This window comes from Perognathus longimembris, chromosome 11, assembly GCF_023159225.1.
Source record: "Perognathus longimembris pacificus isolate PPM17 chromosome 11, ASM2315922v1, whole genome shotgun sequence".
Lineage (NCBI taxonomy): Eukaryota > Metazoa > Chordata > Mammalia > Rodentia > Heteromyidae > Perognathus > Perognathus longimembris.
This window is the reverse complement of record NC_063171.1, coordinates 68,424,728-68,546,623: the sequence shown is the minus strand read 5'-3', so window position 1 is coordinate 68,546,623 and position 121,896 is coordinate 68,424,728. Positions and strand designations below refer to the sequence as shown.

General features: G+C 65.6%; 6 protein-coding genes across 11 annotated transcripts in view; 1 reads left to right on the top strand and 5 right to left on the bottom strand.

The window, feature by feature from the left end:
- The first annotated feature begins 867 nt into the window (after positions 1 to 867).
- Positions 868 to 26,437, top strand: Ephx1 (epoxide hydrolase 1). Of its 5 annotated transcripts, XR_007212604.1 has the most exons (10): positions 11,394 to 11,584; positions 13,863 to 14,043; positions 19,178 to 19,405; positions 19,682 to 19,811; positions 20,370 to 20,578; positions 23,207 to 23,315; positions 25,386 to 25,511; positions 25,819 to 26,077; positions 26,135 to 26,142; positions 26,246 to 26,437. XR_007212604.1 is itself a non-coding variant. In XM_048357568.1 (9 exons), exons 2-9 carry the CDS (start codon positions 11,399 to 11,401, stop codon positions 26,018 to 26,020), a joined length of 1,371 nt encoding a protein of 456 aa, XP_048213525.1. In that variant the 5' UTR covers positions 868 to 955; positions 11,394 to 11,398; the 3' UTR covers positions 26,021 to 26,110. The 5 variants fall into 5 exon arrangements, 3 of the variants coding, with proteins under 3 accessions (XP_048213525.1, XP_048213526.1, XP_048213527.1); XM_048357568.1 differs by lacking the exons at positions 26,135 to 26,142; positions 26,246 to 26,437 and adding an exon at positions 868 to 955 and having other exon boundaries at positions 25,819 to 26,110; XM_048357569.1 differs by lacking the exons at positions 26,135 to 26,142; positions 26,246 to 26,437 and adding an exon at positions 6,317 to 6,346 and having other exon boundaries at positions 25,819 to 26,110.
- Positions 26,438 to 26,995: 558 nt separating this feature from the next.
- Positions 26,996 to 60,022, bottom strand: Tmem63a (transmembrane protein 63A). The gene is given in 24 exon segments (XM_048357567.1): positions 26,996 to 27,546; positions 28,708 to 28,788; positions 29,124 to 29,239; positions 30,714 to 30,881; positions 31,552 to 31,657; positions 32,016 to 32,178; positions 34,065 to 34,127; positions 35,710 to 35,796; positions 37,341 to 37,447; positions 40,107 to 40,260; positions 41,195 to 41,332; positions 42,397 to 42,530; positions 44,596 to 44,719; positions 44,954 to 45,034; positions 48,045 to 48,115; positions 49,087 to 49,195; positions 50,311 to 50,362; positions 50,752 to 50,775; positions 50,778 to 50,893; positions 52,803 to 52,840; positions 53,464 to 53,530; positions 55,277 to 55,356; positions 57,624 to 57,826; positions 59,615 to 60,022. Coding segments are annotated over 24 exon segments (2,535 nt in total). The 5' UTR covers positions 59,667 to 60,022; the 3' UTR covers positions 26,996 to 27,345.
- A 6,553-nt stretch (positions 60,023 to 66,575) lies between these two features.
- LOC125359622 (left-right determination factor 2-like) lies at positions 66,576 to 68,892 on the bottom strand. Its single transcript, XM_048357425.1, is given in 7 exon segments — positions 66,576 to 66,923; positions 66,925 to 66,946; positions 67,389 to 67,458; positions 67,461 to 67,630; positions 67,952 to 68,186; positions 68,639 to 68,681; positions 68,683 to 68,892. Coding segments are annotated over 7 exon segments (1,098 nt in total).
- A 26,351-nt stretch (positions 68,893 to 95,243) lies between these two features.
- On the bottom strand, positions 95,244 to 98,446 carry Pycr2 (pyrroline-5-carboxylate reductase 2). The gene is given in 9 exon segments (XM_048357778.1): positions 95,244 to 95,551; positions 96,324 to 96,418; positions 96,420 to 96,488; positions 96,645 to 96,737; positions 96,866 to 97,087; positions 97,192 to 97,371; positions 98,042 to 98,079; positions 98,082 to 98,111; positions 98,321 to 98,446. Coding segments are annotated over 9 exon segments (960 nt in total). The 5' UTR covers positions 98,388 to 98,446; the 3' UTR covers positions 95,244 to 95,385.
- Positions 98,447 to 104,609: 6,163 nt separating this feature from the next.
- Positions 104,610 to 106,396, bottom strand: LOC125359704 (left-right determination factor 2-like). Of its 2 annotated transcripts, XM_048357566.1 has the most exons (5): positions 106,147 to 106,396; positions 105,869 to 105,897; positions 105,663 to 105,778; positions 105,121 to 105,363; positions 104,610 to 104,979 (listed from the first exon to the last, which is right to left on the bottom strand). In XM_048357566.1, exons 1-5 carry the CDS (start codon positions 106,394 to 106,396, stop codon positions 104,610 to 104,612), a joined length of 1,008 nt encoding a protein of 335 aa, XP_048213523.1. The 2 variants fall into 2 exon arrangements, with proteins under 2 accessions (XP_048213523.1, XP_048213521.1); XM_048357564.1 differs by having other exon boundaries at positions 105,663 to 105,897.
- A 12,813-nt stretch (positions 106,397 to 119,209) lies between these two features.
- Sde2 (SDE2 telomere maintenance homolog) overlaps positions 119,210 to 121,896 on the bottom strand; it is an 11,706-nt gene continuing 9,019 nt past the window's right edge. The window contains exons 6-7 of the mRNA XM_048357563.1: positions 121,781 to 121,896; positions 119,210 to 119,632 (exon numbers count right to left, since the gene is read on the bottom strand). The exon at positions 121,781 to 121,896 is cut by the window's right edge and continues 347 nt beyond it. Coding sequence (XP_048213520.1) covers positions 119,411 to 119,632; positions 121,781 to 121,896 — 338 coding nt within the window. The 3' untranslated portion in view covers positions 119,210 to 119,410. The remainder of the gene's footprint in view (positions 119,633 to 121,780) is intronic.

Below are 121,896 nucleotides of genomic sequence, written 5' to 3'. Positions count from 1 at the left end.
ATGTCCTGACAGGTCATCATCCTGTCTGCAGCGACGCACCAGGGCCATGATGGCACTGCTGTGGGGCCCTGGGACTGCCCTAGACAGAGTTCAGGATGGATGAATAAGGAGAGAAGCTGAGAAGCTGCCCTCTGGGGCAGAGCTTTACTGTGATGCCCATATACTCCAAAGACGGTCAGATTCACTCTTTAGGAACTTACTTTGCAGCCCCAGGGATCAAACCTACCTCCTGTTGCTAAGCAGGGGCCTTGACGCGGAGGAATCTCTCTAGCCCAACAATTCCCCTCGGGTTAGTACAAAGCACTGTTGCCCCAGCACCACAGCTCTAGGCCAACAGAATTGGAAAGCATTTGCTAGCCAGAAGCTGGCTGTGGATGAAGATGGAGTTCTGGGGGTGTTAGGGCAGGCAGGAGGCAGATGGCAGTGGGAAGAAGAGCGTGGGACCCCTATCCTCAGGTGTCAGGGGAGACCAGCGATGACTACCGGCCTGGTTCCGGAGACTGCATCCCGGCCTGGGGGACACGGGGACGCCGAAGCTCACCCCCAGCAGCTCAGGTCGCGGCCCTTAGGATCCTGGAGTGGAGGGCGGGCTCCGCTCCAGGCTGCGGGAGAAGCGAGAGGGCCGGCCACGGAGGAGACCGCAGGTTCCTAATCTGCGGGTCTGGGCCGGGGCCAGCCCCGAGCGCTCGGCCTGCCCCCTTCCTGGCCTCCGGGTTCCCTCTGGGTCTCAGGTTTCCGGCCGGGCACTGGGCTCCATTTCTGGCCTGGGGCCCCCAGGAGGCGGGGCCTCGGGGAGGCGCGGTCCCGGAGAGACCCAGGGGTGGGCAGGGGAGGGCTGGGGCGGGCGGGCCTCCTCCGTCAGCGGGGCGGGGGACGCGGACGCGGGAGGACGCGGACCGGGGCTGGGAGTCCGGAGCAGCCGGGGAACTGCGAGGCCGAGGCCGAGACCGAGACCGTGAGCGCCGGGGCGGAGAGAAGTGGCGGTGGGGACGGTGGCGGGCCCGCGGTGCTGTTCAAAAAAAGCCGCCCCTCGGCGCCCGCCGGAGCCTCCGCCGCGCTTGCAGGCCCGCAGCGCGCGCGGGGCGTTCACGGCGGGGCGGGGGCGCGCAGGCCTGCCCTGGGTTGCGTGCGGGGCTTCGCGGGCGCCAGGCCTGCCCTGGGTTGCGTGGGGACGCGCGCGGGGCGTTCACGGCGGGGCGGGGTCGCGCACGCCTGCCCTGGGTTGCGTGCGAGGTTGCGCGGGCGCCAGGCCTGCTTTGGGTTTGCGTGGGGACGCGCGCGGGGCGTTCACGGCGGGGGCACGCAGGCCTGCCCTGGGTTGCGTGGGGGGGGGGGCCGCGGGCGTGCTCGCCTGCCTTGGGTGCACGGCGGGGCGGGGGCGCGCACGCCTGCCCTGGGTTGCGTGGGGGCGCGCGCGGGGCGTTCACGGCGGGGCGGGGGCGCGCACGCCTGCTCTGAGTGCGTGCGGGGCGGGGGCGTTTCACCGGCCGTGAGGGTGCGTCGTGTCCCTCTACGCCCTCCTGGGTGGTGCCGCCCCACCAGCCCCGCCTCCGCCGCCCGGGGCCTCTCTGCCCTTCTGCCTCAGACTCCCCGGGCCTCCCCCTTCACGGTCCCTGGGGCAGCCCGCGCCCGCAGATGCTGGGGCGGGGTGGGCGGGGCGGGGGCGGGTGGGCGGGGCTTGCCCGGGGTGGGCGGGGCTTGTCGGGGGCGGGGCGGGGCGGGGCTGTGCCCGGGGCAGGGTGGGCGGGGCTGGGGCGAGGTGGGCGGGGCTTGTCGGGGGCGGGGCTGGGGCGGGGCTGTGCCCGGGGTGGGCGGGGCTGTGCCCGGGGCGGATCTGAGCACCGAGCCCAGCAAGGCCGTCGGGAGGCTCAGTGAACGCGGACGTCTGTAAGTTACGAGTTGCACTAGAGGATAAGCGTGCTGCGGCCGTAAAGCCGCCTAGAAGAAGGGGTGCACGTGGAGGTAACCGGGGCTGCCTGGGGGTCCGGTGAGGCTCTGCTCTGTGCCGGCCACGGGGGGGGGGGAGTGGGCATCCCCCTTCCCGCCCCCTGCGGCCCCGGCCCAGGGCCGCCCCCATCCGCGGAGGAGCTGGCCTACCCAGGCGCGGCCGCTGACCGCCCCGCCCCGCCCCGCCCCGCCGCCCTGGCGCAGGCCCAGGTACCTACGAGAAGGTAGAAGCCATTCAAGACTGCATTTTTCAACTTTGTGCCCAGAGCATGGATCACAAGAGAGCTGCGTGGGAGCACACTGCAGGAGCCAGGCACAGTGCCCGGCCCCGGCTGGTGTGGGGGCGCAGGGGAGCCCGCAGGCACTGTCTGGGATCTTTAGGAACTTGCGCCGAGGGCCTGAAGCCTATTGTTGATGGTTCTCGCTCTTGAGGGGAAAGCCGAGCAAAGATGCCTTAGGGAGCAGCCCTCCCGAGCAAGGAGGCAGGGCCGGACCACAAGAGCTTCTGGTAGCTCTTCAAATGGCTCTGGACGAACAACAGTCCAGGGACCTTACCGAAGTGAGGAGTGGTAGGTTTTGGGGACCCCGGGGGTGCCACCTGTGCAGGGCCCCCTGAGGACAGAGCCAAGGGGACAGAGCAGCCCAGCCCACGGGTCACCTGGGCTCCTTTGCACCAGGTGGCCTGGCCTGGCTGGCATCCCCAACAGCTCAACAGAGAAAGCCCTCCGGCCCTAGAGGGAATCAGTGCTCTGCTGTCCATCCAGCCCCAGCCTCTCCTGTTGGCCATGGTAAGCCAGAAAAGCCAGGTTTCCATCTTGGGTTACAAGCAGGCTCATGCTGCTTCTAACCAGTTTACTTACTTTCCTGGGGAATTCAGGCCCTGTCTCCTCCAGCGTCCTCTCCCCTGGCTGCTGTCTCTGTAGTAGGGTGGGAACATTGCTGCACACCTGCCTTCAGCCCCACTGAGGCTGGCCAGGCCCAAGTTAGGGGACAGTCTTTTCCCTCAGGAGTTTGACGGACTTTCTTGCTGACATCTCTCCACTTGCTGGCTGAGTGGTCTGGAGAAGGCCTCTGGAGCCATGTAGCTGTTCTCTATAAGGCAGGACACGCCGCCTTGCCTCTAGGGTCATGCTATCTGAGTTGTACCACTCCAGTGGCACCACCAGGGCCTCGAGGCTGTCTGCCCTACACCCATCCTGCGTGGGCCCTGTAGATGCCCTTAGCTGGTGGTGGCGGGCGGGTGGTCCCTGGACCTCGGCAGAGGTAAGAGGCCACTGTGCTGCTCATCGGAGCTGGGCATGCCCCCCCCCCCCCCCGCCAAAGCTGCTCCCAGCCTAGCATGGCTCTCCCTGGGCCAAGGGCCACTGTGACAGCATTGAGGGCCGACTTTCTATCACACACGTGTGCAGCCCTTCCTTAGAGTTGGGAAGATTTGCATCTTAGTGTGGGGACCTGAGCCTGGAGGCAGCGCCGCCAATGGGAAGCGCCTGGGACGTGGCAGGGCTGTGGAGGGCGGCGGTCCTTTTCCCCAAGCCCCCTGCAGGAAGCTGGCCCAGCCCTCACGACTCACTGCTAGACCAGAAAGTCCAGGTAGCAGGCTATCTTGTTACATGCTGTTGAAACTTCTAGATCCCAGGCTATGGAAAAGCAGCCTGGGAGCTCTGGGAGGCTCAAAGAGAGAGAGTGGTTAACAGCGGGAAGGAAAACAAATGCTCACTCTCCTCCTGTGTCTGGACATGTCTCCCCCCCCCCCCAGCTGGAGGTGGCACACCCTGTTCACTAGTCTCCCCCCCAAGCTGGAGGTGACATACTCTGTACACTAGTCTCTCCCCCCCCAAGCTGGAGGTGGCCCACCCTGTACACTAGTCCCCCCCCAAACTGGAGGTGGCCCACCCTGTACACCAGTCTCCCCCCCCCCAAGCTGGAGGTGGCCCACCCTGTACACCAGTCTCCCCCCCCAAGCTGGAGGTGGCCCACCCTGTACACCAGTCTCCCCCCCCCCAAGCTGGAGGTGGCACACCCTGTACACCAGTCTCCCCCCCCAAGCTGGAGGTGGCCCACCCTGTACACCAGTCTCCCCCCCCCCCAAGCTGGAGGTGGCACACCCTGTACACCAGTCTCCCCCCCCCCCCCAAGCTGGAGGTGGCACACCCTGTACACTAGTCCCCCCCCAAGCTGGAGGTGGCACACCCTGTACACTAGTCTCCCCCCCCAAGCTGGAGGTGGCCCACGCTGTGCACCAGAGGCCCAGGGCTGAGGGTCCACCGGAGCACTTCCCTCGCCAGTGCTCGGCTTTGTTCCACTCAGGGTTTTTCTCTAGTCATTAAAACCAGTGGAGACCTGGACAGTTGTCACTGTAATTGGCAAAGCATGTGACAGTGAAACTCTTGCCCTTCCTGCCTTGCAGGACTGAAAGCCTGCTCTGAGTACCAGTGACAAATAGTCACAGTGAGGCTGGGACACGGCTCAGGGCAGTGCACAGAGGAGACCCTACAAAAATTAAAGAACAATGGAAGTTTAAAGTGGAGGCCGGATGTGGTGGTTCAAGCCTGTAAATCTGGATACTCGAGGGACAGAGATCTCGAAATCCAGTTTCACCAACCTGGGCAAAAAAAGTTTCCAGGACTCCCCCCGCCGCCTGGCTGGGGAATGAATGAGGAGGATCATGGTCCAGTCTGGCCAGGACTAAGGTCAGCCTCAAGGGGAAGAAAGGCTGGCAGAGTGGCTCAAGAGGCAGATCCCCTGCATTGCTGGCACAGGTCCCGAGATCAAACCCCAGAACCTCCAACATGGAGCCAGGGGCCCATCATGAATTGTATCTGATCCAACCGCAGCCAAACCTTTGGACCGGGTAGCAGGCATGCCTGGACATGCCCGGTCCTGGTGCCGGTTGGCCTTTGAGATGTGGCTAAACTCTGCTGACATTCCGTACAATGAACCCTTCTCCCAAACTGTGCACCAGCGGAGTCCACACTCAAGGCCTTCAAACTGCGTGGTTTCTGCCAGCCAGCTCCGTTCCAGGCCCATTATCTCATGCAGCCCATGCTCAGGCCTGGTCCGCGGTCCTAAACAGACCCCACTGTTCTTTGGTAGGTCATCTTCCTCCGAGTCCTTGGGGCTGTGTGTGGGTGTGAGTGTGTGACGTTCAGCACCGTGGAAGTGGCTGTCCCCCATCCCCTGACTGCAGTGGGCCAGCCTGCAGTGCCTGGGGTCCTGTCCACCCCCACCCCATCCCCACATGCACGCGAGACAGGCCTTTCTGAGGGGACGCAGAGGCGTTCTTAGGTGCCCTGGCTGGCGTGGTTGAGGTAGGAAAGCCCAGAGCAGGCGGCACCAGGCCCTGCCCTCGGCCCCCGTCTCCCCCCACTGGTCCCCTTGCTCTCTCCTCTTTGTTTTTGCAAATCACATTTTCCCCTTTCCTTCCTTTCTGGCTGAGCTGTTCTTCTGGGCCTTGTTCCAGGCCCTGCACAGAGATAAACAAGGCCTTGGCCTGTGAAAAGCACACTCCCCAGCTGGGCTGGCAGAATTCAGGGGCTGAGGGCAGAGAGGCAAATGGCCCCCGAGGGTCCAAGGACGGGATGGCCCAGGCTGCCTGACCCCCCAGCTCCTCTGCTCCAGTGACCCCCCAGGCTGCCTGACCCCCCAGCTCCTCTGCTCCAGTGACCCCCAGGCTGCCTGACCCCCCAGCTCCTCTGCTCCAGTGACCCCCAGGCTGCCTGACCCCCCAGCTCCTCTGCTCCAGTGACCCCCAGGGGCCAGGGGTTCCCTGGCCGGTCTCCCCCCTGCTTGCCTCTGGCAAGCCACTGGCTTCCGCCTCCCAGCCCCCCGCGAGGCAGTGGGGCCCTGCAGGCCTGGGTCCACCTCTCTGCACACACCACCTCCTAAGAGCTCCCCCACCCCCACCCCGGAGCCTGGGAACCAGGGTCTGGCTGTTAGCATCCGCCTTGGGGGCCTTTGTTCTGGAAAAGTCCCTGGGCATCCAGCCAAGGACCAAAGCCTTTTGCTGAGTCATGGTGAGCTTGTATTCAGTGTGTGGGGATGTTTGAGACTCTGAGGTGACTTCACCCACCTGCGTCAGATCCAGACCCTGGCTCTGCAGTTCCCCATGCCCTCCTGGCTGCCCCGTCTCCCCCTGCCCTGCATCCATCCGCCCACCTGCCCCTACCAACCTGCCCAAGTGAACTCTGCTGTTGTCATCGTCATCATCATCGTCGTTGTCAATCCTAGGGCTTGAACTCAGGGCCTGGACACCAGGCTGGCAGTGCTCTCCAGCCACAGCACCACTACCAGTTTTTTTCTGGTGGTTAATTGGCCATAAGAGACTGATGGGCTTTCCTGCCCAAGCTGGCTTCAAAGCACAATCCTCAGATCTCCATCTCCTGAGTAGCTAGGGTTATAGGTGTGAACCGCCAGCGCCTGGCTGCTTTTACTTCTAATGTAGCCAAATTTACCAGCCTTTCCTCCCTCCCTCCCTCCCTCCCTCCCTCCCTCCTTTCTTCCTTCTTTCTTTCTCTCTCTCTTTCTTTCTTTCTTTCTCTCTCTCTCTCTTTCTTTCTTTCATCAAATGCTTTTCATCAGCACCCAGCAGCCTGCTATTCTTCAACCAACTCTCTTATCCAAAAGTTTATCCACTTTCTGCATGGCTATCCAAAGAGTTTAAAATCACTTCACTTTGCTGAGTGCCCAGTAAATGCCAGGCTTGGGGAAGCTGAGGGGAGGGTCTGGAGGAAGAGGAGCTTCCGTGCAGCTCAGTCCCATAGGTGTGTGACAGTGGCAGTGACGGCCTGGGAGGGGACTGGGGGGGGGCCTGGGAGGGGACTGGGGGGGCCTGGGAGGGTGCTGGGGGGGACACAGCCTGAAGTCTGTGAGGGATGAGAAGGGTGGAGACGGGGAGAGGAAGGGAAGGGAACAGCTGGCTCTCCTCTCTCCCTCCCTCTCTCCTGGGTCTCCCTTTCCCTGCCCTGAGCATAGCGCCAGCAGGGATGGGCGGGGGGCCTTGCGGGAGCAGAGGGTTGGGGTGAGCGCCCACAGAGCTGTGGAGCGGAGCCGTGCCAGCAGAGTGAGGGAGCTTGCAGGACCCCTGTGCTGGAGGCCTGGCAGGTGGCTAGTGCTCTCGCGAGAGGGGACCCTAGGAAAAGGAAGTTACGGGGAGGCACCTGCAGTGCAAGCTCAGATCACTGGATGTTTAAGAGACACCCAGGAGGGCGGGCTGGGGAGGGGCATGGCCCCAGGGGTGGCCAAGCTCCCCAAGGCACAGGCCTGTTACCTGACGTGGGCCAGGGGAACCAAACCCCACCCCTCACCCTCTTCTCTGAGCCGGGAGGCCTCTGAAGAATGGGAATCCAGGTGGGCCAGAGTGGGATGCACAGGACAAAGAGGGGATCATCGACCATCATTTACGACAGGACGGAACGGGACAAGAGTTCATCGTGCTGCTCAGACCCGCGTGCTGTTGAAAGCTGTGAACTTGTTCAGAGTCTTCATTTAATACTTGCAGACCAAGGCTGACTGTGGACAGCAAGGGGGCGGTGAGGGGCAGGGCCTTGGCAGTGGCTCAGGCTGGCAGAGCCCTTTGGCCCGGTCCTTCTTTACAGTGCCTGGGGTCAGCAGGGTTCAGTTTGCTGGTTGAAGTCCAGGGCAATCGGCACCGTGCAAACATGGGATTGGCTGGGTCACAGCAGTTGTGCAAGGGTAGAAAGGCCGGGGCGGGCACACACCTGGGGCTTCTCCACAGGCTCTGGCCGGGGAGGAGCTCCAAGGCCGAGAGGGCGGGCCTGCCTGGGGAGGGAGGGCACTGGGGTGATTCCACCTAGAAAGGGGAAAGCTGAACACTGATGCCCAGGAGGGCGGTGACAGCCATGCTCGCTCGTGTGTCTCCCTGCTGAAGTCAGGTAAGGAGGCCAGCTGCAGGGTGCCTGGCTCTGGGCCCCGCCGGGCCGTGGGCTCCCTGCTTGCAGCAACATTGGTGCAACGTCTGGCCCTAGTGAGGGGCCTCTGAGGGGGGGAGGGGGCCTCTGGTAAGTGACCTGGCAGAGTGTTCTGAGGGGATGGAGGGCGGTTTTCCTTTCTGAGTTCCTTAAAATCTTGAGGGTTTATCTCCAGGCACCCTGGCCGCCTTGGTGGGCTCAGGTCTGGACTGGGGGCCTTGTACTTGCCAGGCAGGCGCTTTGCCGCTTGAGCCGTGCCTCTCGCCCCCCTGGCCTTATTTGAAGCTGGCTGAGGATGGGAGCAGAGGTTGGCGGGCACCCTGCTAGACACAGCCAGCGGCCATTAGATTGTTCCTGTGCCCAGAGCCCGGCTGGTCGGTGGGCACTCCATCACTGCCCTCTGGACCAGTGTCCCGCAACCCCAGGTAGAGCCCCCATGGCCCAGGGCACAGTTTGCAAGAGCAAGCCTGGGCTCTGCAGAGCCTCGAGGTCCTCGGTGTCTCATACATAGGGATGGGGGCATGGTGGGCACGGGCTCTGGCTCCCGTCTTGGGGCTGGGGTGGTTCAGGGTGATACTGAGGCCTCCTGTACCCATGTGTGTCTCCTCCCCCTCGTCCTGACCATATTGTGTCCAGGAGAAACACACAAACACACACGACACACTCATACACATGCCTACAGCATACACATGCACACATACATGCATACAACAGAAACACATGCACAGAACACACGCATGCACACATGCACACATACACAGCACACATGAGCGCACACAGAGGCATACAACACAATACATGGAACACACATGCACATATATGCATACAGCACACACGAACACATACACAGCACACATGAGTGCACACCCAGCACATGCACATACACACATGAACATACACCACACATGTGTGTGTGGACATACACACATGCATATAACACACAAATACACATGCATGGCACATATGTGTGTACACATACATATATACATCACGCATACATGGGCATGCAACACAAATGCATACACACCACATGCATACACACATACAGAACATGATGCACACACCCACGCAGAGCATGTGCACACACATATCACACACACACACGCACGCACACACACACACACACACGCACGCACCCTCCCACTTTGAGGAGGCCAGGCCACTACAGTGGGGCTGGTGAGTTCCTGCCTAGTTGGCAGTGGCCGAGTTTTGAGAAGAAAGGCCTGAGCGTCTGATAATGGGGATTAAAGCTCAGCCCAGCTTCGGTGAAACCTAAGAGACGTGGCTGGAAATGCAGAGAGGGGGTGGCAGTGGAGGTGTGCTCACAACCAAGTATCTACTTCCCCTTATCCGATGAGCTACCCTAAACTGGCAGTGTGGTGGTCACACCCATCTGTGAACACACTCGATCCCTTAGAGTGGACAAATGGAATTGAAGAATAACAAGAAAGCTGGCCAGGCACTGGTGGCTCACACCTCCAATCCTACCTACTCAGGAGGCTAAGAGCTGAGGACCACAGTTTGAAGCCAGCCTGGGGAGAAAGTCTGTGAGACGCGTATCTCCAACTAACTACTCAGAAAAAGCTGGAAGTGGCATTGTGGCTCTGTGGTAGAGCGCTAGACTTGAGCACAAGGAGGCTCAGTGACAGCACCCCATTACTGGCACCAGAAAAAAAAAATCTGTTATACTGAGCTGTGAATAAGAAGAAAGCTGTTAAACTTACACATCAAGATGAGTGGCGAAAGCTGGGCTTCCTAACCCTGCCTTCCCCACTGACCTCCCCACTGACCTCCCCCCACTGGCCTGCCCCACTGCCCTCCCCCACTGACCCCCCACCACTGACCTCCCCACTGACCTCCCCCACTGCCCTCCCCCACTGACCTCCCACTGACCCCCCCACTGACCTCATCTGAAACAGCAGCACGTGTGCGTGGCAGATTGGGGGGGGCATGTTCTTGTTGGGTTATTCATCTGTGGTGGCAGATTCTCTGGGGGGCAGTGGTCTTGGTTATGCATCTGTGGTGGCAGATGCTCTGGGGGGGACACAGTGGTCTTGGTTCTGCATCTGTGGTGGCAGATGCTCTGGGGGGGGACACAGCGGTCTTGGTTATGCATCTGTGGTGGCAGATGCTCTGGGGGGGACACAGCGGTCTTGGTTATGCATCTGTGGTGGCAGATGCTCTGGGGGGACACACTGGTCTTGGTTGGTTCTGTATCTGTGGTGGCAGGTGCTCTGGGGGGACACAGTGGTCTTGGTTATGCATCTGTCGTGGCAGGTGCTCTGGGGGGGACACACTGGTCTTGGTTGGTTCTGCATCTGTGGTGGCAGATGTTCTGGGGGGGACACAGCGGTCTTGGTTATGCATCTGTGGTGGCAGGTGCTCTGGGGGGGACACAGTGGTCTTGGTTATGCATCTGTGGTGGCCGATGCTGGGGGGGGGGGACACAGCGGTCTTGGTTGGTTCTGCATCTGTGGTGGAGCTGCCCTGGGTGTGAGCAGAGGGGCCGAGGCGCGGCGGGCGGCAGATGGGGAGGTTTGTGGTCTCGTGTGGCGTGTTTATTTGGACCCACTGGGTTGGTTTTTTATTTGCACTTGTCAGGCAGGCCCTCTACCCCTGGAGCCGCACTCGGCCGGCGCTTCCGGCGTCCTTCCCCAGTGGGATCTCGCATGCGCTTATGCCCAGGCTGCTTCCTTGGAGGCGTCCGCCCTCCGCCTGGGGGGGCGGGGCCTCGGGGTCCGCCCTCCGCCTGGGGTGGGCGGGGCGGGGCCTCGGGGTCCGCCCTCCGCCTGGGGTGGGGCAGGGCGGGGCCTTGGGATACGCCCTCCGCCTGGGCGGGGCGGGGCCTCGGGGTCCGCCCTCCGCCTGGGGTGGGGCAGGGCGGGGCCTCGGGGTCCGCCCTCCGCCGGGTGGACGGGGCGGGGCCTCGGGGTCCGCCCTCCGCCTGGGGTGGGCGGGGCAGGGCCTCGGGGTCCGCCCTCCGCCTGGGGTGGGGCAGGGCGGGGCCTCGGGGTCCGCCCTCCGCCTGGGGTGGACGGGGCGGGGCCTCGGGGTCCGCCCTCCGCCTGGGGTGGGCGGGGCGGGGCCTCGGGGTCCGCCCTCCGCCTGGGGTGGGTGCGGCAGGGTGGGGCGGGGCCTCGGGTCCGCCCTCCGCCTGGGGTGGGGCAGGGCGGGGCCTCGGAGTCCGCCCTCAGCCTGGGGTGGGCGGGGCGGGGCCTCGGGTCCGCCCTCCCCCTATGGGTGGGCGGGGCCTCGGGTCCGCCCTCCGCCTGTGGGTGGGCGGGGCGAGCGCGGCGGGGCCTCGGGGCGGGCCCGGTGGCTCAGGCCCGGTGGCTCAGGCCCGGTGGCTCAGGCCCGGTGGCTCAGGCCCGGGGTGAGGACCGCCCTGCAGGGTGGAAGCACCGCCGCCCGCTTCTTCTCAGGGCGGGGCGGGCACCTGGGCGGCCTGCGGGCTGGCGTCTCCCAGCAGCCCCGCCCCAGGGCCCCGCCCGTCTCCAACGGGCCCTTCCTTCACCCCAGGCGTCATGTGGCTGGCCATCCTCCTGGCCTCGGTGCTGGGCTTCGCCATCTACCGCTGGTTCGCCGCCCGCGACAAGGAGGAGACGCTGCCCCTAGAGGATGGGTGGTGGGGGCCGGGAGCCCGGCCCGCGGCCGCCGAAGACCAGAGCATCCGGCCTTTCAAGGTGGAAACGTCCGATGAGGAGATCAAGGTGAGGCCCCTGCTCCCACCGCGGGCCGCAGGGGCTCTGGGGGCCGCAGGGGCTCTGGGGGGTCTGCAGGGGCCGCAGGGGCTCTGGGGGGTCTGCAGGGGCTCTGGGGGGTCTGCAGGGGCTCTGGGGGGTCTGCAGGGGCTCTGGGGGGTCTGCAGGGGCTCTGGGGGGTCTGCAGGGGCACCGCGGGCCGCAGGGGCTCTGGGGGCCGCAGGGGCTCTGGGGGTCTGCAGGGGCTCTGGGGGGTCTGCAGGGGCTCTGGGGGGTCTGCAGGGGCTCTGGGGGATCTGCAGGGGCACCGCGGGCCGCAGGGGCTCTGGGGGCCGCAGGGGCTCTGGGGGTCTGCAGGGGCACTGGGAGGTCTGCAGGGGCTCTGGGGGCCGCAGGGGCTCTGGGGGTCTGCAGGGGCTCTGGGGGGTCTGCAGGGGCTCTGGGGGCCGCAGGGGCTCTGGGGGCCGCAGGGGCTCTGGGAGGTCTGCAGGGGCTCTGGGGGCCGCAGGGGCTCTGGGGGCCGCAGGGGCTCTGGGGGGTCTGCAGGGGCTCTGGGGGCCGCAGGGGCTCTGGGGGCCGCAGGGGCTCTGGGGGGTCTGCAGGGGCTCTGGGGGCCGCAGGGGCTCTGGGGGCCGCAGGGGCTCTGGGGGGTCTGCAGGGGCTCTGGGAGGTCTGCAGGGGCTCTGGGGGCCGCAGGGGCTCTGGGGGCCGCAGGGGCTCTGGGGGGTCTGCAGGGGCTCTGGGGTCTGCAGGGGCACTGGGAGGTCTGCAGGGGCTCTGGGGGGTCTGCAGGGGCTCTGGGGGCCGCAGGGGCTCTGGGGGCCGCAGGGGCACTGGGGGGTCTGCAGGGGCTCTGGGGGCCGCAGGGGCTCTGGGGGCTACAGGGGCTCTGGGGGCTGCAGGGGCACTGGGAGGTCTGCAGGGGCTCTGGGGGCCGCAGGGGCACTGGGGGGTCTGCAGGGGCTCTGGGGGCTGCAGGGGCACTGGGAGGTCTGCAGGGGCACCGCGGGCCGCAGGGGCTCTGGGGGCCGCAGGGGCCCTGAGGCGCAGGTGGGGGACAGCAGGGCCAGGGCTTAGGAAGGTGCCCTTGGAGTGTCTTCTGTCTGCACTCTTGAGAGGAGCCCAGATGAGCCATTCAGGCCACGTGGACTGCCCACCCGCAGCCGTCCCCAGGAGGAGAGACGGGGCTGCCGGGTGTGCCCCTGTGGGTCACAGGTGACAGAGGAGCCATGTCCCCCTCTCCCCTGGTGCCCACAGGAAACTGGGCGCCATGGAAAATCCGGGCCCCCATTCTGCCCTGAGGGAGTGCGGCCCTGAGGCCTGGAGAGGCTGGGCCGGGGCTGAGACGCAGCTCAGGGGCACAGTGGTTTGAGCTCTGTGGGCTCCAGGACCCCCGTCCCCTCTCCTCACGAGCTGGACTGAGGTGAGGGCCGCAGGGGGGGTCATGCGGGAGCCAGGCTCGAGCAGGCCCAGGGGGGCTGGCACGGGCACCGCCCGCCCTTCTTCTCCTCGCTGCGGTGGCCAGGGCTGGGCGCGGTGCCCGGGAGGAGACAGCGCCCCTCGGAGCTGGCCCTGGGTGGGCGAGGGGCGTGCAGGACGTTGTGGAAGGACCGGAAGGGCTTGAGCGTTTGGAGGAGGAAGCATGCCGAGCGGCCGGCTGAGCCCTGGCCAGCCCGCCCGCCCGCCCGCCCGCCCGCCCGCCCGTGGGCCTGGCTGGGAGCCCAGCCCTGGGGATCACTCCGTGGGACGCTGGACCTGCTCTGTCCAAGCCTCGGGAAGTGAAAGACGACTCTTAGTACGTTCAGAAGTGAAGGGCAAGGGCTGAGGACGCCCGGCTCTGTGTTCCCACCTGCCTAGCACAGGCAAGGCCTAGGGCCCACCGCAGCACAGAACACAAGAAGGGGGAAGAGAGGGAGCGGGGGGGGGGGGAAGGGGGTCCGCGGGGCGAGTCCACGGCCCCGGGTGGCAGGAGCAGCGTGGCGGGAGGGAATCAGGTCTCCTCTTGGCCTCTGGCCTACTCATCCCTCTTTCTTCTTCTCTGCGCCCTCCCGGCGCTTGAATTCAGGGCCTGGGTGCTGTCCCTCAGCCGTTTCACTGTGACAAGGCTGGTGCCCCCCATCGGAGCCACAGCTCCGCTCCTGGCTTTTTGGTAGTTAATTAGAGACGAGAGTCTCACAGACTTGCTGCCTAGGCTGCCGTGGACCTCTAATCCTCAGATCTCTTCCTACTGAGGACTGGAGTTGCAGGCGTGAGCCGCTGGCGCCCAGCCCACCCCTCTGTTTACCAGGATTTGCACCAGAGGATCGACAAGTTTCGCTGGACCCCACCTTTGGAGGGCAGCCGCTTCCACTACGGGTTCAACTCCAGCTACCTGAAGAAAGTCGTCTCCTACTGGCGGAATGACTTTGACTGGAAGAAGCAGGTAGAGCTCCTCAACCAGTACCCTCACTTCAAGACGACAATCGAAGGTGAGCCTCCCCGCGCCACCCCAGGCCCTGAGTCACAGGGGAGCCTCCTGGGGGCGGGACACTGGGACCCAGGCCCACAGGGGTGGTATAAGCGTCGTCGTGCTGGAAGGCAAAGGTAAGCACACATGTCAGCAGACCCCAGAGGAAAGCCAGAGGAGTGTGGGCTCCAGCCCCAAATGACCACGGCGGGTGCCGGGCTAGATTTACCTCCCCCGGTGCGGGGATGCTAAGCTTACTCCCTTATCAGTGCTCCCCTTTTCACCCTCTCCCCTGGGCACCTGACCAGCAGGTGGCCAAGGTGGAGCAAAGGGACACGAGCTAGCCTAAGGTGCACGTGGCCGAACGAGATCCCCTTTTCCTCGCTCCTTACCCACCAAGGAAGCCAGGCGCAGACGGACCTCGGAGACGCTTCGGAGAGCAATCCAATTTAATCGGGAGGGGCTCATAGTAATGTAGTAGTGATGACGAGGATTGAGCAGGAGCTGGCGATAGGCTGGTGAGCTTGTCCATCCAAGAGCAGCTCCCTAGGCCCTCCCTCATGTGCTAACCACTTCCCATAGTACCGCCCTCTGGGCAAAGCCCGCGAAAGGAGAGCGCACGTGCTCGCTGGCGCAAGGTGGGGGATGGTCTCAAAGCTACCCCTTCTGGTTCCGGACCCAGAAGCAGATAGGTGTGGCTCACTTCCACACTGCCCCAGGGCTGGGGGAAGGGCGGCATCTCGGGAGCGCTCTCCTCGCCCTTCCCCCCTCAAGGTGAATCCCCAGCAGCCGGGGAGGGCGCGAGGGCTGACACGGTCTCCGCCGGCCCTGGGCCTGGCACTGGAGCTGCGTGCTCGGGCCCCGCACTGCTGGGGTGCTCAGCTGGTCAGTGAAGTTTTATTGTGGTCACTTGCACAGAGACATTGGCCATCCTAACCGTTCTCCACGGCTCAATGGCATGGCGTGGACTAGCCAGTGGACTAGCGCACGCCATGGCTCATCTTTTGTGCCCAGCTGAACCTCAGCGACCCCCAGGCCCCACACTGTAGCTTGCTGAGGCTGCCGAGCACGCTGCCGTGCGGAGAGCACAGGTTTTGCTTGTTTACTCCCCACCTGTGGGTGTGTGAGGCTCGGCTTGCAGCTCTCGCGGCGGCTCTGACTGAGCTCTGAGGAGCTCCGGCTGAGTTCTCGGGTGCTCTGGGGCGCTGGGTCGTCCCTGTCTTTGCTAATGCTTTTTCGCTGTTTGTTGTTGGGTAGTGTTAGGATTCGCACTCCGCCTCACGCTTGCCAGGCAAGCACTCTCCTGCTGACGTGGCAGCCAAGTTCTTTCTGCTTTAGTTACTTTTTTAGTGAGGGTCTCGGGCCTTCTGCCCGCGGCTGCTCTTAGTGATTGTCCTTCCTACGCCTCCCGGTAGCTGGGATGGAGTCGTGGAACCTGTGTGATCAGGCTGACCTTACGCGGAAATCTCAAGTGCCCGGGATCAGAGGCGTGGCCTCGGCACTCAGTGGCGCTTAATGACACCTCTCTTTTATTGTTGGGGTTTTTGAGTTAGGATCTTACTGTGTAGCCCAGGCTGGCTCTGAACCCCGGATTCTCCTACCTCAGCCTCCTGAGTGTTGGGCTTCTGAGTGTGTGCACCACCTTACCTGACGTCTTCCTTTCTTCCTCGGCTCCTCCTCCTCCTCCTCCTCCTCCTCCTCCTCCTCCTCCTCCTCCTCCTCTTCCTCCTCCTCCTCCTCCTCCTCCTCTTCCTCCTCCTCCTCTTCCTCCTCCTCCTCCTCCTCCTCCTCTTCCTCTTCCTCCTCCTCCTCTTCCTCCTCCTCCTCCTCCTCTTCCTCCTCCTCCTCCTCCTCCTCCTCTTCCTCCTCCTCCTCCTCCTCCTCTTCCTCTTCCTCCTCCTCTTCCTCCTCCTCCTCCTCTTCCTCCTCCTCCTCTTCCTCCTCCTCCTCCTCCTCCTCCTCCTCCTCTTCCTCCTCCTCCTCCTCTTCCTCCTCCTCCTCCTCTTCTTCTCCCTCCTCTCTCTCTCTCTCCCTTCCTTCCCTCTCTCTTCCTTTCTTTTTCTTTTTCCCTTTCTTCACGTAGCATCTCATGGTCTTATTTGTCCATGCCAGTCTTGGTTCTCATTTATTTCCCTAGTGATTCATAATGTTGAACATTATCTTGTGTGCAAAGGGATCACTTTTAGGTATTTGGAGAAATTACAAATACCTCGCTGTGTGTGTGTGTGTGTGTGTGTGTGTGTGTGTGTGTGCGCACACGCGCCTGGGGCTTGAACTCTGGGCTGGGGAGCTGTCCCTGAGCCTTTTCTTTTTCTTTTCTCAAGGGAAGTGCTCTACCACTTGAGCCACAGCTCCACTTGCTGTTTTTGAGGGAGCCACTGGTACCCAGCCTTTTATTGCTTTTGAAAATTAATAGCATATATGCTGCATGTATATACATACGTTTGTGCATATATATATATATGTGTGCATTTTCTGTGTGTGTGTGCTGGGGTTTGAACTCAGGGCCTAGGTACTGTCTCTGAGCTTCTGCTGAAGGCTAGCCCTCTACTACTGGAGCCACAGCTCCACTTGTGGCTTCTTCGGTTGTTATTTGAAGATATGTGTCTCACAGACTTTCCTGCCTGGGCTGTCTTTGAACCAGGATCCTCAGATCCCTACCTTCTGAGTCATTAGTTAGGATCCCAGGCGTGCGCCACCAGCACCGGGCTCGGTGCACACTTTGAGGATGTTGACAGTGTCTCTCTGTGCTGACCGGCTGGCCCGGGTGTGTGGGCTCCGGTGACGCTCTTGCCTCGGCCTCCTGAGATGCTGGAACTCCCGTGCATGGCCCGGGGCTCGCAGTTCCCTTCTGGCCCTACCTGCAGCGCCTGTGAGAAGCCCAGCTCGTGGAGGACTCCGGGGTCGTCTGTCATGAGTCCCTCGTCCCTCCCCTCCCCCCTCGCGCCCTTGCCATGCAGACCCAAGCATACAATTCCCCAAGGCTGCTGCCTGGAGGCCTGGTGGGGTTGCCGGGCTTCCTGGATGGGCTTGCCCCCCCCCAGTGACCCCAGGCCCCCCAAGGCCTTCCGGGGAGAGGGGCTGAGCAGTCGGCTCTCCGTCCCACCCCACAGTGCCAGCTGCCAGCCTTGCTGCCCAGGCCCGGCAAGCCTGCAGCTCCCCCACTTTTCTGGCCCCCGGGCTGAGTTGGCCCAGGACACTCTGCTGCCCGGAGTCCTGCCAGCCTCCCTCCTGGACCCACGTTTTCAGGGCCCCTTCTGCCCACGCTCTGAGCCCCAAGTCCCTGGCCCAGACCCTAACCAGCACCCTAGCTCTGCTTACACCCCACCAGCCTCTCTGTCCACCCTCCCTCCCCGGCCACTCCCTGCTTGCTCTGGGAGGAGCCTCCGGGTTCACCCCTGCCTGAGAGCCATCTTCCCCACGGCCTGAGGGCTGCAGGGGCCTCTGGGGAAGTCTGAGCCCCCATCCCGAGGCAGGACCCCCTCTCACGGTGGGCGTTCGCCGAGGGCACCGCCACAGCGTGCGCCCCACAGTGTGTGCACAGCTCAGCTTCCGGAGTCTGACCTGGGCCCTGCGACGGAGCCTCCGGCAGGCCAGGCCCGCCTGGAGACGAGCAGGCCCTGCGGTAGAGCGCGCGCCGGTGACCCCGACGGCAGCGGGTAGAGCGCGCGCCGGTGACCCCGACGGCAGCGGGTAGAGCGCGTGCCGGTGACCCCCACAGCAGCGGGTAGAGCGCGCGCCGGTGACCCCGACGGCGGCGGGTAGAGCGCGTGCCGGTGACCCCGACGGCAGCAGCAGCAGCGCCACGGCCTCTCCCTTTCCACAGTGCAGTGGTGGGGACCTGGAGGTGCAGAGCGGACGCAGGGGGCTGAGCTTAGCCTCACCCGGCCCTGCCTGCCCGCCCTCCACGGGGTGGGGACGCAGGGGGCTGAGCTTAGCCTCACCCGGGCCCGCCCGCCCTCCACGGGGTGGGGACGCAGGGGGCTGAGCTTAGCCTCACCCGGGCCCGCCCGCCCTCCCCGGGGTGGGGACGCAGGGGGCTGAGCTTAGCCTCACCCTGCCCGCCCTCCACGGGGTGGGGACGCAGGGGGCTGAGCTTAGCCTCACCCTGCCCACCCTCCACGGGGTGGGGACGCAGGGGGCTGAGTTTAGCCTCACCCTGCCCGCCCTCCACGGGGTGGGGACGCAGGGGGCTGAGCTTAGCCTCACCCTGCCCGCCCTCCACGGGGTGGGGATGCAGGGGGCTGAGCTTAGCCTCACCCGGGCCTGCCTGCCCGCCCTCCACGGGGTGGGGACGCAGGGGGCTGAGCTTAGCCTCACCCGGGCCTGCCTGCCCGCCCTCCACGGGGTGGGGACGCAGGGGGCTGAGCTTAGCCTCACCCGGGCCTGCCTGCCCGCCCTCCACGGGGTGGGGACGCAGGGGGCTGAGCTTAGCCTCACCCGGCCCCGCCCGCCACGGCTTCTTCCTTAAATTTAAAACTCAAATGATGAATTGGTAGAACTCGAATTAAAAAATAATCCCACATTGTGCAGTATGTTCCAGACGGATAAGATTACCCACTGAAATAAACCCCAGATAGGAGTGAATTTAGCAGCTTAGCAGGACACACTATTAATGGAGCGTTCTATTTTTGTTAAGAGAAACTTAGGTTCTCTAGCTTTTGTTGTTGCTGTTGTTGGTCCTGGGGCTTGAACTCTGGGCCTGGGCGCTGTCCCTGAGCTCTCAGCTCAGGCCTAGTGCTCTGCCCATTGAGCCACAGCCCCACTTCTGGTTTTCTGGTGGTTAAGTGGAGGTGAGAGTCTCAGGGACTTTCCTGCCTAGGCTGACTTTGAACCACATTCCTCAAACCTCAGCCCCCTAAGTAGGTAGGATTACAAGCGTGAACCCCAACGCCCAACCGTAATTTGCTTCATCGCATAGTGTGCAGCTTTCTGGTTAAATAAGTGCACTTGTGCTCACTGGCTCCTGTGACTCAACGGGGTTGCGCTCCAGCTCCCTTAAATGTGGACGAATCCTCTATTGGATTCATCTCCTCCCTGACTTGTAAGTTAGAGCGAGCGTCTGTGGTGGCCTGCTCCGGGCCAGACACTGTTCTCGGCGCCGGGGGTCAGCGGCCTCCCCAGCACGCGCCCTGCCCGCTGTGCTCCGTCCCCAGGGCTGGACATCCACTTCATCCACGTGAAGCCCCCCCAGGCGCCCGCAGGCCGCAGCCCGAAGCCCTTGATGATGGTGCACGGCTGGCCCGGCTCCTTCTTCGAGTTCTACAAGATCATCCCACTGCTCACGGACCCCGGGAAGCATGGCCTCGGTGACGAGCACATTTTCGAAGTCATCTGCCCTTCCATTCCCGGCTACGGCTTCTCCCAGGCCTCCAGCAAGAAAGGTAGGGGCCCCGCCCCAGACACCAGCGGGGTCTGCACGTCCACCCGGCACCCTGCGATGACCCGCCTGCCCCCGGGGGCCCAGGGGACCCTGCGATGACCCGCCTGCCCCCGGGGGCCCAGGGGACCCTGCGATGACGCCGCCTGTCCCCGGGGGCCCAGGGGACCCTGCGATGACGCCGCCTGTCCCCGGGGGCCCAGGGGACCCTGCGATGACGCCGCCTGTCCCCGGGGGCCCAGGGGACCCTGCGATGACGCCGCCTGTCCCCTCACACCAGGCCTCAATTCTGTGGTCACCGCCAGGATCTTCTACAAGCTGATGCTGCGGCTGGGCTTTCAGAAATTCTACATTCAAGGAGGGGACTGGGGGTCCCTGATCTGCACCAACATGGCCCAGCTGGCGCCGAGGTGGGTGGTGCCAGGCACCTGGCACGGGCACGGCTTCGAGGAGGTCCTTGATGCAGGCAGCTGCAGGCAGGACCTCGTGCTCACGACAGGCCCGGCCCGGTGCTGCCCAGGGCTCCCGGTGCTGCCCAGGGCTCCCGGTGCTGCCCAGGGCTCCCCGTGCCAGGGCTCCCGGTGCTGCCCAGGGCTCCCCGTGCCAGGGCTCCCGGTGCTGCCCAGGGCTCCCGGTGCTGCCCAGGGCTCCCGTGCCAGGGCTCCCGGTGCTGCCCAGGGCTCCCGGTGCTACCCAGGGCTCCCCGTGCCAGGGCTCCCGGTGCTGCCCAGGGCTCCCGGTGCTACCCAGGGCTCCCGGTGCTACCCAGGGCTCCCGGTGCTGCCCAGGGCTCCCCGTGCCAGGGGAGAGGAGGGGCCCCCGGCATGCGGGGCCCCGCGGCTCTGATCCCGTCCCCCAGACCTCTGCTGTACGCCGGGCAGATGCTGGGCGGGACAGCTCTGCGGCTTGGCCGCCGGGGCCCTGCCTGTGGCTCCCGTCCCGCCTCACCAGCTCTTCTCTGCCCTCAGCCACGTGAAGGGCCTGCACCTGAACATGGCTTTCGTTGTAAGAAATTTTGAAACCCTGACGCTGCTCCTGGGACAGCGCTTTGGGCGCTTCCTGGGCTACACGGAGAGGGACGTGGAGCTGCTGTACCCCGTCAAGGAGAAGGTGTTCCACAGTGTCATGAGGGAGAGCGGGTACCTGCACATCCAGGCCACCAAGCCTGACACTGTGGGTGAGCGTGGTGGGGGGAGGCGGGGGGGGAGGGGGGCGGGTGGGGTGAGGGGGGGGTCTCAGTACTGACCCCACGGGGGAGGGGCCACCGCTGACCCTGTGTCTAGTCGTGGAGGTCCTCTCCCCGGCGCCCTCTGGTGGTGGAGGCCTGGACTCCTCCTCGGCGCCCTCTGGTGGTGGAGGCCTGGACTCGTCCCGGGCGCCCTCTGGTGGTGGAGGCCTGGACTCCTCCCGGGCGCCCTCTGGTGGTGGAGGCCTGGACTCCTCTCCCCAGCGCCCTCTGGTGGTGGAGGCCTGGACTCCTCCCGGGCACCCTCTGGTGGTGGAGGCCGGGACTCCTCCCGGGCACCCTCTGGTGGTGGAGGCCTGGACTCCTGGGCGCCCTCTGGTGGTGGAGGCCTGGACTCCTCCCTGGCGCCCTCTGGTGGTGGAGGCCTGGACTCCTCCCGGGCGCCCTCTAGTGGTGGAGGCCTGGACTCCTCCCGGGCGCCCTCTGGTGGTGGAGGCCGGGACTCCTCCCGGGTGCCCTCTAATGGTGGAGGCCTGGACTCCTCTCTGGCGCCCTCTGGTGGTGGAGGCCTGGACTCCTCCCCGGCGCCCTCTGGTGGTGGAGGCCGGGACTCCTCCCGGGCGCCCTCTGGTGGTGGAGGCCTGGACTCCTCTCTGGCGCCCTCTGGTGGTGGAGGCCTGGACTCCTCCCAGGCGCCCTCTGGTGGTGGAGGCCTGGACTCCTCTCTGGCGCCCTCTGGTGGTGGAGGCCTGGACTCGTCCCAGGCGCCCTCTGGTGGTGGAGGCCGGGACTCCTCCCGGGCGCCCTCTGGTGGTGGAGGCCTGGACTCCTCTCTGGCGCCCTCTGGTGGTGGAGGCCTGGACTCCTCCCAGGCGCCCTCTGGTGGTGGAGGCCGGGTCTCCTCTCTGGCGCCCTCTGGTGGTGGAGGCCTGGACTCGTCCCAGGCGCCCTCTGGTGGTGGAGGCCGGGACTCCTCCCGGGCGCCCTCTGGTGGTGGAGGCCTGGACTCCTCTCTGGCGCCCTCTGGTGGTGGAGGCCTGGACTCCTCCCTGGCGCCCTCTGGTGGTGGAGGCCGGGACTCCTCCCGGGCGCCCTCTGGTGGTGGAGGCCTGGACTCCTGGGCGCCCTCTGGTGGTGGAGGCCTGGACTCCTCCCTGGCGCCCTCTGGTGGTGGAGGCCTGGACTCCTCCCTGGTGCCCTCTGGTGGTGGAGGCCGGGACTCCTCCCGGGCGCCCTCTGGTGGTGGAGGCCGGGACTCCTCCCGGGCGCCCTCTGGTGGTGGAGGCCTGGACTCCTGGGCGCCCTCTGGTGGTGGAGGCCTGGACTCCTCCCTGGCGCCCTCTGGTGGTGGAGGCCTGGACTCCTCCCTGGCGCCCTCTGGTGGTGGAGGCCTGGACTCCTCCCTGGCGCCCTCTGGTGGTGGAGGCCCGGACTCCTCCCGGCGCCCCGCAGTGGTGGCAGTGGCCTCCACCACGGGGAAGGCTGTGGGGCTCGTCAGGTGATGGATGACAGTGCCCATCAGCCCAGAATTACTGCCAAGCAAGTACACCCGTGTTCCCAGAAGACAATGACACCGGGCAGGGGGTCCTCACTGCTGACCCTGCCTCCCAGGGGTGGGGGCTCACGGCTGATCCCGTGTCCCGGGGAGGGGGGGCTCACTCTGGTTCCAGCATTCTGGGGGGTCCTCAATGCTGACCCTGCATTCTGGGGGGGGTCACTGCTGACCCTAGGCCCTAGACCCGAGGCTTCCCGCAAGCACTGTCCCCAGAGGCGGCCACCCTCCTGCAATGTCACCAGGTGCTGCTGCATTTCCCCGCCCTCTGGGACCCTGTGGGTCACTGGGACAGCGGTGACCCGCGCTGCGTGCCACCACCGTGTGCCAGGTCCTCAGGCGTGCCGAGCACGCGCCTGCCCATGAGCCCCAGGCGGGCTGAGCTCACTGCTGCCTGCCAACCCCGGGCGTGCCGAGCACGCGCCTACCCATGAGCCCCAGGCGGGCTAAGCTCACTGCTGCCTGCCAACCCCGGGCGTGCCGAGCACGCGCCTGCCCATGAGCCCCAGGCGGGCTGAGCTCACTGCTGCCTACCAACCCCGGGTGTGCCGAGCACGCGCCTGCCTGCCAGCTGCGGTGCACAGGACTTGCTTGGGGGCACCTCTGTTTATAACCAGTCCACTTGTGGGTTTGTCAGCACTTCACTTCAGGGCACAGACCCAGCGTGCGCTTGTGTTAACACTGGATGGGATAGTGGCTCAGTCCCAGAATGCTCACTTAGTGTGCATGAGGCCCTGTTTCCACCTGAGCACCACAGTGTACGTGTGTGTGTGCGTGCGTGCGTGCCTGTGTGTGTCCATGTTCCTGTCGGTGTGTCTTGTGTTGTCTCACCCAGACCTCACTGGCCCTGTCTGGCCTCCTCAGAGTGGAGGAGACGCTCACACAGACTGTGGGTCCTGTCCATGGTGGGAGGATTGTTCTAGTCCACAGTGAGGCTGTGGAGGCCGAGGGTCACGGGAGTGGGGTGCAAGGCAGGGTGGTGCCAGCCCCCGCTCCTGCCCAGGGCCCCCACCGTGGTCCTGGTGGCGGCGTCCCGGGCCTGCCTGAGCGCCGTGCTTCCCACGCAGGCTGCGCTCTGAACGACTCTCCTGTGGGCCTGGCGGCTTATATCCTGGAGAAGTTCTCCACCTGGACGGATTCAAGCTTCCGAGACCTGGAGGACGGCGGCCTGGAGAGGTGAGGCCCTCGCCGCCTGGCTTCAGGTCCCCCGTCCCGTGTCGCCGGTCTCCACACGCGCTGCGTGGGGCAGTGTGGCCCCCGGCCTGGCCTGGCCTGGCTCACAGCCGTGCCCCGTGGCTGGGCGTGGTGCCTCAGGCCTGTGATCCTCGCTCTCTGGGATAACATTTGAGGCCAGCCCTTATCTTCCCCAGTGGCTGGGTGCTGTGGTGCCCTCCTGTTGTCCCAGTTGCCAAAAAAGCATCATGGCTAGGCACGGTGGCCTGTGTCTGGGCACACACAAATAGTAGGGTTGCGGCCCAGAGGTAAAACGAGATCTTACCTTGAAAATAGCCCCAGGAAAGGAGGCTCCAGTATGGCTCAAGGGGTAGAGCACCTGCTTAGCAAGCCTGAGGCTCTGAGTCCAAACTCCGCTATAAAACACATCCCTACCCATGGTGGGTTTGTGGCTGCAGAGGGAGGCACAGTGGGCTAGTGCCCCTGTCCAAGCTCACTGCCAGGGAGCGAGGGGAGGGAGGGCTCAGGACTCCTCACGCCTTCCTGGGGCAGGGAGCCCGGAGCCCAGGACAGCCAGGGCCGCCCGTGTGTGCTGTAGGAGCTGAAGGGGGCTGCAGGGGGGCCGGGCCATGGTGCAGTCCCCCCACCTTACAAAGTGGAAGCAGGAAGAGAGCAGAGAGGCTGAGGTGACCGAGGGCATCAAGGAAGTATTCACACAAAACGGAGATGTCGCGTATCCCTTCTCCAGGGTCCTGACGGAACAGGGATAGCAGCAGTGTCAGTGTCCTTTTAAATGCCATTCTCCAGGCTGTGTGAAAACCGCTGAACGGGCTGGGGATATGGCCGAGTGGTAGAGTGCTCGTCTCGTAGACGTGAAGCCCTGGGTTCAATTCCTCAGCACCAGGTATATAAGACAGCCAGAAGTGGCGCTGTGGCTCAGGTGGTAGAGTGCTAGCCTTGAGCAAAGAGAAGCCAGGGACAGTGCTCAGGCCCTGAGTCCCAGCCCCAGGACTGGCAAAAAGAAAAAGAAAAAAACCACTGAATGCCAACCAAATGATTAAAATAAAAACGCTGGCCCTGGCTGTTAGCTAGGTGCTTCCAGGCTCCACCACCACCCACCACACAACCCGGGGGACCTGCCCACGTCCCCCCACAAGGGGCTCTCCCTGGAGCGTGGGTGGACCTGCCCACGTCCCCCCACGAGGGGCTCTCCCTGGAGAGTGGGCGGGATCTGCCCGTGTCCCCCCACGAGGGGCTCTCCCTGGAGAGTCGGTGGGATCTGCCCACGTCCCCCCACATCTCCCTGGAATGCGGGGTCCCGCCTGTCCCTGCTCAGGGGCCGCATAGACCCTGGGAAGATGCCACAAGGACCCTGGTTTCTAGCTGCGCTGCAGGGCCTGGAAATGCTGTTTTGCAAGTCAGGCATGGGGGACAAACGGAAGCCCCCAGGAGTGAGTGTGCACAGGTATGGGTGTAGGTGTGCACTGGTTTGAGCGTGTTGTATGATCACTCGCAGGGTGTTAGCCTGAGTGTGTGAGGTGCGGATATGGGCGTGCATGGGTAGGACTGTTGGTGCGAGTGTCATAACCGCACGGGTGCACAGGCGTATGCACAGGTGTAAGTGCGCCTGCGTGCGGGCTTGCATGCGGTGCGTGCCTGGCGTGAGTGTGTGTGCACACGTGGTCTGGGTGGGACAGCACGAGTGGGTAGGGGTGTGAGCCTGTCCCGGGGCACAGGGAGAATCCACGGTTGCCAGGGCCTGGGCTGCCTGTTCTCCACCAGGTGGGTGCAGGCCCAGAGACACGGCCTGTCCCTGCTCCGGGGCCTCCGCCTGGGGCGGTCCCCACCCCAGAAGCCCGGCCCGGAGGCGGGGCGGGCTGTGGCCTGAGCGGCTGGAGTGCCACCGGGTGGTAAGGCGCCAGTGTGCGGCTCCCCTCGGGCTGCGGGTTGAGTCCCTGAAGGACGGATCCAAGGGCGCAGGTCAGGACCTGCCACGGGTGCCCTGGCCCTGCCGGAGGCGGGAACCCCGCAGCTCACAGCCACCCCGACAGCCTTCTCCTGCCGCTTCCCCAGGAAGTTCACCCTGGACGAGCTGCTGACCAACATCATGCTGTACTGGACCACAGGCTCCATCGTCTCCTCCCAGCGCTACTACAAGGAGAACCTGGGCCAGGGCCTAATGGTCCACCCGCACGAACGGTGAGCGGCTGGGAGGGGCGCCGGGCCCCGCCGAGGCGTGGGGTGCCCCCGGCTTTTCACGGGAGGAAGGCACGATGGCAACATGAGCGGGGAGCGCCAGGCCTGGCCCCCCGCGTCCCTCAGGCGTGGCCCTGGTACTGAACTCTGTTGTCCCAGATGGGGACCTGGGGGGGGGACAGTGAGGCTGTCCCTGCCCTGCTGGGTGACCCCCAGAAGAGACAGGGTCCTTAGGGAGTTGGGGAGGCCCGGGGGCCCCGGCTGTGGGGGACAGGACGCAGCCTCACCCGGGGGGCCCTGTTCCATCCAGGATGAAGGTCTTCGTGCCCACCGGCTTTGCTGCCTTCCCTTCTGAGTTGCTGCACCTCCCTGAGAAGTGGGTGAGGATCAAGTACCCCAAACTCCTAACCTACTCCTACATGGCTGCCGGGGGCCACTTTGCCGCCTTTGAGGAGCCCAGGCTGCTCGCCCAGGACATCCGCAAGTTCGTGGCGATGGTGGAGCAGCAGTGACACCCACGGGGCCTGGCCGCCCCGGAGGCCCCGCCCACCCGCGGCCCCGCCCACAGGGCTGACAACCCCAGAGGCCCCGCCCACCGCCGCTGACAGGGCCTGGCAGCCCCCGAGGCCCCGCCCACCCCCGCTGACAGGGCCTGACAGCCCCGGAGGCCCCGCCCACCCTTGCCCGAGGCCCCGCCCACCCGCGGCCCCACCCACCCCCGCTGACAGGGCCTGACTGCCCCCCGAGGCCCCGCCCACCCGCAGCCCCGCCCACCCGCAGCCCCGCCCACCGCCGCTGACTGACAGGGCCTGGCAGCCCTACCCAAGCTGCTTAGGGAGCCGCTCAGGAAGGAGTCCCAGCCACCCCGGCCGCCTCCACGCCAGCCCCAGCGCGTGCTCAGCTTTGGTAATAAATGATTTCACTTGTAAGAGCAGCTTCCAGCCAAGTGATGCATGCTGAGCCCGGACAGCACCGCCAGCGTCTGCCCTGACCCCCCACCCCCACCCCCGGGCCCCAAGGGGCTGGAGGCTCACAGGACGCAGGACACTTGCAACAGGGGTGGGTAACTAGGGCTGGTGTGAGAAGGCCCCGACGGAGCCCAGCCAGGCCCCGGAGGAGCCCGGAGGTCTGCAGAGCGCTGGGCCCGGATGGGTCAGCTCTGCACTGCCCGGCCCTTCCCCCGCCCCACCCCACCGCGCCTCTGGGGCTCCCGGGGGGCAGCAGGGAGGAGGCTCCTGGGCAAATAGTGGCCCAGCCCCAGGACCGATCATACCCAGGGGAGGAGGGGGGTGGGTGGGCTTCCTGCCCGGGCCGGTGCTCCCCTCTCCTCCTGGAACCCCAGGGAGGCCCCGGGTGCTCCCCACTGGAGGTGGGACGGGTGGAGGAAGTGGAGCCACACACACCTTGCGAAGCGAGAAGCTGAGCACCAGCCCGGCTCCGAGGACACTTTACTCCCCCTGCCTGCCGCAGCGACCCCGGCCCCGCCCCCCAGCCCCTCAGAAGACGCAGGCCACCGCGAGGCGCAGGGGTGGCACCGGCGGGGCCCCGCCCAGGCCCGAGGGCCTGCAGAGGGCGAGCCCGCGTGGTTCTCGAGGGGTGACCCAGCATCGAGCTGGGACCCAAGTCCAACGCGTGACCTCTGCCGGGGTCCCGGCGGCAGCCACAGACGTGCAGCCCTGCGTCCCCCAAGTGCTTCTGAGAGCAGGCAGAAAGGTTCTTAGCTCCTGCAGCCCAAGGCCTCAGCGCCCAGCCCCACGGTGGGGCTGGAAACAGCTGGGAAGAAGTGGCGTGGCGGGCGTGGCGCGTGCCTTGGGCCTTCCTCCACGCCGTCCCGTCCTCAGGCCTCCCGGGGGGCCCTTGCCACGCTGTCCTCGGGGCTCCGGGGCAGCCCAGGGAGCGCCGCGTCCACGCGGTGGCCGGATCCGTGCCCGGGCAGCGCCCCGCTGGTGTCCCGGACGGCGCCGTAGGTCTGCGGCGGACGCAGGGACAGGGCTGTTCTCTCCGAGGCCAAACCGTCCAGGATCCGGGGCACGTAGGGCTGCGGACACAAGCCGGCGTCAGTGCTCGCGGGAGGCGGGCGCCGGAGCGGGCGCCGGAGCGTCCGCCCATCCCGTCCTCCAGCGCGAACATCGGCCCAGTCATCAGGACCCAAGTACACCTGTGCCGGCCTCGCAGCTGCACAGAACCGTCCCCACTACCACGTCACGGGGAGCGGGGCGGCTCCGTTCCCCAGGACAGCGCAGGGGGCAGGGGACCGGGGACCGGGCAGCTCCACTCCCCATCAGGGGACCGGGACGCAGGGCCAGGGCAGCTCCACTCCCCGAGGGAAGGAAGCTACTGCACTGGATCCTGGGGGACCCCTCCCTGGGGGAGAGGAACACAACCTGGGGCGGCTCTGCCTCCGCCCGCCTCCGCCTGAGCTCCGGCCACGCGCCGCGCACGGTGCCCGTGAGCCTTCCTCCTCTGCAGACGCACGGCCCGGTGAGCTGAGGGCTCCGGAGCCCATCTCCCCCGTGCCAGGCGTAGAGGAGGGGGGGCCTAAGCCACCGCCCACCCCGCTTGCTCGTGGCCGGCTAGGCCACGGCGCCCGACCCCTGCGAGGCCTCGCGGGAAGGGAAGTGCTGAGATGGGGTGCTGGGATCCAGCCCCACCCGGGGCGGGAGGCTGGGAGAGCCTGGCACCCAGGGCCTCCCTCAGAAGCAGGTGCCTCATGCATCACGTGGTGGCTCTGGTGACGACCAGCCGTGGGCCACCACAGCACCTGCGGCCTTGCCGGGGCCCCCACCCCCCCATGGTAGAGATCCAGCGGGACTGCGCTCCCGGGGACTGCGCTCCCGGGGACTGCGCTCCCGGGGACTGCGCTCCCGGGGACTGCGCTCCCGGGGACTGCGCTCCCGGGGACTGCGCTCCCGGGGACTGCGCTCCCGGGGACTGCGCTCCCGGGGACTGCGCTCCCGGGGACTGCGCTCCCGGGGACTGCGCTCCCGGGGACTGCGCTCCCGGGGACTGCGCTCCCGGGGACTGCGCTCCCGGGGACTGCGCTCCCGGGACTGCTGCGGCTCCTGAGAGGCGGGCTCAGCGCCTGCGTGGAGGAGGGGCTGGCCTGCTCCCACCTGCAGACTCCGGCTAGCAAGGGCGGGCCAAGCACCCTGGCCGGTGGAGCAGATGGGGCTTTGTAACCAGGACGACAGACACTCACCGTGAAGGGCGGGGGCTCCGGGGGCTCCGGGGGCTCCGGGGCCTCGGCCGCGCTCCCGGTGTCACTGGCCGCTGCTTCTGTCTGCAGGTAACAGGAGACACAGGGACAGAACTGAGCTCACCCCAAAACCAAACACACCGAAACCATCTCCTCGAGCGCACCCCAAACCAAGCAGACCGAACTGCCCTCCCCGGGCTCACCCCAAAACCAAACAGATTGAATTGACCTCTCTGAGCTCACCCCTCCAAAACACACTAACCGCACAACAATGGGAGCGGCTGGGTCACACTCTGGGTGGCCCAAGATGGCGCAAGCACCGGGGAATGCCCATCACACCCGGCGCCCGCCCTTCCCGGGCATCAAGCGCTGGCCCTGGAGGGAGGTGGCGGGCGCGTGTCTGCCCCGGGGCCCTGTACCTTGTAGTTCAGAGGGCTGAGGTGCTTGAAACACCCGAAGCAGGTGTAGACAGTGCAGGCCAGGATCGTGAGCAGGACCACCAGGAAGGTGAAGAGCGTGGCAGGGGCCTTCAGACCTGTGGACGGACGCCAGCCTTGGGGCCCCGAGCCCCCGCCCGGCCCCCCCTCGGCACGGGGCCCCCAGCCCCCGCCCGGCCCCCCCTCGGCACGGGGCCCCCAGCCCCCGCCCGGCCCCCCCCTCGGCACGGGGCCCCCAGCCCCCGCCCGGCCCCCCCCTCGGCACGGGGCCCCCAGCCCCCGCCCGGCCCCCCCTCGGCACGGGGCTGGGCCCGGCGGACAGCGGAACTGTGTTCCACCTCTCCCCAGCCCCACCCCAGCCCCGCTCCACAACGGGGTCCTGATCTGCAGGAGCTCATCCCATACAAATGGGGTACAGCCAGAAGCACAGGGCCGAGGAACGGCCACCGTGCTCCCGGTCAGGACACAGGGCCGAGGGACGGCCACCGTGCTCCCGGTCAGGACACGGGGCCGAGGGACGGCCACCGTGCTCCCGGTCAGGACACGGGGCCGAGGGACGGCCACCGTGCTCCCGGTCAGGACACAGGGCCGAGGACCGGCCACCGTGCTCCCGGTCAGGACACGGGGCCGAGGACCGGCCACCGTGCTCCCGGTCAGGACACGGGGCCGAGGGACGGCCACCGTGCTCCGGTCAGGACACGGGGCCGAGGGACGGCCACCGTGCTCCCGGTCAGGACACAGGGCCGAGGAACGGCCACCGTGCTCCCGGTCAGGACACAGGGCCGAGGGACGGCCACCGTGCTCCCGGTCAGGACAGGGCCGAGGGACGGCCACCGTGCTCCCGGTCAGGACACAGGGCCGAGGGACGGCCACCGTGCTCCCGGCCAGGACACAGGGCAGAGGACCGGCCACCGTGCTCCCGGTCAGGACACAGGGCCGAGGACCGGCCACCGTGCTCCCGGTCAGGACACAGGGCAGAGGACCGGCCACCGTGCTCCCGGTCAGGACACAGGGCCGAGGACCGGCCACCGTGCTCCCGGTCAGGACACAGGGCCGAGGGACGGCCACCGTGCTCCCGGTCAGGACACAGGGCCGAGGGACAGCCACCGTGCTCCCGGTCAGGACACAGGGCCGAGGGACGGCCACCGTGCTCCCGGTCAGGACACAGGGCCGAGGGACGGCCACCGTGCTCCGGGTCAGGTTTCAGGCACTGGGACACCAAGTCAGTGTTGGTCTGGCCGAGTCCTTGCCGGGCCCCTTCCCTGCAGTGTCGGGGTGCCCGGCCAGCCGTCCCCCGCCTTTTCCTCTTCCCTACCCCATCTCTGCGACTCTGCGAGGACCTGCCTCGCCCACCGCCAAAGGCCCCCAAAGAAAACCCACAGGGGCTCCCTCGCTCCTCTGGGCAGGCCTGGAGTGCTGGGGGGGGGGGGGGTCAAGGGCAGCCACCCCAGCGTCCAGGACGGGGGCCCCACGCAGGGCCCCGCGCTCCGCCGGGAAGGAGCTGGGGCGGGGCGGGGTGCGGGAGGCCTGGGGCTCACCCCGCATCACCCCCGCGTGGGCACCGCGGCTCACCCAGACGCAGGAAGGAGAAGAAGAAGAGCCAGAAGAGGCAGAGGATGGGAGCCGCCAAGGCCTGGTTCACGGCGGCCAGGTGGATTCTCTTCTCCAGCTTGGTGGGGAGGTAGGCGAAGTAGAGGTTGTGCCGGTCCACCATGTGCTTCAGCAGGATGTAGATGAGGCCTGGGGGGGCGGAGAGCAGGGAAGCCCCCATCAAGAGCACCCCACGACCTTCAGGGAGCTAGGGGTGGGGCCGGCTGTGGCCTGACCCCGAAGCCGGCACACGGGGCCCTGGCCGCCGGCTCCCGGCGCCTCCCTCCTCCTCCTCACCCCGGGAACGCTGTGTCCGGCTCCGTCTCCTGGGAGCCCCCGAGTTCCAGGACTGCCTCAGGGAGGACGCGCACACCGAGGCGCCTGGTCCCCCGTCCCCGCGCGGGGCCTCCGCCAGGGGACGCGGCAGCCGGGCGCCGCCTTCTATCCTGCCGGGGCCGGGGGCAGTGCCGGGGCGCCCCGCCCCGCGCCCCCTCCCGCCCTCCCCACCCGCTCCTGGCCTCAGCAGCACCGCGTGCGACGGCCGTCAAGGGCCCGGCCCCGGCGCTGGGCCGCAGCGTCCTCCTCGCCCCGGGGGCCGCCGTGGCGGGGGCCCCCTCCCCACGCTGAGCCTGTCCCGAGCCTGCCGTGGCCAGCCAGCCCCACGAAGCAGCGGAGGTCACGGCTGGAGGCCAGGGGAGCCGTCACGGGGAAACGCCGGGGAAGCGGGCGCCACACGGGCCCTGCCGGCCGGGGGGGGGGGGCCGGGCACCCCGCGGGGCCCCTCGGCCGCCGTGCCGGGGTCGGCGGGCCGGGCACTCACCGAAGGGCGCGATGAGGGGGCAGGTGATGCTGTAGGCCATGATGACGCTGAAGACGCACAGCGTCCAGGCGTACATGGCGCCAAACTCGTACTCGAAGGCCTGGTTCTGGGAGGAGAGCAGGGAACTTGGGGTCCGGCTCTCCCGGGCGCCCCCCCGGGGCTCCCCCAGCCCCCCCTCTGTGCACCGGGCGGTGTGAGCCCCAGGTGGGGGGGGTGACCCCAGGTGGGGGCGGGTGAGCAGGTGGGGGGCGGGTGACCCCAGGTGGGGGCGGGTGACCCAGGTGGGGGGCAGGGTGACCCCAGGTGGGGGGCGGGTGACCCCAGGTGGGGGCGGGTGACCCCAGGTGGGGGCGGGTGACCCCAGGTGGGGGCCGGTGACCCCAGGTGGGGGCGGGTGACCCCAGGTGGGGGGCGGGTGACCCCAGGTGGGGGCGGGTGACCCCAGGTGGGGCGGGCTGCAGCACCTGCTTGGTGTTCCTGCGGTCGGCGGCCGTCTTGGCCATGAGCATGCGGAAGGTGTAGAGGACCAGGCCGGGCAGGCGCAGCAGCTCCAAGCCGTTGCCAATGAAGGCGGAGGCGATGACGTAGTTCACGAAAAAGGCGCCCTGGTCCGGCAGGAAGACACACCTGGGGGGAGGGGGGGGACTGTGAGCAAGAGCCAGGGAGCACCCACCACAGGACCGGGGGTGCTCCCTGCTGAGGGCCTCCCCCTTCGCCTCCCGTCCATGCGAGGAGGATGGGGGTGCTCCCTGCTGAGGGCCCCCGCCACCCCCAGAGGATGGAGGTGCTTCCCGCGGAGGCCCCGCCTTCCCGGAGGATGGGGGTGCTCCCCGCGGAGGCCCCGCCTTCCCCGGATGGGGGTGCTCCCCGCGGAGGCCCCGCCTTCCCGGAGGATGGGGGTGCTCCCCGCGGAGGCCCCGCCTTCCCAGAGGATGGGGGTGCTCCCCGCGGAGGGCTCGCCTTCCCGGAGGATGGGGGTGCTCCCCGCGGAGGCCCCGCCTTCCCCGGATGGGGGTGCTCCCCGCGGAGGCCCCCACTGCCGTCGCGTGGCCCGCGGTGTGGGGACAGCAGCTGGTGCTGACTGCTGTCTTTGAACTGGAACACGTGGGGTCCCAGCCCGACCCTAGAGGAGACCAGGGGAGGCCGGGGTGGGGGCAGAAGGGCCCGTGCCCACGCCGAGGGGGGCGGTGCCATGACCAAGTTGCCTGGGCTGGGAGGGAGGCATCTGGCCGTGGGCCCCAACAGGGCACCCCTTTAGAGGCAGGAGCTGGTGCCCTCGGGGCCCCCTCACGGAGGCAGCGGCTGGGGTTGGGGGGGGCGTTGAGGCTGAGTGGCCGGGGGCCCTGGCCGGAGGGGACCACGCAGGTGACCAAGCGCCCTGGGATGCCACGGGCGGGTGGGGCCCGGGCTCGCGGCCCCTCCTCAGGCGGTCAGGAGAGGAGGGGGAGTCCAGGGGACTCCACGCGGAAGCCAGGGCCGGGAGCCCGCGTTTGGGCGCGGCCGAGGCGGGCGGGGGGTGGGGGGGGCCTCGCGGGCCTGGCGGCTCCCTGCCCTGCGTGCTGCGCTTCGGCACTGAAGCCAGGGGTCGGCTGGGGTCACTGGGGGGGTGCAGGCGAGGGCACCGCGGAGGCTGGGGCCCCGCCAGGTGTGGCTGTGAGGTCGCGGGAGGGGGGGGGGGACGGTGGGGGAGGGGGGGGGACGGGGGTGGGTGGAGTGCTGGCCGCTGGGTCTGGGTCTGGTCCTGAGACGTCACAGACCAAGGGGACAAAGGCTGGCTATGGGCCTGGGGCTGCTGGCTAGACTGGGTCTGTCCATTCAGCAAGAACTCACTTAAAACAGCACTCCACTGGGCTGGGACTAGGGCCTAGTGGTGGAGTGCTTGCCTCGTATACGTGAAGCCCTGGGTTCGATTCCCAGCACCACATAGATGGAAAAAGCCGGAAGTGGCGCTGTGGCTCAAGTGGTAGAGTGCTAGCCTTGAGCAAAGAGAAGCCAGGGACAGTGCTCAGGCCCCGAGTTCAAGGCCCAGGCTGGCCAACAAACAAACAAAATAGCACCCCCGTCCTTGCAGTGGCCAGCAGTCTTGGAAACATTCTCTTGGAAAAACGAGCGCTATGTGTTGGGGGCTCGAGGATGGCGCGACCAGGCCCCGCGGAGCCTCAGCTGCCGCTCACCCTGAGCCTGTCCCCCGATAATAACGGTATCCCCCCCACAGCGGGCACAAATGGTGAAGGAAAACGATGCGCGCATCAGGGGGCCTAGAGCCTCTGGAGAACCCCGGGCACTGGGTGGCAGTGCAAGGGACGCCCATCCGCCCGAGCCCCCGCCCCCCGCCTCCTGCCCAGCCGCCGTCTCCCACCGTCTCTCTCCTCCCCGCGCCCCGCCGTCCCGGCCACAGCGCCCCAGGCTCCCAGCCCGAGTGGACACACGATCTGCTCCCCAAACCCAGCCCCGGCCTGAGCCTCCCAGCCCCCCCGCGCCCCCCACACCCCCGCGACCCGGCCCGTACTCACTCCAGCCTGATGGACGTCTCCGAGGACGTTTTGTCAAACAGCCACCGGAAGAAAAAGTCCAGACTGGAAAACAAGCGAATCCCCGCCCTCAGTGCCCTCCCTCTTCCCCTCTCCTCCCTCCCTCCTGCCCTTCCTCCCCCCACTTGATCCCCAGGGCTCAAGCCTAGGACCCAGGATCTCACCCATGCTGAGCAGACACTGTCCACCCCAAGTTACATCCCAGCCTCCAGCGACCCCCTGTGTGACCATCCCCCAGCCCCGTGACCATCCCCCAGCCTCCAGCCCCCCTGTGTGACCATCCCCCAGCCCCGTGACCATTCCCCATCCCCGTGACCATCCCCCAGCCCCGTGACCATCCCCCAGCCTCCAGCCCCCCTGTGTGACCATCCCCCAGCCCCGTGACCATTCCCCATCCCCGTGACCATCCCCCAGCCCCGTGACCATCCCCCAGCCTCCAGCCCCCCGTGTGACCATCCCCCAGCCTCCAGCCCCCCCCCCCCGTGTGACCAGCCCCCAGCCTCCAGTCCAGTCCAGAACTTGCTGTCTGACTCGAGAGAAACAGCACTCTGAGTAGACCCCTCTATCAGGCCTTGTGTCGGGGGTGCCCTGTCCCCAGTCTTTGGGCGTCAGTGTGGGGAGCGTTTGCCCGTGGCCTCCACTGGACTGGGATCCTCCTACCTGTGCCTCTAACCTAGCTGGAGCCACAGGTGCGCACGAGCACACCAGGCTTCGGGTTGAGATGGGCATCTCAGTAAGCTTTTTGCCGGGCTGCCCTTGACCTGTGACCCCCACCCCCCGAGTGGCTGGGGTTACAGCGGTGGCTGGGTTACAGGGGTGGCCGGGGTTACAGGGGTGGCGGGGTTACAGGGGTGGCTGGGTTACAGGGGTGGCTGGGGTTCCAGGGGTGGCGGGGTTACAGGGGTGGCCGGGGTTCCAGGGGTGGCGGGGTTACAGGGGTGGCGGGGTGGCCGGGGTTGCAGGGGTGGCCGGGGTTACAGGTGTGCTGGAGTTACAGGGGTGGCCGGGTTACAGGTGTGGCCGGGGTTCCAGGGGTGGCGGGGTTACAGGGGTGGCCGGGGTTACAGGGGTGGCCGGGGTTACAGGGGTGGCCGGGGTTACAGGGGTGGCGGGGTTACAGGGGTGGCGGGGTTACAGGGGTGGCCGGGGTTACAGGGGTGGCCGGGGTTACAGGTGTGGCTGGGTTACAGGTGTGGCTGGGGTTACAGGGGTGGCCGGGGTTAGCGGTGGCCGGGGTTCCAGGGGTGGCCGGGGTTCCAGGGGTGGCGGGGTTCCAGGGGTGGCCGGGGTTAGCGGTGGCCGGGGTTACAGGGGTGGCTGGGTTACAGGGGTGGCCGGGGTTACAGGGGTGGCTGGGGTTCCAGGGGTGGCCGGGGTTGCAGGGGTGGCTGGGGTTACAGGGGTGGCTGGGTTACAGGTGTGGCCGGGGTTAGCGGTGGCCGGGGTTAGCGGTGGCCGGGGTTCCAGGGGTGGCGGGGTTACAGGTGTGAGCCACCGCACCGCTTCCCTCTTTTCTTTTGAGGATCACATTTCCAATGTGTGATCAGCACGCTGCAGCCTCAGTGGCGCAGGGCGCCCGTGCCGGGCGTTTCCGTCTGTCCTGGGGGGGGGCTGGGGGGGGCGATACCTGGTGAGGCCCAGCGACGGCAGGATCAGCACCATGAAGATCAGGAATGTGTACACCTTGCTCATCATGATCCAGTTCTCTCCGGACCTGCAGGGAGTCAGGGGTGAGCGCCGGGTGTGCGAGTGTGCCCAGTGCCCTCCCGGACCCCGCCCCCGCCCGCCCTGTGCCCGCCCGCCGTGTGCCCGCGGAGCCCCGCCCCCGCCCGCCCTGTGCCCGCGGAGCCCCGCCCCCGCCCCCGCCCGCCCCGCCCCCGCCCGCCCTGTGCCCGCGGAGCCCCGCCCCCGCCCGCCCTGTGCCCGCGGAGCCCCGCCCCCGCCCGCCCTGTGCCCACGGAGCCCCGCCCCCGCCCGCCCTGTGCCCGCGGAGCCCCGCCCCCGCCCGCCGTGCGCCCGCGGAGCCCCGCCCCCGCCCGCCCTGTGCCCGCGGGGCCCCGCCCCCGCCCGCCGTGTGCCCGCGGAGCCCCGCCCCCGCCCGCCCTGTGCCCGCGGAGCCCCGCCCCCGCCCGCCCTGTGCCCGCGGGGCCCCGCCCCCGCCCGCCGTGCGCCCGCGGGGCCCCGCCCCCGCCCGCCCTGTGCCCGCGGAGCCCCGCCCCCGCCCGCCCTGTGCCCGCGGGGCCCCGCCCCCGCCCGCCCTGTGCCCGCGGAGCCCCGCCCCCGCCCGCCCCCGCCCGCCCTGTGCCCGCGGAGCCCCGCCCCCGCCCGCCCTGTGCCCGCGGAGCCCCGCCCCCGCCCGCCCTGTGCCCGCGGAGCCCCGCCCCCGCCCGCCCTGTGCCCGCGGAGCCCCGCCCCCGCCCGCCCTGTGCCCGCGGAGCCCCGCCCCCGCCCGCCCTGTGCCCACGGAGCCCCGCCCCCGCCCGCCCTGTGCCCGCGGAGCCCCGCCCCCCGCCCGCCGTGCGCCCGCGGAGCCCCGCCCCCGCCCGCCCTGTGCCCGCGGGGCCCCGCCCCCGCCCGCCGTGTGCCCGCGGAGCCCCGCCCCCGCCCGCCCTGTGCCCGCGGAGCCCCGCCCCCGCCCGCCCTGTGCCCGCGGGGCCCCGCCCCCGCCCGCCGTGCGCCCGCGGGGCCCCGCCCCCGCCCGCCCTGTGCCCGCGGAGCCCCGCCCCCGCCCGCCCTGTGCCCGCGGGGCCCCGCCCCCGCCCGCCCTGTGCCCGCGGAGCCCCGCCCCCGCCCGCCCCCGCCCGCCCTGTGCCCGCGGAGCCCCGCCCCCGCCCGCCCTGTGCCCGCGGAGCCCCGCCCCCGCCCGCCCTGTGCCCGCGGAGCCCCGCCCCCGCCCGCCCTGTGCCCGCGGGGCCCCGCCCCCGCCCGCCCTGTGCCCGCGGGGCCCCGCCCCCGCCCGCCGTGCGCCCGCGGGGCCCCGCCCCCGCCCGCCCTGTGCCCGCGGAGCCCCGCCCCCGCCCGCCCTGTGCCCGCGGGGCCCCGCCCCCCGCCCGCCGTGCGCCCGCGGAGCCCCGCCCCCGCCCGCCCTGTGCCCGCGGGGCCCCGCCCCCCGCCCGCCCTGTGCCCGCGGAGCCCCGCCCCCGCCCGCCCTGTGCCCGCGGGGCCCCGCCCGCCCTGTGCCCGCGGAGCCCCGCCCCCGCCCCCCGCCCGCCCGCAGCCCTGGCCCTCACGGCCGCCCCGGCGCGGGCGCTCACTCACTTGGTCCAGTGGCGCTCCAGCAGCGTGGAGTAATAGACGATGGACGGGAGCAAGGCGGAAAAGGACCAGAGGAGCAGCGTCGGGAAGAACTGGCTGATGACTGGGTTCTGAGAGACAAGATCCCCGTCAGGCAGTCAGCGGGGCAGCCCGGGCTCGCGGGGTCCCCCAGAACCCGTGTGGGGTGCCGGGGGGCGGCCCCCGTGCTGGGGGGACACACCCATAGCTTCACGGCGACAGAATGGGGTGCCGGGGGGCGGCCCCCGTGCTGGGGGGACACACCCATAGCTTCACGGCGACAGAATGGGGTGCCGGGGGGACACACCCATAGCTTCACGGCGACAGAATGGGGTGCCGGGGGGCGGCCCCCGTGCTGGGGGGACACACCCATAGCTTCACGGCGACAGAATGGGGTGCCGGGGGGCGGCCCCCGTGCTGGGGGGACACACCCATAGCTTCACGGCGACAGAATGGGGTGCCGGGGGGCGGCCCCCGTGCTGGGGGGACACACCCATGGCTTCACGGCGACAGAATGTCACCTGCGGAGACCCCGCCTCTGCAGCCCCGATGAGTCCGGCCAGGCACCGCCCGCGGAAACCCGCACTTTCCACAGGGAAAGTGAAGCCACGCGGACTCCCGCCCCGCCCGCCGCCCACACGGCGCCCGCGGGCCCAGCACAGCTCGCCAGGGTGCTGGGCGCTCGGTGCCACGCCTGTGTGTACCTCCCCTGCGTGCACGCCAACCCCACGCCAACCCCACGTGCACGCTGACTCTGCGCCACGCCGAGCCTGCCGCTGGCTGTCAGGGATGGAAGGACAGGAACACATTCTGAGAAGCGAGGGTCGGCTGGGTGGCGGCCAGCTGGTGGCCACGTGCCTGTCCTCTGCTCGGGGCCCCGGGCCTGGTCCCCGGCACCGCAACCCGTCAATCACTCAGTGTGACGGGCTCACGTGGAAAGAGTCCTACATGAGAGCAGGCCAACTGTCAAAGACCCAGGGGTATGAAGCTAAGGAAGTTCTACGTTGGGAATGGCTTTGTGAGTATGTAAGTTCTTGGTGTGTGTGTGTGTGCGCACGCGTGCACAGGCACGCGTACCGGCACAGGGGCCTGAGCTCAGGGCCCCCTGTGCTCACTCAGCTTTTCTAAAGCTCAAGGCTGGTTCTCTGTCACTGCGCCATACTCCAGTTCTGGCTCTTCGATGGTTAACTGGAAATAAGAGTCTCACCGAGTTTTCTGTTCAGGCTGGCTTCAAACGGTGATCCTCAGACCGCAGCCTCCTGAGCAGCCAGGGTCACAGGTGCGAGCCACCAGCTCCCAACTATGCTTTACTTTTATTTATTTATTTATTTTCTCGGTTGTGGGGCTTAAACTCAGGGTCTGGGTACTGTCGCTGAGTTCTTTTGCTCAAGGCTAGCACTCTATTACTTTGAGCCACAGCGCCACTTCCAGTTTCCTGGTGGTGAATTGAAGATAAGAGTCTGACAGACCTTCCTGCCAGGGCTGGCTTTGAACTGCGATCCTCAGAGCTCAGCCTCCTCAGTAGCTAGGGTGACCGGTGTGAGCCACCACTGCCAGCTATTTTTTTTTTTTTTTAGCTGATGCTGTGGATAGAAGCCGGGGCCCCATATAGGCTAAGTACCCACTGTACCCCTGAGCTATAGCCCCAGATGAAATTCTTCCTCTGCACTAAAGAACTCAAGCGGATGTGGGAAATATCACCATGAAACTCCGTGGTGCCATTATCATACACCGGAAATACTTCAAACGGCCTCTGTGGTGCACAGGCACCGGTGGGAGGAGGGAGGCAAAGGGACAGAGTGAGGGGCTGTGCTTTACACACACACACACACACACACACACACATGAGGAAAGAAGGAGGTGGTATTTTTCTAAGGAGGGGAGGGGGAGCGTGATGGGAAATGCTACGCATGTGTGGAGATGTGGCAATTCAAGGAAGATCTGCGGGGTTGGAAGGCGGCTCGGTTGGTAGAGTGCCAGCCAGTGAGCAAAAGCATCAGCTACCAAGCTCGAGTCCCAATCTCAGACCAGTGAAGAAAAAGAAAAATTCTGGGGAAAAAATCCGAAATGAGCGGGGTCCTGGTGGTCACCCCTGTAATCCTGGCTACCGGGAGAGGGAGGCTAGGGTTGAGGGTCAAGGCCAGACCTGACAGCAAAGTGCACGAGACTCCTGTCTCCAGTTAACCACCAGAAAGCTGGAGTGGAGCAGAAGGCTAGCTCAGGGACAGCACCCAAGTCCAGAGTGCAAGCCCTGGTACTGGCGCACGCGTGTTTGTGCACATGCACGTACACACACACGCACACACGCCCCAAAGTGAACTCACAAAGAATGAAGGAAGAAGGTCGGCTATGTAAAATGGAGAACGGGGGACTGAAGCAGCAGGCCCGCTGCCCTGGCAGCACAGGCCTGTCCCCGTCCCTGGGGCGGAACCCCGGGCCGCGTGGCCGTGGCCAGAGCCTGCACGGCTTCCGCGCTCCACGGAGGCAGCGTGCAGCCTCGCCACCCCCCAGCTCGCGGGTGCACCCCTCCCGTGACAGGTGCTTCAACTCAGCCACCTGAGGAGAGACGGAGCCTCCGCGGTCACAGCGGGGAGGGCAGAGCCAGGAGTGGGGCTCGAGTCCCTCTAGCGGAGCAGGTGGGGCGCTCCCACGAAGGGAGCGTGCGCGACGCGGTTCTCCCCGGGGCCCGTCTGTGGACGTGAGCCACGCGCCCCCCCCCCCACGAGCCTTCCGGACCGGGCAGCCACTCACGTTCAGCGCGTGGATGGGTCTGGTGACGTTGAACTTGTCCATGGTAGACAGGATGATGGAGGGTGTGGTCAGGAAAAACAGCACCAGGAAGAGGGCGAGGTTGATGCCCAGCCACTGCAGCCACCAGCGGAGGCCCTGGACGGACAGGTTCTTCCTGCAGGAGAGGGCGAGGCCGGGGCTCAGCTCCGGGGGGGGCCGCCCGCCCCCGCCCCCCTATGCCCGGGGCTGGCATGGGTCCCAAGGAGATGCGGGCCAGCAGGGCGGGCAGGAGACTGGCTGTGCGGGCCTCAAGAGCAAGGGCAACTTCTCTGCCTGGCCTGCAGCTGTAAGAGCCAGGTTTCCAGCCCCCGGGAACCAGAGGGACTCTGCTGCTCAGTGCTTAGGTGGTTTTCTGGCCAGGAACTGGGGCCCAGACCCGCACAGAAACACCACGAGAACCCACTAGAGGCACCATGAACGCCTGCGCAGCCCAGGCACCTCAGGAGGCCAGCCTGGGCAGGAAAAGTGTGCCAGAGTCCCATCTCCAAATAAGTACCAAAACAGCTGAAGTGGATCACCGGCTCAAGCGGCAGAGCGCTAGCAAGAGCTCAGTGGCCAGGCCCTGAGCCACTGGGTGCGGTGGCACTGGCCTATTAGCCCAGCTACTCAGAAGGCAAAATTCAGAGGGCCACAGTCAGGCATGAACACGCGGCTCTAAAGGCAGAGCAAACAGGGCTCAAACATGTGGCTCAAGCATAAGGCCCTGGACTGCTTTAAAAAAAAAAAAAGGTGGGTTTCTGGCCAGGGCCTGGGGCCAAGAAATAAGGTCTAAATTTAAAATATTACACGCTCATATGTAATATTTTAGCAATTCTGGAAGAACTGCATTATTAAGGTGAGTATTACTTTTCTTTCTTAACAGGGCCACTAGAGAGCCCGCGGTGACCCAGCAGTCCCTTGAGGACACGGCTCAGACCACGCGTCAGGAGCGACAGGCGGGGCGGGGGGCAGACGGCAGCCAGGCCAGGCAGGACAGGGGGACAGGGCAGCCCCCCCGCCGGAGCCCGGGCCTGGGCTTCCCCTCCGCAGCCAGCGGCAGGCAGGCTCACCAGCAGACGTCCTCGGGGTAGCTGGCGAAGGCCACCGTCCACCTGGCGGTGCAGAGCTCCCTGCTGTGGGGGGACGGCTGCGGCTCCCCCTTGCAGGCCAGGCCCTGACACTTGCAGGCGTTGAAGTCCTTCAGGATGCTGGGGAACAGGACCGAGGTCAGGCCCACGAGGGGGGACCCCTGCCGTCAGCGCCCCGAGGCGCGGGGCTGGGTAACCCCGTGGGGCTGCCTAACCCCAGGGGGCAGGGACCCCACTCCTGTTTTCCAGGGGGAATGAGGCTCACGAGTGAGGTTTGGCGCCTGATTCCAGTTCCTGTGCTGTCGGCTCTGCCCCGCGCAGCGCTCCCCGGGGGGGGAGGGGGCTGCACACACACGCACTCGCACGCGCACACTCGTGCACACACACGCACACGCGCACACGTAGCCCCATGAGCCTGGAGTAATGTGAGGTGTCAGTGCACAGGCCCGCCTGTTCCCAACCCGCCCCCAGGGCTCTCCCTCCCTCCATCACTCCACCCCCTCCTCCCTGACTCCACCCTCTCTCCCTGACTCCGCCCCTCATCCCTGACTCTGCCCCTCCTCCTGACTCCGCCCTTCCTGACTCCGCCCCTCCTCCCTGACTCCGCCCCCTCTCTGACTCCGCCCCTCCCTCCCTGACTCCACCCTCTCTCCCTGACTCCGCCCCTCCTCCCTGACTCCGCCCCTCCTCCCTGACTCCACCCTCTCTCCCTGACTCCGCCCCTCCTCCCTGACTTCGCCCCTCCTCCCTGACTCCGCCCTTCCCTGACTCCGCCCCTCCTCCCTGACTCCGCCCCCTCTCTGACTCCGCCCCTCCCTCCCTGACTCCGCCCCTCCTCCCTGACTCCGCCCCTCCTCCCTGACTCCGCCCCTCCTCCCTGACTCCGCCCCTCCCTCCCTGACTCCGCCCCTCCCTCCCTAACTCCGCCCCTCCTCCCTGACTCCGCCCCTCCCTCCATCGCTCCGCCCCCTCTGGCCTCACAGGAAGGACCCAGGGCCAGGCCCCTGGCTGGGTACAGACTTGGTGGGATTTCCTCTTCCCGCTGGCCTCCCAGCCTGGACCTCCGTCAAGAAGCCCGGGGCAATGCCCAGAGGCAGCGGGCACCGGGCCCCGCCCCCCGCCCCGCCCCCCTCCCCGCCCCCGGGGCCCGGCTGGGCGGAGGGAGGGCAGGGCACCGCACTCACTAGGTGGCCATGGCCTGGTCCCGGAAGGTGACGAAGGCCATCCCCAGGGGCCGGCCCTGCACCAGGCGCTGCTCCTCCCCGATCTGCCCCAGCAGCTGGGCCTGCACGCGCGCGTAGTAGGAGATGGCATCCTCCTGCAGAAGGGACCCCACAGCCACTGCGCCTCACCCGCCGCTCTGCAACCCGCGCCCTGCTCACCCCGCCGCTCTGCAACCCGCGCCCTGCTCACCCCGCCGCTCTGCAACCCGCGCCCTGCTCACACCCCGCCCGCTCTGCAACCCGAACCCTGCTCACACCCCCGCGCCCTGCTCACACCGCCGCTCTGCAACCCACGCCCTGCTCACACCCCCGCGCCCTGCTCACCCCGCCGCTCTGCAACCCACGCCCTGCTCACACCCCCGCGCCCTGCTCACCCCGCCGCTCTGCAACCCGCGCCCTGCTCACCCCGCCGCTCTGCAACCCACGCCCTGCTCACACCCCCGCGCCCTGCTCACCCCGCCGCTCTGCAACCCGCGCCCTGCTCACCCCGCCGCTCTGCAACCCACGCCCTGCTCACACCCCCGCGCCCTGCTCACCCCGCCGCTCTGCAACCCGCGCCCTGCTCACCCCGCCGCTCTGCAACCCGCGCCCTGCTCACCCCGCCGCTCTGCAACCCGCGCCCTGCTCACCCCGCCGCTCTGCAACCCGCGCCCTGCTCACCCCGCCGCTCTGCAACCCGCGCCCTGCTCACCCCGCCGCTCTGCAACCCGCGCCCTGCTCACACCCCGCCGCTCTGCAACCCGCGCCCTGCTCACACCGCCGCTCTGCAACCCGCGCCCTGCTCACACCCCCGCGCCCTGCTCACCCCGCCGCTCTGCAACCCGCGCCCTGCTCACCCCGCCGCTCTGCAACCCGCGCCCTGCTCACACCCCGCCCGCTCTGCAACCCGAACCCTGCTCACACCCCCGCGCCCTGCTCACACCGCCGCTCTGCAACCCACGCCCTGCTCACACCCCCGCGCCCTGCTCACCCCGCCGCTCTGCAACCCGCGCCCTGCTCACCCCGCCGCTCTGCAACCCGCGCCCTGCTCACCCCGCCGCTCTGCAACCCGCGCCCTGCTCACACCCCCGCGCCCTGCTCACCCCGCCGCTCTGCAACCCGCGCCCTGCTCACACCCCCGCTCTGCACCCCGCGCCCTGCTCACCCCGCCGCTCTGCACCCCGCGCCCTGCTCACCCCGCCGCTCTGCACCCCGCGCCCTGCTCACCCCGCCGCTCTGCACCCCGCGCCCTGCTCACCCCGCGGCTCTGCAACCCGCGCCCTGCTCACCCCGCCGCTCTGCAACCCGCGCCCTGCTCACACCCCCGCGCCCTGCTCACCCCGCCGCTCTGCACCCCGCGCCCTGCTCACCCCGACGCTCTGCAACCCGCGCCCTGCTCACCCCGCCGCTCTGCACCCCGCGCCCTGCTCACCCCGCGGCTCTGCAACCCGCGCCCTGCTCACCCCGCCGCTCTGCACCCCGCGCCCTGCTCACCCCGCCGCTCTGCACCCCGCGCCCTGCTCACCCCGCCGCTCTGCAACCCGCGCCCTGCTCACCCCGCCGCTCTGCAACCCGCGCCCTGCTCACACCCCCGCGCCCTGCTCACCCGCCGCTCTGCAACCCGCGCCCTGCTCACCCCGCCGCTCTGCACCCCGCGCCCTGCTCACCCCGCCGCTCTGCACCCCGCGCCCTGCTCACCCCGCCGCTCTGCACCCGCGCCCTGCTCACCCCGCCGCTCTGCACCCCGCGCCCTGCTCACCCCGCCGCTCTGCAACCCGCGCCCTGCTCACCCCGCCGCTCTGCAACCCGCGCCCTGCTCACCCCGCCGCTCTGCAACCCGCGCCCTGCTCACACCCCCGCGCCCTGCTCACATCCCCGTGCCCTGCTCACACCCCCGCGCCCTGCTCACCCCGCCGCTCTGCAACCCGCGCCCTGCTCACACCCCCGCGCCCTGCTCACATCCCCGCGCCCTGCTCACACCCCCGCGCCCTGCTCACACCCCCGCGCCCTGCTCACACCCCCGCGCCCTGCTCACACCCCCGCGCCCTGCTCACACCCCGCCGCTCTGCAACCCGCACCCTGCTCACACCCCGCCCGCTCACCACAGGCTCACGCACCATAACCCCCGTGCACTCGCACCCTCCCTTCCAGACTCCCATTACACCTGCCCGACACACTCACCCGCTCACAGCCCTGCACTTCGCAGCAGCAGAAATGGCCGCAGGTCCTGGGGTTGATGAATGCTGGCCGGCCCGTCTGTGCCTGGAGGTTTGTGTAGTAGGCCAGGCTCTTCTCCGTCTTCCTCCTGGGGGGGGGGGGAGGAGGGTGGGATGGCACACAGACTCGTGGTCCTCTAGCTCAGGGTCAGGCCTCAGCCAGCCACTGGACACCACAACGACGGGACCAGCTCTGGGGGCCGGCCCGGGGCCCGGCCGGGCTGCGCTGCCCTTCTCACTGGAAGGGTGCCAGGCCCACAAGAAGCAGGGGCAAGGGGCTGCAGAGTTCCCGGCCAGCAAACAGGCGTGGCCATCCCCCTTACCTCTCTCTGCACAGGTAGATCAGCTTGGCCACGTCATAGCACAGCTGGACATCAGCCACCTCACAGGTGATGTATGCGTTCCTGGGAAGGGAGGAGCCACTGAGAGACCACAGCCCAAGAGATCAAAGCCCAAGAGATCACCAGCTCAACAAACCACCAGCGCAAGAGATCACAGCTCAAGACCACAGTCTGAGAGACCACAGCCCAAAAGACCACAACCCAAGACCACAGCCCAAAAGACCACAGCCCAAGAGATCACAGCTCAAGACCACAGTCTGAGAGACCACAGCCCGAGACCACAGCCCAAAATACCACAGCCCAAGACCACAGCCCAAAATACCACAGCCCAAGACCACAGCCCAAGACCACAGCCCAAGAGATCAAAGCCCAAGAGATCACCAGCTCAAGAAACCACCAGCCCAAGGATCACAGCCCGAGACCACAGCTCAAGAGATCACAGCCCGAGACCACAGCCCAAAAGACTACAACCCAAGACCACAGCCCAAAAGACCACTGTTGGGGACTGTTTTGGCCTTGGTGGGGGAAGGGCGCCAAGAGCAAGTCGCTGCCCTTCCCCCAGCCCTGGGACAGTGCAGGAGGGAGCCCCTCCCACCTTTCCGCCTCAACCGGAAAAGAAGCCCCCTGCCCCTCGGGAGGCGAACACGTGCCTGCCACCATGATAGGGTTGCCCAGCCCACAAAGGAAGTCCCATGATCACTTGGGGCAGTCCAGTCAGCCAATCAGTCAGTCACCCCAAGTCCTTCCCCTTCCGCCTTTGTCATCGTAATAAATTTCTCTGGCCCGCCCTCGGGGGGCAGAGACGCATCCCACCACCCGCGGCGTTTCCCTGAAGTCTTCTTCCTGCGTCAGTAGGGGCTGGCGATGAAGGGGACTTCAGCATCCCACTCCAGCTTAGAGCGGTCTGGTAATGGCCCAGGCATTTCCCCGGGAGATGAAGGGGAAAGGGTCCTCAGAGGCCCAACACATTCTCCCCCAGAAGATTGGGGGAGAAGGGGGTCCAGAACCCCCCGACATAGGGATCCATCAGATCCCAACAGACCACAGCCCAAAAGATCACAGCCCAAGACCACAGCCCAAAAGATCAAAGCCCAAGAGATCACCAGCTCAAGAAACCACCAGCCCAAGAGATCACAGCCCAAGACCACGGCTCAAGAGATCACAGCCCAAGAGATCACAGCTCAAGACCACAGTCCGAGAGACCACAGCCCGAGACTGCAGCCTAAGAGACCACAGCCCAAAACCACAGTCGGAGAGAACACAGCCCAAGACCACAGTCGGAGAGACCACAGTTCAAGACCACAGCCCAAGAGACCACAGCCCAAGAGACCACAGCCTGAGACCACAACTGAAGAGACCACCAGTCCAAGGACGGTACTCAATCCCCAGCCACACTCAACTTTGAGCCAGCAAAGACTCAATTTCTCTTGGTTCTTAGCCCCCAACGGGGGAAATTTTGAAATAAGTAGACTTTTCTCCTCAGTGCTGAGACTGAAACCCAGGGCCTGTGTGAGCTGGACAGGTGCTCTACCACCCACCACAGTCCCGCTGCCAGCGCAGGAGTCGGTGTGTGAAACCAACACGTCCACGGATGCAGTCAGCTGGCATTCTCAGGCGAAACAGGAGCGCCCTGGCGTGGCTCCGCGGATGGCGCTTGTGGGCACGCGCAAGGCTTCCCGTGTCGTCCAGAAGCTCACACACGATCCCCACCGCCATCGTGAGATGGGGTGGCTCAGTGGTGGAGCTCTTGCCTGTACGTGTGAGACTAGGGTCCAGCACCACCAAAAGGGGGAAGGAGGGGAGAAAAGCTTGGAGGAAGAGATTCTAGTACCCGTCTCCTGCACCAGTCCCCTCAGGTTGCAGCTCCTAGCAAGGCTAGGGTGTCTGGGAGGAGGGATAGTGGTTCATCCTCAGGACACAGGGGGGCTGATCTACGGTGGGTGGGGAGGACAGTGTTGGTCCTCAGGACACAGGGAGGCTGATCTACTGTGGGTGGAGAGGACAATGGTTCATCCTCAGGACACAGGGGGGCTGATCTACTGTGGGTGGAGAGGACAATGGTTCATCCTCAGGACACAGGGGGGCTGATCTACTGAGAGGGAGGAGGACAGTGGTTGGTCCTTAGGACAGAGCGGGGCTGATGTACTGTGAGGGAGGACAGTGTTGGTCCTCAGGACAGAGCGGGGCTGATCTGCTGAGAGGGAGGAGGACAGTGGTTGGTCCTCAGGACACAGCGGGTCTGATCTGCCATTTCCAAACATGGCCTTGCTGGCAACTTCAGGGAGATGCTTCCAGGAGCATGGTTCCTGTGCTGAGTGACTATGTGGTGGTGGCTGAGTCAACCAGGAAGGAGGGGAGGATAAACGCTCAGCCTTGCCGCGCCCTGGCTCTGCCTGCAGATGGCCACAGAGGTTCTGAGAGTGGGGGAGCCCCAAACTCAAGAAGTCCCGGGCTGGGGTGGAGTGTCCCTCCCAGAGACACCTGCCAACTGGACCAGTGAGCCCACAAACCAGGACGCCCAGCTCAGCGCTCTGACCTCTGACTTGGCAAAGTGCATACCAGCTCCTGTGAACCGTGTCCTGCCAGTGTGCTCACGTGCTGGGTTGCACCTCACTGGAGCCCGTACTCCAGACACCAGACCCCCACAAGTCCAGCCAAGCCCCACGCAAACAGCCCCGCGAGGCACAGCGCCACGTACACAGCCCCACGCAAACAGCCCCGCGAGGCACAGCGCCACATACACAGCCCCACGAGGCACAGCGCCACATACACAGCCCCACGAGGCACAGCGCCACATACACAGCCCCACGAGGCACAGCGCCACATACACAGCCCCACGAGGCACAGCGCCACATACACAGCCCCACGAGGCACAGCGCCACATACACAGCCCCACGCAAACAGCCCCACGAGGCACAGCGCCACATACACAGCCCCACGAGGCACAGCGCCACATACACAGCCCCACGCAAACAGCCCCACGAGGCACAGCGCCTCCTGCCAGTCACTGAACACATGCAGCGGGCTGTGTCCCCCTCAGTCCGCCCAGAGTGCCTACAGAGGCCTTGCTTACCGGAAATGGCTTTCCACGGCCTCTCTCGTGGCATCTCTGGGCAGCCCTGTGATGAACAGGGTCTGTCTCACCTGCCACAGAACACATCAGGAAGAAAAGTCACCGAGGCCGGCCACTGGCCGGTGGGATCAGGTTCCTACCGCTCAAACCTCAGGCAAGAAAGCAATGACAGCCGAGACACGTGGGCTCTCGCCTTGGGTCTGCAGAGCCGGGAGCCTGTTTTATATCCAGCAGCTTCTTCCAGCAGTAGCCCCTCTGCAGGGCCACACTCGCAGCCGCACGGAGCGGGGCAAGTCCGCAGACCGTTGCGGCCCTCACCCCAACCTCTGTTACTGACTGACTGCTAAGTTCAGGAGCCGGGGCTAAAACGCAGGGCCTGGCCCACAGTGCAGCCGCGTGCACAGCTCCTTACCCTAGTTCTTTTTGAGACGGAGTCTATGCAGTCCATGCTGGTCTGGAACTCACCATCTTTGCTGCCACCAACCCCTTCAGGGATTACAGGGATTACAGGTGGATGACACCAAGCCTCACTTAGTTTGTTTTGGTTTTTCGCCAGTCCTGGGGCTGGAACTCAGGGCCTGAGCTCTGTCCCTGAGCTTGTTGGTGCTCAGGGCTAGTGCTCTACCACTTGAGCCACAGCACCACTTCCAGCGTTTTCTGGGACTTTTATTAGAGATAAGAGTCTCACGGAGTTTCCTGCCTGGGCTGGCTTTGAACTGCGATCCTCAGCCTTCCGAGTTGCTGGAAGGATGACAGGCGTGAGCCACTGGCACCTGGCCCAACTTGGTTCTTTACTTAGCGTCAGTCGCTACAAGCCCAAACCCCACAGATCAACCAACAGGCTGACAGAATGCGGGGAGCCTGTCCTAAAGTTAAAGCAATCCACCAGCCTGTTTTCTTAACAGAGAATGTGAAGTGGGACTGCAAACGTCAGGCCCAAGGCCGCCCCCAGGGCTCCGTGGTGTCGAGTCCCTGGGCCCCTCCCGCCCCCCTGGGCCCCTCCCGCCCCCCGCCTCCCAGCACGGCGGTCCGCCTCACTCACCAGGCTCTCCTCTTTGTACCTGATGGACTTGGTGTGGCGCCACATGAAGCCCATGGTGAGGAGCAGGTAAATGACAGAGAAGACAGTGTGCAGCCACAGGAGGTCGCTGCTGAGGAGACGAAGGCCCGCCTTCAGCTGAGGCCCCGGCCCCTCAGCCCACCCGGGGGGTCCCTGCCACCCCAGACCCACCCCAGACGCTCTGCCCCGGTATGCTGGCATCCACAGCTCACAGCTGGCTCCCGCCTGCACAGGGCTTCCCCGGCCAGCCCCGGCCCGGATCCGCCTCTCCCGCCCGCACAGGGCCCGGATCCGCCTCTCCCCCTGCACAGGGCCCGGATCCGCCTCTCCCCCCCTGCACAGGGCCCGGATCCGCCTCTCCCGCCCGCACAGGGCCCGGATCCGCCTCTCCCCCCTGCACAGGGCCCGGATCCGCCTCTCCCCCCACCCCCACCCCCCCACCCCCCCACCCCCCACCCCCCCCCCCCCCCCCCCCCCCCGCACAGGGCCCGGATCCGCCTCTCCCGCCCGCACAGGGCCCGGATCCGCCTCTCCCGCCCGCACAGGGCCCGGATCCGCCTCTCCCCCTGCACAGGGCCCGGATCCACCTCTCCCCCCTGCACAGGGCCCGGATCCGCCTCTCCCCCCTGCACAGGGCCCGGATCCGCCTCTCCCGCCCGCACAGGGCCCGGATCCGCCTCTCCCGCCCGCACAGGGCCCGGATCCGCCTCTCCCGCCCGCACAGGGCCCGGATCCCCTCTCCCCCCTGCACAGGGCCCGGGTCCGCCTCTCCCCCCTGCACAGGGCCCGGATCCGCCTCTCCCCCTGCACAGGGCCCGGGTCCGCCTCTCCCCCCTGCACAGGGCCCGGGTCCGCCTCTCCCCCCTGCACAGGGCCCGGATCCGCCTCTCCCGCCCGCACAGGGCCCGATCCGCCTCTCCCGCCCGCACAGGGCCCGGATCCGCCTCTCCCCCCTGCACAGGGCCCGGATCCGCCTCTCCCGCCCGCACAGGGCCCGGATCCGCCTCTCCCCCCTGCACAGGGCCCGGATCCGCCTCTCCCCCCGCACAGGGCCCGGATCCGCCTCTCCCCCCTGCACAGGGCCCGGATCCGCCTCTCCCGCCCGCACAGGGCCCGGATCCGCCTCTCCCGCCCGCACAGGGCCCGGATCCGCCTCTCCCACAGCCCGTCCGTCGGTACCCTTGGCTCCACAGGCTCCATACTCACTTGGTGTTCAGGTTTGCTATGGTGGTCCTCCCAAAGCTGTAGGGGTCTTTGCCTGCAGAGAGGCACAGAGACGGTTGGGGGTCAGCATGGGAAGGCAGCCCTGGCTAACGGGGCCTCCGCGGAGGCGAGGCCGTGAGCTGGACAGTGGGTCTTTTCTGAGCTGCCTCAGGTCGGGCCTCTGAACGCACCTTCCTCTCTCGTGTGGGATGAGGAAAGCTGGAGACAACCTCGCAACCATCCCACCAGGGAGGGCCCCCGGCACACTCCTCCGCTGGAGATGTGCTGTGGGCACCCTAGTCTATGGGTGAGTCTGTTGGTGGTGGCACTGCGAGTGCCCACGGTCTGTCAGTGACCTCGGCAGGCCCGGCCCGTGGCGGACCCCAAGGAGCCCTTCCTTCGGACCCGCTGCCCTCTCCGGCTCTGCGGCGGGAGGGGCCTCACCCAGGAGGTCTCCCGAGAGGTTGACGGTAGGATGACGCACAGGGACAGGATGCTGACCACCACCAGCAGGAAGATGATGTGCCTCTGGAAGGACAGGTAGTGGATGGCGTCCTCCCCGCACCACTCCAGGATCTGGTCGTCACTGGTGGAGACAGGCACGGAGGTGACCGGCCGGACCTCGCCGCCCGGCACGGACGCGCCCCTGACTAGCCCTCTCGGGCCTCCCAGGCCACTCGTGTGACTCCTGTCCGTCTCCTGACGTGGGACGCAGAGGTGCCGAGCGCCTGGGTAGTTCTCGGGGCTCACGCGCAGCTCACGGTAGCCGAGCCATGACTCGAGTTCCAGGGCCCCACACCAGACTCTCAGGAAAGGCTGCCGCCGCTCACGCTGCGTCTGCGCGCCCGGCGGGGGGGGGGGGGGGCGAGCTCAGACCCGCGGAGCCATCCCCGATACGGGCTACGGCGCTTCCTCCTGCCGTGGGGGGCCTCGGAGGCCTCCCACCCACCCCGCCCACCTCTGAAATGCCCCAGGGAGGCCCCGGGCCAGTGGGGACTGGAAAACTCTAGGCTCAAGAAAGCCAGCCTCCGTCGCCACAGAGGAGAGGGGGCGGGCATGTCGACCTCTTTCCTGCTCTCCCCCCAGGCAGGGCCCCAAGCCCCACTCCGGAGCCAGGGAGGCAGCCTGGCGGCGGCAATGGGCAGCGCACGCGGCCTGACCGCAGCTCCGCCACGGCTGAGAGGAAGCCCCTCGGCCGCTGGAGCCCTGACCGCCGCGGCCCACCTCCCTTCACCAGCCAAATGCTGGCCCAGGCCCAAGAGACGCTCAAGAGGTGCTGAGAGGCGGCCGGAAAGAAGCACCAGGGCGACGGAGCCCAGGTGCGGTGGGCACTTGACACCCGGCCCAACTCAAACTCACGGGAGGGAGAGGGCCTACACCAGGCCCCAAACCCAGGCTGCTGGGCAGGGGCGCCGGCCGTGTTGTAGAGAAACCCATGACCCAGAGCAGGAGGAAGAGGGGAGGCAGGGGGGACTTGCGTAGCATCTAAAATTTCCATGGGATGTTTTGAGAGGCAGCTCACTGCTAGCTTGGAGAAACCTTGGGTCAGGCCGGTGACTCACATCTGACATCCTCGCTGCTCAGGAGGTCGAGAATGGAAGAATCCGGGCAGCCCTGGGCTGGACTTGCGGCTCGTGGGGGAGAGTGCCAGCCTCGCGAATGGGAGGCCCTAAGGCCCAACCCCAGTGCGGGGGGAAAGAGGGGATCGGCTGGGGAGCCTGGAGCTCCGCACACCTGAGATCCCTCTGCTGTGGAGGCTCCGGCTGCAGGGGCTGCCTTCCTGCCGGGGCCTGACTCTGGGGCGCCAGGGCCGCCTTCCTGCCGGGGCCTGACTCTGGGGCGCCAGGGCCGCCTTCCTGCCGGGGCCTGACTCTGGGGCGCCAGGGCCGCCTTCCTGCCGGGGCCTGACTCTGGGGCCTGACTCTGGGGCCCCGAGGCCTCCTTCCTGCCCGGGCCTGACTCTGGGGCCTGACTCTGGGGGGGCCTGACTCTGGGGCCTGACTCTGGGGGGGCCTGACTCTGGGGCCTGACTCTGGGGGGGCCTGACTCTGGGGCCTGACTCTGGGGGGGCCTGACTCTGGGGCCTGACTCTGGGGCTTGACTCTGGGGCGCCAGGGCCTCCTTCCTGCCGGGGCCTGACTCTGGGGCGCCAGGGCCTCCTTCCTGCCGGGGCCTGACTCTGGGGCGCCAGGGCCTCCTTCCTGCCGGGGCCTGACTCTGGGGCGCCAGGGCCTCCTTCCTGCCGGGGCCTGACTCTGGGGCCCCGGGGCCTCCTTCCTGCCAGGGCCTGACTCTGGGGCCTGACTCTGGGGCGCCGGGGCCTCCTTCCTGCCGGGGCCTGACTCTGAGGCACCCAGGCCACCTGTGTTCTCACCCTGACACACTGCTCGTCTTCCCTGAAAAGCATCCAAGAGAGGCCATTCCTGGGCTTCTCCTCCGGATGAGCTCAAGACCCCACAGAGCCCCACCGCGCACAGCCACCCCAGCGCACTCACTGCAGACGGAAGATCGCGGTCAGCCAGGGGCAGCAACCCTGGAAACAAGAGAGGCGGGTTAGCACCAGGGCCCTCACCTCCCAAACCTAACGCCTCCCTGACCCTGACTGGGGCCCTGCGCTCCATTTCAGAGCTCCACGTCAGGCTGGCTGCACCCAAGACAGGAGCTGGAGTCACAGAAGCGGGATGGAGAGCAGACGGAAGCCGGGGGAGCAAGGGGGAAAGAAGAACGGGCTTTGAAATGGGGCAGAAGACAGGCCCAAGCCTGGTGAGCCAGGCAGGCCCTTGGGCGGGAGTCGGCGAGGCTGCCTTGTCCTGTGTTAATGCTCCCTGAAGCTGGGCAATGCAAGCGCGGCCTCGTCATTCACTCAACAGCCACCAAGCACCGACTGGGCACCTGGTGCTGGAAACAGCCGCACAGGCAGGGCTCCTGCCCGCCTGTGGCTCAAAATCTCACAGACAAATTAATAATTAACTGCCACGCTAAGCGGCACCGTAAGGGACAACTGCTCGCCCACCTCAACCCGCCTGCCCTCCTCCTTCCGCCCACCCCGCCTCAACCCCGCCGGCCCTCCTCCTTCCGCCCACCCCGCCTCAACCCCGCCGGCCCTCCTCCTTCCGCCCACCCAGCCTCAACCCGGCCGGCCCCTTGGACACCAACCAGCTCGTTTTCAAAGTCGTGCTGCCCCGAGGAGGAGGTGGACGACAGCCTCCGGAATCTGGACCCACTGGAGACACAAAAGGTGACAATGAGAGGCCATTCTGGGGGAGCGTGAGAGATGCCACCCAGTACTTGGCTCACTCATCTGAGGGGACAGGGTCGAAGGTCTCCGGCCCCCAGAGGTGGAGACAAACACAAGCCACGGTGCCAGGCCGACGGGCATCGCCCCTTGCCAGGAAGGGAATACGAGTCTGTGCCGTAGGGGCAGAGACCGCAGGGCCGGCACGGAGGCTCCGCCCTGGGCGCCCACCCTCGCGCTCCGCGTCAGTCACTCCTGAAGTGGCTCCAAAGCGTTGCCCTGTGCTCCCGCGTGGGGCAGGGGACCCCGGCCAGGAGGGGGGCAAAGGTGAATGTGGACGCAGCCGTCTGCTCACAGGTCGGAAACAGAACGATGAACTCGCTGTAAGCAGGGGAAGAGGGCTGGGAAGAGCGACAGAGGGGCGAGGTTGACCGCAATACACTGGGCACATCTGCGACACGGCACAGCCAACACAGGCCAATGGAAAGGCGGTGCCTGGTTACGATGGGTCTCCAGACGCAGCAAGTGAAAATCTGGAATAAACCCTGCATTTTATTCCACCAAGACACTGGCAATTGGGATGAGTCCACTTTAAAAACAACAACAGAGCTAGGTGCCAGCAGCTCACGCTTGTCATCCTAGCTACGCAGGAGGCTGAGATGGGAGGGTTGCAGTTCAAAGCCATCCTGGGCAAGAAAGTCCATGAGACTCTTCTCTCCACCTCACCCCCAGAAAACCAGAAGTGGCGCTGTGGCTCAAGTGGCAGAGTGCTAGCCTTGAGCAAAGAGAAGCCAGGGACAGTGCTCAGGCCCTGAGTCCAAGGCCCAGGACTGGAAAAAAAAAAAAAAGAAAGAAAGAAGAGAGAGAAAAGAAAGAAACACTACTGCCTGTTAGCTAATGCCTGTTAGCTCCGATCAGGTATCGCGGCAAAGGTCTCAGAGCTGAGGGGCGAGGACGGGTCGCGTTACAGCTCCTCAGCCAGGCCCCTTCTTCCAAGTTCCCCAGAAACACGCGTCTGCAGGGCTGAATCTCCAGCCCCGCCCCATCCTGGCCCCACTGTGAAAGCCCCCTCTGGCCTCGGTGGCTGGGGGAGCACTGTCAGGACACACACACCGGGGACCGGCCCAGGCGGGCACAGAGGGGCACAGGGCCGCCTGCCCCCACTGGCCTCTTCTGAAAGTGTCACGAAGGTGCGGCGCACACTCTGCCCTGGTGGGGCGCGGCGTGCCAGACAAGGAGGGTAAACAGCCACGCAGGCAGTCTGTCCTCCTGCCAGAGCTGCCGGTGAGTGAGGGCCCCCCAGCCCCCGCCCCCGCCCCTCCCGTCTCCACCTGCCACAGAGCTGGACAGCCCAGTTCCAGAGCTAATCTCCGCCCTTCAGGTGAAGGGCGGAGCTGGGGGCCCCCACGCCACCGCACCTCCTGGCCAGGCTGCGCACAGCTGGCACCGGCCTGCAAAGACAGGCCGCTTCCCAAGGCCCCTGCTGCCCCTGGGCAGAGCGCGCCGCTGAGCCGCAGGGTGCGGGGAGGGGGGGCCCTGCCGAGGAGCAGGGGCACGCTGCTGCACAGGCCCGCACACTGATGCCCCGCCCACGCCAGGACACACACACGCACACACACACACACACACACACACACGGGCACGCGATAAGTGCACGCACGCACTCCACACCCGCGTCCATGCACACGCACTATTGCACGCTCACTCCACACACTTACAGTCTAGAGTGTTTACCTATCTGTTTCGGACACCAGGGCGATGCGGCCATAATCCCAGAATCTTCTTCTTATGATGGAAAACACCAAGATTAGGAACTAAAAGAAGGAAAGGAAGCAAGTAAAAGCACCCTGGATGGCTCTGGGGCAGCCAGACGGGGCAGGGTTGGAAAGGAACCGCCCAGTCGCTGCCCCAGGCCCCGCCGGCCCCGCCAGCCCACCCACCTCTCCAGCTCCTGCACCTGTGCCCGGTCACCAAGGCCGACACCGGCCCCCGTCACTGCTGCCGTCCCCCCCCCCCCCGACGCCCAGCTCGTGGGCAGCCCTCCCGGGCCAGCCCCCGGCTCCCAGGCAGCGCTGATGACACAAGGCGTCAACCTGGGCGCGTCCTGTGTAGCTGAGATCACGGGCACCGGCTTCCCCGGGGGAGAGGAGGAGCCTTCCACGTGGTGTCTGGGCTGGCCTCGAACGGCCATGCTCCTCCCCAAACGGGGGTGAGCCTCCACGCCCCGCTTGCCACGGCCCAGAGAGGGGCAGGGACGCCTCCATTACTCCCCTCAAGCCTGGCTCCCCTGAAGACAGCGAAGCCAGGAGGCTGGGGCTCCGCTGGCTCAGCCTCGGCTGTGATGGACAGACAGGCCTCGCGCCCCCCAGCCACAGAAGGGGCTCAGGAGCCCCTCAGCCTTTGCCAGCCCCACACTCCCGTGATTCTGGATGCCTCTTTATACCCCTTCCCTCCAGCCGGGCAGGTTCCGAGCCCCGCCTCCGAAGGGTGGAGGTCTGTGGTGCTCATAATGAACCCCGAGTCGTGAACATACCAGGCAAGCACTCTACCCCGAGCCACACCGCAGCCCAGGAACAGGGATGTAAAGGTGGGCATTGTCGTCCTGATGCGCCCCCGAAGGGCCCACCTGAGCCCCAGAGGAGGTGGGTCCGGAGGCGGGAAGTGAGCCACACCGGGCAGGCCGCCTGGCCCCGTCTGCCCCATCTCGACGCGCACAGAGCGGACGCGTCCCCGTACCCGCGTCTGCCCAGGCCCCGGCTCTGCAGCCTCTTCCTCACTCACACACATCATTTTCTGCAATAAAATCCACATCCAGAAGGCCGGGGGTGTAGCCAGGAAGAGCGCACGTGCTCAGGACCTGTAACGCTGTGGGTTCCATCCCTACATGCGCACGCGCGCGCACACACACACACACACACACCTACTAAATAAGGCCTAGCCTGCTGGCCCACACCGAGAGTCCCAGCTACTAGAGAGGCTACGGAAATATAACTTGAAGCCAGGCACCGGGGGCTCACGCCTGTAATCCTAGCTACTCAGGAGGCTGAGAGCTGAGCATCAAAGCCCAGGCAGAAAAGTCTGTGAGACTCTTACCCCCAATTAGCCACCAGAAAACCAGAAGGTTATAACACGGTGGCTCAAAGTGGTAGAGTGCTAGCCTTGAGCAAAAGAGCTCAGGGACAGGGCCCACGTCCTGAGCTCAAGACCCATGACCAACAAAAATAATAATAATATAACTTGAGCTCAGGAGTACAGATATCAGCGTAGATAACAGACTCTGCCTTTGTTCATGGGGAAAAAAAATACACCGCAAGACTGGATAATGTTGGCTCAGAGGCTGAGATTTGAGGAGCACAGTTTGAAGCCAGTGCCAGGAAACAACTCCATGAGATTCTTATCTCCACCTAACCAGCAAAAAGCCTGAAACAGAGCTGTGTAATAATGTAGTGAGTCTCAAAAACAACGTAGAAAGGAGAACTCCCTCCAGATTGCTGTGGACAAGTTTAGGGCCAGAAAACTCGGGTTGGGACCCTCCCTGCAACCTCCCAGGGCCTCTTTCCTGGCTAAGCTACAGCAGGACCAAGAGGGGCCCAGTCCACGGGCATTGGTGGAAATAAGGTACATGGTACCCCAATGAGTGCTGACTACCTGGGCCGACCTGTTGCTCTGTGATAGAACACGTGCCTAGCCCTGAGTTCAAGACCCATACCGTTAAAAAAAAAAAAAAGTGTACCGGCCTGTAGTACCTGCAAGGAAGAATAATGATGTCCTCCAACCTGAACCAGAAGGTGGACACTAGAAAAGGCCACCCAGTGCCCCAGAGCCCCGTGTCCAGGGAGGGGGGAACTGTGACCTTTGCTCCAACCATCCTGGGGGCATGCCCTTCCCAAAGATGCGAGGACTGGCAGGCCGGGGCTCTGTTCCTGACAGGCGTGGCCCACCCAATTCTGTCTCACGTTACAGTGTCTCCAGACCCAGAAACCTGAGGACCAAGCACGCTGAGTCACCTGCCCAGGGCTCACAGAGGGGTGCTGAGGGTCCCAGGAGCCAGGGCGGGGAGGGGACAGCCCAGGTGTCTCACCAGGAAGCAGCTGACGTCGATGAGCAGGACGGTGGGGACGCCTCCAAAGGTGACGCCCTGGAGCACAGTGCTGTTCTTGGCCGAGTTGTAGCAGTAGGAGGAGTCATTGGGATGGTCCCCGAGGCCCAGCCGCTCACGCACCGACACAGGCTTGGACAGCCACCACTCCGGGAACCAGGAGCCGCCCATCCCGCCGGCAGGCCCTGGCGAGGGGGAGGAGGAGGAGGAGGAGGCGGTCAGGGTGCACACTCTCCACGGGGTGACCTGCCAGTGATGACCGCGCCGAAGGTGGAGCTGGCAGGGCAGAGGAAGCCAGCCGCGTGGACACCGTGCCAGGCAGTGCCAGAGCACAGCTGCATCGTGGGGCCGGCCCACGGGTCAGCTGGTCCCCGTGCCCAGCTCATCCACGACCGGGCACCGGGAGGCAGTGCTACGGCTGCCCCCCAGCTTCCTCCAGCCGCCGGCTCTGCTGGGACAGGAGCTCCTGAGGGGCCGCTGGGAACCAGATACAGGCAGGGGAGAGGGACGTGGACAACACGGACTGGCAAAGGAGAGGACGGGAACCGAACCGGGGAGCACAGCACACGGGCAAGGCCCAAGCCACTTGAGCCCCAGAGGCTCAACACCTGCCCAGAACAGACACTGGGTGGGACAAAACTGAGTCCCGCATGCAGCCTGGGGGGGGGGCGGGCAGCTGCCTCCAGCGTCCTGACTCTCCCCGCAGTCACGCTCCCTCCCCCTCGCCTGCAGCTCACCCAGGGGTGAAGGCACGAGGGGGCGGCGGGAGGCCACGAGAGCCTCTGCAGGCTCTCCAGCTCCACACTCTCACCCAGTTCCAGACTAGTGCCCACCTTTCCTCCTGGAGGCGCCCGGCACCCGAAGCCAGTGGAAATCTCCAGTCTGCCCTGGGGCCCAAGGCTGCGGATTCTAGTGCCCAGGTTCTGGCCTGCCTTTCATGCGGTGAGTCAGGAGAAATGAACCCCCTTTTCCCAGCTCCCGTACCCCAAAGCTGGTTAAACAAGAATTCCCAGCCAGCCCCGTGGCCACTCAGTAGGCTGAGATCTGAGAAGCACGTGTTGAAGCCAGCCCAGGCTGTGGCTCACATAGCAGAGTGCCCGCCTTGAGGAAGAAAACGAATGCGGTTGTAGGGAGCAGAGCTGACCCATTCTGACTAGGGAAACATGGTAGGAAATGTTGGGGGGAGTAGACTAGGTCAACCTGACCCCAGAATTCTGCTTCTGTAAATGGCTTGCTTAACTTATTTGTTGCTTGCGCTACCCCGAGTCAACCTCCTACATCTGTGCCGCGCTTGCTTGTTAATGCGGCGTGCGCTGCCCCCTGCGTCAGGCCCCTGCATCCGTGCTATGCTTTTACCTTTATGAACCCCAGTTTGAGGACTGCTTGGGGTTACAGTGTTAGCTCCCGAGTCTGCGCTGCGTCCCTGGCCCGTCAGTTCACTTTCTGCTTCCCCAATAAACCCATCTTTTTGCTTGAGACTGTCTCTGAGCGGTGGACTCTTGGAGGGACGGGGCATCTCCTCCCTCGAACCCCGTAACATTTCTAACCCCATAACAATGCCCTGAACTCAAGCCCTAGCACCACTCCAAAAATAAATCTAATCTGGGGCTTGGACTCAGGGCCTGAGCACTGTCCCTGGCTTCTTTTGCTCAAGGCTAGCACTCTACCACTTGAGCCACAGCGCCACTTCTGGCCATTTTCTATATATGTGGTGCTGAGGAATCGAACCCAGGGCCTCATGTGTGCGGGGCAAGCACTCTACCGCTAAGCCACATCCCAGCCCAATAAATCGAATCTTTAAGATAATAAAGAAGTAAGAACCCAAAGAAATGTTTAGACTCCTTGAGGAGGTGGCGGGGCGCTCATGTTTGGCGTGCGACACCGGTTCTGAGTCCCGGCATGGCCCTGCTCGGGACCACGGTCACAAGCATGTGGACACATGCACACGTGTGTGCACATGGAGGGATGCTCACGTTTGCAGCGCGATACCCGTTCTGAGTCCCGCACACGTGTGCACTCGTACATACGACAGGATGTGCATAAAACATGAGCGGCTGGGAGGCCTGCAATGAGAGACGTGTCCAGATACTCAAACCACAGTGGGGCAGAGGCCACAGCCAAGGACTGGCGGCTCTGAACAGCCAGAGGCTCCCTCTCAGCCCCCCCTCTTTAAATCCCCAGCCTGATGCATCAGGCTCCCTGTTGAGGGGTGTCAGACTGACTCCATCTCAGATTACCTAAGGTGAGCAGACGCTGACCCCATCTTCACTGAGATCCCCCCGCCCTATCCAGGGAAGGTCCCCTTCGCTGTGATAAGATGGTGAAAGCTGCTGGACCACCTGAGTTGTAAAGCCCCCCCATCAAGGAACAGCCTTACCCCCACCTCGTAAGTAGGCGAATCCACCTGCATCACATGGGGACCCGCCAAATTCACGCACCAATTCTAACTAGAGTGATAGGTTGGTTCAAACAGATACTATGTGGCGGACTGTAACTCCACGGCCACCTGCGTGCGACCTGGCGTGCTCTCTAAGTGTTGCGACCTCACTGGCCGCCTTCGTGTGGCGGGCTTGACCACGTGCTGTTTGCCTTTATAACTCAACCCCCAGCGCGGTCCGGGGCACGAGGTCCCAGCCCCAGGTCTGGGCTGTGTTCCTAGACGGTCAGTTCACTTTTTTTGTTTGTTTTGTTTTGTTTTGGCCAGTCCTGGGCCTTGGACTCAGGGCCTGAGCACTGTCCCTGGCTTCGTTTTGCTCAAGGCTAGTACTCTGCCACCTGAGCCACAGCATCACTTCCAGCTTTTTCCATATAGGTGGTGCTGAGGAATCGAACCCAGGGCCTCATGTATACGAGGCGAGCACTTTATCACTAGGCCACATTCCCAGCCCTCAGTTCGCTTTATACTTCCCCAATAAATCCATCTTCTTTCATCTTTTTGCTCGAGACTGTCTCTGCGTGGTGGACTCTCGGATGGACGGGGAATCCCCTCCCTCGAACCCCATACCATGACCCATGTCCACACTCGAGGACACCAGGGAGAGGAAGGCTGCGGGGAGAGGCTCCGCTGGCGCTGTGTGGGCACAGGCAGCCCCAGCCGCTGGCCCCCACTTCCTGCGGGGCTTCCCGCCACCTGGACCCGTGCTGTCCTGAGGTGAATCAGGACCCCCTGTGCCCGGGGGTCACCCCTTCCAGGATAGAAACCGTTCTGTGCACACAAGGGGGTGGCGCGTGTGTGTGCACGCACGTGCACGCGCACACACACACTCACATCTGTCCCTCTGCCCGGTGGGCTTCCCTCCCGCCCTGGCTCTCCCCATCCCCGGCCTCCTCACAGTGCTCCTCTCCGATGCCCTGCTCCTCCACCCGGCAGCTCCTGGGGCTTCCAGCCCCTCCCCAGTCCCCTAGAAGCACCTGGCCTCCCTCAGGGCCCGGGAGCTGCTGCTGACCCAAGAGCCAGAATCAGGGAGAGAGGGTGCCGCAGGAGACCCACGGCAGCCTGGGGCAGTGAGTGGGAAGGGAAAGCGTCCACATGCTGTGCGCACGGAGGAAGATGGAGGGGTGCTGCGGCGGGGGTTCTGGGGGCCAGGGCACGGCTGCCCGGAGTGCCACATTAGTGCAGCCTTGATGGAAGGTGGGCACGTGGGCCTCTCCTTCCTCCTGCAGCCCCAGACAGGCACCCACGCCATTTTCCTCTTGCCAAACAGGCTGGGCGGGGGGGGGGGGGGATTTACATTTGATGAGAGCCAAGCAAGATCGACCAGCAAATTCCCTAGCTGGGCTTGGGGGTCGGGTCTGGCCCAGTGTCAGGGTCTCTACAGACAGGGGACCTGTCTCGCCTGACCCTCCAAATGGGGAGCCAGGTGCGGGCACAGCTGTGGCGGTCCGGTCCTCTCTCAGGCCTTTCTGTCGAAGGCAGCAGGGCCCCACCTGTTAGCTGTCCATGGGCTGGCCTCTGGGCCAAGCACTCAGAAAGGGAGGAGCCGCTAGGGGCGCGCCCACCCTGGGCAGCCCGGGCAGCCAAGCATGCTGAGGAGAGCGCTGGCACTGGTGGGGAGGGATCAAAGGAGCAACTGAGCACCTTCCCACCGAGCAGGGCTCGGCCTCCTTCCTCACCACCACCACAAATGCATCAGAGAAACATCATTTTCAGAAACAAGGAGAGCTGGGAACGTGGCTTGATGTGCCCGTCTAGCATGCAGGAAGCCCTGGGCTCCATTCCTCAGCACCACACCAACAGAAAAAGCCAGAAGGGGCGCTGTGACTCAAGTGGTAGAGTGCTGGCCTTGAGCAAAGAGAAGCCAGGGACACAGAAATTCAGGCCTTGAGTTCAAGCCCCAGAACCGGCAAAAGAAGAAGGAGGGGGAGGGGGGAGCGGGAGGGAAGGGGGCAGGAGGGAGGGGGGAGGGGAGGAGCAGGAGGAGGAAAAAAGCACAAGTAGGCTCTCTGGCTGTAAGAGCCCTGATGGCGCCCACCCTGGGTAAGAACCGGGTGTGTGCAAGGCCCGCACAGAATCCCATTCCTATCCTATGTCCTATAGCCATGCCGAGCCAGGGCAGTGGCCCCCGGACCTGGAGCAGCCCGGAGCTCCCCAGAGTCTGACTGTGGCCAGTACAAGGCAACAATGAAGTGCAACAGCAGTACAAGGCAACAATGAAGTGCAACAGCAGTACAAGGCAACAATGAAGTGCAACAGCAGTACAAGGCAACAATGAAGGGCAACAGCAGCACAAGGCAACAATGAAGGGCAACAGCAGCACAAGGCAACAATGAAGGGCAACAGCACAAGGCAACAATGAAGGGCAACAGCAGTACAAGGCAACAGTACAAGGCAACAATGAAGTGCAACAGCAGTACAAGGCAACAATGAAGTGCAACAGCAGTACAAGGCAACAATGAAGGGCAACAGCAGTACAAGGCAACAATGAAGTGCAACAGCAGGACAAGGCAACAGTACAAGGCAACAATGAAGTGCAACAGCAGTACAAGGCAACAATGAAGGGCAACAGCAGTACAAGGCAACAATGAAGGGCAACAGCAGCACAAGGCAACAATGAAGGGCAACAGCAGTACAAGGCAACAGCACAACAATTCCAACAGCGGACCTCGAACTTTCCAAAGACACGCGCTACGCACCGGGGGCGGGCGCGCCGGCGGCCCTCCCTCCCCTCCCTCCCCTCCCTCCCCTCCCTCCCCTCCCTCCCCTCCCCGCCCCTCCCGCCCCCGGGAGCCAGGAGACCACCCCGAGGTGACGGCGGTGACCTTCACCCCGACGCCGCGGGGAAGGAGGCACAGAGGCTTTAGGGTGCAGACAGGACGGGGGGGGGGGAGACCGACGGAAACGGGGCCGCGTCTCCGTGACGGCGCGGCCGCCCCACCCGCGCCCGGCCCCAGGCCCCCGCGGCTCGGCCGCCGTCACCCCGAGTCCCGGCCCCAGGCCCCCGCGGCTCGGCCGCCGTCACCCCGAGTCCCGGCCCCAGGCCCCCGCGGCTCGGCCGCCGTCACCCCGAGTCCCGGCCCCAGGCCCCCGCGGCTCGGCCGCCGTCACCCCGAGTCCCCAGCCCAGGCCCCCGGGCCTCGGCAGCCGTCACCCCGAGTCCCCAGCCCAGGCCCCCGCGGCTCGGCAGCCGTCACCCCGAGTCCCAGCCCAGGCCCCCGCGGCGTCCCGGCCGCCGTCACCCCCGAGTCCCAGCCCAGGCCCCCGCGGCGTCCCGGCCGCCGTCACCCCGAGTCCCAGCCCAGGCCCCCGCGGCGTCCCGGCCGCCGTCACCCCGAGTCCCCAGCCCAGGCCCCCGCGGCTCGGCAGCCGTCACCCCGAGTCCCAGCCCAGGCCCCCGCGGCGTCCCGGCCGCCGTCACCCCGAGTCCCAGCCCAGGCCCCCGCGGCGTCCCGGCCGCCGTCACCCCGAGTCCCAGCCCAGGCCCCCGCGGCGTCCCGGCCGCCGTCACCCCGAGTCCCCAGCCCAGGCCCCCGCGGCGTCCCGGCCGCCGCGTCCGCCGAGCGGCCCCGCCCGGGTCTCGGGTGGCCGGGCTTCTCGGGTGCCGGCCCCGGGGCGGGTTTGGTTTCTCCGCGCCGCGGCCCCCCCCGCCCCACCCCCCGGCCCGGCTGCCCTCCCCCCCCCCCCCGGCCCGAGCCCGCCCCGCCCCCCCCCCGGCCCGAGCCCGCCCCGAGTTCCGGGTGGAGCGGCGGGAAGGCAGCGCCGCGGCCGGGCGCCCCTCGGAGGCGCGGACGCGGACGCCCCGGCGCGGGGTCCCCCCCGCCCCCGGCTGGGGACGCGGAAGCCGGGGCGGCGCCCGGGAGGAGTCGGTGCCGGCCGGACCGGCGACCGCGCGCACCCCGGGAGGAGGGGGCGCCCTCCCCCCCCGCCCCCGGCCCGCCCCCCAGCCCTCCGCACCGACCTGCGGCGGCGGCGCGGCCCGGGGCGGGGTCCGCACGCGCGGGGCCGGCGGGGGCGACCCCCGAGAAGTTACCGAGGGCCACTCCGGCGCACGCGCAGAGCGGCGCCCGCGCCGGGCCCAGTTTGGAGTCTCCGCCGACGGGACGGGGCGGGGCGGGGACGGGGGCGGAGCCGCGCTGAGGGGTGGGGCGGGGCGGGGACGGGGGCGGAGCCGCGCCCCGGGGTGGGTGGGGAGGGGCGGGGGACGGGGGCGGAGCCGCGCTGAGGGTGGGATAGGAAGGGGCGGGGACAGGGGCGGGGCCGCGGCCCGGTGGACGGGACGGGGCGGGGCGGGGCGGACGGCGGGGCCCTCGCAGGTCCTCGAAGGCCCGCGGCCGCCCGTCTTCCCTCGTCCGGGTTCCGCCGACCGGGCTCCCGCTCGCCACCCAGCGACAGCTCGGGGAGCCCGGGCGAGCGCCGGCGGCCTGGAGGGCGTCCGCCCGCGATCGCGCCCCCCCTGCCCCTCCATCCCCCCCCCCCCCCCGCTCCAGGTCCCGGCCCGGCCCTGCTGCGCGCCGCAGTGGAGATCCGCGGCCCGGCCGGCCGCCACCTCCCCGGCCCCGCGAAGCGCCCCGCACCTCCGTGGGGAGCCGCGGTCGCCCGAGGACCCCACACGAGGCCGCAGCGTCTCCGCGGTCCCGGCGCCGCCCAGGCCGCCGCGGCCGAGCCCCGCGTCCCAGCGACGGCAGCCGGCCGAGGGATCGGGGAGGAGGGCGCGGGAGGAGGGCGCGCGGGGATCCTGGAGGAGGGCGCGCGGGGATCGGGAGGAGGGCGCGGGAGGAGGGCGCGAGGGGATCCGGGAGGAGGGCGCGGGAGGAGGGCGCGCGGGGATCCGGGAGGAGGGCGCGAGGGGATCCGGGAGGAGGGCGCGGGAGGAGGGCGCGCGGGGATCCGGGAGGAGGGCGCGGGAGGAGGGCGCGCCCCTTGGCTGGCGTGGAACCCAGGCTTGCTGACTCCCAGCCCGGCAGCTCCTCACTGCCCAAGGCTCGGCTTCCCGGCCCCCCCCACCCCCCCTCCTCCGCGCCTGGACTTTCATCTTCCCATAGAACGATAAAATACCCCCTCGCCTCCGGGCCTGATTCCGGCCCCCATGCCGCCCCCCTCGCTCGCTCTGTTCTGTTCTGTCCCCTCTGCCTTCCCCCCCCCCCGCCCACAGGCGTCTGTCCCCCCCCCCCGTGTCCTCTGTCTCTTCTGCCCTCTGGTACCGACCCGGCCGCCCCCCCCCCCGTCCTCTCCACCACCACCCCCCGCCAGGGTTCACGGCCGGGCTGGGCCCCCAATGCAAGGTCCCCGAGCCAGTGATATTAGGATGGGGGACCCCCACCAGAAGGAAGAGCAGGCTGGGGTGGGGCCCTCGTTTCGAGGCATTTCTCTACGTTTTTGTGGCACGGGGTTGCAGCCACGCTGTGCTGGGTCTGAATGTGAATTTAGCCGTCGCTCGTGGTGTCTGTGAAGTGCTTAGAAAACCACGCTGTCCTTGGGCCGAGTGTGGACCGCTAGAGACCCTCAGGTGCCCCTGCCCCAGGCTCACCGAGTCACCGCCCCGGTGACTGGCGCCCTCCGACCTCCACTCCCAAGACGCCGCACCCGACCTCGCCGGCCCCCGCACGCGCCCCCACCCTCAACAGGGACTCTGCTCACGGGGTTCTTGTGCAACCACGAGGTAATAAAGCCCCTCTGGTCTGCAGACTCAGGAAAACCACAACATCCACCACAAGAAGAGCCCCGTGTGGACGATGAGGGAGGTGAGGCCGCGGCTACAGGCGCCTCGGCCGCATCTCCGCGCGTGGATTGCCACGCTGACCGAGCCCGGCCGGGCCAGGCGCTGTCCTGAGCTCTCGGTTAAGTTGACCGAATCCCCGAGTGCTCCTGCCATCAGTCACTAAGAGGAACCCCAGACTGCAGGAGCAAACATTTTGTTTATTTTTTTTTTTGCCAGTCCTGAGGCTTGGACTCAGGGCCTGAGCACTGTCCCTGGCTTCTTTTTGCTCAAGGCTAGCACTCTGCCACTTGAGCCACAGCGCCACTTCTGGCCGTTTTCTGTATATGTGGTGCTGGGGAATCGAACCCAGGGCCTCATGTACACGAGGCAAGCGCTCTTGCCACTAGGCCACATTCCCAGCCCACAATGAAACATTTTATTAGTGTCTTGCAAAGCCCTCGGGCTCTGGGCCGCGGATGCACAATTCCACCAGGCCCACGGTCCAGAGCGGACTCGGCCCAGACCCGGGGCCGGGAGCAGCCACCACGGCAAAACTGGGTCCTCCCGTTCGCCCCCAGTATCCACACAAGTAAGTGCTGAGGATTTAGTGCAGAGAAGCGCAGGCCGGGCGCGCACCGCCGCGAGGGCGCCGCCGGGACCCGGGGCGCGAACCCGGGCGGATCCCGACCTCCGGAGCCCTCCAGGTCCGCGCGGGCTGCGGGGTGGGCAGAACCCCCCCTGCCGGGGCGGGAGCACGGCCGGGCCGCCTGAGCCCAGGTCCTTCGGTCGCGGCCGGGGCCTAGGGCTGCAGGCGGCGGGGCACCGGCGCCCCGTCGGAGGCGCAGCCGCACCTCTGCACCCGCAGGCCGGGCAGGCTCACCACCTGGGGCCGGGCGCGGCCGCCCTCGCGGGCGCTGACGATCACGGGCAGGGCGGCCGTCTCGGAGGCCACGCACTGCCGAGGGCCCAGGAACGGCCACCGCAGGGCCAGGGGCTCCGGGGGCTGCCGGCAGCGGCCCACGCACTCGTACACCAGCAGCCCCGGCGGCTCCAGGACCCAGTTCTCGGCCCACCGCAGCCCCTGCAGGTCCAGGTAGGTCTCGCGGCGGCAGCACCGGGCGCCCTCGGCCTCGCGCGCCTCCGCCTCGGGGCTGGCAATTGCCTTGCGCTCTGCGGGGCGAGGGCGGAGGGGGGGGGGCGGGGGTCAGCGGGGGGCGGAGCTGACCCCCGTGCGCCCCACCTGGAGCCCCGCCCCCGTGCGCCCCACCTGGAGCCCCGCCCCCGTGCGCCCCACCTGGAGCCCCGCCCCCGTGCGCCCCACCTGGAGCCCCCGCCCCCGTGCGCCCCCCCTGGAGCCCCGCCTCCGTGCGCCCCACCTGGAGCCCCGCCCCCGTGCGCCCCACCTGGAGCCCCGCCCCCGTGCGCCCCACCTGGAGCCCCGACCCCGTGCGCCCCACCTGGAGCCCCGCCCCCGTGCGCCCCACCTGGAGCCCCCGCCCCCGTGCGCCCCACCTGGGAGCCCCGCCCCCGTGCGCCCCACCTGGAGCCCCGCCCCCGTGCGCCCCACCTGGAGCCCCGCCCCCCGGCCCCCCGGCCCCCCCCCCCGTCCTACCCGTAGTCCCTGAGGTCCAGCGTGTGCAGCTCCAGCTGCGGCGCGGCCTGCGCGGCCCCCGCCGGGCCGGCGCCCCGAAGCGGACCAGGCGGTGCGCGCCCGCGGCCCCGGGGCCCAGCGGCTCCCGGCGCACCGACACCTGCAGCAGCAGCGGCGGCCGGGGCCGGCTCAGCTGCTGCCAGAAGGTCACGGCCTCCGTCACGTCGAAGGCCTTCCAGCCGCTGTCGTGGACGGACACCAGCCTGCGGGGGGGGGGGGCGGTGAGGGCGGGGGGCGGCGCGGTGAGGGCGGGGGGCGGGGGGGCGGGAGTGGGGGGGCCCGGGGGGGGCGGGAGTGGGGGGGGCCCCCCGGGGGGGCGGGAGTGGGGGGGCCCGGGGAGGGTCGGGAGTGGGGGGGCCCGGGGGGGGGCGGGAGTGGGGGGGGCCCGGGGAGGGTCGGGAGTGGGGGGGGGCCCGGGGGAGGGGGCGGGAGTGGGGGGGCCCCCGGGGGGGTCTCGGGAGTCCCGGGAGGAGGACGGGGCGCCCCTCCCTCCCCGCCCCCCCCGTCGGGCCGCAGCCCCCCACCTGGAGTCGACGAGCCAGGTGCGATTGGAGCCGTCGTCGCGCACGCGCAGCCACTCCACCGAGACCTGCGCGCGGGCGCTGCGCTCCGGCCGGCGGCCCGCGGCCCGGGGCACCGGCTGCTGGAAGAGCCGCAGCACGGCCTGCACCAGCTCGCGGTGCGCCGGCAGCTGCTGCTCCAGGCCGAACGCCAGCACGAGCGAGGACGCCTCGGACACCAGGAGCCGGCCCGCCACCTCTGCGGACGGCGCGGGGGCTCAGCCGGGCTCCGCGCCCGCCCCGCCCGCACCCGCCAACCCGCCCCCGCCCGCCCCCGCCCGGCACCCCGGGACCCCCCGCCACCTCTGCGGACGGCGCGGGGGCTCAGCCGGGCTCCGCGCCCGCCCCGCCCGCACCCGCCAACCCCGCCCGCCCGCCAACGCGCCCCGCCCGCCCCCCGCCCGGCACCCCGGGACCCCCCCGCCGCCGCCCCGGGGACCCCCGCCAACCCGCCCCGCCCCGCCCGCCCCGCACCCCTCCCGCCCACCCCCGCCAACCCGCCCGCCCGCACCCCGCCCGGCACCCCGGGACCCCCGCCCGCCCCGGGATCCCCCGCCGCCCCCGCCGCCGCCCCGGGACCCCCCCGCCGCCACCCCCGGGACCCCCCGCCCGCCACCCCGGGATCCCCGCCGCCCCGGGCGCGCCCCGCACCTCGGAAGTGCTGGCTGAACCGCTTCCCGCGCGAGCGGTCCCCCGTGGCTCTGGCGCAGCAGGGCCACGTACTGCGCCCTCACCGGGGCCGGGATGGCCAGGCCCCGCCACCCTCCGCCCGGCCCAGCGCGGGCGCCCGGCGCAGCCCCGAGCTGCTGCAGCAGGCTGCCCAGGACCTGCCGCTCCGTCAGCGCCGCCCCGGGGCTCGCCAGGAGCAGCCCCCGGAGCGCCCAGCAGAGCCACAGGGGCCACATGGCGCCGCCGCGGGGAGGGTCGGGGACCGGGTGGGTGCGCGGGGAGCGGGGCCCGCCGGCTTTATAGCGGGCCCGGGGGCGGGGGCGGGGGCGGGGGCGGGGAGGGGGCGGGGGAGGGGGCGGTCACACCCCTCAGACCACCTGGGAGCTCCGCAGCCGGCCGGGCCCCCGCGGGGAGGGGGGCTGTCTGGAAGGACACACAGGGCTGCACAGACCCTGCACCGGAGCTCCCCTTCTGGCTTAGGGGTGTTGACCAAATGTTTGGGGCCTGGTCTGCAGCTCAGCGGTAGAGCACTGGCCTGGTGTCTCTGGGTCTGGGCTTCACCCCCGCCCTGGGGCAGGGGTACCCGAACGCCAGGGAGTTGTCTCATTCTCTGTTGGAGACGGTGGACCGCACATCTTCCTGGCTGGAACCAACCCAAGAGGACTGGGAGATCCGCCTGTCCACACCAGAGCTTGCCAAGACCCAGTCCCTGGCTGCACAGTCCACCCAACCCTTGCTCAGGGGGCTCTGGGCAGGAGGGGCAGTACAAGTGCCACTTGTGGAACCCAGTATTTCCTTGCTCCTCTGTAGGCCAGGGAGTAGGGACCATCAAGGGTGGGGTGGGGTTCTGTCTAGTCAGGAGTGCCATCCTCCTGGTCTTTCCTGCTATTTGAGAATTAAAGTTGAGGGGCTGGGGATATGGCCTAGTGGCAAGAGTGCCTGCCTCGGATACACGAGGCCCTAGGTTCGATTCCCCAGCACCACATATACGGAAAACGCCAGAAGCGGCGCTGTGGCTCAAGTGGCGGAGTGCTAGCCTTGAGCGGGAAGAAGCCAGGGACAGTGCTCAGGCCCTGAGTCCAAGACCCAGGACTGGCGCAAAAAAAAAAAAAAAAGATGGATCCAGAGAATTAAAGTTGAAAGTCTACCCTCTGCCCTCCTTTTTATTTGTTTGTTTGGTGCTTGGGATTAAACCCAGGACATTGCACTGGCGAGGCAAGCTGTTTACCACTGAGCTACATCCCAGCCCCTACCCTCATTTTTGAGCGAAGAAAACAGAGGCTCAGAGAGGCTGCCGCTTTCCCAGGCTCACGCGTCCAGCCTGGTCTCCAGCTCTCCGAAGCCACCCTAGCCCAGGACGGGAGGGGCTCGCAAAGCAGCCCAGCCAGCCGACCCTTCACGGGACGGGGGTGTGGTGCCTCACTCAGCTTCCAGGGGTGGTGGGTTTGTGTCCAGAAGCGTTGCCAGGAATAGGGCTAGTGGGTAAACAGAGCACACAGTTTGGGACATTCTTACCCTAAAATGCTCTTCACTGTAATTCAGATTTCATTGGTCCTCTCAACTGTTACTTGTTAACCTGGAGCCCTGGCCCAGGGCTAGAAGGAGAAAGGATGTGGATTGGGAAGCTTTTGTTAATGGGCTGAATGGCCGTCCAGTGGGAGGTCCACCCCACCCTTTGTGATGCAGAAGCGAAGCGGGCTTCCCTGAGAGGCACCCACCTGAGCCTGGGCCTGCGCGGCTGAGAACCTGATCTCCGTCCGAGGTGGAGGTAGGGACTGCAGATAAGGGCTCAGACACCTGGCCTTGGGATAAGGGCTCCGAGCCCCGCTGAATGAGGGCTCAGAACCCAGGCAGCCAGATAAGGTCTGCGGCGCTGGATTCAGGGCCCTTAAGGGCCTTGAGGAAGGAGTGACCGGGGCTTCCAGATGTGTGTGGCTGGGGGCTGAGGTAGGCGGCCTGGTGTCCATCACCCCCTGCTGCTCCTGTGCGGCCTGATCTGACCCCAACCCCAAGCCAGGCTGCCAGGTGAGGGCCAGGAAAAACCCAAGCTCCTAGGTCATCTTGGGACCACTGTGGTGGAGATCAGCCGGCTCAGAACCCGAGCCGGCTCCTCCGAGGTCAGCCAGAGTCTGGAGCCGGCACCTCCACGTTACCGCCCTACATCGGGACCGGGGCTCCGCCGCTGGAAGTGCTCCCCACGGCCAGCCTCTAACACCCCAGCCCCTGACCCCAGCCCCACGCGGGGCCGCTGGGAGCCCCCCTTCCCCTAAGCCGCCGGGCTAGGGAGGGCGCTGGTCCAGCAGGGTAGGGAGCACGTTTCAGGTGTGAATTCAAAGCTGGTGCACCTGGTTGCCCTTGGCCTCCACACACCCCCTGCACCCTGTCTCACAGGAGTTCATCTCCCATCATTGTTATCCTGCTTTTCTAAATTCAGTTTTCTGGGTGCCAGTCCTGGGGCCTGAACTCAGGGCCTGGGCACCTCTCTGAGAGTTCTGTACAGCCCCACTTCTGCTTTTCTGTATGTGTGTTTGTGTGATAGTTAACTGGAGATGAGAGTCTCACGAGTTTCCCTGCCCAGGCTGGCTTCAAATGGCAATCCTCAGGTCTCAGCCTCCAGAGTCGCTAGGATTACAGGTGTGAGCACTGGCTCGGGCCAGACTGGTGATCCCAGTCACCTTAATGAATTTTTTTTATCATTTGTAATAGTTCCTGGGTAGCTCTTTTATTCTTACATTTTTCTAGATTAAAAATATTGGGGGGAGGGATAGGAATGTGGCTTAGCGGTAGAGTCCTCGCCTAGCATGCAGGAAGCCCTGGGTTTGATTCCTCAGCACCACATACACAGAAAAAGCCAGAAGTGGCGCTGTGGCTCAGGTGGCAGAGTGATAGCCTTGAGCAAAAAGAAGCCAGGGACAGTGCTCAGGCCCTGAGTTCAAGCCCTAGGACTGGCAAAAAAAAAAATCTTTTTTTATTCTAGGCACAGATCTTTTTTAACATTTGCTAATAACTATCATTTATATCCCTCCCTCTGTTTACACATTTATTCTTCTGTTTTCTTTTTGTTGTTGTTGCTGCTGGGATGGTGGTACTGGGGTGGGATTGAACTTGGAGTCTCCTGTCTCTATCTGAGACAGGCCCGGCCTTCCCTGCTTTCCTGCTGGTGTCTAATTCCCCCAACTAGGATCTCCTAGAACACTGCTAAATAAAAGCTATGATTGTGATAGCATCATCTTCCTGTCTTTAATAGAACTCCCATACAGTTTCCTACTAAATTTGTCCTTTGCAGTTGAGATGAATGCATTTTACGTTGTTAAGGGTTTGTTTATTGTTTGTTATTATTGTTGTTAATTTTGTTGCTGGGGATTGAACCCGGGGCCTCAACTGGCCTAAGCCCTCTATCACTGAGCTATATCCCCAGCATAATGATAAGAATTTGCACCTGGGCACCAGTGGCTCACACATGTAACCCTAGCTACTCAGAAGGCTGAGATCTGAGGAGCATAGTTCAAAGCCAGCCGGGACAGAAAAGTTCATGAGACTTTATTTCTATTTTTATTTATTTATTTTGGTCATTCTCGGGGCTTGAACTAAGGGCCTGGTGCTGTCCCCGAGCTCTTTTGTTCAAGGATAGCACTCTACCAGGTTGAGCCACAGCTCCACTTCCGGTTTTCTGTTAGGAGTCTCAACGACTTTCCTGCCTGGAATGGCTTTGAACTGTGATCCACAGATCTCAGCCTCCTGGGCAACTAGAATTACAGGTGTGAGCCACTGTTACCTTGCCTGTGAGATTCTTATCTCCAACCAGCCACGAACAAAAGCTGGAAGTGGAGCTGTGAATCAAGAGGTAGAACACTAGCCTTGAGCATAAAAGCCCAGGGACAGGGGCCCTATGCCCAAAGTTCAAGCCCCAGGACCAGCACACACACACACACACACACACACACACACACACTCTCACACACACTCACAATCATGAGTGAATATTGAAAAGTGCCATAGCTCACATCTATATCCTAGCTACTCAGAAGGCTGAAATCTGAGGATTGCAGTTCAAAGTCTGCTTGGGCAGGGAAGTCTGTGAGGCTCTTATCTCCAATTAAACACCAAAAAGACAGAAAGTGGAGGGGTGGCTCAAGTGGTAGAGCACCAGCTTTGAGCAGGGAAAGCTAAGGGACAACATGCCGGCCTTAACTTGAAGCTCTAGTACCCGCAACCACACACAAATGCAAAGAGTGAATACTGACTAACACTCACTTGGTAGATAACAGGAGGAGGACGGAGCACGCCCCTCCTGCAGGAAGAGTCCTCGGCAGGTTTTTCTGCAGCTCAAGGTGCCACAGGACCCTAGGACTCAGAAGTTCCACCGTGCGGGACAGAATTGCACGCATGTGATGGAACAGAGCATCCTTGTTTATCAGTGCAAATGACCGGCGGTGCAGCTCCACGGTGGAATGCTTGTCTAGCATCCCAGCACGGCCAGCAACCCAGGATCCAGCCCGAAACAGGCACAGAGCAAAGGGCACATGGGATGTGCCGCACTGGGGTGGGCACTCTGCAGCACAGAAAATGAACGAAAGCCGCCCCCAACCCCAGCGGCTCGCAGAGCAGAAGCCTGGCGGGGAAAATGCCCTTCATTCCACTGATCTGCAGTCCAGAACCAGACAGAACTAAGCTATGATGTGCCACACAGCCCTTTGCTTTCTCCAGACAGGACGCTCGTGTGCTCATAGTGACAGTTTGGCTTCTTTTCCTAATACTCACACCCCTGACTTCTCCCTGCAGTTCTCGCGTTGGGGATCTGTGTGAGCTCTCTCTCTCTCTCGACTTCCCCTCGCTTGCGGGGGGAAGGGGCTTGTCCGCCCCTTCCTGGGTGGTCCATTATCAGTCACGTGGGAGCGATGGCCACGGGTAGCCTCGGTGGCGTGTGGTCGCACGGTGCCCCGAAGCCGCCAAGAACGACACGGTTGCGTGGGCCCCTGGAGAAAACCTCTAGGGCTTCTGTTTATTCAAATGAGGAGCCCCCCAGATATACCCCAAAGGCGGGCACAAGAGAGGGGCCCCTGATTGGTCCCAAGGGGCTGTCCCTCAAGTGATGTCAGGAGACTTCCTTTGTGGGCAGAGGTCCAGCCCCCCAAGGATGGGCCCCTGGGGTACCCCTCCGCCATAGCACACCTGTGCTAGCCCCAGGAACAGGGGCTTCTCTTCCTGTTAAAGACAGGAAGGGGAGGGACAGGCCAAGGTCAGCTGTGGCCCCTTAAAGGTGCAGCTGACCCCAACAGATCTGCATTTCTGCTGTGTTTTCCCAGACATGGAAGATGAGGCGGGCTACAAGAAGCCCCTGGATTATTTAGGGCCCGCCAGAGGCCCTGACCAACCCACCAACCCGCCCGCCCACCCAGCCCGAGCCCCTCCACCCCCAGGGGCCACGGCCCCGTCACACCGGCTGAGGGGCACTGAGGCCTGTGGTCCGTGGTGGAAAACAGCAGGGGTCCTGGCCCCTTGCCTCACCCCCGGGGTTCACGCTCATGGGGGTCGGGGGGTACCACCACACCCCAGCTGACACAGCGAGCACATTGATGAGGGAGCCATGCGGGTGCCGGTGCCCCGGCCCTCCCCCCCCCCCCCCCGGTGCCCCGGCCCTCCCCCCCCCTGCCGGGCCTCGTGTCCTGGCAGGCTGGGTACTGGGCTCCCCCGCGGCTCCGTGCTGCAGCTTGCCGGGAGGTCGGCCATGGCGTTGGCTCTTGATGTGCTGCTTTCCTGATCTGAAACTTTCCTGTGGCTGTGGGTCTGCCTGGGACAGCTCTCTTTTGGGGGGCGGTGGGTTGAATTCAGGGCCTGGGCACTGTCCCTGGGCTGCTTCTGCTTGAGGATGGCGTTCTACCACTTGAGCCATGGCTCCGTTTCTGGAGTCTCGTGGACTCTCCCGCCTGGGCTGCCTGCGAACCCTGATCTTCAGATCTCAGCCTCCTGAGTAGCTGGGATTACAGACATGAGGCACCGGCGCCTGGCTCCAGTGGGACAACTCAGTCTGGAACAAAAGCAATGGGACGCGCAGGCAAGAATAACCCTTTACAGCTAACACAGGGCCGGAACCAGCTAGTTCAAAAATAAAATAGAGCACGATGCCCTGAAGGTCCTCAGAGGCTGCGGGTGGAGCCTGGCGATGGGCAAAGGTCATCAGACTCACCTGTGCTAGGAAATAAACAGATTAATTGAGAAGTCATTTGCTAACCGTCTGCCAAGCACAGGGGAGACGGTGAGTGGAGCAGGCTAGCAGGCTGTTTACCCGGGCTTGTTTGCACAGGCTCCGATCCTGACTCACTCTGGTCTGTTTGTTCTCCTTGTGGCTTTAGTGACACCTGGGCTCCACACGTCCTTCCCTTCGACAAGTCACTTCCGTGTGGGGGACACCTGGGCAAGGCACAGCCTGGGCTTCCACCCCATTAGCCTGATGCCAGAAAACTGCCAGCCGGACTACAGCAGGGCCTCCAGCAGCAATCCACCTCCAGGCCACAGCCACCAGGAAGCCGCCTCCCCAGCAGAGACGAAGACCGTCCCCGCTCCTGCTGGTGGAAAGACTTTCCTGCATTCAGAGCGTCAGAGGAGCCGGGCACAGACCAGCAGAGGAGTACCCCACGGGCCCTGCCCCGCCCGCCCTGCCCCGCCCTGCCCTGCCCCACAGGCCCTGCCCCGCCCTGCCCACGGGCCCTGCCCCGCCCTGCCCCACGGGCCCTGCCCCGCCCCACCCGCCCTACCCCACGGGCCCTGCCCCGCCCTGCCTGCCCAAAGGCACCGAACAGACCAGTGGAGCAGCCATTGCCCCACCTGCTAGGGGGACCCGGGTTCGCCACGTGGCTCTCAATGGCCCCAGATCAACCCACCAGGAGGAGATGTGGGGCGGCCGGTCTCCCCAGCCCTCCCAGGCCCTCGCAGCGGGAGGAACCGGGAGCTCAGGCCCTCCCAAATCTCCCTCCCACCTTCCTTTATCTCCAATTAATTAAGTCAATATTTTGCGATGGATTTGGCAGAGAGGCAGCTGCCACCCAGGGAGCTCGGGGCAGGGGAGGGGCAGGGTGGGGTGGGGCAGCAGGGAGGGGCCTCTGCAGCGGGAGGTGGGCCTGGTCAGAGGGCTGGGCCCGCCAGCCTCTCCCCTGCTGGCCTGCCCTCTCCTGGCCTCTCCCCTGCCTGCCCTGCCTAAAGGAAGGCAGAGGGCAGCTGCTCAGACCCCAGGCTAAGTCCCGAGGCCATGCTGTCATGGGTCACCCACTGCCAGGAGCCAGGGCCCACAGGGTGACCCCGGACAGTGCCCACTGGGTGACCCCAGACAGTGCCCACCCGGTGACCCCGGACAGTGCCCACTCGGTGACCCCGGACAGTGCCCACTGGGTGACCCCGGACAGTGCCCACAGGGTGACCCCGGACAGTGCCCACTGGGTGACCCTGGACAGTGTCCACTCGGTGACCCCGGACAGTGTCCACTCGGTGACCCCGGACAGTGCCCACTCGGTGACCCCGGACAGTGCCCACTCGGTGACCCCAGAGAGTGCTCACTGGGTGACCCCAGACAGTGCCCACTCGGTGACCCCGGACAGTGCCCACTCGGTGACCCCAGACAGTGCCCACCGGTGACCCCAGACAGTGCCCACTCGGTGACCCCGGACAGTGCCCACTCGGTGACCCCGGACAGTGCCCACACGGTGACCCCAGACAGTGCCCACTCGGTGACCCCGGACAGTGCCCACAGGGTGACCCCGGACAGTGCCCACTCGGTGACCCCAGACAGTGCCCACTCGGTGACCCCGGACAGTGCCCACTCGGTGACCCCAGACAGTGCCCACTCGGTGACCCCAGACAGTGCCCACCGGGTGACCCCGGACAGTGCCCACAGGGTGACCCCGGACAGTGCCCACTCGGTGACCCCAGACAGTGCCCACTCGGTGACCCCAGACAGTGCCCACTCGGTGACCCCGGACAGTGCCCACTCGGTGACCCCGGACAGTGCCCACTCGGTGACCCCAGACAGTGCCCACAGGGTGACCCCGGACAGTGCCCACTCGGTGACCCCAGACAGTGCCCACAGGGTGACCCCGGACAGTGCCCACTCGGTGACCCCGGACAGTGCCCACTCGGTGACCCCGGACAGTGCCCACTCGGTGACCCCGGACAGTGCCCACAGGGTGACCCCGGACAGTGCCCACAGGGTGACCCCGGACAGTGCCCACAGGGTGACCCCGGACAGTGCCCACTCGGTGACCCCGGACAGTGCCCACTCGGTGACCCCGGACAGTGCCCACTCGGTGACCCCGGACAGTGCCCACAGGGTGACCCCGGACAGTGCCCACTCGGTGACCCCGGACAGTGCCCACTCGGTGACCCCAGACAGTGCCCACAGGGTGACCCCGGACAGTGCCCACAGGGTGACCCCAGACAGTGCCCACTGGGTGACCCTGGATGTATTCTTTTTTTGTTTGTTTCTTGCCAGTCCTGGGCCTTGGACTCAGGGCCTCAGCACTGTCCCTGGCTTCTTTTTGCTCAAGGCTACCACTCTGCCACCTGAGCCACAGCGCCCCCTCTGGCCTTTTCTATATATGTGGTGCAGGGGAATCGAACCCAGGGCTTCATGTATACGAGGCAAGCACTCTTGCCACTAGGCCATATTCCCAGCTCTGTATTCTTTTTCTTTAATCAGTCAGTGCTGGAAGGGAGCTTGGACCTCTTGCCGCCCTGGAGAGCTGGCATGCTGTCAGAGCAGGGAGGCCCCTGGGTGGCCCAGGCCCCCCGAATGGCTGGAACTACAGGAGGGGGAAGGGAGGGGCAGGGAGACGGCCTGACACCAGAGTCCTGACCCTCCTCTGCCCAGGGTGCCTCGGAAGGCTGCGCTACTCGGGGAGGACAGGGTGGGGCTGGAGGGCCCAGCAGCCACACGGACCCCATGCTGGGGTACGGGGCACCTGAAGCTGGCCTTGATCACTTTCTGAGCGCTCAGAGGAGGCTGCCCCACTGTGGAAGGTCCCCCAGATGTAACACCGTGGAAGGGGACCCCAGGCCCCACTGTGGAAGGTCCCCCAGATGTAACACCGTGGAAGGGGACCCCAGGCCCCACTGTGGAAGGTCCCCCAGATGTAACACCGTGGAAGGGGACCCCAGGCCCGGCATTGTGGAAGGGGACCCCAGGCCCGGCATTGTGGAAGGGGACCCCAGGCCCGGCATTGTGGAAGGGGACCCCAGGCAGAGGCTCTAGCCTGGATGGACTTCACTCCTGGACTGGACTTGGCTGACCTCAGGCCCCGCTGCAGTCCACCTGGTCCTCACCTACAGCCACCCCAGGGTGAACTCCGACCTTGTGTTTTCACCTGGCAGCCTGGCCTGCGGTGGGGTCAAGTCCAGGCCTGCGGGAGCAGTGGGGAAGGGACACCGGGCCCCACGCTCCCCCCCGACTCCCATAGCTTCCCTCTCCCAGTGCCCATGCCCCCCCCGGGTCCCGGCTGGGGTCCAGGCTGCTCGGCTGCTTCTCATCTTCCTGGCCTGGGCAGGCGCAGGACTTCAGGACAGCTCTGCTCGACCCAGCCAGACACAGATGGCTCCCCCGCCCCGCCCCGCCCCTGACCGGCTCCGGAGCTTCCAATCCACACTGTCTCTCCGCGGGCTGATGAGCCAATGACTTTACCTCCCCAGAAAACTCCTGAGCCCCCGTGCAATCCACATTCAAGAAGGCCTGTGTTTGCAAAGGGTATTGCCCTCTGTCCAGGGATGCGCCGTCTGCTTCTCCTGACCCCCCTCACCGGCCCCCGGCCCCCCACCGTGACCCCCTCGCCGGCCCCCGGCCCCCCACCCTGACCCCCTCGCCGGCCCCCGGCCCCCCACCCTGACCCCCTCGCCGGCCCCCGGCCCCCAGGCTTGGCAGGCACAGCTGTGTCTCCGCCCCTGCCTGGAAGGAGAGGCCCAGGACCGGAGCTGCAGGTGGCAACGGGGTGCGGAAGGAGCTCCTGCCGCCTCTGAGTGGCTCGGGTCTCGGGCCTCCCCGCCTGGGCTGACTGGAAGCCGCGAGCCTCCCCTCCCCTCCGGCCTCTCAGTGGCTCGGGTCTCGGGTGCGAGCCACCCGCGCCTGGCTGCCGGCTGAGGTTTGCTCCGCCGACACTGCCCCTGGAGCCAGACCTCCAGCCTGCTTTTTGCTGGTTATTTTGGACATGGCGTCCTGAATGCTTCTCTACCCCCACCGGCTTCAAACCATAATGCCACATTGACGACAGGAGCCAGCGAGGACGAGGGGGCAGCCGCTGCCCCGCACTCACTGACGGGGTCTAACTAGTGAGGCCACGGTGGAAGTCAGCATAAAGACTCCAGGGGGGAGTCCCTGGAGGCGTCTGGAGACCTGCACTGGGTCTGTCTGTCTGTCTGTCTGTCTGTGTCACTTGTGCAGCCTGAAGAAAGAGCGCCCGTCCCCCAGCGTGGAGCAAGGAAGCTGCACAGTGTGGCAGACGAAGATGTGGGGCTGGCCGGAAGGAGGAGGGGGGAGGGGGGAGGGGAGGGGGGCAGAGAACAGCCTTCCCCGCCCCAAATGACCCGCCCGGCCATGACCCTGTCCCCCCTAGACCTGGGGCGGACCTAGACCGGAGGGCGGGCAGGCGGGAGGGAGACGGACAGGGCCACGGGCTCCGGAGAGGAGGGTGGGCGGTGGGGAGGGGCTGCTGGGCGGGGAGGGGGGACAGGGCGGGCTCCTGCCCGGCCTTGCCCGGGGCTGGGCGGGCTGGGCGGGCTGGGCGGGCTGGGCGGGCTGGGGGCCCCCCTGTCTCCAGCCCAGGGCTCTCTGGCTGCTCTGGGCCTGGAGCCAGCGAAGTTCCTTGGGGAGACCGCGGGTGAGTGTAGAGCTGCGGGCTCCGCCGCCCAGTGACCGACGAGAACACCGCGGCGAAGGGAGACCGGGCCCGGAGCCCCCCACCGGGAAGACCTGCGGCTCCCCGTGGGCCCTGGCGTTCGGCCCTGGGGTCGGGGGGGGGCATTCCAGGAGGAGCTGGAGGCTGGAGGCTGGAGGCTGGAGGCTGGAGGCTGGCCTTGGCCGCACCCCACCCGGGACCGCAGATAGGCCGCGGCCAGGGCCTCCCGGAGCTGAGCCGTCTGCAGGGGCTCGGGGCCGGGGCAGGGCGCCGCGTGGCCCTCTGGACAGGGCCCACCCTCGGGGCCCGCGCCCCCCAGACCTGCACCGTCCACCCCACCCGGCCCCCGCCCGGTGCTCCGCGCCGTCTCTCTGCCTTCACCACGCGGGGCGAGCAGCCCGGGCTCCTGTCAGCAGCCCCGGGGCGGGCGAGGTCCGCGCGTGCCAGTGTGCACCTGCGCGTGCACCGAGCGGCGTCGCAGGGGGGACAAGGTGACCAAATGTGTGTGAAACCGGGGCATCCGTGTGAGATTCGGGGTGCGCACGGGTGTGACGTCCGTGGTCAGTGTGGCCGGGTGACGGAGTGTGTGAGGCATGTGTGCGTGTGTGCGCGTGTGCGTGTGTGCACGTGCGCGTGCGTGTGTGTGGCCGGGTGATGGAGTGTGTGAGGTATGTGTGCGTGTGTGCGCATGTGTGTGTGTGTGCGTGTGTGTGGCCGGGTGACGGAGTGTGTGAGGTGTGTGTGCGTGTGTGCGCGTGTGCGTGTGTGCGCGTGTGCGTGTGTGTGGCCGGGTGACGGAGTGTGTGAGGCGTGTGTGTGCGTGTGCATGTGCGCGTGTGCGCGTGTGCGCGTGTGTGTGTGTGCGCGTGTGCCGGGTGGAGGTGCGGATCAGGGTGGGCACGGTGGGCATGAGGACGGCAGGGGCGTGAGTGGGGTGGGTGGGGTGGACGGGTGTGCCTGTGGGAGGGGCGTGTGCACGTCTGAGCGGGTGTGCAGGGCATGTGCGCGTGTCACAGTGTATGTGAGGGCACAAGCACACACGAGTGTGTGTACGTGCGGGCGGCACACGCGTGCCTATGAGGGGGAATCACGTGCATGACTGAGAGTGGGTGCAGGGCTCACCTGGATCGCCAACACCCTGCTCCTCCTCCCCCTCCTCCCGCAGGTCCCCCTCCCCTGCTCCCCCCCCCCGGCAGGTCCCCCTCCCCTGCTCCCCCCCCCCCGCAGGTCCCCCTCCCCTGCTCCCCCCCCCGCAGGTCCCCCTCCCCTGCTCCCCCTCCTCCCGCAGGTCCCCCTCCCTGCTCCCCCCCCGCAGGTCCCCCTCCCCTGCTCCCCCTCCTCCCGCAGGTCCCCCTCCCTGCTCCCCCCCCGCAGGTCCCCCTCCCCTGCTCCCCCCCCTCCCGCAGGTCCCCCTCCCCTGCTCCCCCTCCCCCCGCAGGTCCCCCTCCCCTGCTCCCCCTCCTCCCGCAGGTCCCCCTCCCCTGCTCCCCCCCCGCAGGTCCCCCTCCCTGCTCCCCCCCCGCAGGTCCCCCTCCCCTGCTCCCCCCCCTCCCGCAGGTCCCCCTCCCCTGCTCCCCCTCCTCCCGCAGGTCCCCCTCCCCTGCTCCCCCTCCTCCCGCAGGTCCCCCTCCCCTGCTCCCCCCCCCGCAGGTCCCCCTCCCTGCTCCCCCCCCGCAGGTCCCCCTCCCCTGCTCCCCCTCCCCCCGCAGGTCCCCCTCCCCTGCTCCCCCTCCCCCCGCAGGTCCCCCTCCCCTCCTCCCCCTCCTCCCGCAGGTCCCCCTCCCCTGCTCCCCCCCCGCAGGTCCTGTCCCTCTCGCAGCTGTGCGGTTGTTCCGCCCGCGTTGGATGTGAGCCCCGCCGTCTGCTTGTCCTCCCTGTGTGGAGGGGCTCTAGAGGGCTGGACGCGGGGCCTCACGGCGGGGGGAGGGCAGAGCGCACGGAGGGAGGAGGCGGGCTGGGGGGGGGGCGGCCTCCGACCGGGCCCCCCGGCCCCCCGGCCCCCCGGCCCCCCGGCTCCAGCGTGCGGCCCGTGCTCCCGGCTCAGCTCCCGCCCCCGGCCCGGCTCCCCAGTGCGGGGGCCCAGGAGGCCGCCACGGGGCTCCAGCCCCGCCAGCGCGGCCCGGGGCCCTCGCCTCTGCGCGGCCTCGGCCTCCATCCCCAGCCCACCCCGCCCAGCAGCCCACCGGCCCGGGCGGAGCCGAGAGCGCTGAACACGGGACGGCAGTGCCCGCGGCCAGGGAGGAGGGGGGACCCCACCCACCGCCTCTCAGCCTCGTCCCTCCCGGACCCCGGCCCCGGTGGGCCCTGACCCGGGGACTCGCCCGCTCCGGGGTGACCGGGCCTTAGGGTGACAAGAAAAGCCACCCCACCAGCCAGGACTTTCCCAGAACGCGTCCCGGCCAGACGCGGGCCAGGCGCTCGGCTCAGCCAGTGTCAGCAGCGCAGGGAGGCCCGGGCCGGGGGCCGGAGCGCCCGCCCGAGGGCGCAGCCCTCACCGCCACGGCACGCCCCCGGCCATGGCGGGGTCATCCGGCCTCTGAGGACCCCAGAAGGCCGGGGCGCCCGCCCGAGGGCGCAGGCCTCACCGCCACGGCACGCCCCCGGCCATGGCGGGGTCATCCGGCCTCTGAGGACCCCAGAAGGCCGGGGCGCCCGCCGGAGGGCGCAGGCCTCACCGCCACGGCACGCCCCCGGCCATGGCGGGGTCATCCGGCCTCTGAGGACCCCAGAGGCCGGGGCGCCCGGGCCGGGGGCTGGGCCGCGACCCCCGCCAGAGGGCGGACCCCGGGACGGCGCAGCCCCGGGGGCAGAGCGGCGGCCGCGGAGGACGGAGCCCGCGATGCCTTCCCTGGTGAGCGCGGGGCGGCGGTGGACGCCTCAAGTCCCAGCTCCTGCAACGTCGCCGCCGGACCCAGCAGCCGGGGTGGGCGCCCTCTGGCGGCGGCGGCAGGGATCCGCCCCCGGGCGCCCTCTGGTGGCGGCGGCAGGGATCCGCCCCGGGCGCCCTCTGGTGGCGGCGGCAGGGATCCGCCCCGGGCGCCCTCTGGCGGCGGCGGCAGGGATCCGCCCCGGGCGCCCTCTGGCGGCGGCGGCAGGGATCCGCTCCCGGGCCCCTCTGGCGGCGGCGGCAGGGATCACGCTGCCCCCCACGCTCTGCCCCCCACGCTGCCCCCCACGCTGCCCCCCACGCTCCCCCCGCTGCCCCCCACGGCCTGCCGGCGTGGAGCCTCTCCGGGGACGCCCGCAGGAATTTCTCCGCGGGGCGGCACTCGGGACGAGCGACCTCACCGCGGACCCCATGGTCGTCGGGGCGGCGGGAGGAATCCCGCACCACCACCCCCCGCCCCGCACCACCACCCCCGCCCCGCACCACCACCCCCGCCCCGCACCACCACCCCCACCCCGCACCCGCAGCCCCCGCCCCGCCGCCCCCGCCCCGCACCACCACCCCCACCCCGCACCACGCCGTCCCCACCCCGCACCCGCCGTCCCCGCCCCGCACCCGCAGCCCCAGCGTGGATCACTACGAGGCGGCGCTCAGCCCCTGTGTTGCTGATGGGGAAACTGAGGCATGTCGGCACGGAGGGCGCCGGGGCGGAGGGGAGGGGAGGGCGCGGGGAGGCCGTGCCCAGGGCGGGCACCGCGGCCTGCAGCCCCGCAGCCCGGTGCACCGGCCCCGCCCGCGGCGCCCTCCCCGCGCCCTCCCCACGCCCTCCCCCCCCGCCCGCCCCCCGCCCTCCCTGCGTCCTCCCCCGCCCTCTACCTGCCACGACCTCCCCGCCCTCCCCCCGCCACGCCCTCCCTGCGCCCTCCCCCGCCCTCCCCGCCCTCCTCCCCCCTCCCCGCCCTCCCCCCTCCCCGTGCCCTCCCCCCGCCCTCCCCCCGTCCTCCCCCCCCCCGCCCTCCCCGCCCCGCGCCCTCCTTTGCAAGGGCAGACCTGGTGTTCACCAACCCTGCCTAAGGCTGAACCGTCACAAAATTGAGCCCCCCCCACCCCAGCCCACTTCCTGAGCTGCCCCCGGGGTCTGAGGAGCCCAAGGCTGCCTTCCAAGAGGCCCCGGGCAGCCTCCAGCAGGGCTGGCGGGGTGGAGGGGTGGAGGGCAGGAGAGAGAGGGACCAGGGGCAGGAGAGAGAGAGGGACCAGGGGCAGGAGAGAGAGAGGGACCAGGGGCAGGAGAGAGAGGGGCCAGGGGCAGGAGAGAGAGGGGCCAGGGGCAGGAGAGAGAGGGGCCAGGGGCAGGAGAGAGAGGGGCCAGGGGCAGGACAGAGAGAGAGGCCAGGGGCAGGAGAGAGAGGAACCAGGGGCAGGAGAGAGAGGGGCCAGGGGCAGGAGAGAGAGGGACCAGGGGCAGGACAGAGAGAGGGACCAGGGGCAGGAGAGAGAGAGGGGCCAGGGGCAGGAGAGAGAGGGGCCAGGGGCAGGACAGAGAGAGGGGCCAGGGGCAGGAGAGAGAGGGGCCAGGGGCAGGACAGAGAGACCAGGGGCAGGACAGAGGGACCACGGGCAGGACAGAGAGAGGGACCAGGGGCAGGAGAGAGAGGGACCAGGGGCAGGACAGAGAGAGACCAGGGGCAGGAGAGAGAGGGACCAGGGGCAGGAGACAGAGGGACCAGGGGCAGGAGACAGAGGGACCAGGGGCAGGAGACAGAGGGACCAGGGGCAGGACAGGGGGACCAGGGGCAGGAGAGAGAGGGACCAGGGGCAGGAGAGAGAGACCAGGGGCAGGACAGAGAGACCAGGGGCAGGACAGAGAGAGGGACCAGGGGCAGGACAGAGAGAGGGACCAGGGGCAGGAGAGAGGGGCCAGGGGCAGGACAGAGAGAGGGACCAGGGGCAGGAGAGAGGGGCCAGGGGCAGGACAGTGAGACCAGGGGCAGGAGAGAGAGAGGGACCAGGGGCAGGAGAGAGAGAGAGACCAGGGGCAGGAGAGAGAGGGACCAGGGGCAGGAGAGAGAGACCGGGGCAGGAGAGAGAGAGACCAGGGGCAGGAGAGAGAGAGGGACCAGGGGCAGGAGAGAGAGGGATCAGGGGCAGGAGAGAGAGAGGGACCAGGGGCAGGACAGAGAGAGGGACCAGGGGCAGGAGAGAGAGGGGCCAGGGGCAGGAGAGAGAGGCCAGGGGCAGGACAGAGGGACCAGGGGCAGGAGACAGAGGGACCAGGGGCAGGAGACAGAGGGACCAGGGGCAGGACAGAGGGACCAGGGGCAGGACAGAGGGACCAGGGGCAGGACAGAGAGACCAGGGGCAGGACAGAGAGAGGGACCAGGGGCAGGACAGAGAGAGGGACCAGGGGCAGGAGAGAGGGGCCAGGGGCAGGACAGAGAGAGGGACCAGGGGCAGGAGAGAGAGAGAGAGACCAGGGGCAGGAGAGAGAGGGACCAGGGGCAGGAGAGAGAGACCGGGGCAGGAGAGAGAGACCAGGGGCAGGAGAGAGAGAGGGACCAGGGGCAGGAGAGAGAGGGACCAGGGGCAGGAGAGAGAGACCGGGGCAGGAGAGAGAGAGACCAGGGGCAGGAGAGAGAGAGGGACCAGGGGCAGGAGAGAGAGGGACCAGGGGCAGGACAGAGAGAGGGACCAGGGGCAGGACAGAGAGAGGGACCAGGGGCAGGAGAGAGAGGGGCCAGGGGCAGGAGAGAGAGACCAGGGGCAGGACAGAGGGACCAGGGGCAGGACAGAGGGACCAGGGGCAGGACAGAGGGGCCGCATGCAGGACAGATCCTCCAGGCGCCCCATCCAGCCAACGGGGCACAGGCACGGGCTTCAGAGGGGCTTGGGAAAGCTGGGGGAGGTGGGGGGCACATGGCTGTCGTCCCAGGACCCGGAGGCCTCGGGCCGAAGGTCGTGAGGTCGAGGCGCGTCTGGGCCGCGTAGGGAGACCTTGCTTCAAGAAGGAAAGGCAAAACAAACGAAGAAACTGACTGAGTAAAGAAAGCCAAGCCGGGGGCTCGAGGCTCGTGCGGTGACCCTGGCCGCTCGGAAGCCCGAGCCGTCGGAGCCGTGGCTCACAGTGGCCGTGGGGCCGTGGCTCACAGTGGAGGAGCCGTGGCTCACAGTGGCCGTGGGGCCGTGGCTCACAGTGGAGGAGGGGCCGTGGCTCACAGTGGCCGTGGGGCCGTGGCTCACAGTGGAGGAGCCGTGGCTCACAGTGGCCGTGGGGCCGTGGCTCACAGTGGAGGAGGGGCCGTGGCTCACAGTGGCCGTGGGGCCGTGGCTCACAGTGGCCGTGGGGCCGTGGCTCACAGTGGAGGAGGGGCTGTGGCTCACAGTGGAGGGGCCGTGGCTCACAGTGGAGGAGGCGCCGTGGCTCACAGTGGCCGTGGAGCCGTGGCTCACAGTGGAGGAGCCGTGGCTCACAGTGGAGGAGCCGTGGCTCACAGTGGAGGAGGGGCCGTGGCTCACAGTGGAGGAGGGGCCGTGGCTCACAGTGGCCGTGGGGCCGTGGCTCACAGTGGAGGCACCGTGGCTCACAGTGGAGGAGGGGCCATGGCTCACAGTGGAGGAGGGGCCATGGCTCACAGTGGAGGAGGGGCCGTGGCTCACAGTGGAGGGGCCGTGGCTCACAGTGGAGGAGGGGCCGTGGCTCACAGTGGAGGAGGAGCCGTGGCTCACAGTGGAGGAGGGGCCGTGGCTCACAGTGGAGGAGGGGCCGTGGCTCACAGTGGCCGTGGGGCCGTGGCTCACAGTGGAGGAGGGGCCGTGGCTCACAGTGGAGGAGGAGCCGTGGCTCACAGTGGAGGAGGGGCCGTGGCTCACAGTGGAGGAGGGGCCGTGGCTCACAGTGGCAGAGCCGTGGCTCACAGTGGAGGAGGGGCCGTGGCTCACAGTGGAGGAGGGGCCGTGGCTCACAGTGGAGGAGGGGCCGTGGCTCACAGTGGAGGAGCCGTGGCTCACAGTGGAGGAGGGGCCATGGCTCACAGTGGAGGAGGGGCCGTGGCTCACAGTGGAGGAGGAGCCGTGGCTCACAGTGGCTGTGGGGCCGTGGCTCACAGTGGAGGAGCCGTGGCTCACAGTGGCTGTGGGGCCGTGGCTCACAGTGGAGGAGGGGCCGTGGCTCACAGTGGAGGGGGCCGTGGCTCACAGTGGAGGAGGGGCTGTGGCTCACAGTGGAGGAGGGGCCGTGGCTCACAGTGGAGGAGGGGCCGTGGCTCACAGTGGCCGTGGGGCCGTGGCTCACAGTGGAGGAGGGGCCGTGGCTCACAGTGGAGGAGCCGTGGCTCACAGTGGAGGAGGAGCCGTGGCTCACAGTGGAGGAGGGGCCGTGGCTCACAGTGGAGGAGGAGCCGTGGCTCACAGTGGCCGTGGGGCCGTGGCTCACAGTGGCCGTGGGGCCGTGGCTCACAGTGGAGGAGGAGCCGTGGCTCACAGTGGAGGAGGGGCCGTGGCTCACAGTGGCCGTGGGGCCGTGGCTCACAGTGGAGGAGGAGCCGTGGCTCACAGTGGAGGAGGGGCCGTGGCTCACAGTGGCAGAGCCGTGGCTCACAGTGGAGGAGGGGCCGTGGCTCACAGTGGAGGAGGGGCCGTGGCTCACAGTGGAGGAGGGGCCGTGGCTCACAGTGGAGGAGGCGCTGTGGCTCACAGTGGAGGAGCCGTGGCTCACAGTGGAGGAGGGGCCATGGCTCACAGTGGAGGAGGGGCCGTGGCTCACAGTGGAGGAGGAGCCGTGGCTCACAGTGGCTGTGGGGCCGTGGCTCACAGTGGAGGAGCCGTGGCTCACAGTGGCTGTGGGGCCGTGGCTCACAGTGGAGGAGGGGCCGTGGCTCACAGTGGAGGGGGCCGTGGCTCACAGTGGAGGAGGGGCTGTGGCTCACAGTGGAGGAGGGGCCGTGGCTCACAGTGGAGGAGGGGCCGTGGCTCACAGTGGAGGAGGGGCCGTGGCTCACAGTGGAGGAGCCGTGGCTCACAGTGGAGGAGGAGCCGTGGCTCACAGTGGAGGAGGGGCCGTGGCTCACAGTGGAGGAGGAGCCGTGGCTCACAGTGGCCGTGGGGCCGTGGCTCACAGTGGCCGTGGGGCCGTGGCTCACAGTGGAGGAGGAGCCGTGGCTCACAGTGGAGGAGGGGCCGTGGCTCACAGTGGCCGTGGGGCCGTGGCTCACAGTGGAGGAGGGGCCGTGGCTCACAGTGGAGGAGGAGCCGTGGCTCACAGTGGAGGAGGGGCCGTGGCTCACAGTGGCAGAGCCGTGGCTCACAGTGGAGGAGGGGCCGTGGCTCACAGTGGAGGAGGGGCCGTGGCTCACAGTGGAGGAGGGGCCGTGGCTCACAGTGGAGGAGGGGCCGTGGCTCACAGTGGCCGTGGGGCCGTGGCTCACAGTGGAGGCGCCGTGGCTCAGAGTGGAGGGGCCATGGCTCACAGTGGAGGAGGGGCCGTGGCTCACAGTGGAGGAGGAGCCGTGGCTCACAGTGGAGGAGCCGTGGCTCACAGTGGAGGAGGGGCCGTGGCTCACAGTGGAGGGGCCGTGGCTCACAGTGGCTGTGGGGCCGTGGCTCACAGTGGCCGTGGGGCCGTGGCTCACAGTGGAGGAGCCGTGGCTCACAGTGGAGGAGGCGCCGTGGCTCACAGTGGCCGTGGGGCCGTGGCTCACAGTGGAGGAGCCGTGGCTCACAGTGGAGGAGGGGCCATGGCTCACAGTGGCGGAGGGGCCATGGCTCACAGTGGAGGAGGAGCCGTGGCTCACAGTGGAGGAGGAGCCGTGGCTCACAGTGGAGGAGGGGCCGTGGCTCACAGTGGAGGAGCCGTGGCTCACAGTGGAGGAGGGGCCGTGGCTCACAGTGGAGGAGGGGCCGTGGCTCACAGTGGAGGCGCCGTGGCTCACAGTGGAGGAGGAGCCGTGGCTCACAGTGGAGGAGGCGCCGTGGCTCACAGTGGCAGAGCCGTGGCTCACAGTGGAGGAGGGGCCGTGGCTCACAGTGGAGGAGGAGCCGTGGCTCACAGTGGAGGAGCCGTGGCTCACAGTGGAGGAGGGGCCGTGGCTCACAGTGGAGGAGGCGCTGTGGCTCACAGTGGAGGGGCCGTGGCTCACAGTGGAGGAGGGGCCGTGGCTCACAGTGGAGGAGGAGCCGTGGCTCACAGTGGAGGAGGCGCCGTGGCTCACAGTGGAGGAGGAGCCGTGGCTCACAGTGGAGGAGGAGCCGTGGCTCACAGTGGAGGAGGAGCCGTGGCTCACAGTGGAGGAGGAGCCGTGGCTCACAGTGGAGGAGGGGCCGTGGCTCACAGTGGAGGAGGAGCCGTGGCTCACAGTGGAGGTGCCGTGGCTCACAGTGGCCATGGGGCCGTGGCTCACAGTGGAGGTGCCGTGGCTCACAGTGGCCGTGGGGCCGTGGCTCACAGTGGAGGAGGGGCCGTGGCTCACAGTGGCCGTGGGGCCGTGGCTCACAGTGGAGGAGCCGTGGCTCACAGTGGAGGGGCCGTGGCTCACAGTGGAGGAGCCGTGGCTCACAGTGGAGGAGGGGCCGTGGCTCACAGTGGAGGGGCCGTGGCTCACAGTGGAGGAGCCGTGGCTCACAGTGGAGGAGGGGCCGTGGCTCACAGTGGCCGTGGGGCCGTGGCTCACAGTGGCAGAGCCGTGGCTCACAGTGGAGGAGGAGCCGTGGCTCACAGTGGAGGAGGAGCCGTGGCTCACAGTGGAGGAGGAGCCGTGGCTCACAGTGGCCGTGGGGCCGTGGCTCACAGTGGAGGAGCCGTGGCTCACAGTGGAGGAGGAGCCGTGGCTCACAGTGGAGGAGGGGCCGTGGCTCACAGTGGAGGAGGGGCCGTGGCTCACAGTGGAGGAGGAGCCGTGGCTCACAGTGGCTGTGGGGCTGTGGCTCACAGTGGAGGAGCCGTGGCTCACAGTGGAGGTGCCGTGGCTCACAGTGGCCGTGGGGCCGTGGCTCACAGTGGAGGAGCCGTGGCTCACAGTGGAGGAGGGGCCGTGGCTCACAGTGGATGGGCCGTGGCTCACAGTGGCAGAGCCGTGGCTCACAGTGGAGGAGGAGCCGTGGCTCACAGTGGAGGAGGAGCCGTGGCTCACAGTGGAGGAGGGGCCGTGGCTCACAGTGGAGGGGCCGTGGCTCACAGTGGAGGAGGGGCCGTGGCTCACAGTGGAGGAGGAGCCGTGGCTCACAGTGGAGGAGGGGCCGTGGCTCACAGTGGAGGAGGGGCCGTGGCTCACAGTGGAGGAGGGGCCGTGGCTCACAGTGGAGGGGCCATGGCTCACAGTGGAGGAGCCGTGGCTCACAGTGGAGGAGGGGCCGTGGCTCACAGTGGAGGAGCCGTGGCTCACAGTGGAGGAGGAGCCGTGGCTCACAGTGGAGGAGCCGTGGCTCACAGTGGAGGAGGAGCCGTGGCTCACAGTGGCTGTGGGGCTGTGGCTCACAGTGGAGGAGCCGTGGCTCACAGTGGCCGTGGGGCCGTGGCTCACAGTGGAGGAGCCGTGGCTCACAGTGGAGGAGGGGCCGTGGCTCACAGTGGATGGGCCGTGGCTCACAGTGGCAGAGCCGTGGCTCACAGTGGAGGAGGAGCCGTGGCTCACAGTGGAGGAGGAGCCGTGGCTCACAGTGGAGGAGGGGCCGTGGCTCACAGTGGAGGGGCCGTGGCTCACAGTGGAGGAGGGGCCGTGGCTCACAGTGGAGGAGGAGCCGTGGCTCACAGTGGAGGAGGGGCCGTGGCTCACAGTGGAGGAGGGGCCGTGGCTCACAGTGGAGGAGGGGCCGTGGCTCACAGTGGAGGGGCCATGGCTCACAGTGGAGGAGCCGTGGCTCACAGTGGAGGAGGGGCCGTGGCTCACAGTGGAGGGGCCGTGGCTCACTGTGGAGGAGCCGTGGCTCACAGTGGAGGTGCCGTGGCTCACAGTGGCCGTGGGGCCGTGGCTCACAGTGGAGGAGCCGTGGCTCACAGTGGAGGCGCCGTGGCTCACAGTGGCCGTGGGGCCGTGGCTCACAGTGGAGGCGCTGTGGCTCACAGTGGCCGTGGGGCCGTGGCTCACAGTGGAGGAGCCGTGGCTCACAGTGGAGGAGGGGCCGTGGCTCACAGTGGAGGAGCCGTGGCTCACAGTGGAGGAGGAGCCGTGGCTCACAGTGGAGGAGGGGCCGTGGCTCACAGTGGAGGAGCCGTGGCTCACAGTGGAGGAGGGGCCGTGGCTCACAGTGGAGGAGGGGCCGTGGCTCACAGTGGCTGTGGGGCCGTGGCTCACAGTGGCCGTGGGGCCGTGGCTCACAGTGGCCGTGGGGCCGTGGCTCACAGTGGAGGAGCCGTGGCTCACAGTGGAGGAGGAGCCGTGGCTCACAGTGGAGGAGGGGCCGTGTCTCACAGTGGAGGAGCCGTGGCTCACAGTGGAGGAGGAGCCGTGGCTCACAGTGGCCTTGGGGCCGTGGCTCACAGTGGAGGAGGAGCCGTGGCTCACAGTGGAGGAGGAGCCGTGGCTCACAGTGGAGGAGGGGCCGTGGCTCACAGTGGAGGAGGGGCCGTGGCTCACAGTGGAGGAGGGGGGCGTGGCTCACAGTGGCCGTGGGGCCGTGGCTCACAGTGGAGGAGGAGCCGTGGCTCACAGTGGAGGAGCGCTGGCCTTGAGCAGCGTGAGCTCAGGGACAGGGCCGGGCCCTGAGTCCAAGCCCCACAGCTGCAGAGAGAGAGAGAGAGGCAGACAGACAGACAGAGGAGAGAGAGGATAAAGAAAGAGAGAGAAAGAATAAAGACAAAGAAAGAAGGAGCAAGATCGAAGGAAGGAAGGAAGGAAGGAAGGAAGGAAGGAAGGAAGGAAGGAAGGAAGGAAGGAAGGAAGGAAGGGAGAAAGCGTCTGGATCGCCAGGTTGAACGTGCGCAGCTCCGAGCGACGCGCGTGCGCAGGGAGGCCTTGCGTTGGGCCCCGGGCGCGGCTGGGCGCCGTCCAGTCCCCCCACCCCCCCCCCCAGCCGCGCCGGGGCCTCCTCTGTGCTTCAGGAAGCAGCAGCAGCAGCAGCAAGACGCACGCGGGCGCCCCCGCGGGCAGGGTGGCTACTGCGAGCCAGGTGCCGCTCCTCCCGGAGCCCCCGGCCCTGGGGGAGCCGGTGAGGAAGGCAGAGGACCCCATGGGGTGAGGGACCGGTCCCAGGGCCCCCGGGGGGGGGTGCCCAGACAGCACGGGACCTGGCTGGACGGGCGGCTGTTGGGGTGGAAGGGAGGGGTGCAGAGGAGCCCTGCCTGCCTTGGGTTCCGGACACGGCTAGAGGTCAAAGTGCAGCAGGAGGGGGCGCCCCGTCCCGCCTGCTGGGCCCACGCGTGACGAACACAGCACAGCCCGGCCCGGCACCTCCCGGGGGGCTCCGGAGGTGTTCTGTGTGTCCTGACTCAGCACAGAACCCAAAGCGGGGCAAGGAGGCTTCACTCCTGGCCTGCCCCAACCTGAGCCCGAGGACCCCCAGCCTCCACCTAAGGCTCACCGGTGTCTCCGTACCCTTCTAGAGGCTTCGCCAAAGCCACGCTTCCTCTTTTGCACATGAAGGTGGCATCCTGGCCATCCTAACTTAAACGCTACTGATTGGACGGGCACTGGTGGCTCATGCTGGTCATCCTAGCTACTCAGGAGGCCGGGATCTGAGGACGGTGGTTCAAGACCAGCCTGAGCAGGAGAGACTATGAGACTCCTACCTCCAGTCCTCCAATTAACCACCGCAAAACTGGGAGCGGGGCTGTGGCTCAACATGGTAGAGTGCCAGCCTTGAGCGCGAACCCCAGGGACGGCACCCGGGCCCTCCTTCGAGCCTCACGATTGACAAACGCAAACACGAAGCCACAGGTTGTGGCCACGTCCCGCCTCCCTCTCCCGTCATGGTGATTGAAGGCGGGGCCAGCGCTCCACGGGCGCCGCCCGCAGCCCCCACGCGCGTCAGTGAAGGCCTCAGCTTCCCAAGCGCCCGCTTCGCTACACGGGGGCGGCGGGGGCAGCTGGCGGGGGCAGCTGGCGGGCCCTGGGCTCCGCAGCGCAGCAGCCTCTCCGGAGAGCACCGCCTGGCAACCGTCACCTGGGACGCACGCAGGGGAACAGAAAGGCGTTTGTGCTCCCCTGCCCGGGAGGGGGGCACAGCGGGGGGAAGTCTACTAAACCCCTGCTGCGATCGTGCGCCACCCCCTCAAGGAAGCACAAAGAGTCAGGTGACGACTGACCTCGATCCGCCACCCCAAAGGAACTGTTTCCCGTTGGTGCAGAAGTTTTCATCCTTGGGTTGTGGAGGAAAGTGAGATGTAGCAGGAAAGTGGGGGGGGGGGGGCTGAAGGAAGTTCACGGAGAAACAGAGGCTGCGTGCCGCCAGGCAGGGCTGAGGGGGGGAAGGGGCACCGGGACGGGCAGAGCGCGGCCGCCTTGGGCCGGGCGGCTGATTGGAGACGCGTCTCGCGGACGCTCCTGCCTGGGCTGCCTTCAGACCCGGACCCTCGGAACTCAACCTCCTGAGAAGCAAGGATTAGGATGACGGGCGTGAGCCACGGTGCCTGGCAAGTCTCGCATTTTCGCCTTCTGCATCCTGTCACCCAGGGCAACGCCCACGGGCGGCTGCCAGAACAAGGCCTCGCGGTGTGTGCGGGGGGGGGGGGGGGGAGGGGGCGGGAAGGGGACGGTCTTCCATAGTCCACCTGTCCATTCCACAGCCGGCCAGGCTGTTCTGCAGCTGCAGTGGGGTGACCCTGCCCCGCCCACAGGGTCCGGGTAGGACACACCCCTCAGCGCAGGACACACAGAGGCGGCAGCTGCGGGGGGGGGGGGGGGCGTGCGAGTCTGGTCCCTCCAGTTGACTGACACAGTAAGGAAAGGGGCTGGCCAGGAGCCGTGGCCCTCCGCAGGCTGAAGACCAAAACCACCCCCTCCTGCACCCCAGCTGTCCTCCCCCCCCCCCCGGGCCACGTCAGGACCGGGCACACCCAAGCCTCAAGGGACCTGGCCACCAAGGGGCTCTGGGCTCAACGCCGGCTCCTAGAGGGGCGGCTCAGGCCCGGGGGGGGGGGAGGGAGTCAAAGCTAAAGTGTAAACCCGATGCCAGTCGCTCACACCTGTAATCTACTCGGGAGGTGGAGATACGAAGGTCGCCGTGCAAAGCCAGCTACGGCAGAAGAGTCCACGAGACTCATCCCCCAATTAAGCACAAAAAAAAAGCCACAAGTGGGGCTGTGACTCAGGTGGTAGAACACCAGCCTTGCGCAAAAAAGCTCAGGGACAGCACCAAGGCTGAGTTCAGGCCCCAGGACTGGCGCGCGTGCGCACGCACACACACACACACACACACTCTAGAATATCCTGACCTGTACACACGCCAAGGCGTGAACCAGGACCTGGCCGGTGAGGCCTGGGTCACTGCGGCGGACGGGGAGGAGGCGACTCCTGGCCAGGACCGCGGGGGGCAGGCCCGGCCCCTCCCGCTCAGGGTGACGGTCTGTGTGTTAGGAGACGCCCACTACTCCCTTGTTACTGTTGAATAGTGTTCCACAGTGAGCGCAGGCCTTTTATCCGTCCATTGGCCGGCTGGGTGACATGTGGATGGTTTCTACCTCCGGGGTGTTCTTGGTGGCACTGAGGACGGCCTAGGCCTCCGGCGAGGGTGGGTGGTGTCTGCATCTGTCGGGCTCATGCCTGGCAGTGGAACTGTGTCTTGAGAACGGCCAGGCGCCCACAGCGGCAGTCTCTTTAGGTGCTCACCAGCAATACACCACGCTCCAACTGCTCACATCCTTGCCCACCCGCGGGGCCTTCACAGACACTTCGAAGCCATTCCTGCAGCAGTGGCACGGGGTTTGACTTGCACTTCTCACACGCGTGCAAGGGGCGTGTTCTCACGTGCGCCCAGCCTTCTGTGTGACACGCTGTTCCGGTCGCTCAGGGCCACTGAACACGGGCCGAGATGACCGCCACGGGCAGGCTGCGTTGGCCACGGGAACTCGGCACCTCGTGGGGTCTGAGGGTGGAGCTGGGACCAGACAGCCATGACCCGGGGGAGGACAAACGGACGGCAGACACGGCCCAGCTCCGTCCTGTGTCCCGCAGGACGCGCCCTGTCCCTAACAACCTCCTCGGCCTCCCCGAGGTGCGACTGCCACGGATCCCCAGGGCCAGAGACGGCGAGGTCAGGAAACGCGTCCACCTCTCCACGCTGCGTGCTGTGGGGTGCTCGGCACTCGTCCACGCCTGGTCCAGGCGGGGCTCTGCCGTGTGGACGGAGGACAGCGCTGCAGCACCGTTACACTGGCCTGGCCGCCCGGGGACGCGGCGCGCAGCTCGGCGCCTGGGCCCGGGGCGGCCTGTGCCTTCCGTCTGCGGAATGAAGAAGCAACGCGGGATAACCAAAAATAACGTTTACTAAAGCAGCTGAGCACTGAAGCATTACATATAAGCACAACCCGATCCCTTGCCCCTGAGGAGCCGTGACGATCCCAGCTCACTCCGCCCGCTCAGCACCCAGAGCCCACACGCCAGCCTCGGCCTCGGGGGTGGGGTGCCAGGTGCGAGGGCACGGGGCTGCTGGCTCCTCCCGGCAGCTCCTCGGAGGGGCTGGGTGGACAGGGGAGCCTGGCCCGGCCCGGGGGGGCTGGGTGGACAGGGGAGCCCGGCCCGGGGGGGCTGGGTGGACAGGGGAGCCCGGCCCGGGGGGGCTGGGTGGACAGGGGAGCCCGGCCCGGCCCGGAGGGGCTGGGTGGACAGGGGAGCCCGGCCCGGGGGGGCTGGGTGGACAGGGGAGCCCGGCCCGGGGGGGCTGGGTGGACAGGGGAGCCCGGCCCGGGGGGGCTGGGTGGACAGGGGAGCCTGGCCCGGGGGGGCTGGGTGGACAGGGGAGCCGCGCTGCCGCTCTGAAGACAGAAGGCGTCTGTAAGGCGAGGGCGTGTCCCGTGGCGGTGAGGGGCAGCGGGCAGAGGGGCCTCAGTCCTTCTTGCCCCCCGGGGCCGGGACTCTGGTGAGGAGCTTTCCCGGGCTACAGGGGGCCAGCGTGGCCACGGCGGGGGACTCCAGCTTCACTCTGTCCAGGAGGGTCTTCTTCACAGCGGCTGGAGAGATCTTCTCTTGGTCCGCCATAGACTGCAGCTCTCTGCAGAGGAGAGCCCGAGGGGTTAAGAAAAGGCAAGGAGCCTCAGAGCCAGAGCTGCTGTCTTCCCTGGCCGCCGCGCAGCACCGGACTCAACCTTACACCACCAAAAGTTAGGATCCCAAACCAAACCCCAACGCTTTTTTTTTGTGCCTGTCCCGTGCCTTGAACTCCAGGCCTAGGCTCTGTCCCTAAACTCCTTTTGCTCAAGGCTAGTGCTCTGCCATTTTAGCCACAACGCCGCTTCCAGCTTTTTCTGTAATTAACTAGAGATAAGAGTCTCACCGACTTTCCTGCCCAGGCTGGCTTCAAACTGCAACCCTCAGATCGCAGCCTCCTGAGTAGCTAGGATGACAGGCGTGGGTCCCTGGCACCCAGGTCCTCAAAACTTCCTAAAAGCCCTGTAAACTAAAGTAAGGGGTGAGCCCTGTGAGTAAAGTAGGGGTTTGGCTTCTTTCTCTCGTGAGCGAGACAGAGCTCCAGTGTCCCTGCAATTACATGGGGGGGGGGGGGGGGGGAAACCACAGACTTGCAATTGGAAATGAAAGTGAATCCTGTCTCCAACACTCGCAGTGTGAACTCGAACTCCCCCACCTATAAATCAAGGTTAGTCCCAGCTCTCAGACCTTTAGCTAAACAAAGTCTGGTTGTACATCAACAGAGAAGAGACAACAGCCCTGCTGCTGAGACCTGACACAGCAGAGCCACAGGGTGCTGCCAGCCCCGCCCCCCGAGCTGGGAGTGGGGGGCCTGGGCCGGACAGTGAGGCACACACCGTGTCCGGATACAAGACGCCTCGACCGCGTTGATGAGCAGAGAGCGGAAGCCCCCGCTCTCCAGAAAGTGCAGGGCATGGATGGTGGCCCCCCCCCGGGGAGCAGACGTTGTCCTTGAGCTGGCCCGGGTGGTCCTCCGAGTCCAGCAGCATCTTGGCAGCACCCTGAGGACAAGGAGGACCGTGAGGCGGGAGGGGACAGCCAGCTCCACGACCCACGCAAGGCCCCCCCACGACCCACTCAAGGCCCCCCACGACCCACGCAAGGCTCCCCCCCCACGACACACCCTGAGCCCAAACGTGCAGGAAGGAGACACTGACCAGCAAGGCCTGGGCCCCGAGTCGGATGGCCAGGCGCCTCGGCAGACCCATCTTCACCCCGCCATCGGCCAGCGCGTCCAGGGCCATGAACGCCTGTGGAGACACTCACTGAGCCGAGCGGCGGGGGCTCGAGGCCCTCCCCCGGGTCAGCTTCCTCCGCCCGCAAGCCCGTCCTGCTGCCTAGGTTCCCAAGGTCTGGTGGGCGGGTCGGGGGGGCTCACATAGGCCGGTCCACTGCCGCTGAGCCCAGTGATGGCGTCGATCAGGTCCTCCTCCACCTCTGTGCAGAAGCCCACGCTGCTCATGAGCTGCTCCAGGAGCTGCCCGTCCTCCACCAGGGCGTGCGTGCCGGTGGCGTACACGGTGGCGCCCTCGCGCACCACCACAGGCGTGTTGGTCATACAGCGGATCACTTTGGGGACTGGCTGGAAGGCCATGAGCTTCTGGAGCAGGACAGAGGGCCCCGTGACCGGCCGGGCACACACGGCTGCCCACCCTTCCCGCCTGCCGCCACTCCTGGGCCGCCCACGAGGGCAGGGCTGGGCACCTTCTCCACAGAGCTGATGGTGACACCGGCAGCACAGGAGACCACAATGTGCCTGGGCTGCACGTCAGCCCCAATCTCATCCAAGATGAAGGGGATGATGTGCGGCTTCACCGCCAGGAACAGGACGTCGCTGTGCCTCACCGTCTCCTTGTTGCTCCGAGTCAGGTTCACGCCCATCTTCTGTAGGCACAGACAGTGGGGCTGACCCTGCCCAGCCCAGCCTGCCAGCTACAGCTGGGAATTCTGCACCCAGGGACCGGGCCCCCATCCCTCCCTCCCCAGCAGACACGAGGCCTTCCCATTTCGCTACTGGGAATGGGAGGACAGGAGTGCCCCCCCACCCCCCACACACGTCTGGGGGAGCCAGGAAGTGGCTGTGCCCGCCATTCTTCTGGCACCTACGGCATCCCCTGCCAAGGGAGACCCCAATAAGGGAAAGCAGCAGAGTCAAAGGGAAGGGTGACATACTGGTACCCAGAGGCTGGATGCAGAGCCTCCTCAGACTCCGTTCCACCCCCAGCCACTGTTCACCGAGCTCCATGTGGCAGCTCGCAGGCTGGGACGCCCGGCCACCTGGGACTCCGAGCAAAGATTCTGGGACCCTCCCCGCCAGGACCCTCCCCGCACCGACCTGCCCGTCGCCAGGGCCCTCCCCGCACCGACCGGCATGCCCGTCGCCAGGACCCTCCCCGCACCGACCGGCATGCCCGTCGCCAGGACCCTCCCCGCACCGACCTGCCGTCGCCAGGGCCCTCCAGGGCCCCCTCTGAGTGGGGCCCCGCCCTCTCCCCCGCCCTCCTCCCCGCCCTCCTCCCCGCCCTCTCCCACCCCCACCCCACCCCCCGCCTACCCTGAGCGCAGACACGGTGGGCAGGTCCATCTCGGGGAGCTGGCCATTATTTTGTGGGCGGACAAGATGCCTAGGGAGACAGCGCCGGCGAGGGTCAGGCCCGGGGCCCGCCGCGGCTCTGCCCGCGGCCCCGCGCGCCCGCCCCGGGCCTCGGCCCGCAGCGGCCCCGCCGCGGTCGCCACGCCCCCGGGGTGGCGGACGGGGGGCGCGCCGGGGTCCCGTCCGCGGGCGCCCCTCGCCCGCTCTCAGGCTGCCCGCCCCCCGCCGCCCCGCGCTCACCCGCGGCGGTGAAGCCCCGCGCCAGCGCACACGCCAGCTGGCCCGCGCCGATGAAGCCCACGCTCATGGCGGCCGGCTCCGGTCTCCCGCGGCCCCCAGCCCGCGCCCTCGCGGCGGAAAGCCGGGGCCGCCCGGGCGCCCGTGGCCACGTGACCCCGCGAGCCAATCGGCGGCGGGAGCCGCTCCGGGCTGGCCAATCCGCGGCCAGGCCGCCGCCGGGCGCCCGCCTCCCGCGCGCCCGCGATGCCCGCGTGGCGCGCCCCCCCCCCCGCGGGGCAGGGGCTTCCGGTGGCGCCGCCGCCCGGACGCGGAGCGCGGGGGCCGGCTGCCCTCGCGGGCGGGGTCGGCGGGGTCGGCGCTCGGCCCCCGCGGGGAGCGGAGGGGCGGCCGCGGCGTGTGGCGGGGAGCGGGGCCCGGCCCGGGGGGGGGGGCGGGGGAGGCGCGTCCCCGGGGCCCGGGCCTCCTCCTCGGGGTCCGCCGTCGGGGCGGAGAGCGAGCACGGAGCCCTCTGCGGTTCGGAAGGCAGGGCGAGCCCCGCCAGCGGGCTCTGCCGGCACACGCGGGCCGATGTGCGGCGGGGCGCCCCGGGGGGCTGCGGGCCTGGCGGGCCTCGGGGCCTCGGGCCTGCCGGTCCCCCCCCGCGTTCGCCCCACCGGTACACACTTTCCCCGGCACGGGAAACAAACGACGCGGTCCTGGGTGAGGTCCGGGCAGCCCTGGGATCTCCTGCTAGCCTTGTCACCAGCGTCTCCCGCGCCTGGAAACGGGCGGCTTGAGCGGGAGCCCAGCGACCGTCGTTCCGTTAGCGGGTGGATGTCCCCGCCCCGCTCCATCACTTTCCCAAGCCTGACGTCTGGGCTTCCTGACGCATTCAGGGGATAGCTGCCGAACCAGATTCTGTCAGCAAACTTGTGAAGGAAATGGGTAGACGTCCAGTTTAAAATGTTTTTGTTTTATTTTCGTGCCGGTCCTGAGGCTTGAACTCAGGACCCAGGTGCTGTCCCTGAGCTTTGCTCCAGGCTACTGCTCTACCCACGGAGCCACCGCTCGACTTCCAGCTTTTGCGTAGTTATTTGGAGATAACAGTCTCAAGGGCTTTCCTGCCCAGGCTAGCTTTGAACTCCGATCCCCAGATCTGAGCCTGCTGGGATTACAGGTGTGAGCCACCAGCACAAGGCAGCGCTGCACATTTTCTTTATTCATCCCAGGATGGACTCCTAGGCTCATTCTTCCCTATTGGTTCTGAGCTTTAAGGGCGCTTTGTATTTAGTGGCACTGTGACAACATGGCCTAGTGGTTAAAGGCATAGGCTCTGATACCAGAGACCTGACAGCCCTTGGGCCTGAGGGAAGGGGGTGGGCATCTGATCTAGAGCCCTGGGAAATGGCTGGAGGAACTCCGGAAGGAGTGCTTGCTGGCTAGAGCTGGGTGATACTGCATCTTCCTGATAGTCTCAGCTGAGCCTTCACCAGGCCTGGCAGAGATGTCCCACAGTGAGGAAGACAGGCACCAGCCCTTCTTCAGCTTCTTACTGCCCTCTGCTCCCATGAGAAGCTCAGACTCCCCAGGTGCCCTCAGCACTGAGCTCCATTCTTTCCCTGGCTGGGGTCTTTCAGCTTCAGATCCTGTCGGCAGTGCAAGAGGTGGGGTGTGGAGGACACTAGTGCCTCCCTCCTGTGGGCCTTTACACACACACATTCCTTCTTGCTGCCTCGGTGTCCCCTGCTTCAGCTCCCAGGAGGGGTGGTGACTCTACTGCTGGCTGGCTCCCAGCTGGGGCAGGCCATGTAACTGAGGGAGCAGGAGATGACTTGCTCCCTAGAGTGGGAGCTGCCGACAAGAGACTGGTAGTGGGCTAGGGTGTGGCTCAGTGGTAGAACCCAGGCTCAACATACCCAACCCCGCCCCCCAGGGTAGGGGGGAGGAGTCCCATCACTGCCACTGCCAAAGGGGAAAAAAAGAAAGAGCTGGGCACCAATGGCTCGAGCCGGTAATCCTAGCTACTCAGGAGGCTGAGATCTGAGGATCATGATTCAAAGCCAGCTTGGGCAGGAAAGGCAGGGAGATTCTTATCTCCAGTAAACCACTATAAAACAGGAAGTGGCACTGTGGCTTAAGTGGTAGAGTGCTAGCCTTGAGCCGAAGAGCTGAAGGACAGTGCCCAGGGCCAGAGTTCAAGCTCCATAACCAACAAAAAAGGGGGGGGGGGGAATGTAGAAAATTAGTACTTCCTAGGGTTCTTGTAGGTTCTGGGAGGTCAAACCTAGGATCTGGCCTGTGCTGGCCACAGCCACACCCCAGCTCTGGGCTTTCTGAGATGAGATTTCATGCTAGCCCAGGCTGGCCTTCAAATGGCCAGAGGTTTAGAGTATACATAGAAAGCATGGTTCTTTCTGTGGTACTTTGAGATCTTTTTTTAAATCTCCAAAGGCTAGTGCATGTATGCACAGTTTTTCTGTGTGTGTGTATGAGAGAGAGATAGACAAAGGTCTGAGCCCAGGACTTCCCAGATACTAGGCTGGCACTGAGCCACACTTCCAGCCCACGTATTCACAGCTATATTGTCTGTTTCAATGGCAGGTAGTTCCACTTCATCCTTTGAAGGCCTTGCTGACTGCGAGGACTAATTTCCTGGGGGTTGTGGCCCCTTGCTGTGACTCCCAGGCTGATTATGTCTGAGCACCATTAAGTCCCTTTGGGTCAAAGTGATGGTTGTGTTTTTTTGTTTTGTTTGTGCCAGTACCAGGGCTTGAACTCAGGACCTCAGGCTCTCCCTTTGATTTTTCGATCAAAGCTGATGCTCACCACTTAAACCACAGCTCCACTTCCAGAATTTGCTGCTTAATTTCAGAGAAGAGTCTCATGGATTTTTCTGCCGGGTAGGGCTCACGTTGATCCTCAAGCCTCAGATTCTAGCCTCCCGAGAAACTAGGATAACAGGCGCAAACTACCGTGATCCAGCTTGCTCGGTTCTCCAGACAGCCTTGCTATGCTGCTGGGGCTGGTCCTGTGCTCGGTCCTCCTGCCTCAGCCTCGGGAACAGCTGGGTCTGCAGATGCAGCAGGCCACCATGCCTGGCTTCTGAAGTGATGGGTGAGAGGGAGAGAAGCTGTCACCCTCACCAGCCACTTGGGACCCCCACCCCCGGGGGACCCCAGCCTGTCACCACATCCTGCAATGGCCCTGTCTTTCCCGTATCTGGCTCCTTTCTCGTGGTGCCGGCAATATCCCAACAGACAAGCAACCTGGCTGCCAGGACTGCTCTCCCTCAGTCCTCCACCCTGACTCTGCCATCCACCACTCAAGCCCTCAGTCTTACACTGCTCTTTCCCTCCTCCCTCCCCTCAGACCTGTGCTCTTAGCCTCTGGTCTTCCTACGGCCCTCCTCCTGGCTTATCTCTAAATAGCAGATACTTGTGGGTAGAGTACTGAGCTGCCTTGGGCTAGGCAGAGGGCGAGTCCTTGCACCCCCTCTTCTCCCTGAACTAGGAACTTGTTAGCGAACCATAGTTTGCCTTTTATTATTATTATTATTGCACAGATAATCCATATTTATTATTTTTCAAAAACAGAAATTTTAGGTCAAATGGGAAATCTTCCTGTATTCCCCAGTGTTGGGGTAAAGCCAGGGCCTCTCATGTGTTAGGCAGAAGCTACACAGCGCACAAACTTGGTCTTTAATCTCAGCATTTGCCCAGGTCCAATAGGACCCCGTGTAGAATAACTAGGTTTTTCCTAAGGCTCCTCTTACACATGTTTCTCCCCCCCCCCCATCTTTTTTTTGTGCTGATCTAGGGGCTTGAACTCGGGCCCTGGGCACTAGCCCGGAGCTCTTTTGCTCAAGGCCAGTGCTCTTCCACTTGAGTCACTGCATCACTTGCCCCTTTTTCTGTGATTAATTTGAGTTAAGAGTCTCATAGACTTCCCTGCCCTGCTGGTGTCAAACTGCAATCCTCAGATCTCAGTCTCTGGAGTACCTAAGATTACAGTCATGAGCCACCAGCTTTTTTTCTTTTTTCTTTTTTTTTTGCCAGTCCTGGGCCTTGGACTCAGGGCCTGAGCACTGTCCCTGGCTTCTTTTTTGCTCAAGGCTAGCACTCTGCCACTTGAGCCACAGCGCCACTTCTGGCCATTTTCTGTATATGTGGTGCTGGGGAATCGAACCCAGGGCCTCATGTAAATGAGGCAGGCACTCTTGCCACTAGGCCATATCCCCAGCCCCGCTTTTTTTCTTTTTGATGAAAAAAAACTCAGTAAATTCCAAGTTTAAAAGAAAATTCCATTTAGTTGTTGAATAACCTTTCCTTCTGATACAAATAAAAGTGTAGCAACAGTCTAGGCAAAATCAAGAAGAAAAAAAAAAAAACCTCTCACCTTTGGAGGTTTTGACCTTCTCACATAAATTTTCTTTTCTTTTTTGCCCATCCTGGGGCTTGAACTCAGGCAACAGGCACTGTTGCTCAAGGCTGGTGCCATACTGCCGCTTCCAGCTTTTTCTGAGTACTTTATTGGAGATAAGAGCCTCATGGACTTTTCTGCCCTGGCTGACTCCTGTGATCCTCAGATATTAGCCTCCTGAATAGCTAGGATTACATTACCTAGGGTTACTGGATGGGCTTGCAATGTGGCTTAGAGGCAGAGTGCTTGCCTAGCATGCATGAAACCCTGGGTTCGATTCCTCAGTACTGCATAAACAGAAAAAGCCAGTAGCTCAAGTGGTAGAGTGCTAGCCTTGAGCTAAAGAAGCTCAGGTACAGTGCCCAGACCCTGAGTTCAAGCCCCAGGACTGGCAAAAGAATAAAAAGATAAAAAGTGGGGCTGGGAATATGACCTAGTGGCAAGAGTGCTTGCCTTGTATACATGAGGCCCTGGGTTCAATTCCTCAGCACCACATACACAGAAAAGCCAGAAGTGGAGCTGTGGCTCAAGTGGTAGAGTGCCAGTCTTGAGCACAAAAGACAAGTGAGAGTTTGAGTTCAGTATTGGTATAAAAAATAAGAAAGGAAAACACCTCCCTCTGGGGCACCCCTTCTCTCCCGTGTCCTCTCCCGCCGTTGCTTTCGGAAGGGGAGCCCCTCGATCCTCCCTATCGTGCCCTCCCTCCTCCTCTACGCGGAAGACCGTAAATCAAATTCAGAGGCACAGTGAAACTTCACTTTTATTTTGTTTCTTCCGATTATTGACCCGCAGTTTCCTTTGCTAAGTACAAAAAACGGTGATGGATAAACGCACACGGCTGCGGGTGATGAGTGCTGTGGGGGTGGGGGTCTGGGGTGTGCGGGGACCCGGCGGGCCCTGAGCTGCAGCCCGCTCCCTAGAGGGACCCGGCCCCTCCTCTGCGCACAACGGGAGCCTCCCTGTGTGTGAAGGGCCAGGGGCGCGTCACTGTTCATCCACGGGTGTCCTCCCGGCCCGTGGAGGTCGGGGCTTGGGGGGGGGGGTGTGGGGGCGCCGGGGAGGGAGCCGGCAGGGGGGGTGTGGGGGCGCCGGGGACGGAGCCGGCAGGGGGGGGGGTGGAGGCGCCGGGGATGGAGCCGGCAGGGGGGTGTGGGGGCGCCGGGGATGGAGCCGGCAGGGGGGTGTGGGGGCGCCGGGGATGGAGCCGGCAGGGGGGTGTGGGGGCGCCGGGGATGGAGCCGGCAGGGGGGTGTGGGGGCGCCGGGGAGGGAGCCGGCAGGGGGGTGTGGGGGCGCCGGGGAGGGAGCCGGCAGGGGGGTGTGGGGGCGCCGGGGAGGGAGCCGGCAGGGGGGGTGTGGGGGCGCCGGGGATGGAGCCGGCAGGGGGGTGTGGGGGCGCCGGGGAGGGAGCCGGCAGGGGGGTGTGGGGGCGCCGGGGATGGAGCCGGCAGGGGGGTGTGGGGGCGCCGGGGAGGGAGCCGGCAGGGGGGTGTGGGGGCGCCGGGGAGGGAGCCGGCAGGGGGGTGTGGGGGCGCCGGGGATGGAGCCGGCAGGGGGGTGTGGGGGCGCCGGGGAGGGAGCCGGCAGGGGGGTGTGGGGGCGCCGGGGACGGAGCCGGCAGCCGGTTCCCGGCCCCGCGTGCCGTCTGCTCTAGGGAGAGGCTGCAGCCGGCCCGGGGGCGGGCTCGTCCAGGGGGAGGCCGGAGGGGCCGCCCGCCTCATTTCCTCACGTAAGTGCTTCGGTGGCGGTGGACCGGGAGGACGGGGCGGGGCCGCAGGCCGCGGCGAGGTGGGGGCACTGGCTTGGGATGGGGGTGACTGCCTAAGGGAAACTGAGGCCCGCCGGCGGCCGGCGGGGCAGTCAGAGGCCTGGGGCGCCGCCCCGCGCCGGGCCTAGGGCTGCAGGCGGCGGGGCACCGGCGCCCCGTCGGAGGCGCAGCCGCACCTCTGCACCCGCAGGCCGGGCAGGCTCACCACCTGGGGCCGGGCGCGGCCGCCCTCGCGGGCGCTGACGATCACGGGCAGGGCGGCCGTCTCGGAGGCCACGCACTGCCGAGGGCCCAGGAACGGCCACCGCAGGGCCAGGGGCTCCGGGGGCTGCCGGCAGCGCCCCACGCACTCGTACACCAGCAGCCCCGGCGGCTCCAGGACCCAGTTCTCGGCCCACCGCAGCCCCTGCAGGTCCAGGTAGGTCTCGCGGCGGCAGCACCGGGCGCCCTCGGCCTCGCGCGCCTCCGCCTCGGGCTGGCAATTGCCTTGCGCTCTGCGGGGCGAGGGCGGGGGGGGCGGGGGTCAGCGGGGGGCGGAGCTGAGCCCCGCCCCCGTGCGCCCCCCCTGGAGCCCCGCCCCCGTGCGCCCCCCCTGGAGCCCCGCCCCCCCGGCCCCCCCCCCCCCCCCGTCCTACCCGTAGTCCCTGAGGTCCAGCGTGTGCAGCTCCAGCTGCGGCGCGGCCTGCGCGGCCCCCGCCGGGCCCGGCGCCCCGAAGCGGACCAGGCGGTGCGCGCCCGCGGCCCCGGGGCCCAGCGGCTCCCGGCGCACCGACACCTGCAGCAGCAGCGGCGGCCGGGGCCGGCTCAGCTGCTGCCAGAAGGTCACGGCCTCCGTCACGTCGAAGGCCTTCCAGCCGCTGTCGTGGACGGACACCAGCCTGCGGGGGCGGGGGGGGCGCGGTGAGGGCGGGGGGCGGCGCGGTGAGGGCGGGGGGCGGGGGGGGCGCGGTGAGGGCGGGGGGCGGGGGGCCGGGGGGGGCGGGAGTGGGGGGGCCCGGGGAGGGGCGGGGGGCGGGGGGCCCGGGGGAGGCGGGAGTGGGGGGGCCCGGGAGGGGCGGGCGTGGGGGGGCCCGGGGGGGGGCGGGAGTGGGGGGGGCCCGGGGGGGTCCCGGGAGTCCCGGGAGGAGGACGGGGCGCCCCTCCCTCCCCGCCCCCCCCGTCGGGCCGCAGCCCCCACCTGGAGTCGACGAGCCAGGTGCGATTGGAGCCGTCGTCGCGCACGCGCAGCCACTCCACCGAGACCTGCGCGCGGGCGCTGCGCTCCGGCCGGCGGCCCGCGGCCCGGGGCACCGGCTGCTGGAAGAGCCGCAGCACGGCCTGCACCAGCTCGCGGTGCGCCGGCAGCTGCTGCTCCAGGCCGAACGCCAGCACGAGCGAGGACGCCTCGGACACCAGGAGCCGGCCCGCCACCTCTGCGGACGGCGCGGGGGCTCAGCCGGGCTCCGCGCCCGCCGCGGGCGCCCCGCCAACCCGCCCGGCACCCCGGGACCCCCGCCGCCGCCCCGGGACCCCCCCGCCAACCCGCCCGCCCCGCCCGCACCCTCCCGCCCACCCTGCCAACCCGCCCGCCCGCACCCGCCCGGCACCCCGGGACCCCCGCCAACCCGACCCGCCCCGCCGGCCACCCCGGGACCCCCCGCCGCCCCGGGCGCGCCCCGCACCTCGGAAGTGCTGGCTGAACCGCTTCCCGCGCGAGCGGTCCCCGTGGCTCTGGCGCAGCAGGGCCACGTACTGCGCCCTCACCGGGGCCGGGATGGCCAGGCCCGCCACCTCCGCCCGGCCCAGCGCGGGCGCCCGGCGCAGCCCGAGCTGCTGCAGCAGGCTGCCCAGGACCTGCCGCTCCGTCAGCGCCGCCCCGGGGCTCGCCAGGAGCAGCCCCCGGAGCGCCCAGCAGAGCCACAGGGGCCACATGGCGCCGCCGCGGGGAGGGTCGGGGACCGGGTGGGTGCGCGGGGAGCGGGGCCCGCCGGCTTTATAGCGGGCCCGGGGCGGGGGCGGGGGCGGGGAGGGGGAGGGGGAGGGGAGGGGGCGGTCACACCCTCAGACCACCTGGGAGCTCCGCAGCCGGCCGGGCCCCCGCGGGGAGGGGGGCTGTCTGGAAGGACACACAGGGCCGTCTGCCTGGCAAGCAGCCTCCGGCGGCACTGCCTCCGCGCCTCTGGATTTCCCGGGCCCCATCCGGGCACCGACTGTGCGCTCCTCTACCAGCAGCGTAGGCCTCTCCGAGCCTCCTCCTGGGGTCTCCTCCGGGGGTAGGTGTGCTTGGAGAAGTGGCAGGGAAGAGTTCTGCCATCTGGGGCTGGGGAGTGGCTGGCAGGCCACACACACGAGTGCCTTTAGTGGCAAGAGCCTCCCTCCATCCCACTCTCCCCTGTCCCCCCCCCAGGGTCCCCTCCATCCCTCAGTGCTTGCCAATCTCCCCTGCCCTCCCCCAGGGTCCCCTCCATCCCTCAGTGCTTGCCAATCTCCCCTGCCCTCCCCCAGGGTCCCCTCCATCACTCAGTGCTTACCAGTCTCCCCTGCCCTCCCCCAGGGTCCCCTCCATCCCTCAGTGCTTGCCAATCTCCCCTGCTCCCCCCCACCAGGGTCCCCTCCATCCCTCAGTGCTTGCCAATCTCCCCTGCCCTCCCCCAGGGTCCCCTCCATCACTCAGTGCTTACCAGTCTCCCCTACCCCCCCCCCCCAGGGTCCACTGGTCCATCAGACACCACTCAGTATCCATCCGCCCTTGCCCTGCCCCGGCAGAGGAAGCTAGATGAGGTCAGGGGAGAAATCCGGCAGCCCAATCCCCAGAGAAGTGCCATCTGCACTGAGACCACGGGCAGAGGGAGGGCCCCTCAGGGGAGCCACGCTTCCTGAGAGGGTCCACCTCGAAGCCGGCTCCACCACCAGAACTTGCCTGGGTCGCTCTGACACAGAACACAGGGTGGGCGCATGGAGAGCCGAGGCCAGCGCTGCCCAGAGGCTTGTGCAGTCAGGGCCCCACGAGGTGGCAGCTCCAGGGCGTCATGCTCCAAACCAACTGCATCCAAATCGGGCCTGCCAGCCCCTCCCCAGCCCCAGAGCCGCCTCCGCGCAGCCGAAGGAGGGCGGCAAGGACAGGGTCTAGTTCGTGGGGTTGGTATAAGACTGAGTGAATACGACCAAGGTGTCTAGCCCAGTGCCTGAGCTTCGTAAGCACTCTAGAAGGATCTGTCAGCATTATCATCTATCTTAATTCTGCATTCTCAGGGCTGTGGCTTTCCTAAAACAAACAGGAACCAAAACAGCACACATGTCTTGAACACTCACCCCCACCGTTCCAAGCTGGGAACACAGATCCAACAGCCCGAAGTGGCTGGAATGGCCTCTAGTGCATCTTCCACAAGGAAGCCACCTGCCTAGGTGAGCAGTCCCTAGAGACCCCTCCAGGCTCTGGGACCTGAGGGTGGGCAGGAGGAAGCCCGCCTGACAGCCTCCATTCCTGGGGTCCCATAGGGATGGCAAAGGCACACAGGTTCATGGAGCATCAAGGGATCCCCCCTTGCAGAGTACAGCTTCCTTGGAAACAGGTGGGAAGGAAAAGCAGGCAGAGAAGCAGCTGGTCCAGGTTCTGAGTCTCTGATTCCCTGTCCTGGGTCAGCTGTCAAGAGTTCGGCCTTCCGCCCGTCTCTGCCTATGTATGAGCACGACCCAATCTTTGTGCCTTTTCCTTTCAACAACCCTAGCTCTGGCACTAACTCGCTGCCTGACCTTGGGCAGGGTCACCCCCCTGCCCTCAGAATTGGGGCACTCTGGCCTAATGGCGGTGGTTTCTCCAGTCATCTCTGCTGCCTTCCTAATGCATTCCAGACAGAGAGAACCTTCTCGTTCTTAAGGGCAGAATTTCCTCTGGATGAGCGTCAAACTTCCACCACATACATATTCATATAGACACTCATTTGGATGCAACCATTTGCACATGGTTTTACATATGCATATATACAGAGGGGTTTTAGTAGTAAGTGGGAGTAGGCTTAAAATTAAAAGAGACCTGGCACGGTTGGTTTACACCTGTAATCCTAGCTACTCAGGAGGCTGAGCTATGAGGATAGAGGTTCAAAGCCAACCCAGGCAGGAAAGGCCATGAGATTTTTTGTTTTCACTTCTTTATCGTCAAAGTGCTGTACAGAGGGGTTACAGTTTCATATATAAGGCAGTGCATACTTTTCTTATCCAACTTCTTACCTCCTCCCTCATCCCCCCTCCCCACCTCCCCCCTCTCCATTTCTCACCACTACCCCCGCCCCCATCATGAGACTCTTATCTCCAATTAACCACCAGAAAACTGGAAATGCGCTGCAGCTCCAAGTGGTAGAGCACTAACCTTGAGCACAGAGAGGCTCAGGGACTGAGCCCAGGCCCTGAGTTCAAGTCCCACAGGCACAGAGATATATATGCACACAGATATATGTAGTATATATAACTATGTGTATAAGACATATACACACACGTAGATTCATCTATACATTGTTGTCTTGATCTTGTTTGGGGGGGTTTGGTGAGTCATGGTCTTGTGTCTAGTGTCTTGTGCAGCCCAGGGGGCCTTGAACCTCAGTCTTCCTGCCTCCGCCTTCTGAGTGCTGGGATTACAGATGGACCACACTCCCTTGGCATTGTTAACTGTTCACAGTAGCCTGGAGAGGAGGTTGTCACTGTGTCCACTTTGTTGATAAATAAACCAAGACATAAAACTTGCATGGCTTGCCCAAGGTCAGGCAGCGAGTTAGTGCCAGAGCTAGGGTTGTCTAAAGGAAAAGGCACAAGGATTGGGTCGTGCTCATACATAGGCACAGACGGGCGGAAGGCCGAACTCCTGACAGCCGACCCAGGACAGGGAATCGGAGACTCAGAACCTGGACCAGCTGCTTCTCTGCCTGCTTTTCCTTCCCACCTGTTTCCAAGGAAGCTGTACTCTGCAAGGGGCAATTCAACGCTCTCCTTGGGGGCCGGGGTGCATGCAGCTCAGTGGTGGAGCACCACACACTGCAACACAAAACAAAACCTAATCCCATCCTGGAGCTCGCATCCCTGAGATGGAAGACCCCGGAAGCATCGTCCCCACCCCGCCCTGCATCCTGCTCAAGCAGGCCCTCTTGGTGACAAACGTGGCCTTCTTTGCAAGTGATTAGCAGGAAAGGATTTACTTGATGCAAACATTTGTGCCTCAAATCAGGCCAAAAGGTGCGGAGGCGCCACATTCACAGGCGACCTGGGACCCTGGGGCCTGGGAAGCTTTTCTGGCCCGTCTGCAAGGTTTTGCCACCCTTGACCCCTGTGGCTAGCCCAGCCTGGGTGGACCTGGTGCCAAGGCACTATCAGGGGACAGCAGGAACCAGCTGTCCCAGGCCCGCTGCCTCCCTGACTTGCAGATGCCCGGCGGATCCGCTAGATGGGAACCGGCTCTGTGCCAGCATTCCCAGACCGCCTGCTGTGCTTCCAGATCCGGACCCAGCCCCATCCGGAACCCGCTGGAGCCACGGGCCAGCGTCCAGCCTCCGGAGGGTCCTGGCATAGGGCTCCGAGGCCTGTGCTGTGTGGAGGTCTTGGTGGGCGGGGTTCACTGGAAGCCCACATAGGTGGCCCACAGTAGGTACCCGGAGGCCCCTTCCTCTTACGCGAAGCATCTGGGGGTGCTGCCCACAGGGAGCTTGCCTGTGAAGGACAGCCTCTTCCTCCTGCTTCCTCCAGGAAGCTCACCATCCAGGCCATTCTCCTGCCCTCGGGCTTCTGAAGGTGGCTTCCTCAACCTCAGACTACGTTTTGTCCGCAGCCTGTCTGGCCCTGTGAAACCAGCGGGCTTATCCATCACTCTAAGCACACTAGGCCAGGGTCAGGCCAAGCGGGGGCAATGAGGCATGAGACCAGACAGACAGACAGACAGAGGACAAATCCTTCAGACTCCTGCAGCTGGGCCCAGTTCCTGAATGTGGATTCCAGCAGCCCAAGCGCTCTGCTGGGACAATAAAGTAATTGGGCAATTAGCTATCAGCCACTAGAGTCAGGGATGTGGATTGGGTGACTTTTACAACAGACAGACGCCTCTTCCAGGGCAGCGCACCTTTGTCATGCGGAGGAGGGGCCCGGCCCTGGGCCTGCGCGTCTGCAGTCGGGTCTGACCCGGGGTCGGGCAGGCGTGAGAAGCAGCTCCTCTGTCTGGGTGGGAGGGAAAATGTTTGGAGAAGAGAAAAGAAAGTCAGGCCCTCTCTCCGTGCCCACTAGTGACAGATTTTATGACCCTGCGTTGTTGGGGTGGAGGTGTGTTCAAGTTTGTGAAGACTTTGTTTTCCTCCATGTCGTAGGTGCCCCAAGAGTAGCTGCCGGGGTGCTTTGCAGAAGGTACACGCGGCTCTGCCTGCTGACTGCTCGTCAGCTGGGACCCGGCCCGAGGCCCAGGTCTCCGTCCCAGGAAGCCGCGTCTCAGCCTGCTGGCCTGGCCTGGTCATAGCAGAGCCTCCACGGGCTGCCCCTGGGCCGGGGAACGGCCCTCCCTCTTTCCCTCAGCCCCCCACAACTTGCCCTCACCCCCCTGTTCCCTGCCCCCCTCTCCGGGCTAGCTGGGTTCTGTGGGGAAGCACCCCTGGAGTCACTTGGGGACACGGGGCCTAAAGACTCCCGGACGCCAGCGTAGGCCCGGGTTGGTCCTCTGCGGAGGTGTTTTGTGCCATCTTGTTTGTTCTTTTCCAGTAGGAATGGAACCCAGAGCTGTGTCTGCTAGAATTATCCCCACGCTCACACATAAACCTTCCTTCCTTTATTCTTCTTTTTTTCTTTTCTTTTCTTTTTTTCTTTTTTTGCCAGTCCTGGGGCTTGAACTCAGGGCCTAGGCACTGTCTTCGCTTCTTTTGCTCAAGGCTAGCTAGCAGTCCCACTTGAGCCACAGCACCACTTCCTCCTTTTTCTGTGTATGTGGTACTGAGGAATCGAACCCAGGGCTTCATGCATGCTAGGCAAGCACTCTACCACTAAGCCACCTTCCCAGTCCCAAATCTTTCCTTCATGAAAGTCTTTCCCTCATGTTCTGACCACGTCATTTCTCTCCTGACATCATGGAGAGATATGCCCGTCTCTGAATAGCCTACTCTTGAGCCACCCTGCAATCATGTTGAGCCCAGTGCCTGGCAAATAATCTCAGGGAGCATTGGAGGGAGCAGGGAAGACGGAGAAGAGGGGAAGAGGAAAAAGAGGAGGAGGAGATGGACAAGAAGATAACTTAGGGCCTGGGTGCTGTCCCTGAGCATTTTGCTCAAGGCCGGTGCTCTTCCGCTTGAGCCACAGCTCCACTTCCAGCTGTTTAAGGTGTTTGGGTTTTTTTGTTTTGTTTTGTTTTGATTTGTTTTGTTTTGGTGGCTAATTGGAGATAAGACTCTCTTGGACTTTCCTGCCTAGGCTGGCTTTGAACTGTGATCCTCAGATCTCAGCCTCCTGAGTAGCTAGGATTACAGAGGTGAGCCACCAGCACCCAGCTTGAACCTTTTTCTTTTGCTAAGAAATATGAAATAAAGCCAGGCCCCATTGGCTCAAACCTGTAATCATACCTGCTCTGGGGGCTGAAACCCCAGTTAGCCAGCCAAAAGCCAGACTGGAGGCATAGCTTAAGTGGTAGAGTATCAGCCATGAGCAAGAAAGCTGAATGAGATTTTAATCCTTGGTATCAATGCAAGAAAGAATAGGGGGAGGGAGGGAGGGAGGGAGCAATAAAGAAAGAAACGGACATGACAAATAATAAAATAAACAAGAAATTAGAGACAAGAGATCCTTTTCATGGTGATTGAACCCAGGACCGCATGCGTGCTTGTCAAGTACTCCTGCCCTGAGACAGGAGGCCTTAGCCCAGGTCGCGGTCAGCACGCACACGGTCTTCTCCTCTGCAGTGGACGGGGGGGCCCAGGTCGCGGTCAGCACGCACACGGTCTTCTCCTCTGCAGGGGACGTGGAGCCCAGGTCGCGGTCAGCACGCACACGGTCTTCTCCTCTGCAGGGGACGTGGAGCCCAGGTCGCGGTCAGCACGCACACGGTCTTCTCCTCTGCGGTGGACGTGGGGCCCAGGTCGCGGTCAGCACGCACACGGTCTTCTCCTTTGCAGTGGACGTGGGGCCAGGTCGCGGTCAGCACGCACACGGTCTTCTCCTCTGCAGTGGACGTGGGGCCCAGGTCACGTAGATGCTGAGGCCCGCGCTCTAACACCAGGCTGTACACCGGCTTAAGGCTGGAAAGCCAGCCGTACTTGGCTCAGGGGCAGATTGTGAGAAGCACCCTCTCTGCGAATACCCCAGCCTGGCAAGACTGCCCAGCAGACACAGGGGATGCCAGCCTGTGACTCCGCAGGGCCGGTGCGAGAGAAGGGGTCGGGTAACGGCCCTTCTCTCCCTGCCCAACTGCCCGATAGCCTTTCTCTAGGATCTCCCTGTTCTGGGCAGAAAGGCTTCCCAAATTAAAGAAATAAGTATAATTGCTGCCTCACAATTGTATCGATGGGGCTCAGTGTGACCAACGTTACACTGTGTGATGAGTACGTCAGGATTTTTAACTTGTCCCTCCTTTAAAACGAACCATGTCTGTGCGGTGAGAGCATCCACAGTCCTCTCTCCTCGCTGCCGTGGACTATAGATGCATGCATACGTGGGGGGGGGGGGGGGCTGGAACTCAGGTTTACCACCACCGTGCCCTGCTACAGATGAGAAGTGTGTGTGTGTGTGTGTGTGTGTGTGTGTGTGTGTGTGTCCTGGGGCTTGAACGCAGGGCCTGGGCACTGCCCCTGAGCTTTCTTGGGTCAAGGCTAGTGCTCTACCACTAGAGCCACAGCGTCACTTCCAGATTTTTGCTGGTAAAGGGCTTTCCTGTCCAGGCTGGCTTCCGAACTGTGGTCTTCAGACCTCAGCCTCCTGAGCAGCTAGGGTCTCATGCCTGACCTCTGGGAATGGAAAGTTCTTAACAGCCCGGCTGGGGTAGAGTTCATCAGTGTGGGAGGGAGGGGGGTGGGGGCCGGGGGGTGGGGGGCTCTGACGACCCGTGCCATCATGCTGTTCCCTAATCACCAGAGGGTGAGGACAGCACAGGCAGACAGGATGCCCACCTCCGACAGGCCGTGGAAGGTGCTGCGCACGCCGTCACCATGCAGATGGGGCTGCGTGTGCACCCTGGGATGAAGCCTGTCCTGCTGGGGGAGGTGTTCCCGCCGAGCCTCCGCTCCTTATCAGCGCTCAGCTCCGCGCTGGGGCGGAGGGGGCCGGCCCCACCCCTCCCGCTGGCTCCCCGGGGAAGGTGCGGCCCACACCCCCTCCCGCACCTCGGCCTCCTCTAGGGCCGCCCAGCCGGGCAGCATCTGGCCGCCTCTGGGAGAGCCTTTGGGGGTGTGTGATCAAACCCCAGGGCTCCCCGCCGGCCGCGCTCAGGGCTCCCTCCCAAGCCCGACTGCATTGTTTCTATTATATTCAAAGTTTATTGCTTTTGAACAAAACCTTAAGACAATGATTTCAAATAAAACATGGTAAGTCCTAGACGTATAAAATCGGACTCCTACTACAGTTGTGTTTCACCAATATTTGTATTATTTCCTATCGATTTATTTTCACTCTAAGCTTGGTAAATAGTCACTGTTCAAGTGAAGTTTCACTTGAAGGAAATACTATCACAGAAAACACACACGCTTATCACACACACACACACACACACACACAAACAGTTTGGTCCAGAGAAAATACTTAAAATTTTTAAATGTGTATGTGTTAGATATACACATTTACAGTTATACTGCAATTTCAACATGTATAGTCATTAGACAATGAATTGACTCAGAACAGTGTTTTCTGTAGTTCTGGAGTTATTGCTAGTGTGCTATACAGGATGCACTGACCTGAGAATGGTAGTAACAAAGAATCTGACATAGTGCCAGTACAGCAAGGACAACACGCCACCTAATCCTAAGGAAAAGGCAAAATGCCAACCGTCCCTTACACTTGTGCTATTTAAACAAGAAGCAGCCCCACACAAGCCCGGCCTCCACAAGCTAAGCAGAACCTGACGAGCAAGTTTAGCCACATAATGGCCAGGAAGAGTGAACTACAGCATGCATGACTGCTAGCAATGATCTCATTTATTTATTTATTTATTTATTTATTTTGGCCAGTCCTGGGCCTTGGACTCGGGGCCTGAGCACTGTCCCTGGCTTCTTTTTGCTCAAGGCTAGCACTCTGCCACTTGAGCCACAGCGCCACTTCTGGCCATTTTCTGTATATGTGGTGCTGGGGAATTGAACCCAGGGCCTCATGTACACGAGGCAAGCACTCTTGCCACTAGGCCACATTCCCAGGCCCCAAAAATCTAATTTATTTTGTCATACAAACTGGAAGAAAAAGTCAAATTTAAAGAAAACTAGACTAGAATAGTAAAAATACACACAGTACTTAGTTTGATAGTGATTGATTTTAAGAGTAAAACTCTTGCCAGGCACCAGTGGCTCACGCCTGTAATCCTGGCTACTCAGGAGGCTGAGATCTGAGGATCGAGGCTCAAAGCCACCCTAGGTAGGAATGTCCATGACTGTTATCTCCAATTAACCACCAGAAAACCAGAAGTGGCGCTGTGGCTCAAGTGGCAGAGTGCTAGCCTTGAGCAAAAAGAAGCCAGGGACAGTGCTCAGGCCCTGAGTTCAAGTCCCAGGACTGGAAAAAAAAAAGAGTAAAACTCTTTCTGCCTGCTCCCTGCTCTTAATAATACTCTACTGCAATTTAGTGATGGTGCTGGTGGCTCACACCTGTCATCCTAGCTACTCAGGAGGATGAGATCTGAAAATCACAGTTGAAAGCCAGTCGGGGCAGGAAAGTCCATGAGACTCTTATCTCCAATTAACCACCTAAAAAACAGAAGTGGAGCAGTGGCACTAAGTGGTAGAGCACTAGCCTTGAGCACAAAAGCTCAGGGATAGCACCTAGGCCTTGAGTTCAAGCTCCAGGACTGGCAAAAAAAAAAAAAAAAAAAAAGAAGGAAAGGAAAGGGAAAAAAAAAGAGAGAGAGAGAGAATGCATTCAAGAAGAGTACCTCTGTGACCCACCCTGGTCCAGGCCTAGGAGTGGCAGGGCTTCTCCATCAGGAAATAGAGCCCAAGTGAGAAGGACCTCCAGACTGCAGGCCACGAAGAACCAGGTCAGCCTGGAGGACCTTCCCTGCTTCTGTCCTCTAACTGCACCAAAATCTGCTGTTGCTCCTTCACTTGCCAAAGCGGGGTGCCTTCCTGGAGCCAGGCCCCAGCCTGTGGGAGACCCCAGGCACACACACCGCCTCCACCCTGGCCTCTGCGTCCTGCATCCTGGAGGCTAAAGCCCTGGGGCTTTCAGTTCCCAGGAGGAACCTTCAGTTCCACCCTCCTCCAAAGGATCCACGCAGGGAGTAAGCAAAGGCCTCTGCCGCCGCCCCCACCCCAGTCCAACTCAGCCTGCGGCCACCCAAGCCCCATTCCCATCCCCAGAAGGGAACGCGAGGCCCCAACATACACACTCATCTCGTGCAAGGTCACCGGGCCCAGGCAGGGGCCCGGACACCCACACCTCGCTGGCCAGCAATCTCCCAGTCCCGGAGACTGGGCTGCTTCTAGACAAGCTAATCCTACCCACAGTTCACTCAATCCACATTTCCCCAGCACCTGTCCGTCACCCTCCACCGAGGAGCTGGCGAAGAAGGCCAGGCCCCACCCAGGAAGATGTTTACTCAGCAGAACTTGGGTGATAAGCGTGGCCGGGCAGTAAGGTGGCCACTCCTGGGTGGGGCCCCGTTCGCTCCAGATTCCAGCCCGGAGCTCTTCAACGCGGGCTGGACAGGCCAGGGCACAGGGGTCCGCTGGTGTCATCCCTCCGGGCGTGGGTGCCTCCCGCCTCTAGGCTGAGGGCCGGCCGAGTCATCCCGGCCACCCTGCGGGTGACTCAGCGCCATGGGGAGGGGTAGACGCAACAGAGCAGAGGTCAGAACATGTGGTGAGCCCCAGGGCAAGGCCCCCCCCAGCTGCCATTCACTTCTGAGGCACCCCGCAAGCTGGAGCTCAGACTGCCACTCCCTGCCCCAGAGGGCTGGGCTGCGCTCACGCCTTGGTCTCCACATACAGACAAGGGGAAGGAGTGCACAGTCTTATATATATATATATATATATTTGGTACTGGGGGTTGAACTCAGCCTTCATGCTAGGCGGATGCTCTACCTCCTGCTTAAGCCACACCCTAACCCTTGTTAAATTGTATTTATTTTGTGCCAGTGCTAGGGCTTGAACTCAGAGCCTGCGTACTCTCCCTTCAGCTTTTTCCCACTGAGGGCTGCCGCGCTCCCACTGCAGCCATAGCCCCCTGGTAGCTTTTTGCTACTTAACTCAAGATGGAGAGTCTCACAGACTGTCCTAGCTAGGCCGGCTTCAGACCTCAGTGCTCAGATCCCAGCCTCCCGCGTAGCTGCGATGGCAGGGTGAGCCTCTGGTGCGGGCTACTGCTGCTGCTGTGCTCAGATGGGCGCTCCCGCTGTGGCCCGGGGAAGGCCTTCCACTGCAGTCCTCCCGCCCAGCCTCCCCCAGAGCCGATGGCAAGCAGGGACCGAGCCGGGGGCCAGCAGGGCTCAGTCAGTCTGGAATCGCTTGTGGTGCTGGGGTGGACCAGGGCCTGGCGCCCGCTGGACAAGCGCTCCACCGCTGAGCCCACCTCCATCCACCGGCGGGTCTGGAGAAGTTCCAGAAGGAAGAGCTTCCAGCCGTCCACGCGAGCTCACGATCCAGCCGTCCACGCGAGCTCACGATCCAGCCGTCCACGCGAGCTCACGATCCAGCCAGCCAGCTAGCGATCGCCGTGCTGGCGCTTGGCAAGGAGTGAGCCTAAGGAAGGCGGGGCAGCCCCGAGTCTGTCCAGGACACGGGTCGCCGGCTATCGCTGAGAACCCTGGGGGGCCTCTCGGGGTGCCTGCCCCGGCTGGGCTCCCAGCGGGAGCGAGGGGTCACCGAGGGCGGCAGTCGGCGGGAGGACCCAGCTCCCCTCCCTGCCTGCGGCCCGGCTCCCGGTTCCCTCCGGAGGGCTACAGGAGGCCCGGGGCAGCTGCAGACCCGCAGCCCAGCCCCGCGGCGCCCCTGCTGGAGCCGCCCCCACCGCCTGGTCCCTTCAGGACCCGGTGAGCTCGGCCAAAGTGGGCGAAGCCAACCAAACCCGGGCACACCTTGCGCCCGAGCGGAGGCTGAACATGCGCGAAGGCACGGGGCGAAGGCTCAGGGAGAATGCTCGGGGTGAATGCATGGGGAGAATGCACAGGGCGAGGGCTCGGGGAGAGTGCTCGGGGTGAATGAATGCTCAGGACCAATGCTCGGGGCGATGGCATGTTATCTCCAGGTCCGGCCGGGCAGCGCTGGTGGGGTGGGCTGATCCATTGAACCCAAACCCGAGCCCCGGGCGCGGCGACGCCCCACACTGGCTCTCCTGCGCAGTGGCCCCTGCTGGCCGCAAGAAGTCCTCGCTCCCCTTTGCCCTGTGTGGCCCCCCCCTCGGGTCTCCCACCTCCAGCTCCCCTCCCTCCCTCCCTCCCTCCCGGGCCTCGGGGTCGGGTCTCCACCTCCCGCTCCCCTCCCTCCCTCCCTCCCTCCCTCCCGGGCCTCGGGGTCGGGTCTCCACCTCCCGCCTGGCAGCAGGCGAGCAGACCGCCGGCCACGGCCCTCCAGTTCCGGCCATTTGGCTGCCCGGTCCGCCCTGGCTCGGCGCGCAGCCCAGGGGCAGGCTCCGCACGTGAAGGGTGACTGTGTCTGGACTTGTGTTTGCTGGCTTATCAAGCACAGCACAGAGGTCTTCACTCGGTGTGAAGCAGGCACAACTGTCCTGGGCGTCCATGACCAGCAAGAGCGCAGAGCAGCAGTGAGGGCACAGGGAGGAACGCGGGCAGGAAGGGCGGGCAAGGCCGGGCGTGGAGGGAGGGCTCCCACCCGGTGAAAACCTGGGGGGGACGCGGAGGACCGGCGGGCCAGTCAGCTGAGCTGTGCGGCTCGGGCCGGGAAAGCTGGACAGGCTCTGCAGCTGGGTGCGGAAGGGCAAAGGTCAGAGGGGAGAGGGGCGCGGCGGGGGTCTCACAGGCCACTCACTGAGTCGGAGGAAGGAGCCCGAGGCCTCCTACAGCCGAGGGCGGCCATGAAGCGTCTGCCCTCGCGTCTGAGAGGGGCAGGTCAAGTCCAGGTGCGGGCTCAACTGTGAGGAGGCCCCGCTCCCGGCCCCCCGCTCCCGGCCCCCCCACTCCCGGCTCCCCGCTCCCGGCCCCTGCTCCCGGCCCCTGCTCCCGGCCCCCGCTCCCGGCTGGAGGCCAGCGCCCAGGAGAACGACAATGCCCGAGGAGGCGTGCATCGGACCAGGCCCGTCGGGGTCCGCAGGACGCATGGCCCACGCCCGGCTCGGCTCTGCACACGGGGTTCAGACGGACTCCACCAAGACCTGAGGACCACGGCCTGCGGCCGACCCGGGAAGTCTGAGACGCTGACCTTCAACTCACGACCAAGGATCCAGATGTGGAGCTGTGGCTCAGGTGGGAGAGCACCCAGGAACAGCACCAGGCCCTGAGTTAAAGCCCGAGAACCAGCAGGAAAAAGGCAAAAGGGGACTGTGGTGAATAACTCTACATGTACGAACCTGATACTTTGGTCAGAAGGAAAAACTCCTAAGTGATACATGATAACCACAGACAAAAATCAAGAGTACTACATGTAAGACACTAAAATTTTTATACAAAACTTCCAACAAAGAGAACTTCAGGTCCCAATGTGGTTTCTCACAGTGATTCGATGCGTGCCATCGGAACAGGGAGGTGTTGAAGCGTCGGCTTTAATGTCATGGGGACGACCGGTCGCCACGCGGCCACAGCTGGCAGGCTGTGTGGCCGATGACCCAGGACAGCCCTGGTGACAGTCATTTCTTCTTTCCTCTCGAAGGCCTGGCGAATAAGGCCGGGTCGATCTGCTCCCGGGCCAGCCCCCTGACGGCGAAGAGCCGGGCCGCCCGCTCCTGCAGGGTGCCGCCGCACTTCAGCCCCAGCGCCGTCAGCTCTTTCTTGAGCCTTTCCAGCCCCAGCAGCTCCAGCTCCGACGCACTGCCAAAGGCCAACAAGTCCAGCACTTCCTGCCCAGGACCCTGCGGGCAAAAGGAAACATTTACCACAGGCTCAGTGCTGAGTTAAGCTTTACCAAACTCCCTCTCAAGGAGCACATGCAATCAGCCACTCCTCCACTGGGTACACAGTCACACATTTACATAAAAACGGAAACTTTTTTTTTTTTTGGGGGGGGGGTCAGTAGCTCAATCAAACTCAGGGCCTGGGCGCTGTCCCTGAGCTCTTTTGCTCAAAGCTAGCGCTCTTCCACTTTGAGCCACAGAGCCACTTCAAGTTTTCTGGTGGTTAACTGGAGCACAGGCTCACAAACTTTTCTGCAAGAGCCGGCCTTGAACCTTGGTCTGCAAATCTCAGCCTCCTGAGTAGCTAAGATTACAGATGTGAGTCACCAGTACTCCGTAAAAGCTAAACTTTTATCTATGAACTTAGAAACAAACACTCAAAACATTTTATTTTAAGCTATCAAGAAGGAGTGAATTTCGAGTGCAATGTATAGCCAGATTCTAAAACAATAATCTTTTTTTTTTTTTTTTGGCCAGTCGTGGGCCTTGGACTCAGGGCCTGAGCACTGTCCCTGGCTTCTTCCCGCTCAAGGCTAGCACTCTGCCACTTGAGCCACAGCGCCGCTTCTGGCCGTTTTCTGTATATGTGGTGCTGGGGAATTGAACCCAGGGCCTCGTGTATCGGAGGCAGGCACTCTTGCCACTAGGCTATATCCCCAGCCCAATAATCTTACATTTTTGGAGGTTTATATTTGGTTGTCATAAATACAACAGCTTTTACAATACTAAGAACAAATCTCCAAAGTTAACAATGAAAATAAAACCAGCTTGTATTTCACTGTTCTTTATTCCTTTTCCCAAAACTTCGGTCAGAATAAGTACCTACTGAAACATACAACATAGAAATCACTTGTCTGGCTGGGCACCTGTGGTTCACACCTTTAATCCTAGCTACTCAGGAGGCTGAGACCTGAGGATCGGGTTCCAAGCCAGATTAGGCAGGAAACTCCAATTAACCACCAGAAAGCTGGAAGTGGAGCCTGTGGCTCAAGAGGTAGAGAACCAGCCTTGAGCAAAGATGCCCTGAGTTCAAGCCCCAGGACCAGAAAAAAACAATCATGTCTAAGATGACAAATGTGGGCTACCTATGCGCTTTTCATTATTACTGGGGACATCAGAGGGCCCTGTGTCCACCAAAGCAAACCAAGACGCCCAGCTTTCTAAAAAGCAAATCATTAGCTCACATAGCAAACAGATTTTTGCTGAAGTCATTACACAGAAGAAAGTAAATAATCATGTAGTTCTGGGAGCTTGTACAATTAAAATGACTTTTCTAAAAGGCTGAGTGTGAGGCTTAGAATGAAATGACAAACTCTACTGCTTAAGCCATGGCCTCACTTTGCTTTTTTGGTGGTTAACTGGAGTTTCCTGCCCACTTTGAACCTCACTCCTCAGCTCTCAGCCTCTTGAGTAGCTAGGACTTCAGGCATGAGCCACCAGCGCCCAGCCTTCAAACTGTCATACATCAGAAAAATGAGACAATCAATGTGCCCAGAAATGTGGGCACATCTCATTCATCTACGGCGTCACTCACCATACCATAACGTAGCCTTGCTACTACTGTATTACTGAAGAATGGAAGCACTGCGATGTATACTTGACTTCAGAGGCTAACGTGAAAAACAGGCAGGGTGTGGTGGCACACTCCCTAATTCCAGCTCTCAGAGGCTGAGATTGGAAGATCCTGAGCTCAAGGCCATGTGGGCCCTGCCAAGTGCTAAAAGCAGCCGCTCACAGCTGATGAAATGTGCCACAGGACGCCCTCCAGGGGCAGAACACCATAAACTCAAGTATGAAACAAGCCTTGCACTAAGCGACTCATGGGGAAAAACACACTTTCTCTCTCAAATTTTGGTGGCACCAGGTTTGGACTCAGGGCCCCACATTTGCTTGGCCTGTTCCCTTAGCTGGTGCTCTACCATCCGAGCCATGCCTCTTGCCCAGCTTTTTGCTGATTACTTTGGAGATGGGGTCTCAAAAGACCTTTCTGCCCAGGTTGCCTTCAAATAAGCCACCAGTGACTGGCAGCACATTTGTAAGCTATGACTTATTGTGGAGTTCAAATAGGTTTGGTTTAGATATGGACCCCAATTTTAAAGTACTTACAGTGTGTCCCGACTGGCCCTCCTCCAGTTTGGGAATGTCTTCCTCAGGCTCAACCACGGCAGGCCTGCCTCCATCAGTGACTTCTTCTGCCTCGTGACCCTTCGCCAGTCTGGTGA

Bases quoted from the DNA above. Each gene is read 5' to 3' on its own strand.
- Ephx1 (XM_048357570.1), top strand. From the start codon at position 11,399: ATGTGGCTGGCCATCCTCCTGGCCTCGGTGCTGGGCTTCGCCATCTAC. The intron at 11,585-13,862 runs GTGAGGCCCCTG...TCTGTTTACCAG, and splicing joins CGTCCGATGAGGAGATCAAG to GATTTGCACCAGAGGATCGA. The intron at 20,579-23,206 runs GTGAGCGTGGTG...CTTCCCACGCAG, and splicing joins CACCAAGCCTGACACTGTGG to GCTGCGCTCTGAACGACTCT.
- LOC125359704 (XM_048357564.1), bottom strand. From the start codon at position 106,396: ATGTGGCCCCTGTGGCTCTGCTGGGCGCTCCGGGGGCTGCTCCTGGCG. The intron at 105,898-106,146 runs GTGCGGGGCGCG...CGCCGTCCGCAG, and splicing joins GTTCAGCCAGCACTTCCGAG to AGGTGGCGGGCCGGCTCCTG. The intron at 104,980-105,120 runs GTAGGACGGGGG...CTCGCCCCGCAG, and splicing joins CTGGACCTCAGGGACTACGG to AGCGCAAGGCAATTGCCAGC.